General features: G+C 42.6%; 2 protein-coding genes across 6 annotated transcripts; both read right to left on the reverse strand.

The window, feature by feature from the left end:
• Positions 1 to 51,027: 51,027 nt before the first annotated feature.
• Positions 51,028 to 53,163, reverse strand: LOC139563101 (ras association domain-containing protein 10-like). The gene has a single exon (XM_071381383.1). It carries the CDS (start codon positions 52,891 to 52,893, stop codon positions 51,499 to 51,501), a length of 1,395 nt encoding a protein of 464 aa, XP_071237484.1. The 5' UTR covers positions 52,894 to 53,163; the 3' UTR covers positions 51,028 to 51,498.
• Positions 53,164 to 55,715: 2,552 nt separating this feature from the next.
• LOC139563112 (transcriptional enhancer factor TEF-1-like) lies at positions 55,716 to 120,323 on the reverse strand. Of its 5 annotated transcripts, XM_071381400.1 has the most exons (16): positions 120,128 to 120,323; positions 119,582 to 119,708; positions 98,016 to 98,111; positions 97,305 to 97,557; positions 74,545 to 74,609; positions 72,803 to 72,865; positions 72,649 to 72,711; positions 68,023 to 68,034; positions 64,085 to 64,219; positions 63,760 to 63,806; positions 63,367 to 63,428; positions 63,050 to 63,174; positions 61,625 to 61,798; positions 60,283 to 60,423; positions 59,479 to 59,631; positions 55,716 to 58,839 (listed from the first exon to the last, which is right to left on the reverse strand). In XM_071381400.1, the coding sequence occupies exons 4-16, from the start codon at positions 97,504 to 97,506 to the stop codon at positions 58,726 to 58,728; spliced, it is 1,356 nt and encodes a 451-aa protein (XP_071237501.1). In that variant the 5' UTR covers positions 97,507 to 97,557; positions 98,016 to 98,111; positions 119,582 to 119,708; positions 120,128 to 120,323; the 3' UTR covers positions 55,716 to 58,725. The 5 variants fall into 5 exon arrangements, with proteins under 5 accessions (XP_071237501.1, XP_071237504.1, XP_071237503.1 ...); XM_071381403.1 differs by lacking the exon at positions 72,803 to 72,865; XM_071381402.1 differs by lacking the exon at positions 72,649 to 72,711.
• Positions 120,324 to 121,896: the final 1,573 nt, after the last annotated feature.

Consider the following 121,896-nt stretch of genomic DNA (forward strand, 5'->3'; position numbering starts at 1 on the left):
GGATCATTAGCTTCACTACAGAAAAGATACTAACTATTCACACATCTAGATGGCCGGGCGGGGTGGGTGTGGAGCCAGAGACAGCAGTGGGATCAAACTGTAGGAAAAAAAAATTACACACACTTTTTTTTTTTTTTTTCAAACAAAACTACACTTATCTCACAAAACTACACTTATCTCTGGGACCCTCAGGAGGACAAATCAGAGCCATGTTACTGAATTATTTACACATTATTTACCTTCAGAGGTGAATGTATCAAACTAGTTGCTGTGATAAAAGTGTTTTGTTGTTGTGCACTATCCTCAAACAATAGCATGGTATTTTTTGATGTAATAGCTAATGCAAATTGGACACTGCAGTTAGATTAACAAGAATTCAAGCTTTCTGCCTGTATAAGACATGTCTATGTTCCATGGAAAGTTGGCTGTTGTTTACAATGTCATTCTAGTCACATTATCCAAAATTTAGCAACAACTGTCCCGGTTTAGGGACACTGATCCCGCAGAGGTTTAATTCTCTCAGTTTGGAATATTGGTGTTGAATGTTGTACACGTGTTTTCCCCAACTTCTCTTTCAATCCTTTGTAGAAGTCCTCCACACATTTTGTTTTACTGTCAAATTTACAGTGAACTTCTCCATGTTTCCCTCTTTGTTTTTCTTCTCTCTTTCTTCAGCTTTGTTTTCCACTCAAACCACCATGTCTGCTCACCAGCATCAAAGTAATATGTTTTAAGCTCTTTTGCTTGGCGAAGGGAGCACTCTCTATACATGCACTCCTTCTTCAGGTTCTCACAACACAAAGGCTCAATAAGGTTCTCAATCTTGGACTGCTGGCTTGACAACCAAAAATGACGTGTTTTTCAGAATTCATAGTAGGAAATTTGAATATCTGAATATTCCCTCTTAAACTTCTGATACAGGTTCTGAATTGCACCCCTCAAGAAGCGCTTCTGCTTTTTTCTTGTTCCTCGTTAGTGTCCTTTTTCCCTGTTGTTGCTCTACTGTTGTCATCACATTCATAGAATGTAGTGATTTTCTTTTTGAAGACTTGATGGCCTGTTTTCATTTGCCCTTCTTGCTTTTGCTGAAAATCTAAATTCTTGACCAGTCCACTTCACTTCCCTCCGTTGAAAATGAATGGCTTCATCTCCCTATCGTGTTCAGCACAGATCAGTGGATCTCGGCAGTCACTCACTCACTCGCGCTCCTAGTACGCACGTGACAAACACTGACAGACATGGAGCTCCGAGATGCTCAAATTACAAACAAAGGAAACAAACAAACTGTATTTTTTGTAAGCTCAGAGTGTGTTCATGTGCACCTAAATATCACATCCACTTCGAGGATGCAAACAGGTAAATTACTGCATTTAATAATGAAACTGAAATGTGCCAAAAACTTGACCAAACATTTCCTCAACACATGTAAATACTCATGATATTGGCATGAAGATGAAAAAAACAGCAATATTAATTTGGGAGAAACCATTTATAAGGGGATGTATTAAAAAGTGTGCGAGCGAGCATACCATCCCCACTTCATTTTAAGTCCATACACACTTAATTTTGATCCTACAATGTAAAATTTCAAAACTTAATTCCCATTGAAATATTTATTTTGAGTTTCTGACTAAAACCGGGAGTAAGCTTACGTCATCCATGGTGTGTGATATCTCGCTCTATCTCTCTCTATATCTCATTCTCTCTAAACAGCTGGGCAATAACAGGCTCTTGTATCCTCTAATTCAATATTTCTTCAGACAGAATGATGAGAGCAAGCAACATTATACAGTTATTTGATTATGAGCTACTCCACCCATCTGCTCTTTTCGGAGTGAAAGTGTCATATTACCCATCAGGGTAACAGTGAACTAAGTGACTTATATTCAGTTATAGATATTTTGTAACAGACCAATCATACCCACCAGAAGCAATATTTAGAATTTCTTGATGCAACTTGTTGCAGTCAATGTTATTGCCATAGATACACAAGGCCTACCCATTGCATTGAGAGGCAGGTTTACAAAACAAGCCAGTCAGTGAACACAAAAAAGGGATTGTTAGCTGCAAGTACTGCCATTGGGGACCACAGGAGAAAATGAGATCCAGTGCACTTCTCCCATCTTCAGTTTCTTTTCTCTCCATTCTTACTTAGGCTCATCTCTTGTAAGAGTGCCCTGAAAGAAATGGCACATCTGAATGGCCTCATGTAGATAATGCTCTCTTTCTTCCACCAAAAGACCTATTAACCAAGACCATCTGAAGACGTCAAGTTTGTCATTGGTAACTCCCCCCTAGCTTACCATATAGTTTGTACACTATAGGAAGTATTCTAGGTAATGAGCCTAATAGCAGTACCTCACAACATGTAACCAAATACAAGGCTGGTGGACAGAAGTGTTAAAGTCTGACGGATGCAACATTACGTGGTCTGCTGTCCACACTTTGTCTTTGGTGACCATGCCTTAGGTAGTGTTGACAAAGTTAAGCAATGTGTTCAGCAGGCTCTATCTTGTCTTTATGTGGCTCTTTTCTCCCTGCAAAATGTTGAAGTCTTTTTTACATGACCTCTAGGGAGGCAGGCACAAAGCTGTCTCTGTGTGCACATTTGTTTGGTAACACCCAGCAGCACAATGACAAAAGGTTGCCTCAATAGACCATTAGATGAAAAACTGTTCTCGCCATAAAGTTTTCTACAGAGACAATTACATATGTTGTATGTGGAAATGTTAACTCTGATATAGTATGTTGGTGTTTTTTTATCCTTACATTTGATATTTTCCAGTCATAGCTTTGTAGCACAGAGGACCTGTCTGGACAGGTTTGTTTGAATACAATGAGGCCCTCAACCCTTTTAGACCCCCCTAATGTTCATCCTTCCTAAGACTCCTGCGTTACTGAGACCCTGCCTCCTTTCGCCCCCTAACCCTGTAAATTAGGACACATTTTGTTGGGAGAGATTTAGACAAGCTGTCAATAGAGATGGTCCCCAGGAGTTTTCAGGTGACTGCTCAGGTTTCTCTGAGTCTGCACATCAGCTGCTGAGGGGAAGTAGAGGGACACAATATTTATTTTCTTCTCCCCTCATGTAGCTTGACTGTAGTTTGTATACTACTAGTTGTCCTCCTTGTAGATCTAAAGGGCATTCAACGCTACTATGACAACTCCTGAGATGGAGAAATGTCTGTGCATGATCACAAAATACACATTTCAGACATGTAAATTGAACATGTAAAATTAATTTCTAATAATGAGCCCAGTTTCCTGCTGAGCAAAGCTGTGTATGACTCCATCTCCTTCCATAGAAGCATCAAAGGCCATCAAAGACCTTTATATAAAGCTAAGGTTAGTCATTTTTGTATAAGACAGTGTTACAATAGGCCTAAAGAATTGTCTAGGATAATTGTAACCTAACCATAGTAGCTTAGCTCATATATAAATAATTGAACACAGTTCTGATTATATATGATCCATTTAATGGTCTTTTATATTCTCTAGCTTTGGTGAAAATACTGTAGCATCCCGGAGAAAAACAATTACATCTTTGGATTTGGGCTATTCTATGCAGGAGTGCTCATGTATCATCCCACCCAGACAAACCATTATCTCAATGATTCCCCCTCATTCCATTTATTAAAAAGCCTGCGCTGAATTCCCCCTGACATCATTGTGTCTTCATCTTTAGCAGGGACAGCAGTTCACACACTGTCTAGACAAAAAAGAAAAGTCCCAGAGGCTCCTCTTGGAATCCAAGGGCATGTTGGGATTGTGAAACTGAAAGGGTTGTGGTGCTAGAGGAATCCTGTTCGCACAGAGCTAGAGAAATGCCAGCTCTGGTACCTGGGCCCAAATTCTGCCAGATGAGTAAGCTTTTCCATTGTCTAGCATTGTCTGGCCTTGGGAGAACTCATAGTGATAAATCAGAAAGAATAAATTGTTTGGTAGACAATCTGATAACAAGTCAGTCAGTCAGTCAGACTCAGTCATAACACAAACCTCTCCTAAATGAAAGTGCATTTGCAGACACATGCCCCGCGATTTGCTTTGTCTTTGATTTCTTCTGTATCATATGGAATGGAAACATTTGATTTCTTCCGTATCATATGGAATGGAAACATTTGATTTCTTCTGTATCATATGGAATGGAAACATTTGATTTCTTCTGTATCATATGGAATGGAAACATTTGATTTCTTCTGTATCATATGGAATGGAAACATTTGATTTCTTCTGTATCATATGGAATGGAAACATTTGATTTCTTCTGTATCATATGGAATGGAAACATTTGATTTCTTCTGTATCATATGGAATGGAAACATTTGATTTCTTCTGTATCATATGGAATGGAAACATTTGATTTCTTCCATCACGCATGAAACAATTCTGATGCAATTAGATTTTTTTTCCAGAGGATGATCAATTTGTGTTTTTCCTTAAACGATCGCAAACAAGAATTTCATCCAACTTGGCTACGCATCTTGGCTTCGGTAGATTTAGTAGATTTGATCATCATATGTTTGACTATCGGTATGATAAAACCATAAGGAACAAGGAGTATGGTGATGAAGTTTTCAGCAGTTGCTTATGAGGCATGAGATGTAGTGTCATTGATCTCAGTGCTCTGAGATAGACATCACATAACCCAGCTGCCAGAGAGACAGGACAGGACAGCCTAGGTCCCTTTCCTTCTCTGCTAATGGGAATTCCTGATGATATCACTCAGAAGAGCCTCTCCAACGAGTCAGCTTTTATCAGGCTGATTACAGCCAGACCTCACCTGCTGTGCAACAGGTCCATAGTCTCTTTTGATGTCGGCTCACCTTGAGCCTGCATCCCCGAGCTCACTCGCTCTCTGGAAGGGGAGTGTTGACTCCAGCTAGAGATGTTGTCTTTGACAAGTTAATGAAAAGTGAACCCAGATTGTATATTTTACTATGATCTGAGGATTTAAATAACATTCATTTTAAGTCAGCCCCATTATTTGCATAATTTTGTTTTCCTTTTTAACACACAGCTACACACAGACACACATGGTACACACGCAACCAGTCCTTGCCACTGTTTATAACACATGTCCATTCTCTTCAGCATATGGGTGCTTGAACTATTGCTTAGGTCAGAACAAGGGCTTAAAATCTGCATTCTGCAAACTGCAATCTGTGTGTATGTCACGCCCTGACCTTAGAGATCCTTATTATTCTCTATGTTTGGTTAGGTCAGGGTGTGACTCGGGTGGGAAATTCTATGTCTTCTGTTTCTTTGTTTTTGGCCGAATGTGGTTCCCAATCAGAGGCAGCTGTCTATCGTTGTCTCTGATTGGGGATCATACTTAGGCAGCCCTTTTCCCCACCATTAGGTTGTGGGATCTTGTTTTCTTTTTAGTGTCCTAGCCTGACAGAACTGTGCGCTTTCGTTTACGCTTTTGTTATTTTGTTTGACTCCTGCGTTACTACGCACTATGCCTCCAGTGCACCTTCACAGCCCAGTGCGTCCTGTGCCAGCGCCCCGCACTTGCCGGGTTGTGCCAGCTCTGCGCTCCAGACCTCCGGTGCGTCTCCATGGCCCGAAGCCTCCAGTGGTGATCCATGGCCCGAAGCCTCCAGTGATGATCCATGGCACGAGGCCTCCAGTGATGATCCATGGCCCGAAGCCTCCTGTGATTCATGGCACGAAGCCTCCAGTGATGATCCATGGCACGGAGCCTCCAGTGATGATCCATGGCCCGAAGCCTCCAGTGATGATCCATGGCACGAAGCCTTCAGTGATGTTCCATGGCACGAAGCCTCCAGTGATGATCCATGGCCCGGAGCCTGCAGTGATGATCCATGGCACGAAGCCTGCAGTGACGATCCAGGGGAGGGAGCCTCCAGCGACGGTCCCCAGTCCGGAGGCTCCAGCGACGGTCCCCAGTCCGGAGCCTGCAGCGACGGTCCCCAGTCCAGAGCCTGCAGGGACGGTCCCCAGTCCGGAGCCTGCAGCGACGATCTACGGTCCAGAGGCCCCGGCAACGATCCTTGCACCAGAGGCGCCACCGAAGTGGGGGGAGCCTCAAGCGGAGCGGGGTCTGCGTCCCGCACCGGAGCCTCCACCGAGAGTAGATGCCCACCTGGACCCTCCCCTATAGGTTCAGGTTTGCGGCCGGAGTCTGCACCTTTGGGAGGGGGGGGGGGGGGGTACTGTCACGCCCTGACCTTAGAGATCCTTATTATTCTCTATCTTTGGTTAGGTCAGGGTGTGACTCGGGTGGGAAATTCTATGTCTTCTGTTTCTTTGTTTAAGTTAAGGATTTAAGTGAAGGTTATTGCTCCCAAATGAGAATGACGGAAACGTGCTGATCCCTTGGACATGATCAGATGTTAAAACACTGAGAGAATGCAATCTATTGATATAATAGTACTGTTAAAATGGTCTTTCTCCCATAGCAGTGCAGGGCTAGGATGTTCACTCTTCAAATGTATCCACTGGGTCATTACTTCAGATGAGTATTTTCTAGTTTTGTTCTCACACCAGTGTTTGTGAATTTGGTATAATTAATTAAGTGATAACGGGTCAGAGACATTGATATACAGATATTGTGAAAATATCACAGCTATGTGGTGCTGTTCGACCTCATACCAAAGATGGTTTAGTATGAAGATATGTAGAAACTGATTCTCCAACACAAACCCCTGATCACGATAGTAGCGCCAGGTTCATGCGTAGAAACATGTCATCAGGTCTAACGGTTGTTTTTCGCTGAACTGCGCATGTGCAGGCCGTTAAATCAAAGGTCCTTCGATATAAAGGAGTTTTGACGAAAATGAAAACGTGTCAGTTTGTCACTTTCACGAGGTTGGAGTTATAACATGTTCAGCTACTTGAGTCCAATCTAGCGTGTGTCTTCATTGACTTCTCAAACCTCAAACCCCATTCTGGCCTGCCGAGTCTGCTTCCCAAGCGTTCTTGGAAGTATCACGATTTTGGGCCTCTTAGTTTAGAAACTCTTTGCTACTGCTCATACCAAACCGAATTACATTTTTGTTTATTCCCCCATGGTGTCAATAATCCTTCTCTGTGGGGTGGCCTCCCAACATGTATAAATGCAAGTACTAAACGCTCTATAAATACTGGGAGAGGCCTGAAATACAGAAAGTGACAGTTGAAAAGCCAAGGCTCACTAAGGCATACCCTGGATATTTCTCCGGCCGCAATAGTAATGCTGATTTAAGTGGGTGGTGACCTTCTTCTCAGTGAGTGCAGGCTTTTCCTTTTATTTCAAATGTAGAACTTCTTCGGACACACATTGAGTAACCATTTTATTTAATCTCTTCTATAAGTTCTCACAGATGCCCAGACAACAGGTTACCAGGACAACATGATTGACCTTTTTACCTCAAAGGAGGCCTTGGCTTTTAGTGACAATAGGGAGCTATGCACTCAAGCACATTGATCTGACAAAAGGTCCCAGTTCCCACTCTATATTTGCAATTTCAGTAGAAATGCTACATATGTGAGTCAAAGTTTCAAAGTATTTCTCAGCTATAGTATCCTGGAGCCCGATCTTGAACTGCACTGTTGGTTAAGGGCTTGTAAGTAAGCATTTCACGGTAGGTCTACATTTGTTGTATTCGGCGCATGTGACAAATACAGTTTGATTTGATTTGATTTGAAATGTGGTACACTGTTTTTTCAGAGGCGTATTTCCTCAAGTATATTGGTGTCTGTGAGACAGATAAGTCAGACTTTTGAGAAGTACTGAGATAAGTCAGATGAGTATTGAGAATTTTGTTGAACAGTAGAGCAGGATGGGGCGGAGTTGTTGCTGAAGTATCATCTCATTTCATGATTCATTCCATCATCAGAGAAACCAGCTCCGGATACCCCTAAACTTGCCCTTGCCTTCCACTGATTAACATGCACTCAGGAATGGAGATAAAATACTGTGTGGTACCAATATTGTGAGAATTATAGGGAAACTCCCAGGTCTTCTTGATAGCTCTTATAATGGGAGGGGGACAAGGAGAAAGAGAAGGAGAGTGAGAGGGAGCACAGATTAGATCAATATCTTGGCACACGATTCTGTTAGATGGCAGAATGTCTGAGGGCTTTAGATCAGGTTTAATAAAGGTACAGATGTAGGATCTTAATTTGATCACCCTGTTGCAGGAGAACTTAAAACGTGTAGTGTATTTGAGGTTTAAAAAGGCTTCTGAGGTTTGTAATTTCCACTTGGAAATTTCGGACTTAATTGTACCTTACGAAAAATGTATCAACTTCTCCAAAATGTCCATTAATTATAATCCACATAATTATTCACATTTCCTGTTGCTGCAGATTTTTTTTTTTGCTGTAGCAAACTGGCTGAAATTAAGATTCTACATCTGTAGAATTGGCTTAGAATTTATTGTGTTTGACAGGGCGTGGCCTGTAGCCATTGGCCCAGAGAGTGCACACGGCAACAGTATGCACTGTGCACAGCACGTTCATTTCATCCTCCAAGCGCTAGGCTACCACTGTCTGTGTACCCATGTGTGCAGGTAAGACTGCCAAGTCAAGGTCAGAAATCATATTGGTATTTTCATTTACATAATGCAAGATTGATTCGCTCTGTGAAATGTCAAGCAGGCCCTCTAGCTGGGGGTGAATAATTCCACTGCCATGCGTTCTATGAACCTCTCTGTTGACTTGATCCCGGTCAGGTCAGTGTGTTTGTGAGCATGTCATAGCTGGGGATTGGATTGCTTGTCTTGGAATGTGGGGTTCTCTAGAGTTTCAAAGAGAGCTGGAGATATGCCCTCCAGGCACTCATGGACTCTTCAAGGAGGTGTTTATCTGTCAGAAGGCTTCTCTGAACTGGATGAGTTCAGGACCCTAATTAGTGTTCACCTATGGAGTGCACATCACTAAATTTGAACAAAACAATGCAATGCCATAACGTCGGAGAGTATTTTGCATTACATGTATTTGTTTAGGAGACACCCTTATCTAGACTGATTTTTAGTGTCAGCAGTATGTTTTTGGAACATGAAGGGAGTATTGTTGAATAGTGTCCTGCATACAGTTTCTTATGGAACTAGTGGTCCAGCAGTGTGAGGGATGTGAGGGATGTGGATGTGGGCTGCGCTACCAAACTCTTTGAGGGTAGTTTGGATGGAGGTACTACAAGGCTCCTGAAATCTGAAGTCACTTTGAAGTGAATATGCAGGCTTTGAAATCTTATCCACAACAGGGTTTTGTTTTTTCTTTAGTCAAGCCCACATGTGTACTTTAGATCTTTAACCATATCATTTTCACTTTCCTGCACTATTGAGACCAAAGAAATTAGGGGAGAGGATGTGTTTTGCAAAATCAGTTCCAAGGATGCAAATGTGCTGTTGATGGTAGGACAACTTTTGTTAGTCTTCAAGGAGAAGTCATCATATCATATCAGATCATCATTGGCCTTCTCTATGCAATGCATCTATACCAGTGTAGGCTGCTGAGGGGAGGACAGCTCATAATAATGACTGGAATGGAGTATAATGGCTGGAATGGATTGAATGGAATGGTATCAAACACATGAATGTATTTGATACCATTCCATTTACTCCATTCCGGCCATTATTATGAGCCGTCCTCCCCTCAGCAGCCTACACTGGTATAGATGCATTGCATAGAGAAGGCCAATGATGATCTGATATGATATGATGAATTCTCCTTGAAGACTAACTTAACATAGTTTGATGTGCAGAAGGGAGTTGTACATCTAGGTTGCATCCATCAACTGCTGTAAAGGTGGGGCTGCAGTATCAAGCTGACAAAATGAAACCCATCCCAGCCTGGGACACTGAGTGCCTCTATGCACGTGTCTGCACGCCTAAACAAACACTCTTCTGCCATGGGCTGAGGACATTTCTGTGTGACTGGGATTAAGGCTGAGCAAGTGATAGATTTGTCTAACGTCAGACGAACCAACAGTCATTCCGTCCGTATGAGTGATGAACATGGATGTGGAGATGTATTCCTATACCTGTGCTGCTTTTGGTTGCTGTTTCTATTGCAACATCGGGAAAAAAACTAGAATAAAACTGTTGTGCTGGAATGGTTGAGACTCTAGCTGCACTATTCTGTATTTCCACTGTGGGTGGAACCTGATAACAGGTGACAGAATCCTTTTTACATACTGTTGGTGGGAACCTCAATGTACGCACAGTTGAAGTCGGAAGTTTACATACACTTAGGTTGGAGTCATTAAAACTCATTTTTCAACCACTCCACAAATTTATTGTTAATTAACAAACTTTAGTTTTGGCAAATCGGTTAGGACATCTACTTTGTGCATGACACAAGTCATTTTTCCAACAATTGTTTACAGACAGATAATTTCACTTATAATTCACTGTATCACAATTCTAGTGGGTCAGAAGTTTACATGCACTAAGTTGACTGTGCCTTTAAACAGCTTGGAAAATTCCAGAAAATGTTGTCATGGCTTTAGAAGCTTCTGATAGGCAAATGTACATAATTTGAGTCATTTGGAGGTGTACCTGTGGATGTATTTCAAGGCCTACCTTCAAACTCAGTACCTCTTTGCTTGACATCATGGGAAAATCAAAAGAAATCAGCTAAGTCCTCAGAAAAAAAATTGCAGACCTCCACAAATCTGGTTCATCCTTGGGAGCAATTTACAAACACCTGAACGTCACACATTCATCTGTACAAAAAATGGCACGCAAGTATAAACACCATGGGACCACGCAGCCGTCATACCGCTCAGGAAGGAGACGCGTTCTGTCTCCTAGAGATGAACGTACTTTGGTGCAAAAAGTGCAAATCAATCCCAGAACAACAGCAAAGGACCTTGTGAAGATGCTGGAGGAAACAGGTACAAAAGTATCAATATCCACAGTAAAACGAGTCCTATATCGACATAACCTGAAAGGCCGCTCAGCAAGGAAGAAGCCACTGCTCCAAAACCGCCATAAAAAAAGCCAGACTCCGGTTTGCAACTGCACATGGGGATAAAGATCGTACTTTTTGGAGAAATGTCCTCTGGTCTGATGAAACAAAAATAGAACTGTTTGGTCATAATGACCATTTATATGTTTGGAGGAAAAAGGGGGAGGCTTGCAAGCCGAAGAACACCATCCCAACCGTGAAGCATGGGGGTGGCAGGATCATGTTGTGGGGGTGCTTTGCTGCAGGAGGGACTGGTGCACTTCACAAAATAGATGGCATCATGATGCAGGGAAATTATGTGGATATATTGAAGCAACATCTCAAGACATCAGTCAGGAAGTTAAAGTTTGGTCGCAAATGGATCTTCCAAATGGACAATGACCCCAAGCATACTTCCAAAGTTGTTGCAAAATGGCTTAAGGACAACACAATCAAGGTATTGGAGTGGCTATCACAAAGCCCTGACCTCAATCCTTCAGAAAATTTGTGGGAAGATCTGAAAAAGCGTGTGCGAGCAAGGAGGCCTACAAACCTGACTCAGTTACATCAGCTCTGTCAGGAGGAATGGGCCAAAATTCACCCAACTTATTGTGGGAAACTTGTGGAAGGCTACCCGAAACGTTTGACCCAAGTTAAACTATTTAAAGGCAATGCTACCAAATACTAATTGAGTGTATGTAAACTTCTGACCCACTGGGAATGTGATGAAAGAAATAAAAGCTGAAATAAATAATTCTCTCTACAATTATTCTGACATTTCACATTCTTAAAATAAAGTGGTGATCCTAACTGACCTAAGACATGGAATTTTTATTAGGATTAAATGTCAGGAATTGTGAAAAACGGAGTTTAAATGTATTTGGCTAAGGTGTATGTAAACTTCCGACTTCAACTGTACAGTACAGCAGTCAGCTGAGATGTAGAAAATTCCCTGTTTCTAAAGATTAATGCGTCACCAAATGTCACCCTTTCTCCAGTCATTCAGCTTAACATTAAAGGAAAATATGAAATGACTATATTTTGGTATTTGTTTCATTAGTCTATTGTTGATATAGTCCCAAAATGTTTTGCTTGTCAACACTCAAGTTTTCAAGATATGTAACGCCACAGCATCATATGATGCAAAATGCATCATATCGGGACGATTTCTGTATTTTGAAAGTGACATATCTTGAAAACTTAAGCACTGACAAGCTAAACATTTTGGGTCTACGTCAACAATAGACTAATGAAACAAATACCGAAACATCATTTTTGGGAAGAATTTTCCTTCTGACATATACCAGATAGGTGCGGTGAAATGTGTTGTTTTTCAGGGTCAGCGATAGTAGTACAGCGCCCATGGAGCAAATTAGGGTTGAATGCCTTTCTCAAGGGCACATCAACCAATTTTTTACTTTGTCGGCTTGGGTATTTGAAACAGCGACCTTTCGGTTACTGGCCCAACACTCTCACCACTAGTGTACTTGCAACCTGAACGGCCAAATCTTTTCTCAACACAGAGACCTACATCAGATTGAGCCAGAGGTGGATTGTGTTAAACACATCAAAGAGCAGGTGTGAAATTACAGTCATATAGAGAAGTGCCAAAGGGCCTTACTTCGACTTCTCTTTTCTCTCCTTATTTATTTATTTATCTCACTCGTTCTCTCTCTCCCTCTCTCCACCTCAATCTTTTAAATTGCTTCTGTCTGCCTCTATCCCCCTCTCACTCCCTCTTCCTCTGAAAATGCAGGGCAGGCCAAACTGCCAGGCATTAATCCAGCTTTGTCGATGTGCCAGGTCCCCTCCATCCCACCCCCAGGCCAGCTCCCAGATGACAGTTAGGATGGTGAAAATTACCCATAGCATACACAGAACAGATCACAGTGTTCCCACACACAGACAGAACAGCCTCAGCCCAACACATCCAGCCACTAAGAATTAGGACAGACAGAGTCCAACACATTAAGGTTCAATTATTCCAGAATCCCAGCTTTTGCTTTTTATCCCACTACTGTGCAGTGTTGTGGCTATGGCTGCTGCTGTCTGTCTCCCAGAGCCATGCAGTGTGGAGAGGCTGCTGGGGGTGGAAGATACCCTGGTTGGGGATCAGGGGTCATTCGTCATCAGTCTCCCTGGATCATTCTCTAAGCACTGTGTCAGTGTCAGCCATCTCCTATCTGGAATATGTACAGTATAAACAATCCAGTGCCATCCCTGCCTTCTTCAGAACAGTAATAATGATAGGAGTGATGGCTTTTTATCTTCACTGGCCTACTATAATCATTCTTATGATTGCATGACCAAGTTATGTTTTGTATTGTATGTTTTTTCATTGTATGTTTTTCTATTGCTTTCATTAGAATGATAAGTATGTTATCAGAGTTTACAGAACTGGTTGAAATGTTCTGTATGCAAACATAAGGGTAACATAACATACTTGTGAGCATTAGAATAAGTTTAAGTTTAAACTTTTATTCTGTCTCAAAATGCGCATCAGCCGATTAATAAAAAATGGTTGACGTAGTTGCACGTGATCAAACGCTATGTTAGCGGCACTTAACCATAATTGCTCCTGTAAGTCTGCTAAATGACTGAAATGTAAAAGAAAAAAAGAAAAAAATGGCAGGTTATCTGATGGGGGAAAGCTAATATTTAGCATTTGACAGTGTTGGGGAAGCTACTCTGAAATCATAGTTTACCAAACTACCAATTACTTCACACTGGAAGTAGTTGAAGCTACACTAAAACTACCCTTAATAAAAACATAGTTTACTGAAATAAAGCTACCTTTAAAAAAATCCCAACATCCAAGCTACTTCATGAAAAATTATCATATTTAAATCTCAAATGTTAAATATTTGTTTTTCCATGTATGAATCTGTTATTCACTGTGTTTCTGTGGACTAATAGCAGTAAAGCCAAATTCAATGTTTTATCAAATATTTTATTTATTTATACAGTACCTAAAAAAATCTAAATCTAAATGCTGAAAGATCCTTGCTATGACCATCTTAAAACAATTCCATATGTTAGCTTAGACTCTTAAGGATTAAACACAAAAAAAACATGTTTCAAGTGAGAATTAGGTTTGATTAATACTGAAAAATTATGGATATTCTTGCCTACTTCACCCATACTTTATTTTAGCAAAATTGTAGTGTGTAGTTCTAGTAGTTAGCTACACCGCTACATGGCAATTAATTACTGAAAACACTGCCAAGATTTGAATTTAGTTAAACTAATTGAACTACAATTACTAATTGAACTACATGTAGTACACTACTCCCCACCACTGTTGTTTGATCACGTGCAACTACATCAACGATTTGAATTGGATGATACGCATTTTAAGACGAAGAAAAAGTTTAAACTTAAATATATTCTAATGTTCGCAAGTATGGGTGGGCTCCCGAGTGGCAAACAATTGGCCCAGCGTCATCCGGGTTTGGCCGGTGTAGGTCGTCATTGTAAATAAGAATTTGTTCTTAACTGACTTGCCTAGTTAAATAAAGGTTAAATAAATTCAAATACATTTTTAAAAGGTTGTTATATCTCGACAGGATGTCAGTTAACCATACCAGCCTTTAATATATGGGGGAAGTATTATTGTGATGCATTTATAAATCTTTCTTGATCAAACAGTCTCCCTGCATGTCAACAACACAGCCCACAATGTATTATAGTGTACTTAGAGGGCTATTGATGTTGGCAAATATCTCAGCAAGGATGCTATGGGGTCAGTTATGCTAAAGAAGATCATAGGCAAGGAAAGGGACATTTGAGTTTTCCCTTTCGATGAAGATACTGTATATCATAGTTAAGCCACAAACCAAATATTGCATTTACAGAGGTTTAATCTGTCATACACAACTTAAGTCTTCATAAATCTGTTGCCATTACATAATTAGTTATACCAGCAAAGCTTAATGGTGTAATTTACTATTAAGATTTCCACATACAGATGTAGGATCGTCATTTTATCACCCTGTAAATTACTTGTAGTGTAATTGAGGTTTACCTTTGCTAAATTTGAGGTTTAAAAAGACTTCTGAAGTGTGTAATTTCCACTTAAAAATATCAGACTTGATTTTCACAAAAAATGTATCAATCCCTTCAAAAATGTCCATTAATTATAATAATAACATAACATAATAACATAATAATTCACATTTCCTGTTGCTGCAGGATTATTTTCCTGTTGTAGCGAAATGGCTCAAATTAAGATTGTACATCTGTACATTTTACCACATAAGACATATTTGACATGAGGCTTAAAACTGAAAAATATCTCATGCCAAACAGACATTAAGCTATTGTCTATGAACAATAAGTTAACAAACAGCCTCATGAACAGACAGTTACTGCCATTGACATCTGTGTATACAAGCGCGCTATCTATAAAACAGCCCAGCACAGCCCCTATTCTAACCCATTTTAAGTAGATTGTGAAGGGAAGATAGATATGAGATACCATTGTGTATTCATATTCGGAGGTGTCATGCCTGTGCTTTCTAAAGATATCTTTGTCTTGTCAGATGTGTTTGCTTATGACTGGGTGGGGTAGTCACCCTCTTTGTGACTGGGATAGCTTGAGATAATATATGCTTCTTGTGTAAAGGAGATCACTGCATACCAAAACTAGCCAAAGATTGGACCCCAATATTTCTCACAGATTTTAGCTTCTTTCAGGTTAATATCTTAAAAGTCAAATGCAGTTGTTTTTATCTCCCTATCAAATCCTTTCTGGGTAACAATTAAGAACCTTCCTGTGATTGTTTTTCAATTAAAATTGTCAAAAATAAACACAAATAGCTTCTTAGCAAAGAGCAATTTCTCAAGCAAGAATTGTGCTAGGACTGTCTGGAAGTGGTCTGAGTGGAGAGGGGAAACTGAAAACTATCTGTTATGGGCAAAGAGTTTGGAACTCTCTTTCTTATTGGTCAATTAAACAGGCTGAAATTTCAGGTCGGTCTTTTCAAACAGTTCTTACACTAAAAGTGTCACGCCCTGACCATAGAGAGCCCTCGGGGTTCTCTATGGTGTTTTAGGTCAGGGCGTGACTAGGGGGTTTTCTAGGTTTTAATTTCTATGTTGGTGTGAGTATGGTTCCCAATTGGAGGCAGCTGATGATCGTTGCCTCTAATTGGGGATCGTACTTAGTGTGGTCCTTTTCCCACCTGCGTTGTGGGATATTGTTTGGTTTAGTGCCTATGTGCGCTACGAACTGCACGTTAGTTTATTCTTTGTATTCTTTGAAGTTTCACCTTAATAAATATGTGGAACTCTACGCACGTTGTGCCTTGGTCCGCTCATTATAACAAACGTGACAAAAAGGCCATTATCATCATTTTCACAATAAGTTTCAGGTTTTACCGTCACATGCAGTGTACAGTGAAATGCATTTCTTGCAAATTCAAAACCCAACAATGCAGTGATCAATAACAATGTACTACAAAAGGTAGAACAAAAACACACAATGAATAAGATATAAGAACACAAAGTAAGCAAACATACTATATACAGGGTCAGTTCCAGTACCATATTTACATGTGCAGGGATACTAGAGTGATAGAGGTAGATATGTATGGGGTAAGGTGACTAGGCAACAGGATATAAGATGAACAGAGTAGCAGCAGCTTGTATGTGAGTGAGTGTGTGTGTCCCTCAGTCAGTATTAATGTATGTGCATATTATGTGTGTGTGTGCAAATTATGGAGCGAGTGTTTGTATGTGCGTTGGAGTGACAGTGTGTGTGAGTGTGTAGGTCCCTGTGAGTGTGCATATTCCAGCCTCATAGTGTGGAAATATATATAAAACACAAGAAAATCATGATTTTAACTGCACTGGGCCTTTAAGGTAGTTCACAAGTGTATATGTATTGTTTCATTATTCACTTCAGAATAGAGTATAATCATACACAAACAACACCAGTATGTGTCTTGAAGATGTGGACACACTTTAGGTTATAACTTCATCAATGTCTTTTTTTATCCTCCCTCGCAAAGTCAACAGACAGCAGAGGAGGACGATTAGGCCATGGCTTATGGTTCTGTGTTCAGGCAGCCCACAGTCACATTTATTAAGAGCTACTGAATCCTTCCACGGGTGCCTTTTGATCCAGTTCGTTGACCCGTTATGACCGTTGACATGATTTACCAACCTTTTGTTATGTATCAGCACATTTTATTTTATTTTATTATTTAACCCTTATTTTACCAGGTAAGTTGACTGAGAAGACATTCTCATTTACAGCAACAACCTGGGGAATAGTTACAGGGGAGAGGAGGGGGGATGAATGAACCAATTGTAAGCTGGGGATAATTAGGTGGCCATGATGGTTTGAAGCCCAGATTGGGAATTTAGCCAGAACACCGGGGTTAACATCCCTACTCTTACGAAAAGTGCCATGGGATCTTTAAGTGACCACAGAGAGTCAGGACACCCATTTAACGTCCCAACCGAAAGACGGCATCCTACACAGGGCAATGTCCCCAATCACTGCCCTGGGGCATTGGGATATTTTTTTAGACCATAGGAAACGTTGCCTCCTACTGGCCCTCCAACACCACTTCCAGCAGCATCTGGTCTCCCATCCAGGGACTGACCAGGACCAACTCTGCTTAACTTCAGAAGCAAGCCAGCAGTCGGATGCAGTGGGATTCATAACAAAAGTGTTAAAATCTACATGGCTAACGTCAAGAATGTACAGATAGAACAAGTTGAGTGAACACACCATTCATTTAGCTGAACTGACAATAGGCATAGATTAGGCACCAGTGGGAACTGTGGTTGATATCCTGGCTCCAGCCAAGCTTTCTTATCCAGTTTCTTATTTTCCAGTGAGGGCTGCTGGGATGTGTCTGGGGTGTTATCAACAGTCGCTCACCCGTGCGTCAATGAAAGACTAGATGGATGAATTGGTTGCCGTAGTGAAGGCATATCTGGGGCATTTACCCAGCAGGACCTTCCTCTCTCACAGACGGAGCAGATTCCCTCATTGAACCATCCATCAAAACAGTACAACCAGACTCTTACATATTCATAAAGAGTTGTTATATCAAGTCTGTTATGTGAAGCTGTGAGCAACTGGGCTTTATTATCATGTGTTTATATGGATATCCAAACCTCAGTCTAACCGAGTCAATTTAGATTTTGTCATGGGAGAATATATTTTGATACAGCAACAGACTGCTTGGTGCAGTCCAATGGTTTCTCTGTTTCTCTAGCCCGCAGGAAACAAATTCTAGATGTCCCTCTTTCAGAGTATGCCCATCAGATATCCAACAGTTTCCTATCAGTCACTTTCTATTTGAAGCATGTCCAATTCCACATACCTGTGTTCTATCTCAGAGCGAGACTTTTCATGGACAGTTGATGTGTGATCAAAACATATTTGTAAGGTAAACTATCTGAAATAGTTTAGAGAAAATATGAGAAACTCGTATGTTTGTAAGAAAACGTGAGTTTCTGGGAATGTGTGTGTGCTTGAATGCACCTACATGGTTCCCATTACAGAGAACAAAGCCCTTATTTGTTCCCAACAGCCTCGTTCAGATGAAACTTCAGACAGTTATGAGAGCTACTGAAGGATTGGGGTCTTGGGTTAGCTACATGTGACTCTAGCTAGCAGCCTACCTTTGTTTCAGCCTATTGGAAACTATGCTGTGTATTTACTGTAGGAGCGTCGCACCAAAAGTCTTAGGATGCCTGAGAATGTAACACCTACCTATTAAACTTGACTATGTTCTGTGGTCAGTCTCAATGTTTGGGAAGATGGAGCCTTTGCCAACCAGCCATACCAGAGATTTTGGTGGTCTGAGCATGACATGCATGTCATATCCTCTCTATGACGCCAACAGCACTGTCTGCCCCACCCCCAAACCCAGTAGCAGCTGGGTCTTAAATCCACCAGGCAGGCATTGGAATGACTCCAACAATACAGCCATAGACAGAGAGACGGAGAACAAGAGATGGAGACGGTGTGTGGCGTGTCCCCCCGCCACTGAGGCCCCAGGCTCAGCGTGTCCCCCCGCCATTGAGAGGACCCAGGCTCTTGGCTCTCCTGGCTTCCCTAACAAGCGACACAAACTTCAACTCAGATGTTTTCTCATGGCTACTAAAGAGCTTTCAGCCTACTCTCAAATAGAGCCCTTTGGGAGGGAGCAGCGGGGTCCGATTTGTCGTCTGTAAATACTATTTGGCATTGTCAACAGGGGCCTGTCCATCTGTGGAAGGTCTTGATTTATCCCCTTTGTTACCCAGTTGCAGATGCATTGTATTATTTTTAAGCGTGGGAATCAGGCCCTACACCCAAACAAGGGCACTGCGTTCATCCACCTCTGGCCTGCTCGCCTCCCTACCTCTGAGGAAGTACAGTTCCCGCTCAGCCCAGTCAAAACTGTTCGCTGCTCTGGCACCCCAATGGTGGAACAAACTCCCTCACGACGCCAGGTCAGCGGAGTCAATCACCACCTTCCGGAGACACCTGAAACCCCACCTCTTTAAGGAATACCTAGGATAGGATAAAGTAATCCTTCTAACCCCCCCCCCCCCCTTAAAAGAGTTAGATGCACTATTGTAAAGTGGTTGTTCCACTGGATATCATAAGGTGAATGCACCAATTTGTAAGTCGCTCTGGATAAGAGCGTCTGCTAAATGACTTAAATGTAAATGTAAATGGAACACCTCTATGGGGAGAACCTCTTCAGGAAAGGGCTAATTTGAATGGCTTAAGAGACTAGTCAGAATAAACAGTCAAATGAAGGTCCAACGTGGAGGAAACTGAACAGAAGTGCCATTCCACTGCACTGAGAATAGAGTTGAAGCAAAGGCAACTTCTCCAAGGAGCAGCCATGATGACAGCTCAATATGAATTTTGGAACACCAGCATCATTCCACAGTTTTTTATTTTTTTATTTAACCTTTATTTAACCAGGTAGCCTAGTTGAGAACAAGCTCTCATTTACAACTGCGACCTGGCCAAGATAAAGCAAAGCAGTTTGACACATACAACAACACAGAATTACACATGGAATAAACAGACATACAGTCAATAATATAGTGGGGGGGAAAAGTCTATATACATTGTGTGCAAATGAGGTAAGATAAGGGATGTAAGGCAAAAAATAGGCCTCGGTGGTGAAGTAATTACAATATAGCAATTAAACACTGGAATGGTAGATGTGCAGAAGATGAATGTGCAAGTAGAGATACTGGGGTGCAAAGGAGCAAGATAAATAAATAAATACAGTATGGGGATGAGGTAGTTGGATAGGCTATTTACAGATGGGCTATGTACAGGTGCAGTGATCTGTGAGCTGCTCTGACAGCTGGTGCTTAAAGCTAGTGAGGGAGATATGTGTCACCAGCTTCAGTGATTTTTGCAGTTCATTCCAGTCATTGGCATCAGAGAACTGGAAGGAAAAGCGGCCAAAAGAGGAATTGGCTTTGGGGGTGACCAGTGAGATATACCTGCTGGAGCGCGTGCTACGGGTGGGTGCTGCTATGGTAACCAGTGAGCTGAGATAAGGCGGGGGTTTACCTAGCAAAGACTTGTAGATGACCTGGAGCCAGGTCATTAGCTTTCCTAACTGCCTGTGTATATTGGTTCCTATCTTCCCTGAAAAGTTGCATATCACAGGGGCTATTCGATGCTAATGCAGAACGCCACAGGATGATTTTGTGCTGGTCAAGGGCAGTCAGGTCTGGAGAGAACCAAGGGCTATATCTGTTCTTAGTTCTACATTTTTTGAATGGTGCATGCTTATTTAAGATGGTGAGGAAGGCACTTTTAAAGAATAACCAGGCATTCACAACTGTGTCATTCCATAATACTGAAAATAACATCTTCTGAAGGCTTCTGCAATAAAATGCCTCAATACATTGAAGTAGAAATAAAAACATTTTCAGGCTATTACGTTATCAGTTACAAGGCTGTGGGTCAGTTTCTTCTTGTACCATGTGAGTGTTATATTGTGACATACACTACCGTTCAAAAGTTTGGGATCACTTAGAAATGTCCTTGTTTTTTAAAGAAAAGCACATTTTTTGTCCATTAAAATAACATCAAATTGATTAGAAATACAGTGTAGACATTGTTAATGTTGTAAATGACCATTGTCGCTAGAAACGGCAGATTTTTTATGGAATATCTACATAGGCGTACAGATGTAACGGCAGATTTCCTCCTCTTCGTCTGAGGAGGAGGTGTAGCAGGGATCGGACCAAGACGCAGCGTAGTAAGTGTCCATGTTTTAATATAATCAACTGAACAAGACACAAATACAAAATAACAAAGTAACCTAACCGAAAACAGTCCTGTGTGGCACGAACACTGACACAGGAAACAAACACCCACAAACCAACAGTGAAAACAGGCTACCTAAATATGGTTCCCAATCAGAGACAATGAAAAACACCTGCCTCTGATTGAGAACCATATCAGGCCAAATGACAAACCTAAACATAGAAACACAGAACATAGACTGCCCACCCCAACTCACGCCCTGACCAACTAACTAAAGACAAAAACAAAGGAAATAAAGGTCAGAATGTGACAACAGAGGCCCATTCTCAGCAACCATCACTCCTGTGTTCCAATGTCACGTTGTGTTAGCTAATACAAGTTGATCATTTTAAAAGGCTAATTGATCATTAGAAAACCCTTTTGCAATTATGTTAGCACAGCTGAAAACTCTTATGCTGATTAAAGAAGCAATAAAACTGGCCTTCTTTAGATTAGTTGAGCATCTGGAGCATCATCATTTGTGGGTTCGATTACAGGCTCAAAATGGCCAGAAACAAAAAACTTTCTATTGAAACTCATCAGTCTATTCTTGTTCTGAGAAATTAAGGCTATTCCATGCGAGAAATTGGCAAGAAACTAGAGATCTCGTACAAAGAAAACACAGAACATTGCAAACTGGCTCTAACCAGAATAGAAAGAGGAGTGGGAGACCCCAGTGCACAACTGAGCAAGAGGACAAATACATTAGTGTCTAGTTTGAGAAGCAGATGCTTCACAAGTCCTCAACTGGCAGCTTCATTAAATTGTACCGCTCAAAACACCAGTCTCAACGTCAACAGTGAAGCGACTCCGGGATGCTGGCCTTCTAGGCACAGTTCCTCTGTCCAGTGTCTGTGTTTTTTTGCCCATCTTAATCTTTTCTTTTTATTGGCCAGTCTGAGATATGGCTTTTTCTTTGCAACTCTGCCTAGAAGGTCAGCATAACGGAGTCGCCTCTTCACTGTTGACGTTGAGACTGGTGTTTTGCGGGTTCCCATGCTCTGTGACATGGCAAATACGTCAAGGCTCGTCTGAGAGGAAGGTTTGTGTTCATCTGTCTTGAGCTGCAAAAGCATGTGCTTTGACCTGTTTAAAGAGAGGGCAAGTCCTATAAACCCCCACCCATGAAGAGCAAATGAGGTCCATAAACACACACAAACAACATGTTCTGAGACTGGGGACCTCAGATCCCCAAAGTAAAGGCAGTGTAACTGTTTTCTATAATGAGTATTTCACATTGTTATGCAATCTCATGTAATAATCAGGTGTGATTTTAGAGAAGCTGTTATTTGTTGGTGCCTGTGGTATGGTCCAGGGTTAGAGGTCAGAGCTGTCTCCAAAGGTTAAGCATGTCACTGAGGTGGTAAATAGAGTTGTTTACTGGTCTCCATTTGAGTTAACCAGACTGTTGTATTGACTAAACTATTTAAGCCTACTGCAGGCCTATATCTGGAGCCTGCAGTGCCTTCAGAAAGTATTCAGTAAGTATTCACACCCCTTGACTTCCACATTTTGTTGTGTTACAGCCTGAATTTAAAATGGATGAAAATTAAATGTTGTGTCATTGGCCCACCACGCAATACCCCATAATGGCTGTATAGCAATGGTGACTGGTGATTGCAATACACTTCTGTCCAACATGTGTTTTCAGTTAATGCTTGTAAAGTAATTTGTCCCTAACACTCTTTGCAAAACATGTTGAAAAGCTGTGGTATTTACTTTCTAATTAGCAGGTTGGTGTGATCATCTGCCTCAGCCGCTGTAAAATGGCCTCTAGGCTTCTTCCAGAGTAGTTCCAGAGTTTGAGTTTAAGCTATAGGTAGACTCAGTGATATTACGTAGATGCAGAAAGTAAACACCATAGTGGGTCAATTTCCACAACAACTAAGAGCTCTTAGCAGGAGAATCAACTTCTCCGCTGTTTTGGTACCTTGGCAACCACGCTGTAAAAAAGCGTGAAGTGAACCCATGCACATGCATGCACAGATACTGTGTGTGACCGTGTGAAAGCGAAGTCTTGCATCTCGCTCATCTCAATATCTGTGGTGCTGCTCGTGGCAACGTAATTTTGCTGAGTCTATCTTTAATGATGTCATAACCCTGTGTGTATAATCCATATGTTATTTATTTGAGAAATACTGTATGTGTCCGTGTGTGTGAGTGGTATTTTTAGTATTTTAGTATTATATTACAATCCCTATTAGCTACTGCTAAAGCAGCAGCTACTCTTCCTGGGGTTCACACAAAACATAAGACATGACATAATACATAACATTTTATAGACAGGTACATCACAAGGACAGAACTACATACATAAAAAATAAGTATACACACTTTCATACATTTATGTCTTCATAATCATGTTATTCATAGACACTACTGAATACAAGTGCAACACACAAAAAGGAAAATGGAAATGCAATAACAAGGAGGTGCGTTGCAACTAGGCATACACTCAGCAACCTTGTTTCGATAAATTCTCCTGACATGAATAAAGCTGCCTTGTTTCCATAGCTATCGTAGTTAGCGCCCGTAATGGGTACATTGGTGTAAAGTATAGACTTTATACAGTTACCATCCATAATGGATTTCCTGGAGTAAAATGCAACATTCGTGAACATTATAACCAGGCCTTGAATTTAGTCAGTGAGCTGAGCAGACTATCATACACAGCATGACTGAAGTCCTTACCCTACTGAGGCTTTGCTTACATGTTTTCTCTAAGCAGGCCCGGATATCCTAATGCCAAGGGCATATCTTATCTTTCATTTTAACCCAAACACCAGATCTGCTCGGGAGGGAGATGCTACAAGCTATTTAGGTCAGAGGCGTTGTGCTGTGATGTGCTGTTTTATTCCATTTTTAAAGCTGCTTTTGCTGCTTGCTTGAGTGATTTGAGATGGTAGGGAGGTCCATGCTTTCATGGCTCAATATTTTACTGTGCGTTGCCTTATATTTGTTTTGGCTATAAGGCATGTCTTGTGGAGTATGAATGTCTTTCAGAGCTGTATGTTAGTTGATTGAATAGACGGTTTGGCGTTTTTAACACAATAATATTTCTTACAAAACAAGAAGTGATGCAGACAATCTCTTCTCTACTTTGAGCCAGGAAAGATCAACATGCATTTTGTTGACATTAGCTCTATGTGAACAATGCAGGGCAAGATGTCCTGTTCTGTTTTGGGCTAGCTGTAGCTTTATTATGTCTTTCTTTGCAGCACTTGGCCCTATTACAGTAGTGAAAATAGGATCAAACTAGAGCCTGTAGGACTTGTTTGACTGAGTGTGGTTTTAAGAATGCTGAGCATCTCTTTATTTATTTATTTATATTTTATTTCACCTTTATTTAACCAGGTAGGCTAGTTGAGAACAAGTTCTCATTTGCAACTGTGACCTGGCCAAGATAAAGCATAGCAATTCGACACATACAACAACACAGAGTTACACATGGAATAAACAAAACATAGTCAATAATACAGTAGAACAAAAGAAAACAAAAAGTATATATACAGTGAGTGCAAATGAGGTAAGATAAGGGAGTTAAGGCAATAAATAGGCCATGGTGGCGAAGTAATTACAACATAGCAATTACACACTGGAATGGTAGATGTGCAGAAGATGAATGTGCAAGTAGAGATACTGGGGTGCAAAGGAGCAAGATAAATAAATAAATACAGTATGGGGATGAGGTAGGTAGATAGATGGGCTGTTTACAGATGGGCTATGTACAGGTGCAGTGATCTGTGAGCTGCTCTGACAGCTGGCGCTTAAAGCTAGTGAGGGAGATATGAGTCTCCAGCTTCAGAGATTTTTGCAGTTCGTTCCAGTCATTGGCAGCAGAGAACTGGAAGGAAAGACGACCAAAGGAGGAATTGGCTTTGGGGGTGACCAGTGAGATATACCTACTGGAGCGCGTGCTACGGGTGGGTGCTGCTATGGTGACCAGTGAGCTGAGATAAGGCGGGGCTTTACCTAGCAGAGACTTGTAGATGACCTGTAGCCAGTGGGTTTGGCGATGAGTATGAAGCGAGGGCCAACCAACGAGAGAGTACAGGTCGCAATGGTGGGTAGTGTATGGGGCTTTGGTGACAAAACGGATGGCACTGTGATAGACTGCATCCAGTTTGTTGAGTAGTGTTGGAGGCTATTTTATAGATGACATCACCGAAGTCGAGGATCGGTAGGATGGTCAGTTTTACGAGGGTATGTTTGGCAGCATGAGTGAAGGATGCTTTGTTGCGAAATAGGAAGCCGATTCTAGATTTAATTTTGGATTGGAGATGCTTAATGTGAGTCTGGAAGGAGAGTTTACAGTCTAACCAGACACACTTTATCACAGACAGACCTCTTCCCATCTTTACAACCATTGAATCAATATGCTTTGACCATGACAGTTTACAATCTAAGGTAGCACCAAGTAATTTAGTCTCCTCAACTCGCTTAATAGCCACATTTTCCGTTATCAGATCCAGCTGATAACGGCTGGATCTGATAACGGATCCAGCCGTTATTTGTTCCAAATACTATGCTCTTAGTCTCAGGACTAATATAGGACTAATATAGTCTCAGGACTAATTTATTACTGACCACCCATTCTGAAACCAACTGCAGCTCTCTGTGTAGCGTTCGATCCACGATATGGCAGAGTGTAAAGCCATAACACATACATTTTTCCTCTGACATATTATGGTCAATAATATCAAAGGCTGCACTGAAGACTAACTGCTCCCACAATCTTCTTATTATCCATTTCTTTCAGCCAGTCATCAGTCATTTGTGTCACTGCAGTACATGTTGAGTGACTTTCTCGATAGACATGCTGAAAGTCTGTTGTTAATTTGTTCATAGAGAAATGACATTGTATCTGCTGGTCAGACAAAATAAAGTCTAAACGTTTGCCAAGAGCCGGAAGTAGACTGATTGGTCAGCTGTTAGAACCAGTAAAGCGGAATGACTTTATCTTCCCTCCAGGTTTGAGGAAGAAAAAACATGATCCAGGCATGAGGTGGGTATGAGGTGGTGGTGTTAAGGAGGTGAGAACATGCCAGAGTAAATCAGATTACAATGTTCACTACAGGTTTGATGCCATGTCTCTGTTATTTATGTGAACAACACGTTGTGGGCTCTGCTTGGAAAGATGCTCCACCACTATCACACATCTCAGATTTGTCAGGGCTGATGCGTGTGTCTGTCTGCTACGTTCACCCCGCACTGTTGGCAGGAAGGACATGCAACTAGCCACCATCATAGCTGCGGTAGCTGACACTGGAGGAACTCACACCCTAGTATATGAGCGAGAGCACTGACTCAGGTGACCATGTGTCTGTTTAGTCTGTCCCTCATTGGCAGCTGCAGCATCACTCTGTGTCCATACAAGTGGATTTGACTCAGGATGTTTGATACCACAAGGGCGTTTTATTGTGTCTCCACGGTTTCCCCACTTACCAACAGACATGGTTGTTTTGGCCAGATAAGATCCTGAAATAATATCCACAGACCAGGGCCGAGCTTCAGTTAAGCCACCAATAACAGGACCATGAGAGAGGCCATGGAGCTGCTTAGGAAGGGGTCATGAAGGGGTCACTGAAGACCAGTAGCCAGTGGTGGTGTTACTGCTGCACTGTGTACTGACTGTCATTACTGAAGTGTGCATTTAGTCATATAACCATTACTGTAAAGGTATTTATGTTCTGCTATTCCTTTATTGTTATGCGATGCTTTAGCATATTCCTCCAGTAATAACAGGTGCTCTCTGGTTGGCCGTACCCATCCTTCAACTCTAAGGACTTCAGCCGTGTAGGTCTCTTAACACCCAGGATTATGATTATCTCTCTGAGCACAGCTTTACAACTTATCTGAATTGTAGAACAACTGTTTCTGTATCTATATTCACTTGTTTACATTTGCTTTCTTGTTGCATGCACGATACCCAGCTAGTCCTGCCTCATTCTGAAACTAAAAATGATTGATCAATCCACAGGTGTCAGGAGATAATATATCCAAAATGCATAGCTAATATTTTCAAGCAGCTGAAAGATATGATTTCCTCCTGTAATAAGAGGGTATGTTCATGCTAATGACTGATATGTCCCATGTCTGCATGCTCCTCTACAGAGACCTGGTGAGGTCTGCACCTGGTTAGAAAAGGTACAGGAGAGTGTGTGTCACTCCAGGCGTTTGACTTGAACCTGTGACCTCTCTATAATAACACTAATCACCTACACACGCAAGGATTTGTTCAACTATTCATGGCTTAGTTCTCTCACCTGATTAGAAAAGTGTGTGTATATTACCAGAAACTTTCAAAGTTTACCAGTAAACTACCAGAATTTTGGTAGCTTTCAAGGTTTTTGGGTAATTTTATAAAAATTAATCTACTGGCCTTTTTGGGTACTTTAGATTATCACAGGTGTCTGTTATTATTTCTGGCCCTCTGTGTGGCCTTATCACATGTACAATATATACAATAATATAATAAGATGATTTTAAAATACAACATTGAATGACAAATCTGTAAAGCATTATCCTAAATATAAACCATCAACTTAGTGAATACCACTGATGTTTAATATATTCAACATAAAATATCCTTTGTTTATTTTTTTACACACTTTTATTGATTTTACTATGTACATACGTATGTCTTTGTTGTAAATGTTTTGTCATTAATTAGGCTATTTTCTCTATTAGCCTATCCACTAGAAATCCATGGACAAATATAACAAATGTATACTATATAAATTAGCAAAGTTACCATAGATTACTGAAGATTCTGTTAACTTTGGTAAATTACCGGTAACTTTGCAACCCTAGTCTGTAAGTAGGACACTTAAGTAGTGTCATAACAAATGCTTTTCCGCCCAAGTGCAGTTATGATTTCTTTGCTTGATGATGCTTTCCCCATCTGTGGAAACTTGCCTCAAGCAAATCCAAGTAACCTTCAGAAATGTGGAAGTCTGTTTTAAAAAATGTTATTATTACGCTTATTTGAAACAGGGACAATGTACAGCAAAACATAAGTCTCAGAAGTGAGAAGTGATGTGTTAGCTAACATCTATTGTACACTGTGCATACAAAGTGTTTTATATTGTTGAAACTCTCTGCCTATCCATTGTAAGCCTGTCCCTGGCTCTTGCTGTCCCCAGTATCTGCAACCACAATACAAAAGCAACAAGGACATTTTCACTGGAAATCATCAAAGGTAAAGACATTTTTATTGCCGCCTTAGTGTTTAACTTTAACATCATAAAAAAGGTAACACATCCACCATTTTGGGATCCTATTTCAACCCTGCTTGCAAATTGTCAATGTGCCTGAACGCTAAAAGAATGTGCTCCACAAAAATCTTTGCAACATGATACAATGCCATTGTGAGTGAAACCAAACTTTCCCCCATCAAGTGATAAACATGGGGGCGACAGCAATTGTTCAGGTGCAAGATCTTGTGAGTTTTGCCCCCGGACACAATCCATTCACTTTTATTATGGAGAGGAAGATCATTCTGTGAGGTTGAGAAACACCCAGAAATGTCCATGCGTTTTTCTGTAACTTATACCAAGTGCACCCATGGAATCCTCTGTTATGCATGATAAGTGTACACCTGTGTGTTATTGGAGGAGATAATTCAACCAAATGCTCAGCTGTAAATTGGCTACAATCAACCTTTCTTCACCCATAGGTGTGGTTACCAGTCTGTTACACATGTATCTTCCTCCTTGGTTATTGAGCATTTCCTTACACCACTATTCTCTCAGTGACTCCTTAGACAGTGCATATGGGCTGTCAATGTATAAAGTCTTTAATCAGACAACAGTCTATCAAAGAGAATCCATGTTGCAGCTGAACGCTGAACTCGGGAGTCTCTACAGAAGCTTCTGGAGCAGAACTCGTTTTCCACAGAGGCGGGGATAGCTTTTGTTCTTTTTTGGAGTATTTGATCCTGCTAGCAGAGAATGGCCATAGCAGATGAGCCCTTTAGCCTTGTTGTACACATCAAAGAAGCTAGGTAGTGTCACTGGGTGAGCCAGAGCAAAAGCCTACAAGCTGCCTCAGGCGTGCACACAAAAACATACTGGATGTGTTTCAGTATTTAAATCTGATCTGTAACTCTGATCTGCAATATTCTCAACATTCAACGCTTTGGCAGTCTGACAACCCCAGTGAATATGGTAACACAATAATGATGAAACATGAATAGGGCCTGGAGTATTTCCTTGTTAGGTCACAAGGTCAGGAAAGACTTGTGGCGTTAAAAATGATCAAATGCTTCTTAACTGAGATCAGTACTACCCTTCCTTCTGCATGATTGAACATATATAGAACCTTATGCATGCAGGTGTATTTTTTCTTTTGGCACAGGCAGTAACACTCTCTCACCATAGCAGACACACGTCTGTGAGCACAGACAAAACATCCAGAGTTGGCCGCTTCCGAAACAGGGCACATACCTGACATTCCCGCTCGTTCCCATGCCAGAGTCGATGAGTGGCGGAAATGTCCTAAATGAGGAGCGGGTCGCTAGGGGTCATGTTCAGGATTATTACATTTGGGGGAAACAAAGATTTAGCTCCTCTCTCGGCTCATGACAGTAAAGCCTTATTTGCTTTTCAGCACAGTGGCAGTCACACAAACACTAATAATCTTAAGGGTCTTAAAAACCACTTCAGAGCATGCTGCCCACTGCCATGGAGGGCTGGGCGACCACACAGTGACTTAGTAGGGTCTAGTGTACTAATCACAGATTACATTAACAGGAGAATGGAGAGTGACCACAGAGAGAGTTTGTGGAAGAAAACATTATTTCCTTAACCTGCCTTCAATGCTGATCATTTGAAAGAGTGTGTTTAACATTTGAGGTAAACTCTGGGTTGCTCACAAGCTTGGAGGCTGGTTTATAGTGAGCTCTAAAATACCCCCATAAACACTCCTCTCCATTTAATTCAGTAGCCTGACCTCTGGGTCTGCACCCACTGCCCTGACCAGAGCTACCCAGTGAACGAGGCCACAGCCTGGGACACGACCTCCAGCATTGCAGGTGCTGCTCCTCCCTTCCGCCCCGGGAGCCCTACATTGTAAGTCAGTGCTCCAATACTAAATATGGCGCCACAATGAGACCCCTGAGGCAGCAAGGGGAGGGTGTCAGTCAAGACAATGGTGAGAATGAGTCACGGCCGTGAAACCAAGCGGTGTCTGTGTTTTGGTTGACCCTCACCTTGTTGTGGCTTGGGTTCTAGCTGTCATCTGTCAGCAGCATGTGCAGTTGATTAATTAAATCAAGCAGTGAGTGAGAGACTTTGGGGTGGTAATCGGGAGCGTTCAAACTTGTAAGTGCAGGTTACATCAGGTGAGCTCCACTTGGCACTCTGATGATGCTAGTTTCCCTGCAGCGGGGCAGTCAAGTGGATCTGCTGCAGTTGACATTCAGTCATTGTAAATGGGGAGTGTTGCATTCTAAATAGGAGCTGTGCTAATTGCTCCAGGTAAGAGACTGTGTTAAGCTGATTAATATGTAATAGCACATTAGAGATGTGAAAGTTATCCTAACACGTGGTTTTTAATCTCCAACTGTCCTCTCATGGCTGGCATCACACTGCAACAAAGTTTCCCCAGCATCTCTCCCCTCTACGATGACAATAAATAGCCTTTGTTGAGGAGTTTGTTGAGATGTCAATTGTTTACTGTAGACCAGAGAATTAATGACTGGTGGAACCAGCGTGGTTGTGATGCTGTAAGTCAGTCAAGCAATAGGGTTTTCGTTCCTCCAGTTTTGTAGACATGAATCACAGGCCATCTTTAAGTGATATGAGTCATTTAAAAAAGTTACATCACTACAGAAACAATGACATCTGAGTCCGTATAATAGCATTACTGGGCCCTCATGTCCTGAGAGCTTCTGCAGAACATTTAATCAGTACAGAACAGCTCAACAGTGGGTGATTTCAATACTGCCTTGCCATACCTATAAAACCCAGTGAGGCGTGAGCCAGTGGGCATGGCTGTGTCGGTGGCAGGCCTGGGACACGTCTGCTCCTAACGGATGTGACAACCCCGGTGTGAGTAGGAGGGGCCATATAGCACCACACTGTGCTAGAGGTCAGAGGTCACATCACAGGCCTGCTGGATTAACACACCTGTCGCTGGAATAACTAGTCTTAATGAGCATAGTACCGCTGGTCCCAGTCTGATACCAGGGTTTTCCTGAGTGCCTCAGCCCAGAGTGCTGGGGCAGAGTGGCGTTTGGTGGAACCTTAATGGAAAGCTTGGCTCTCAAGTCCCGTCCCTCATTAGTGACTCCACCACGGGGCTGTTTCTGCAGGGGAACAAAGGGACCTAGCAACACAAAGTGACACATTCCAGGGATTAAGGAGCGTTGAAAGATTGTGCCGTTAAAAGAGACACAATATTTCCTGACGTGAAATGTTTTTTATAGGTTGTTCAATTTAACATAGTTTTTTCTCCAATCTGCTGTAATTTCAAGATATATACTATATATACAAAAGTATGTGGACACCCCTTCAACTTAGTGGATTTTGCTATTTCAGCCACACCTGTTGGTGACAGGTGTATAACATTGAGCACCCAGCCATGCAATCTCCATAGACAAGCATTGGCCGTAGATTGGCCTTACCGATGAGCTCAGTGACTGTCAACGTGGCACCGTCATAGGATGCCACCTTTTCAACAAGTCAGTTTGTCAAATTTCTGCGCTGCTGAAGCTGCCCCGGTCAACTGTAAGTGCTGTTATTGTGAAGTGACATCAACCCCATCGAACCCCTTTGGGATGAACTGGAACGCTGACTGCGAGCCAGGCCTAATCGCCCAACATCAGTGCCCGACCTCAAGTCCCCACCACAATGTTTCCACTTCTAGTGTTATAGAAGCAAAGAGGGGACCAACTCCATACTAATGGCCATGATTTTGGAATGAGATGTTCGACGAGCAGGTGTCCACATACTTTTGGTCAAGTAGTGTATATGCAGTAGGAGAAAGCCATCTCTAGTCTATCTGAGAGAGTTGTTAATGTCGACCGCATTATCTACCAAGGGAATTCTCTTCAATCATAATCACAGCCGTATATATTCCCCCCCAAGCAGACACATCGATGGCCCTGAACGAACTTTATCTGACTCTTTGTAAACTGGAAACCACACACCCTGAGGCTGCATTCATCGTAGCTGGGGATTTTAACAAGGCTAATCTAAAAACAAAACTCCCTAAATTCTATCAGCATATCGATTGTGCTACCAGGGCTGGAAAAACCCTAGATCATTGTTATACTAATTTCCGCGACGCATATAAGGCCCTCCCCCGCCCCCCTTTCGGAAAAGCTGACCACGACTCCATTTTGTTGATTCCAGCCTACAAACAGAAACTCAAACAACAAGCTCCCGCGCTCAGGTCTGTTCAACGCTGGTCCGACCAATCTGAATCCACGCTTCAAGACTGCTTCGATCACGCGGATTGGAATATGTTCCGCATCGCGTCCAACAACAATATTGACGAATATGCTGATTCGGTGAGCGAGTTCATTAGGAAGTGCATTGACGATGTCGTACCCACAGCAACGATTAAAACATTCCCAAACCAGAAACCGTGGATTGACGGCAGCATTCGCGTGAAACTGAAAGCGCGAACCACTGCTTTTAACCAGGGCAAGGTGACCGGAAGCATGACCGAATACAAACAGTGTAGCTATTCTCTCCGCAAGGCAATCAAACAGGCTAAGTCCCAGTACAGAGACAAAATCGAGTCGCAATTCAACAGCTCAGACACAAGAGGTATGTGGCAGGGTCTACAGTCAATCACGGATTACAAAAAGAAAACCAGCCCCGTCGCGGACCAGGATGTCTTGCTCCCAGACAGGCTAAACAACTTTTTTGCCCGCTTTGAGGACAATACAGTGCCACTGACACGGCCCCCTACCAAAACCTGCGGGCTCTCCTTCACTGCAGCCGAGGTGAGTAAAACATTTAAACGTGTTAACCCTCGCAAGGCTGCAGGCCCAGACGGCATTCCCAGCCGCGTCCTCAGAGCATGCGCAGACCAGCTGGCTGGTGTGTTTACGGACATATTCAATCAATCCTTATCCCAGTCTGCTGTTCCCACATGCTTCAAGAGGGCCACCATTGTTCCTGTTCCCAAGAAAGCTAAGGTAACTGAGCTAAACGACTACCGCCCCGTAGCACTCACTTCCGTCATCATGAAGTGCTTTGAGAGACTAGTCAAGGACCATATCACCTCCACCCTACCGGACACCCTAGACCCACTCCAATTTGCTTACCGACCCAATAGGTCCACAGACGACGCAATCGCAACCACACTGCACACTGCCCTAACCCATCTGGACAAGAGGAATACCCATGTGAGAATGCTGTTCATCGATTACAGCTCAGCATTCAACACCATAGTACCCTCCAAACTCGTCATCAAGCTCGAGACCCTGGGTCTCGACCCCGCCCTGTGCAACTGGGTCCTGGACTTCCTGACGGGCCGCCCCCAGGTGGTGAGGGTAGGTAACAACATCTCCACCCCGCTGATCCTCAACACTGGGGCCCCACAAGGGTGCGTTCTGAGCCCTCTCCTGTACTCCCTGTTCACCCACGACTGCGTGGCCATGCACGCCTCCAACTCAATCATCAAGTTTGCGGATGACACTACAGTGGTAGGCTTGATTACCAACAACGACGAGACGGCCTACAGGGAGGAGGTGAGGGCCCTCGGAGTGTGGTGTCAGGAAAATAACCTCACACTCAACGTCAACAAAACAAAGGAGATGATTGTGGACTTCAGGAAACAGCAGAGGGAGCACCCCCCTATCCACATCGACGGGTCAGTAGTGGAGAAGGTGGAAAGTTTTAAGTTCCTCGGTGTACACATCACGGACAAACTGAATTGGTCCACCCACACAGACAGCGTTGTGAAGAAGGCGCAGCAGCGCCTCTTCAACCTCAGGAGGCTGAAGAAATTCGGCTTGTCACCAAAAGCACTCACAAACTTCTACAGATGCACAATCGAGAGCATCCTGTCGGGCTGTATCACCGCCTGGTACGGCAACTGCTCCGCCCACAACCGTAAGGCTCTCCAGAGGGTAGTGAGGTCTGCAGAACGCATCACCGGGGGCAAACTACCTGCCCTCCAGGACACCTACACCACCCGATGTCACAGGAAGGCCATAAAGATCATCAAGGACAACAACCACCCAAGCCACTGCCTGTTCACCCCGCTATCATCCAGAAGGCGAGGTCAGTACAGGTGCATCAAAGCAGGGACCGAGAGACTGAAAAACAGCTTCTATCTCAAGGCCATCAGACTGTTAAACAGCCACCACTAACATTTAGCGGCCGCTGCCAACATACTGACTCAACTCCAGCCACTTTAAAAATGGGAATTGATGGAAATTATGTAAAAATGTACCACTAGCCACTTTAAACAATGCCACTTAATATAATGTTTACATACCCTACATTACCCATCTCATATGTATATACTGTACTCTATATCATCTACTGCATCTTGCCATCTTTATGTAATACATGTACCACTAGCCACTTTAAACTATGCCACTTTATGTTTACATACCCTACAGTACTCATCTCATATGTATATACCGTACTCTATACCATCTACTGCATCTGCCATGCCGTTCTGTACCACCACTCATTCATATATCTTTATGTACATATTCTTTATCCCTTTACACTTGTGTGTGTGTGTAAGGTAGTAGTTGTGGAATTGTTAGGTTAGATTACTTGTTGGTTATTACTGCATTGTCGGAACTAGAAGCACAAGCATTTCGCTACACTCGCATTAACATCTGCTAACCATGTGTATGTGACTAATAAAATTTGATTTGATTTGATTTGATTTGATTAGCCCTGTTGTTTATTTTCTACCTCTGGATGGGCCTCAACACGGGAACAGCCTTTAAAGTGTAGTTAAAATGGCTATGGAGGAATAAGACAATAAGTAGGGGACATGGGTCTCAGAAGGCCTGTATCTGCATCGCTGTCCTGTGGCTGGGATAGGAAAGCTGTGGGAGTTTGGTGTGGTCGGACCAACCCTGGAAAATGACATCAATCCATCTTCCCATGCACTGATTTCCTTTTAAGTTACACCTCCATTAGATACTAAATGGACTTGGATTCTAAATTTAGAACCAAAGGTGACCTCGTCCTACAAGCACCATGACTGGCACAATGATTACCATAGATACTGGCCTTTTAAAAGCATTCTTGAACTGAATTATGACATTTTCTCTCTGGCTGTCATCCTAAAGAGACAGAGTGGTGCATAATAGGTTCCTGTCTCTCTTTTAAAGAGCTGATAAACTGACATGATGAAGTAGTGACCATGTGGACGGCCTGGCTCTGAAGGTCCAAAGTCAGAGGGGTCCTGGCCCTCAGAGCATGCTGCCATTATACACCCCCATTTCTCAAATCAAATCAAATGAAATGTATTTATATAGCCCTTCTTACATCAGCTGATATCTCAATGAGCAAGCAATGCAGGTGTAGAAGCACGGTGGCTAGGAAAAACTCCCTAGAAAGGCCAAAACCTAGGAAGAAACCTAGAGAGGAACCAGGCTATGAGGGGTGGCCAGTCCTCTTCTGGCTGTGCCGGGTGGAGATTATAACAGAACATGGCCAAGATGTTCAAATGTTCATAAATGACCAGCATGGTCAAAAACTAATAATCACAGTAGTTGTCCAGGGTGCAGCAAGTCAGCACCTCAGGAGTAAATGTCAGTTGGCTTTTCATAGCCGATCATGTCTGAGACAGGTAGCACGTCCGGTGAACAGGTCAGGGTTCCATAGCCGCAGGCAGAACAGTTGAAACTGGAGCAGCAACACGGCCAGGTTGACTGGGGACAGCAAGGAGTCATCATGCCAGGTAGTCCTGAGTCATGGTCCTAGGGCTCAGGTCCTCTGAGAGAGAGAAAGAAAGAGAGAAAGAGAGAACTAGAGAGAGCATACTTAAATTCACACAGGACACCGGATAAGACAGGAGAAGTACTCCAGATATAACAAACTGACCCTAGCCCCCCGACACATAAACTACTGCAGCATAAATACTGGAGGCTGAGACAGGAGGGGTCAGGAGACACTGTGGCCCCATCCGATGATACCCCCGGACAGGGCCAAACAGGAAGGATATAACCCCACCCACTTTGCCAAACCACAGCCCCCACACCACTAGAGGGATATCTTCAAGCACCAACTTACCATCCTGAGACAAGGCCGAGTATAGCCCAACTGTTACCCCCAATGACCCTGGAGCAAATAGAGGCTCAGGGCTGACCTCTGCCTCTCAGACCCAGACCTCAGAACAAAGCCCTGGCCCATGCCATTGTGTGCGCCTCCCATGTGTCCGTGTGTGTGGAAACTCGCGTGAGTGTGTGCATGCGTGTTTGCACGTGAGTGCAAAAGTCTGAGCTTATGCCTGTGTGTGGGTAGAGTTATATAATGCCGGCAGACGAGGGGTTGTGGAGAGGGTTATCAGAGAGCCCACTGGGGGAAACACTGTTGAATGTGTTTCGGTTGGAGGTTGCTGGGAACACCAACCTCATTAAAGCAGCCCAGTACAGAGGAATGTCTGAGAGAAGAGGACCAGGACACTCCAGATTCCTCCACTGCCTCTCAGGTGGCTGTAGTGGTCTTCAACCCCTGCCATATGGGACCACCCTCTCCAGTAGCGTGGGAAACAAACACCAGAAGAGTCACACCTGTAAAACAAAAGGAATAGAGTACACTCATTATTCATATGGGTAAAATAATGCATCCTAATCTGACTTGACACAGAAAAGGTTTCCTTGTCAAGTCCTGTGGCAAAATTATGTTCCTATGTGTACCAATGCGTGCAATGGAAACAGAGCCACCTGAGAGACTTCTGCACAGTGAAAAGCGTTTGTATATGTTTTTTAAGAAGCAGGAAGACTACCATTCACATGCCATGTGATACAATACTTTCTCTTGTCTGATAATGATGGTGCTCCATATTCTCCACCATTACCATGCATTTTAGATGTCTCAGGTTTCTCTGAGGAGGCAGAGAAAGGAAATGAGAAGCCTTGGTTATGTAATGCAATAACTCACAGGGCCGAGGAGTTCTCTTCAAGGCAAAAACCTTGAACATGTACTTACTTTGTTCTCTTTATAAGTGCCAGGGAGAACAATCAAACTGCAACCATTGCAGTATATATACAGTATGCACTAAAAGTTTGTGGTGTCGTGGAAAATTCAGTACTGAGAGAGACTTGGACAATTATTCAAACCATCACCTTAATTCAACATCGATTAATTATTGCAATAATGAGGCTGGTCGACCCCCCCACCCTTGAGTGTTGGACCAAGTAACCTAACCTTTACACAAATGCAGAGTACTATATACATATAGCTTACACTAAAAATGCTTAGTCATGATTGGTTCCACCAATCCCATGCAGATTGGAGCATCATAAGCCACTCTGGGTTCATCCTGTCGTTATCTGCACGTGGGTTGTTGTCTTAACCCAACCCTGGCTTAGTTTCCCAGATGCAAGGATGATTTTGAGACAATGAGGGATTGTTATACTCTTAAGCTATCCCTGGTAAAACACATTCTTGTCTATGTAATGCAGTCTTTAACTCATTTGTCAGCTCAAGCCATCTCTGGTGACCATATGCCCAGATTAGCTGCAGGGAACTAGAGTGGAGCCCATGAAAATACAGACACTAGCAGGACAGAAGTGTCTTACTATTAGTTACATTTTAATTGTTAACCATTAATATCAAATAAACCAGGTAAATATGTAACTTTTCTTTCACAGTGGACACATCTCACTTCAAAATTATGGGCATTAATATGGAGCTGGTCCCCCCGTTGCTTCTATAATAGCCTCCACTTTCAGGGAAGGCTTCCCACTAGATGTTGGAACATTGCTATTGGGACTTGCTTCCATTCAGCCACAAGAGCATTTGTGAGGTTGGACACTAATGATGGGCGATTAGGCCTGGCTTGCAGTCAGCGTACCAAGTAATCCCAAAGGTGTTCGATGGGGTTGAGGTCAGGGCTCTGTGCAGGCCAGTCAAGTTCTTCCACACCGATCTCGACAAACTATTTCTGTACGGACATCGCTTTGTGCACAGGGGCATTGTCATGCTGAAACAGGAAAGGGATTTCCCCAAACTGTTGCCACAAAGTTGGAAGCATGGAATCGTCTAGAATGTCATTGTAAGCTGTAGCGTTAAGATTTCCCTTCACTGGAACTAAGGGGTGTAGCCCAACCATGAAAAACAACCCCAGACCATTATTTGGTCCCGTTCTGTGAGCTTGTATGGCCTAGCACTTCGTGGCTGAGCCGTTGTTGCTCCTTGACTTTCCACTTCACAATAACAGCACTTACAGTTAAACTGGGCAGCTCTAGCAGGGCAGAAATTTGACGAACTGACTTGTTGGAAATGTGGCATCCTATGACGGTGCCACATTTAAAGGCACTGAGCTCTTCAGTAAGAAAATAGCTGAATCCACAAATTTGAATGGGTGTCCACATACTTTTGTATATATAGTGTGTATATATACAGTACCAGTCAAACATTTGGATCCCTACTCATTCAAGGCTTTTTCTTTATTCTACATTGTAGAATGAAAGTGAAGTCATCAAAACAATGAAATAAGACATATGGAATCATGTAGTAACCAAAGAAGAAGAAAAAAAGTCGCCACCTTTTGCCTTGATGACAGCTTTGCACACTATTGGCATTCTGTCAACCAGCTTCACCTGGAATGGTTTTCCAACAGTCTTGAAGGAGTTTACACATATGCTGAGCACTTGTTGGCTGCTTTGTGCCTTGAATTCTAAACAAAATTACTGACAGTGTCACCAGCAAAGCACCCCCACACCATCACACCTCCTTCTCCATGCTTCACGGTGGGAACCACACATGCAAAGATCATCCATTCACCTACTTTGCGTCTCACAAAGACATGGTTGTTGAAACCAAATATCTAAAATTTGGACTCATCAGACCAAAGGACAGATTACCACTGGTCTGATGTCCATTGCTCTTGTTTCTTGGCCCAAGCAATTCTCTTATTATTATTGGTGTCCTTTAGTAGTGGTTTCTTTGCAGAAATTTGACGATGAACGCCTGATTCACGCAGTGTCCTCTGAACAGTTGATGTTGATATGTGTCTGTTACTTGAACTCTGTGAAGCATTTATTTGGGCTGCAATCTGAGGTGCAATAAACTCTAATGAACTTATCCTCTGCAGCAGAGGTAATTCTGGGTATTCCTTTCCTGTGGCAGTCCTCATAAGAGCCAGTTTCCTCATAGCGCTTGATGGTTTTTGCGACTGCACTTGAAGAAACTTTCAAAGTTCTTGAAATGTTTCTTATTGACTGACCTTCATGACTTAAAGTAATGATGGTGTCACGTTCTGACCTTAGTTCCTTTGTTTTGTCTTTTGTTCTAGTATGGTCAGGGCGTGAGTTGGGTGGGTTGTCTATGTTAGTTTTTCTATGATTTTCTATTTCTGTGTTTGGCCTGATATGGTTCTCAATCAGAGGCAGCTGTCAATCGTTGTCTCTGATTGGGAACCATATTTAGGTAGCCTGTTTTCTGTTGGGTTTTGTGGGTGGTTATTTTCAGTCTTTGTGTGTCTGCACCAGACATAACTGTTTTCGGTTGTTTCTTTGTTATTTTGTTATTCAGTGGTCTGTTTTGATGATTATTAAACATCATGAACACTTACCACGCTGTACCTTGGTCCTCACCTTCTTCCACCGACGACAGCCGTTACAGATGGACTGTTGTTTATCTTTGCTTATTTGATATGTTCTTGCCATAATATGAACTTAGGGCTGTCTTCTGTATACCACCCCTACCTTGTCACAGCACAACCGATTGGCTCAAACGCATTAAGAAGGAAAGAAATTCCACAAATTAACTTTTAACAAGGCACACCTGTTAATTGAAATGCATTCCAGGTAACTACCTCATGAATCTGGTTGAGAGAATGCCAAGAGTGTGCAAAGCTGACATCTAGGCAATGGGAGGCTACTTTGAAGAATCTCAAATATAAAATATATTTTGATTTGTTTAACAGTTTTTTGGTTACGACATGATTCCATATGTCTTATTTCATAGTTTTGATGTTTTCACTATTATTCTACAATGTAGAAAATAGTACAAATAAAGAAAAACCCTTGAAAGAGTAATGCGTCCAATCTTTTGACTGGTACTGTATTTATGATCATATTCTATCTATTTATATTCTATAAGAGGAGTTATAAGTTCCACTCTGGGCCTATCGTTAATGTTTTACCACATTCCCTCTTCAGGCCAGGGTAACACTCTCACAGGGCTGGGAAATATATTGTGAATACTGGTATACCGGTATGGATTTTTACAATACCGTCTATGAAAGTTCAACAAATTGGACTACTTCACTGTCAGTTTTGGACAAGATTGGTTGAGAATAAAACCATCAGAATGGAGAAAGCCTATTAACATCACTTAGAATTCATTTGTTGCCATTCTAGGGTCATGCACTACTCATAAAACATATTTGTAACCTGTATTATTCAGAAGCATAAAATACTGTAAAATACCACCATACTGTCAAAAAGGGGGGGAAAGATTGTCATATTATATTTTGGCCATATCGCCCAGCCCTACAGTTTAGGGTGAACATTTTCCCCACAGTCATCATAAAAGCTTCCCTGTTACCATCGAGCTGAGATGTTTTCTCTACAAAGAGGCGTAGTCCTTGTTCTCTAGGTTTAGTCTTGTAGACTGCATGCCTACCTGGCTGTAGGATGTTTGAGGCATTGGAAATGTATATCTTATGACTACGTCTCCTTATCCACAGGTTGCAACCTTGACTGAACTTAAATACATGCAGCTTCTTTTCAAGATGAAGTCTGTCCTGATCACAAAGCAAAACAGAAATGACTATAAAGATCATGATGATTAATGGATTGAGGCATTTCTTGTAATCCAGCAGGATCATTATTTATGGTTACTCCTCTCTCTGGTCTGGTCCATCGAGGGTCAACAAAGATAGCGGTAATGTTCCTCTACTGCCCCGGCTTAACTGCCAGATTCAATATTTTGTTACGTGAGTTTGCACAAAGTATAATGGTAACAGGGTTATAATTCTCTGGGACATTCTCAAGGACATGAAGATACAGACAGCCCACCCTGTCTGCACTGCCTGTCACAGTCAGATCCCATATGGCCAGGGCAATGTGTTTTGGTAGAGTAGGACTGGCTTCTCTCCCCTCTTCCTAGTCGGCGGTAGGACCAGGTCTGTCTCTATGACTAAATACGTTTTTGGGCTGTCAAAAGGCATTCCATTTTCTGTTCTCTCATTTCCACCTTTTACTTTTCGTATTCTAATTCCCTTTCCATTTCTCTCTTCACTGAACCATTGGATTGGCTAGTAAGTTGAGCTGAGCTCCTGTGGTCCATTCACAAGAGCAGATGTGGAGCTTCGCACTCATTCCATCAGCATCAGGCTGAGGTGTGTCTGGGGCTTAGAGTTTGTAGTGGTATTAGAGGCTGTGTGTATGGTCTATTTGCTTGGTCAAATGACCTGTCCTGCTTATCTACCCGCAGTGGGCCTGCACAGCCTGCAGCTAAAGAGCAGCTCAGGTCTGCATGGTCATTTCTCTTCACATACCGTGGACTGCCAGACAAAGGGCAGGCAGGCTGCAGGAGCTGCTTAACATGACACGAGGCTGCAGCAACTGGTTAACACAACACAGTATCAAGTCAGAGAGTTGTGGCAAAAGAGTGTTTTTCCTCCGAGGCCAATTATTCATGAGATGCAGCAGAGGAAGCAGTCAGGTCTCAGCAGGCAGAGGGGATATTGGAAAATGTAGTCAAACTGAGTGCAGTGCCTGTGACAAGTTTCCACTGCACATGGGTTGTTTTTAACCCAGCTTTTATGTGCGTGGCCTGTATGTCACCAAACCACTTCATTCATAACGTAGGGCCATAAATGAGGGAGAACATAGATAGTCTACTGTAACTGTGAACTGTTGAAATGTGTTCTACTAAACAGGAAAGTTGGTGTATAAGATGTATATAATGTCAAGTTCCACCATCTTGTTCTCTCAACACTCTCACAGACATTAGTGCAAGTTTTATTGATTATTATTACACAAGTAGAAATCAGGTGAAAAACATCCCATGTGACAGTCCATCTAGATTCTAGATATAGGCAGTATTATTATGACTGATCTAAGATCTAAGAGGAGTAGTTAAGTGAACCCCATATCCCCAAATAAACCACACATGATGAAATCCTGCCTTTTACTCATCATTTGGTTCTTTATTTCCTGTTGCCTCCCTGACAAAAAGCTCTTTCCTGTTGTATTTCTGAGCTGCATTTCATATTCAGTGTCTTTCAACTGCATTCTGCATTATGCTGAAGTGCTGTTAGTGCCTAAAGGGATAGGACACCTCCGGGACTTCAGTTCTATGTGCAATGCATCTTCTATTATTCAGGGTGGTAATGCAACCCTTTATTTCAAGCAACACTGAGACTTTTAATTGTCTTTATCTCTGAACTAAAATAACTGTTTACTTAAACCATCAGGTGCATTCACTATCAAGAAGTACAAAATACTGGACAAAAGATCCATGATACTTCAACATGTAATTTTATTATATTGTGTGTACTTAGAACCACTTAGAATATAAAAGGAAATGGAATGAATTGATTGCGTATGGTGGATGTACCTGTTGCCTAACATTCATTTATTGTTTTAACTTCTGCTCTGGTATTGACTCTGCCAGTGTGGGATCCTGAACTCTGACTCAGTCCTGCTTCACGTGCATTCCCTTTTCACTGAGGCACACACAGTATCTCGCTGGCGCACCTGAAAGCCACATTGTTTCATGCATGTTTGCCTGTCGCCCCTCTCCTTCTCCTACTTGCTCTGCCTTTAGCACACGTTTCGAAAGACCCTGTTTGCATGCACTGCAATCACTTCCTTTTTTGTCCTTTTTATACGGAGCTGTCACCAAGATGTCAACTGCTAAGCGAGACAAACAACACATCCCAGAATCCCCCAGAAGTCACAGCCTCTGAGACGTGAGGAGTTCAAGACACATTGTTCAGTATGAGCTGGCCATTGCACACTCCCCAAACTCTCTTCAATTATACCACACAGTGAAGCTGCGTTGTGAGGGTCCAGTAATGTAATCCCCCTAAATCAAAATGCAAATCAGGCCTATTCTCAATCCTGCACGCTCCCTTCTTTTTTTGAAGATGGCTAGCTGTGATGGTGTTCTTGTGGTTTGTGTAGGAAGAAACCTTACTTTTACCATTTAAGTCAAGACACAAAACAGGTCATAAACTCTACAAGTTCACTCCCTATGCCACACAGTTGTCAGTATGGGGAAAAAACTATTCTAGTACATCGTCTGGATGTATGGTAATATGATTATTGATAATAGCACATGTAAACATTATATAATGTTACGTTATTGGAATGTTTGCCATAGAATGTAGTATGGGACATAATATCACATTTTATTCTGTCACAAAGCGATTAAGATCAATATACCAATCATTTACTGCAGTTAACATTCCAATACCAATATAAACAAGAGATGTTGTTGTCCCCCATACAGCTCCAAACTTCTTCAGAGTGATAGGCCCACCAGGCCTCATGACATGCCATGCGAACACTGTAAACCTCCCATTCAGCCAGCCAGCTATTTACACAACTGACTGAGGGGCCAGGCCCGGGTGTTTTCATACACTGATAAATGGTGCAGAGACGAGGAGGAGATGAACCCTGCACCGCCTCATGTGTTTCTCTCAGTGGACCTCATGGTGTATGGCACCGCTGGCAGCTCCTTACACTCAGGTCCTAATGAGCTCCATAAAGTGAGGGGCCCCTCCCATGCCTGGTCAGGTCCATAGGGTTTCTGGTTGTTGTTTCTATGTGTGGGATGTTGTACAGACAGACGGCCACTGTAGCCATGTCAGAAGATCATTAACATGGAAGCCAGATGGAATGGATGTTATGCCATGACTTTGTAACCCTTTCTGTAGGATCTGGGGTGGAATTACTGTAGCTTGTTAGTGTAAACCACTGATAGGATTAGATAGATTTGTTTATTAGTCACATGCACAGAGTTGCAGATGTAATCGCAGGGTACAGTGAAATTCTTATGCTCCAACAGTGCAGGTTAAAAAAAGAGAAGTGGGCCTCCCGGATGGCGCAGGGGTCTAAGGCACTGCATCGCTGACCAGGTCGTCAGGTGTACGGGTTGGATGTGCATTGTGTCAAGAAGCAGTGCGTCTTGTTTGGGTTGTGTTTCGGAGGACGCATGGCTCTCGACCTTCGCCTCTCCCGAGTCCGTACGGGAGTTGCAGCGATGAGACAAGACTGTAACTACTACCAATTGGATACCACGAAATTGGGGAGAAAAAAGGGGGTAAAAATTTAAATTAAATAAAAAAGAGAAGTGTGAATGAGACAATAATAGAAAATACAATACAAATATATACACATTTACAACTGTAGCAATGATAAGTGTCCATTGGGGGGTGGGGGCAGGATAAGTGTCCATTCGGGAGGTGTACAATATCCATAGGGGGAGCAGCAGGGGGGAAGTGAGAAGTGGATGAGACAATAATAAGGGGGACAGGGATATCAGATAGCTGCCTAGTGGCTATTCAGCAGCCTGATGGTCTGGGTTAGAAGCTATTGGCATGTCTGACAGTTTTTGCCATGATTCTCCCATACAGCCTGAGTCTGAGTGATGGAAGCGGGGAGAGCAGGCCGTGGCTCGGTTGGCCGAGGAGGTTGTACTGTCTAGTGCATGAGTTCTGGCTTCATGGGTTTGGGGAAATATTGCATTTGTTGGATTTGATAAGCACAGTGGATGGTTGTCTTCTCTTCTAATACAGCCCATATACTGAGCATAAAAACGTTCAACCTGTTTGAGGTGTGTCCCAGTCTGTTGGACCACTCTGAAACTGATTCATTGTTTTCTGAGCCAAAGGTATTAAAATGTCAACATTACCTCAGGGCCTGTGTGTTCTTTCAAAATGCAAAAGCCAAACAGCATAGTAAGTTATGAGAAATGGCAGATGAGCAGAGAACTGTGAAAGACACCGATTGTATAACAAGGGAAGAGGGGTCATTGTTCCATTTAGAGTTTTGGCTTCAGACTAATCCCCCTCTGACATGTTCATTTGTTTAAATAATTTTTTACCCCGTTTTCTCCCCAATTTTGTGGTACCCAATTGGTAGTTACAGTCTTGTCTCATAACTACCGTACGGACTCGGGAGAGGCAAAGGTTGAGAGCTTTGTGTCATCCAAAACACAACCAAGCCGCACTGTTTGGTAACCCGGAAGCCTGCCACACCTACGTGTCAGAGGAAACACCATGCACTGCACCCGGCCCGCCACAGGAGTCACTAGTGCGCAATGGGACAAGGACATCCCTGCCGGCTAAACCCTCCCCTAACCCGGACGACGCTGGACCAATTGTGCACCGCCCCATGGGTCTCCCAGTCCCAGCCGGCTGCGGCAGAGCCTGGACTCGAACACAGAATCTCTAGTGGCACAGATAGCGATGCAGTGCCCTAGACCACTGCACCACTCAGGAGGCCCTCTGACATGTTCATAAGTCCGCTGGAGTGTCTGCCTTTGTCAAATATGCAAACACAAAGGAATCAAACTATGAAACATAGTATTTTCCAATACATTTGTTTAGACTGGGATCATGAGGGTGGCTGTCTAGATCTTACAGATAGATGTCTGTTCTCTCTCTGGTTCTCTGGGCAGTTTGTTACAGTCTCACCATTCCATCCCAGGTCTGTACTAGTAGTGTAAGGTGAGAGATATCAGAGCAGGTAACAATAGAGAGGTGGATGGGTGATGTACCTGTGGGTGAATAACACACATGAATAGGTTCCACATGGATAGTGTCTTGTCTCAACGCTAATTGCTGTCAAAGTATCAGATCCCATTTTATGGTTATCAAGTATCTTTGATGTTGGATAAAAGTTTTCTAACTAAAACTCAATGATGCATGATCTGAACATAACACCCCTCTGGTCTTATGTTTTACACCATAAACGTACATACCAACATTACTTATTTAGCCAACTTAGAAAGAATACTTTTAATGCTTTTGTACACTCTTCATCCAATATTTTATTTTTTATTTTATTTCACCTTTATTTAACCAGGTAAGCTAGTTGAAAACAAGTTCTCATTTACAACTGCGACCTGGCCAAGATAAAGCAAAGCAGTGCGACACAAACAACAACAGAGTTACACATGGAATAAACAAGCGTACAGTCAATAACACAATAGAAAAAAAAGAAAGTCTATATACAGTGTGTGCAAATGGCGTGAGGAGGTAAGGAAATAAATAGGCCATAGTAGCGAAGTAATTACAATTTAGCAATTTAACACTGGAGTGATAGATGAGCAGATGATGATGTGCAAGTAGAAACACTGGTGTGCAAAAGAGCAGAAAAGTAAATAAAAACAATATGGGGATGAGGTAGGTAGATTGGGTGGGCTATTTACAGATGGGCTATGTACAGCTGCAGCGATCGGTTAGCTGCTCAGATGGCTGATGTTTAAAGTTAGTGTGGGAAATATAAGTCTCCAGCTTCAGCAATTTTTGCAATTCGTTCCAGTCATTGGCAGCAGAGAACTGGAAGGAAAGGCGGCCAAAGGACGTGTTGGCTTTGGGGCTGGCCAGTGAAATATACCTGCTAGCGTGCTACGGGTGGGTGTTGTTATCGTGAGCTGAGATAAGGCGGAGCTTTACCTAGCATCGACTTGTAGATGACCTGGAGCCAGTGGGTCTGGCGATGAATATGTAGCGAGGGCCAGCCGACTAGAGAATACAGGTCGCAGTGGTGGGTGGTATATGGGGCTTTGGTGACAAAAAGGATGGCACTGTGATAGACTGCATCCAGTTTGCTGAGTAAAGTATTGGAAGCTATTTTGTAAATGACATCGCCGAAGTCGAGGATCGGTAGGATAGTCAGTTTTACGAGGGTATGTTTGGCGGCATGAGTGAAGGAGGCTTTGTTGCGAAATAGCAAGCCGATTCTAGATTTTATTTTGGATTGGAGATGTTTAATATGAGTCTGGAAGGAGAGTTTACAGTCTAGCCAGACACCTAGGTATTTGTAGTTGTCCACATATTCTAAGTCAGAACCGTCCAGAGTAGTGATGCTAGTCGGGCGGACGGGTGTGGGCAGCTAACGGTTGAAAAGCATGCATTTGGTTTTAAGAGCAGTTGGAGACCACGGAAGAAGTGCATTGTGCCATAATAGGCTTTGTCTGCATTATAACCTTGAGGTTCTCATTAGACATCCCAAAATAATTACAGAACTTTCTCATAGCACCTCTGTGCATTTATACAATACATTGAAAATATTGAATAGCCATTGTTAGTCCTCTGGTTTTGATTTATCCAATCATAATCAAACACATAAAACAGATAGCCTCCTGCCAGGCTTCCAGGATGGAGGCAGTAATGTATACTGCTGCTATGTCTCAGATCCAACACCTGACACTGGATACCTACTGTATACAGGTACAGTGTGTATACTAAACACTGGTTGGTTTACAGTGTGTGTGGTATCTAGGAATCCATACAGTAAGGAGTTTAGTTTAGCTATAATCTGTCTTTGTAGGAAAACTGCTGGAACCACCAAGGTAGCCGACTGTATATGGTGGAAAATCAGAGCGTCATAAGAACCTGGTCAATCTGGACTCCTACTCCAGGATGTTAGAAACAAAAGAAAATGTGGAAACACCTGAAGTAGTTTCTCCTTTTGAGTTAGTGCGCTCAGTATGCTGTGTATGCTTATGGATGCGGGTGCTTTCGTGTCTGCATGCATGCTGTGCTTGGCTTGTATGTTGTTGTCATGGTTCCTGTATACAATTTTCAATGGCTCTGAATGCCAAATATAAATTCTATCCTACTGTAAAGCAGCCAAATCAGGGAAATGGATGATTGTAGTGTGTCAGGATGCTTGGAGCCTTGCTTATTGGTCTGGAAAGTCAGTTTGGCGCTGACATTTTTTTCTCCCTCTTGTTTAAAACACAAACAAACATCCCCCCTAGCAATGCAGTGTCCCATGACCATGACTTGATTGACACCTGCGCCCTATTTTGGGTTAATCTACTCTGGAGTCACTGAACCTTCAAATATTAGAGTTCTGATAGTGTGGTAGTTCTGTGTGTGTGTGTGTGTGTGTGTGTGTGTGTGTGTGTGTGTGTGTGTGTGTGTGTGTGTGTGTGTGTGTGTGTGTGTGTGTGTGTGTGTGTGTGTGTGTGTGTGTGTGTGTGTGTGTGTGTGTGTGTGTGTGTGTGTGTGTGTGTGTGTGTGTGTGCGTGCGTGCGTGCGTGCGCGCGGGCGAGAGTGAGAGCAAGTAATGAAGCGGGAGAAAATCAAGTGTTTTATCTGGTCTGGTTCTATCATGGGGGAGCGTGTCCCTGTGTAAAGTGAAGGTTTTGGTTCAGACTGTCTGAAACCTGGGTCAACAGTAATAGCCCTGTCCTCTCCTCACACTGCAGTAATGAACTATTTATGGGAGGGGTGGAGTTAGAGTACCTGTCATTATCACCCATTGATAGATACCTGCCTCGTTCAGGACAGGGGAAGGAGTTGCAGGGAGTCAGTGGGGCAGGGCCTCATTAGAGGGGGTGGGGGCTCAGTGCTCGGTGCAGGGGAGTGGAAGAGATTGATGAAGGATCAAAGACATGGCAGTAATTGCGTCCTGTTTGCAGTTTGAGAGATGAAGGAGCCCCCTGAGAACCTCCTCTTCTAAATACACCTCCTCCCCAAAGCTACAGCTCAGTCACCACAGTGTTACTCACTTTCCCACACTCCTTTGAAGGGCTTGTAGAATTCATATAAAAATTATCATGTATACTTCAGGTGTGTGTGTGTGTGTGTGTGTGTGTGTGTGTGTGTGTGTGTGTGTGTGTGTGTGTGTGTGTGTGTGTGTGTGTGTGTGTGTGTGTGTGTGTGTGTGTGTGTGTGTGTGTGTGTGTGTGTGTGAAGAGAGCCTCATGAAAATAGTGACATAAGCTACAACAACAGTAAAATGTCATACTAGTTGGGTGGCCATTCTTGTGTGAGTAAAAATCTAACCTAGCCCCTATAGTGTATATCAGTGGAAGACATACACTATGTGTTCCTGAGCCTGTACAGCCAAGAAGAGAGTTTTACAGCATTCCTCCTCGCTGGTGCGTCACGGATCCTTGACTTTATTACTGAGGAGGGTACGAGAGGTTCCAATAAACTCTAGCAAGTGTTTCTGGACTGACATTAAAAAGGGATTAGCATTCTCTATCTGTTGTGACCTCTGAGTGCATCCACTAATGCATCCAGATCACATACTAGTTCATTCAGCGGTGTGCTGGTGGCATGCTAACATCAATTTCTGAACAGATTTAATATAATTGAGAGTGATTGGAATTATAAAATAATTTCTGAAATAGCATGGTTATAAAGTAACCCTACCACTGAGACTGGAGGTTTTCATTATGACTGGTCTTCGACCCACATTATAATCCAGCCCTATTATAATCTTTTATAATTTTGTCATCTGGAAAGGCTATTGGCCAAACATACAGTATGTTGCTTTAATCCATGATTGCCCAACCCGAGGTGAGGTAATACTTTAGTCCAGATGTTCACTGGCTGTGATAGACAAACAGAAATACTATTTGGGCCATTGGAGCATATTACACCCTGTTATGAAATTATGTAGCTTATACATATGTAACAACAATATTATCTGAATGATTAAAATGTTAATATCTGTTAAGTGTTCTGCATAAATAAACTATGTTGCTACAGTGTTAAATGTGAAGTAGAGCCAGAGGTAATGCTCTGACATTAGCTTTGCAAACAACCCTGATGATGTTATTTGTGACAGTCTGAATGTATCTGCAGCTCTGGTTTTATAGCTACAATCCTCACACTTCTCAACAGACCAACCAGATTAATGCCAACAGCAGGCCTCTGATTACAGCTAATGCTGGTTTGATCTAGTGTTCAGGGATGTGTTAAGAGTGCACTATAGCAGGGGTACAGTAGGGGTGGGCAGAGGGGAGGAGAAGGGGGGGGGGGGGGTTCCTCTTATGAGACCCTGGCTGAGAGGGACTGGATCTGAAGCCTGACTGAAGACCAGTCAACAGTGAAATACAATAGCATCATGTGATACCCCACCTGGGCCAGACAGCAAGCCTCACACTCACTATTGTGGGGTAATGCAATGTAATGCCATACTACTGTGTCTCTCTGTCAAAGGCATCTCTGCTGCTTCTCCCTGTGTGGGTTATGTCAGAGGAAGTTTTCACCCCTGGCCTCAGTCACATTGATTGGGAATCCCCTGACGCCCATGGATATGAGCCTAAATCCTTCATGCCTTTCCCACTCACACTGTGGCACAAACGTCCTGTATGTATCCCTGATCCGTTATGTACTATACAGGCTCTGGTTTACTCTGTGTGAGCTCAGCATCTGCTTGGAGTTTTCATCCCATTGCGTAACGCGGCATGCCACCCCTTACCCTACCCATCGTCTCTCTCAAGCACACATGCACGCAAGGGCATGAACACACACACACATACAGTGATGCATGCATCCACACACTCTCACACATACGCACATGCATGTCACACATACATACATACACACACACATACATACACATACATTGTTTAACATCATCCTATACTTTTCACTCTTCCCAAACTCTTTCCTGATGCATACAATTTGCAGACGTAGTATTGATTAGGCAAGGCAAAGTTATTTTCTGCACATTTCAATGAAGCAATTGCACATAAGCTTTGTAAATTATGTTTATTTTAGTATGTCATACACCCTTCATATTTAAGAATCATCAGTGTGTCCACAAAATCCCATTCCAAACAGAAATAGCACTTGTGCAGTGTTACATTTAGCATGGTCTATTTTAAGTCTGTTTAGTCTTGCAAACACAAAGACTTCCATCCCTTAATCAATAATAATCTGACCGATAACACTGAGGTGTGTCTTATCCTGGCACAGGTCAAAGGGTTTTTTATAGAGAAAAGGCAGCAAAATATGTGAATAGCTATAAGTGCATATATTTAAGTGACCAAGTATATTGACTCTGTAAGCTACATATTAGTCAATACATTTTGGGACATTTTTGAATACATTGTATTGTGTTGTTCATTGTGGGGATATACTCTATGTCAGATCCCTGAGTTTTTAGACATACAGTAATTATGTCCCATAATTGTCAATATTATTTGAAGCATCCTGGCAATTTATACCAATGACTCGCACACAGGTGGGTTATCCGAGTCCTGACTGTGCATGGAGCTCAGGCCAGTGTCTGAGTCGTCATCGTTGGCATTGCATGCCTTTGAAAGCCCCCTGGCTTGCTCCACCCACTCACTTTTCGTCTCCAGGGGACGCATCATTGCTGCCTCAGTAACCACAGAGTTGCAGTCATTGTCCTCGCTTGGTGTCTCGTCATCCTCTATATACAATGAGTTCACTTTCTCCAGCAAATCCCGTATCTCTTTTTCTTTCGCCCCCCAAATATCCTGGGTTACATTCAAATCATTTCTAATAGCCTCCAAATCCGTGTTCAAGCGCAGTCCAATGTATAAACTAGTATCCAGCTGCGTTTTGATCCTCTCCTCCTCCAGAAGCAAATCGTTCTCGAATGATGTATCAGCTTCGAGGGCTAAAGTGTCTGTGTGTGTCGCATGGGCTGTTGATACCCACATAGCGGTCTCTCCCGCGCTGGGTTTCACCTCTTTACTTGACAGCTCCTCTTGCCTTCGCTTCATCCACCTCTGATTCAGTTCCTCTTGGATCTCCACAGTAATGCTGTCCATGAGCGCTTCGTGCTCAGCCAATTCATCCTGAAGTCTAATCACCTCCTCACACCGTTGGGCATACTCCTCAAACTGGGCAACAGCCTCCGCCGAGCACGGCTTCTCACCCTCCTGCTTGGAGAGCCCGTCAGAATGCGCATCCACTAAGTATGTGTCCTGCACGTAATTGATCCCATGCATTTTCATTCTGTCAAAATGAACTTTAGCTTCATACCTTTCTATCTCTCTGTCCAGTTCATTAATTCTCTGGATCTGTTGGCGGATTGTGTGGTCCTGGGATATGACCAGGTGAACCAAAGTTTCCATTTTCTCCCCAGTGGGCGCATCCTTGGACACGGTTTGCGCCCTCTTTTTATTTATTTTATCCAACTTTCTGAAAGCTTTCCTAACAATCCGACGTTGTTTCTCGGGTGAGAAGCCCATGGTGGCTCTTGCTGTCCCCTTGTAAATGCACGGGCTCTCCTTGCTGAGCACCACACGGGCCTCTGCGCTCCGGGGTCCATGGTTAGCCAAAGAAGCCTCATTTTTAACCAACACAAACCGCACGTTCTCCTGCTCCTCTCCCCACGCGCCCCAAAGTCGAAGGATCTTTGTTTTATTCGGCAAAATTCTCTCAGATCCTCTCCATTTTTCTACGATGCAATAGGACTGGGGTGATCCCGAGAGCATGGCTACAGAGACACATTGTTGCAAGTTTTGATCCTCTAGGAGCACATTGACCACATCTGCACAGGTGGTGCGCTTTGACAGTCCGGAGACAAGCTTCTCCTCTCGGCAAACCCACACAGATATCTTACTTTCCTTGGACTCCATCATAAACTAAAACTAAACCCTTTCCCCTTTAGATAACCATTCAAATTACGTTTTTTGAGGATGGAAACGGATTGGAAAAGAGTTTTGTCATTTAAGTGCTAAATTAATTGTACATCCGCATACGTTAGAATAAAAAGCAACATCCAACATTCTGAGATAAATTGTTCATTTTACGCGTTCCCTCAAGTAGTTGGTAGCGGATGGGAAGTCCTTGCTGTCGCTGTTTGCTCTGTGTCCAAGTAAGCACACTCAACTGCGCTCTTTGCGCGCTGTGCTTACAACCGGAGACTCGCTCTGCTTTGATCACATGACAACTGTACAGTTTCAAAACTCATACAGTTTGTTACTCTCCCAGAGAACCTGATTGCGTATTTTGATAAAACGTGATAACAATGTATATTTAACTAGGCAAGTCAGTTAAGAACAAATTCTTATTTATAATGACGACCTAGGAACAGTGCCTTGTTCAGGGGCAGAACGACAGATTTTTACCTTGTCAGCTCTGGGATTCGATTTAGCAACCTTTCGGTTAATGGCCCAACGGTATAACCACTAGGCTACCTGCCACCCCAATAACAACAACAACAACAACACTATTATCCATGAATAACAACAACAAACGACTAATACTACAACTAATAATGATAACAAGAATTACAACAACTACCACATCAATAATAGTACTGATGTGTAAAATTAGAACAATACTTATAATAATGTATTATTATTACTAATATTCATTTACAATAATTTACTGTAGTAAATGTTTATGAATGAGACCCAATGGGTAGGCCTATTCATCTTTCATTTCACCACTCAGGTAAACATCATATTATATCATGTGGTACCTTGGATGATGCCAACAGAAATGCAGACAGTCCTGGGGTTGTGCAACACTTCAAATAGTGACAATGGGAGGAGTGAAATAAGGTACTGACATCCCTAAATCAGAAGATGTTATCTTACTGCTGAGCATCTATACTTTTTTAAACCAAATACATTAGCATGCGTGTACAAAGTAAGACTAATTTACACACATCTGCATTGGAGGCTGTAGCCTAATACATTGCACCATGCATCTTCTCTGGGTGACACACATATGTCACTTGACTGACAAACACCCCAACAAACAGATGGTAAAAGAAAAGCAATTGTATTGAGCCAGCTTCGTGGTTCCACAGTACATTGCCAGGTTGAATCAATGTTGTTTCCACGTCATTTCAACAAAAACAATTCATTGTGATGATGTTGAGTCAACGTGGGAAACGTAAGGGAATGTAATCTTTTTTCACCTAACTTTTCACCTAAATCCAATGACATGGGGACATTCTATGTTGATTTTACGTTGAATTCTCATTAGATGACAACTCAACCAAATGTAAACCAAAACTAGACGTTGAAATGACGTCTGTGCCGAATGGGATGATCACTTCCTGGTTCATTCAGAAGACAGCGTTCTAACCTTGATCTCAAGGATTTATCTGGAATTAGAGAGAAATTCTGTCCCCCTGCTGGTACCTGTCAAGTGAGGACAGCTACACAGCTACACATTTCACGCCCAGTATGAGTGTCCAGTATTATTCCTCTTGTACTAAGATACAGCTGTGTAAAAGCCTCCCTAGAAACAGGAAGTGTAGTAGTCCAAATTTGGCAGGGCTCTGACCCCTGGGAAGATTACACTGGTGCACTGTGCATGGATTTAGACATGTCTCCATAATCAGATCCTCTCACACACATGAGCCAGACAGACAGACACACATCTGTTAGATATTATGTGGACAGTGTCAGTGGAGAGAGGATAGGGAGAGGGCATTCTGTAGATGGACGAGTTGTTCTGTCTCTGATTATTAAGCACACAAAACTACTGATGTTACAGTCATTACAACGTAAAACCATTACAAGGTATAATCGATGTGTGAGTGAGTGAATGAGAGAGCAATAGACATACCTAGGCTCCAGGTTGAAATATGCTAGCACTTTTTACAACAGTGTTTCAGAATGAACATGTCAGTGCAACAGCTAAACAGCAGCACCGTGGCCTTCAGTCTATTTTAGGTTGGTCTGATGGACAAGTCTTTCATTTGATAATAGCTCCATCTGGTGTTAGCATTCAGTATTACCCATGATAACTGTTATTCAAAAAGGAAAGTGATACATTTTACAATGACACTAATGCTTCATAAGTTAGTCACAAAAAATATATATAATTAAGTGCAATAGTCATGCTAGATCTTATTTAAAATGAACGAAGCACAGAACTTTAGCTGAGAGAGGGCTGTGCTCTAGGGATAATAACATTGTGCGGCAGCTAGCCTAGCGGGAACCTTAAGAGCTTTGGCCTAGTAACTGAAAGGGTGTTCGTTCATGTAGTCGGCTGGGGGATTCTAACCATCAGTTGATGTGCCCTTGAGCAAGGCACTGACCCCTAATTCCTCCTGTAAGTCGCTCTAGATAAGAGTGTCAGTTAAACGTAAACAATCTTTATCAAAGAGTGCAGCCTGTGTAAGTGGCTTCGTTATTGTTGTTATAGAGGCTTCTTTTGTAAATTGTTGTCCCAGATTATGAAATCTAGTTCCATAATTGAAAATACTGCCACATGACATACTGTAACGGTATGGAGATACTGTAACAAGGCTGGCACCAATACAAAAGGCAGGGAATGGCTCCCTCTGTTGTGTATTTGTGGTTAGTACAGCGGATGTGTTCTTACATATTATGTTAATTTATCTAAAGGTTTAGTTAGAATTGAAGTATTAATGTGGAGATGTCCCGAATTTTTTTATTGTTGCATTCTCACTGTCAGTTGTTCACAGAATAAAAAGGGAGACCATATTTTTCCTGATTTATTTAACTTCAATATTGTATACATACAAAGTATCTAGAAAGCTACAAAATATCGACCACTTTATCAAGAAGGCATGAAAATGTTACGGAGCAAAGACAAGACCATATGCAGTAGAGAACACATACACATAGCAGGTTTTATTTTCTGTCCCTTGCTCCAACGCTTTACTGTCATGGATATGAAAAGATATCACACTTCTGTACCAAGAAAAGCCAGGATATATCATTTTATACAAAGCACCTTTTTACAAAGAAAATCTCTGCACAAAAACCCAATAGTTGTTTTTATGGTACTATCTGATCTATGGAAAAGTTCACTTTAAAGCCAACATCTTAAAATGGTAATAACCAACAAAAAAGGTACCAGTACCTACATTTAGACAAAATTACAAACAAATAACAACAAGAGCTAAACTGCTGATATGTTTGTGTCGAGATTCCGTTACACATCCATGCTTTATGTCCATTTTATCCAGAGTGTCCTCCAGACAATTCATCTGATCAAAGGCAACAGTCTTCTGTTCCCCAGAGACGTGGGAGGTACAGTCAGCCTGGAACTGACATGTCAAATGTACCAGCAGTGTCGCAGTAACAGCATCACCACCCTCTTGGGGCTTGGAATATACCCAAAATGTAATCACAAACCATCATATACATGTAGAACAATAAAACAGGAACACCTCAGTAAGTAATTCATAAACGTGAACTAGTACACAGGGCAAAAAGGGAGATAAAACAGTCAACAAAGAAAAAATATATATGCCTACTGAACTCCAGTCTCCATAGGGCTGTAGCAAAAATACTGAGCAATTGAACCAACTTTGTCTGTATCCACCAGAAACATTTTCTGCAATGATTCAGAATAAGACGTTCCCATAAATAATTTAGTAAGAATCAGGATACATGTATCTCTTCTTAAGGTAAAGTTGTAAGCCTATGTGACTTCACAGCTGCTGGAACGAGTCACCATCATCCATTCTATCAGTTGCTGTCTGGTCAAACAGGCCTTTCACAGACTATAACTTTACACACATGTATAGTACAGGTACTCTTCTTAACAGATCATTTCTTAAAACCAAATCATATTAATATATATTTTATTTCACCATGGATCGACTCACTCACTGTCCCTTGTCATCTAGTACAAACCTTCAGCAAGGCAATGTGGTGATTGGTGTCATTACATCTCTTTTTGGTTTAGCAACACTTAATTCATAATTATTTACTATTTTCATTGCTGGAGATTCTAAACCAAAGGCACTTCCATGCTACAGTGCAGGACATGACTAGAGATCGTATGTATCTCTGTATTTTTGGTCTTTCAGAACAGGAAAGGCAAAGTCAGTTCTTATTTATGTTAAAAAGTAACTCAGTTTAACTCGCATGTTTGTGGTAAAATTTTGTACCAATATATATATTGGTGAGGGATTTTATATATTTTTTGTGCGTGTTAAAAACGAAATACATTCTTAAAAGTAAACCAAGGCCAGTTTGACACCATACAATAAGGCACTGTACACTGTTACACTTTGGCAGATTGTACTGTAGGTGAATTCCTACAAAATGTGAAAATTAGTCACCCAGCTTAGGAAAGAGATCACAGCTTTAGTGGCATCTTTTGGAATTCACACGTCCGTAACATGTTTAAGGCTCGGAATTGGTGTAGGCCACAGATTCATGGGGTGGTGTGAACGTAAAGGCAGCGACATTGGCTAGAACTTAGTAGAAATTACACTGCAATCGCCAGAAAAAATGCATAATCTGTTTAGAGGCAATGAAACTGCATACTGAACACAGCCCGCTGTCTAAGAAGTGATCCATTTTCTCATGGTTATTTCAGGATATCCTAAAACCTTAAATCACACATCTAAATGAAAAAGGTAAAAGTTAAAATTGGCTTGTCCTAGAAGGGGAACCAAGTGCTTAGGACAAGGTGGCAGTCCACTCAAAGTAGCTAAAGTAGTGCTTTCATGTTTTTAGAATCAAATCCATTTGAATGACTCCGTCGGACACTGGAACAGGACAGATGTATGGTTTCCTTATTGCAATGTAAGACTTGTAAGCCCTGTCTGGGGCAGAGACACAGGTTGAAATAGGCGTCTGTAGTGTAATCACAGTGTATTCATTCTGCTGTTAGTGTCTAAGACCGTGGATTGTCCACAGAGATCGGTATCTTATTTCCCTGAAAGAAACAGATGTTTTTGTAAAGCAATAACTTCACTATTATGATGCCCACAATCACCTGCCTTCGACTAACTTTCGTGTAGCAATTGTATTATCCCCAAAATGTTTTAAAAAATGCTTTTCTTTGGAAAACCAATTGGTCAAGTGTGTATGTACGGTTTGTATATCTATACCACAGGAGGCTGCTGAAGGGAGGATGGCTCATAATAATAGCCAGAACGGAGCAAATGGAATGGCATCAAACACCTGGAAACAATGTGTTTGATGTATTTGATACCATTCCACTGATTCCACTACAGTCGTTACCACGAGCCCGTCCTCCCCAATTAAGGTGCCACCAACCTCCTGTGACCTATACGCTCACAAATCAACTACGGATATACACATAGTTTACAGAACCCATGGGGAACAGACAACATCTTTCTAGTGTTTTCTAAGTGTACATTACAAGATCAAAGCGGAAGAAGACAACATACACATAATGTCTGTTGACCAAATTAAACCCAACCAACAGATTCCTTACATACTGCCTCTTTTATATGTACATCCTACAAACAAAGATTGACTTGCCATCCTTAAAATGAAGAATTTATCCTGTATCAAAACATAGAACAACTGTACCGCAATTCACAGCTGCAGTCAAACATCAAATACATACATTAATATACAAAGAAATGAATAACAATAGGCCTCGCACAAAATGTGACCGAAAAGCAGTGCATGTGTGATTTTCAGCTAGAGGCACTGTCACTTTGTTTTGAGGTTCTTTAGTCTATGTAAAGGGAGGATTCAGGGGGTTCAGGAGTCTCATTCCTTCACCAATCGGTAGATATGATGCTGGGCACCGTGCTCGCTGTTCGACACCTCAAACACACACGCCATACACAGCAGAGTCTCCTGTGTGTCCCTGTTCGTCACCACCTGGAAGAGACGGAAATGTCATGTTAGTCATTTGGACCTAACGCAATCCCACTCCATGCAATGCAATGAGCAGTCTCTGGAGAGGAATATGGGTCTCAGGAGAATTACTTTCCGATGCTAAAAGGCCCACGGACAGATGTCAATCAGCAAACAGTGTGACAAAAACAAGTCAATTTGTAAATCTAAGGAATTTAAAGGAGTGGGTGAAAAAAATGAAACAAACAAAACCGGGGCAGGGTTGAGAGTGCACACCCACACATGCATTAAAAAGAGCTCTCTCTGCAGTGGAGAATAGGACTTTAAGCCCCCATGTGATGGCTAATAACAGGGGTCCCCACCCCCTCTGATCGCTCCCCTCCCCTCCTCCCTTCCTCTCCCCTGCAGATGATAAGGCTCCTCACACTGCGTTCCATCCCCTGTGGAATGTTAGGAATGCAGGAGCAGGCAGCGAGGCTCATCTCAGGCCCCAGTCAGAGCTCCTCTTTTCAGGTTCGCTGGAGCCAAAGGAGCCCAGCAGAAAGCTAGGATAAAGGAAAGGGAGGGTCCTAGCCACAGGTTAGAGTAGTGGGAGACTGGCTTTTGTAATTGCCTGCTTAAGGAAGCAGTAGTAGGACGGACAGGACAGGAAGTAATCCTTACCAATAGAATGGTGAAGTTCTCCAGGACACTGTTCATCATATATTTTTCAGGCAGGTGTTTGAGCTTGTGGATAAAGTTGATCATGTATTCACACATGGGAGACCGGCTTATCCTGTACACAAAGCGTCCGTTCTCAAACCGGGCATACTCCGTCTGGGGAGAGAGAGAACCAACATCCAGAAATGTGTGCCGCATATACTGATAGCTATGTCACACATACTGTATACCATCACTATATCTGCATCGAACACGTCACCCTCCCTAGGAGAGGGGGTGACCTTGACAATTTATTGTTAAAACGAGAGACTGCCTGGATCTTGTATTTAAAGACACTCGCTCCCTTCGGTCTCATCGTAGAGTTTGATCTGAAGTCATTCCTGTGATGATTGTGTTTTTGTTATCCATTGTAAATAAAGTGTTTTGTAGGCCTATATGATGTAGTCTAATTGTATCTATGATCGTATGTAATCCATTCATGCTTTTTTATATGTTCTATTGATATTTGTAAATCGACCAATGAAATCATGCCACAGCTGGCCAGGATTACAGACACCTGTGTGTGTCCTTCCAAACTATATAAACTAGTGTTTGCAGTGTTTGTCATTAAATCCTGATGAAGACAGCTTGGCTGTCGAAACGTTGGTAATAAATGATTTCATCTGAACTCCTAGAGTGTGCGGCTCACCTGAGAACCTCACCTAACCAGATGTGCGCTTCTTCTACCTCCACATATACTGATGACTGAATATGTCATTTACAGAATATGATCATTATTTTGAACAATAAGACTGATTGAGTACCCACCTCCACCTTCTCAACCACCTGCTTGCCAAAGGAGCACACCTTAGTTGAGCAGGTGATTGTCATGTTCTCGGAGCTCTCATACTGACTGGTCACTCCATAGAAAGCCCCCGCTTCATCCTGGATGTTGCAGTTCAAGTCAGCCTGGGAACCACAAATAACACAATATTAGTTGTTGGTAAGACAGAAATGTGTTCCATTTTCTTCATCCATATGAGGTGAGAGAAATGTGTTTTAGCCCAAAAATGGCCATCATCACAATACTGCCCCTCTAGTGAGAGGGCAATGAGATGACAATTTAATGCAATGCAGAATGTGTATGGATATGCACCATGCAATGAAAAAATGTTAGTGTAGATTGAAAGTAGTATCTCAAATAAATAATGACCTACACCTGTGAATGTATGACCATCTAGTGGGGCATCAGTGATCAAGTGAATGGACCGTCTTAAATAAATTAAACACTTCTTAGCCACCTCTGAATGACTATGTAAATGTAATCCATATTTGGAACTAGATTATAAAGGAGATTAAATGAAGTTATATTAAGAGGCTGATTCATGTAGGTGAAAAGGAGCAGTGCTCTGAGGGCAGCTCTCCAGGTCCAGGACATCATGTTCATTACGGGGACAAAAAGAGCACATCTCCTTCTATAGCATCCTCCTCCTTCATTAGTCAAAGCAGTTACACTTTAATTATTGTGCAGATTGTGCCTTTCATTTGAAATTCAGATTGGCCGGTCACTTCAAAAGGAATTTGAGCGGGCTGTTCTGGCTGCGACGACGAGGCCCACTTTGTTGGCTGCCGCCAGTTAGCATTTTCCATTGGGCTAAAATACATGCAATGTTTAAACAGCCATTAAGAGTGCAACCAGGTCACTCCATTGTTTTGAGATATTACACTGAATTAGCGAGCGCTTTGATCACAAGTTCCCTGCTATGCGAGGCCAGATATAGCAACATGCATTCTGCAGCCATCTTCAGTGTTTAGCCTCTGATTAAACCCATTCACTAGAGATGAAACCAAACAAATTCAGTTTTCTCTGGGTTGTAAAACAGGAAATGCTTTATACCACAGAAACAACATGAGAAATGATATACAATATATCTTTATGGAGATACTAATGTAGAACACAATGCATTAAATCTCACCCGTTTCATTTCACAAGCTAATTAATAGTAAGTAGTTCTGTGAACATATTTGTTTAAATATCTGTTTGAGTTTATTTTTCTTCTCCATATCTTTTCTTACCTCTTTCTTCATACAAACACACATGCCTACTGTACACACTCAAGTGCTATTCAGTCACCAGACCAGTGCAGATACTTTGCAACACGACACTCACCCAAAATTTTATGAGGAAGAAGGAATTCTGGGGACCCTTGCCAAAGAGCTCCTTCAGTCCTCCTTTCTTTTCAGGGAATTTGTCATAAATCTGACGAATGTCCACTGACTCCAGCAAGGCATCGCTGTAGGAGTGGTTCGTCTGTCCGATGTGCACAAAGAGGTGCTTGTTGTACTGAAAGACAGTAAACATGAGGATCTTACAGAGCTAATATCAAAAAGACACGTATGTAAATCATTAAAAAATGCTTTTGAGTATTGATCTCTCAGTTTATTGCTGTTCTGTTTTCAATAACTGTAGAACATCTGGCTGGCTGAGATCCTCAGAAAAACGATTCTAATTTACAGTACCAGTCAGTCTGTTCTCCATGTGTATGAGATATAAAAATATAAATAAGATATATAGTCATAAGACAAAAAGGAGGAATGCCAGCAAATCCGGGAATATCTTCACAATTAAATCTGTACTATTGTCCTAATGCTCTGGTTGTGAGAGAGTCAAATTTTATCATGAGGGTTATTTCAAAGTCACTGTTGCCCTTTACTTCAGTACCAGAGTGCTGCATGGCCTCTCCAGCCTAGCCTTAAGGCCATGTAACCATCTCAAATATTCAGCTAAATACAAGATTAATGGCTGTTGTCATGCGATATCAATAACAAAATAAAATTCTCGGGGGGATGCAGACAAACCAAGACAGATCACTCACGTCCAAACCAAACAATAAAGAATGTGAGGCATGAGCTTAGGGCTGCTGGTCTGTGTGCCTTTTCACATGACGTGACATGGGTCTGTGGTCCATCTTACTTTTCCTAATCCACGTGTTCTGTGTGTGTATGGTCGGTCAGAACTAGTGAACGGAATTCAATCTAGTGTGTGCATTCATTCTCGTCTCTTTGATCCTCGACAGTGTGCAGCTAGACCCTCTGTGTGGTGAGAGGGGGCCAGAACTGGCTGATAAGAGCTGGAAATGACTGACAGCTATGTCTCATGAGAGCGCCCATGAATACGGACAATACCCTCCCTATCTTGACATGCTTTTACATGCTTTCATGAAAAAGAAGAGCTATAAGAGCGAGCGGGTATTTTTTCCCTCAACATTAAAACCACATAAAAAACCCTGAGGTAGTGCCAGTCTGGATACAGTGAATAGGTCAGTGGCAGTGTGTAGTGGTGTAGAGTGGTGATGAGTTTCCTGGTAGAGTGGTACATGCAAGATACATATGCAGTGGTGATGAGTAGTGGCAGATAGCCTAGTGGTTAAGAGCGTTGGGCCAGTAACCAAAAGGTTGCTGGTTCTAATCCCTGAGCTGACTAGGTGAAAAACCTATTGATGTTCCCTTGGGCAAGGCACTTAACCCTGATTGCTCCTGTAAATCACTCTGGATAAAAGTGTCTGATAAATGAGTATGGGGCCCTGATACTCACTGAGTCTTGGTCTCTCTGCTGCTCAAGGAAGGCAGAGAACTCCACCAGCCGGAGCTTGGATGTCCCGATGGAGCGGCCATGCCACGCTGGGACTGTGGAGGCTGGGGCTGACGTGGGCTCATAGCCTGCAACACAACCACCATGAGCAACACTCAGATAACATAACTCTCTCTCTGACATATCATCAAACTGAATTGTATCTCCATAACTCATTATAATGAGTAATTATAATTTTAAACAACGCTACAGGTCTACATATAATTTTTTTTTAAATAAATTAAAAGGAAATTGGTTGTAAGCATGAGTGAAAGCCTTACTGGAAATCGTTGTTGTTACTCCTGGCTGGATAGGATATGCTTGTTGGGTGAACGGCTTGATGCTAAAACAGAGGGAGGATCCCATTAGAAAAATGCAATGGTCTGGAACATCTACAGAGCAACATATTGAATATATCACTACTGACAAGCAGCGAGGAAGAAAGAAGGCTGACTGAAGTATTTGTACGAGAGCCCATTCATTTCTATCTCTGGAACATATAGACCCTTCAACCGCTGCACCCACAAAGAAAATATTGGCGAGTACGTGACATAGAGAGCGACGGAGCGAGAGAGTGAGCGGAACAGCAAGAGGGTGACAGAGAGAAACAGAGAGGGAGAGAAATGGAAAACAGTCACGTTGCATGTTTTCTGAGAATAGAACACGATACTCACTCTTGTGATGATCCAGGTTGGGCTGTCGATATCATGCCCTGCCAAAACTAGAGAATTAGATAAATCAATACACAACAAAACATCCAAACACATCACTGAAAAATACTTCCAAGCAGCACAATTAACACATGTAGTTATCTCGACTAGCATTCGTTTTGATTGTGTGCTTATCAGATGTGGTCAGTTTCCATAAAGCCCTGGTGTGTGTAATGTGATTTGGATGGGACGTCAGCTGTGTTGGCTGGGGAGCAGGGGGCCTGGTGGCTGCCCTCTGTGGTGTGTTGGTCTGAGTGGACCGATAGTGGGTTGCCGACGGGCCTCTTACCCCTGCCGCTCCGGGGAAGGCTGGGCGCGGGATGCCTGGCAGGCCCAGCTTGTTGTGGATGGCGGTAGCAGAGACGATCTGAGCCGAGGACATGGAGGCCATGCTTTGGAGGGCTTTGTCCTTCACGGTCTGATCCTTCAACAGCCGTCACAAAAGGCTTTAGCACTCACAGACGGCAAGATGGGGGACATAGAACAGTGATAACAACAGCCACACTTCTAAACACACAAGCACACACACTCGCCTCCAACAACGACGGACAGCATGCATGTTAAAAGCAAACATATTGCGGCAGCCATTAAAGAAGTGGATTGTTTCAAAGGAATGTGCCACAGAGGAAAGTGAAAATTAAATTCCTGTATAAAATGGTAAGTCCGGGTATGCACTTAATAAAAGCACGTTTCCTTGTTGACTAATCTATCTAACACACTTCCTACCATGCAGAATAGGTAATAGAGTGAGTAATAATAACTCCTTTCTCCGTTATTCCTTGAATATAACATAATTCAATAGTTCTTATGTCAAGGTTGGATTTGTCTGCCTGACAGAACACAGTTAACCATACAAAGAGAATGACTAAATTAAGTCTGAAGGACGAAAGCTTTGGTTAAGAGTTCCTTTCATGGCTCCTCTCACCAAGTCCCCCCACTCTTCTCCTTATGACCTAAACTGGGATATGCTTAACACCCCGGCCGTCCTATAATCTAAGCTAGATGCCCTCAATCTCACACAAATTATCAAGGAACCTACCAGATACAACCCTAAATCCGTAAACACGGGCACAGTCATAGATATCATCCTGACCAACCTGCCCTCTAAATACACCTCTGCTGTCTTCCACCAGGATCTCAGTGATCACTACCTCATTGCCTGCAACCGTAATGGGTACGCGGTCAAACGACCACACCTCATCACTGTCAAACGCTCCCTAATAAAAAACTTCAGCGAGCAGGCCTTTCTAATCGACCTGGCCCGGGTATCCTGGAAGGATATTGACCTCATTCCGTCAGTAGAAGATGCCTGGTTATTCTTTAAAAGTGCTTTCCTCACCATCTTAAATAAGCATGCCGCATTCAAAACATGTAGAACTAAGAACAGATATAGCCCATGGTTCACTCCAGACTTGACTGCCCTTGACCAGCACAAAAACATCCTGTGGCGTACTGCATTAGCATCGAATAGCCCCCGCGATATGCAACTTTTCAGGGAAGTTAGGACAGGTAGTTAGGCTAGCTTTTTCAAACAGAAATTTGCATCCTGTAGCACAAACTCCAAAAAGTTCTGAGACACTGTAAAGTCCATGGAGAATAAGAGCACCTCCTCCCAGCTGCCCACTGCATTGAGGCTAGGAAACACTGTCACCACCAATAAATCTACAATAATCAAGAAGTTCAATAAGCATTTTTCTACGGCTTATTTCCACCTGGCTACCCCTACCCATACCACTACCCCGGTCAACAGCTCTGCACCCCCCACAGCAACTTGCCCAAGCCTCCCCAATTTCTCCTTCACAGATAGCTGAAGTTCTGAAAGAGCTGCAAAATCTGGACTCCTACAAATCAGCTGGGCTAGACAATCTGGACACTCTCTTTCTAAAATTATCCGCCACAATTGTTGGAGACCCTATTACTAGCCTGTTCAACCTCTCTTTCGTATCGTCTGAGATCCCTAAAGATTGGAAAGCTGCCGCGGTCATCCCCCTCTTCAAAGGGTGAGACACTCTAGACCCAAACTGTTACAGACCTATAATCTATCCTACCCTGCCTTTCTAAAGTCTTCGAAAGCCAAGTTAACAAACAGATCACAGACCATTTCGAATCCCACTGTACCTTCTCCGCTATGCAATTTGGTTTCAGAGCTGGTCATGGGTGCACCTAAATGATATCATAACCGCCATCGATAAAAGACGATACTGTGCAGCCGTCTTCATCGACCTGGCCAAGGCTTTCGACTCTGTCAATCACTGCATTCTTATCGGCAGACTCAACAGCCATGGTTTCTCAAATGACTGCCTCGCCTGGTTCACCAACTACTTCTCAGAGAGAGTTCAGTGTGACAAATCGGAGGGCCTGTTGTCTGGACCTTTGGCAGTCTCTATGGGGGTGCCACAGGGTTCAATTCTCGGGCCGACTCATTTCTCTGTATACATCAATGATGTCGCTATTGCTGCTGGTGATTCTCTGATCCACCTCTACGCAGACGACACCATTCTGTTTACTTCTGACCCTTCTTTGGACACTGTGTTAACAAACCTCCAGACGAGGAGCTTCAATGCCATACAACACTCCTTCAGTGGCCTCCAACTGCTCTTGAATGGAAGTAAAACTAAATGCATGCTATTCAACCGATCGCTGCCCGCACCCGCCCATCCGTCTGACTAGCATCACTACTCTGGACGGTTCTGACTTAGAATATGTGGACAATTACAAATAACTAGGTGTCTGGTTAGACTGTAAACTCTCCTTCCAGACTCACATTAAGCATCTCCAATCCAAAATTAAATCTAGAATCGGCTTCCTATTTCGCAACAAAGCATCCTTCACTCATGCTGCCAAACATACCCTCGTAAAACCTACTATCCTACAGATCCTCGACTTCGGCGATGTCATTTACAAAATAGCCTCCAACACTCTACTCAGCAAATTGGATGTAGTCTATCACAGTGCCATCCGTTTTGTCACCAAAGCCTCATATACTACCCAACACTGCGACCTGTATGCTCTCGTTGGCTGGCCCTCGCTTCATATTCGTTGCCAAACCCACTGGCTCCAGGTCATCTATAAGTCTTTGCTAGGTAAAGCCCCGCCTTATCAAAGCTCACTGGTTACCATAGCAGTACCCACCCGTAGCACGTGCTCCAGCAGGTATATTTTACTGGTCATTCCCAAAGCCAACTCCTCCTTTGGCCGCCTTTCCTTCCAGTTCTCTGCTGCCAATGGCTGGAACGAATTGCAAAAATCACTGAAGCTGGAGACTTATATTTCCCTCACTAACTTTAAGCATCAGCTGTCAGAGTAGCTTACAGATCATTGCACCTGTACACAGCCCATCTGTAAATAGACCACCCAACTACCTCATCCCCATAATGTTATTTATTTTTTTGCTTCTTTGCACCTCAGTATCTCTACTTGCACTTTCATCTTCTGCACATCTTCTGCCACTATGGCCTATTTTTTGCCTTACCTCCCTAATCTTAATACATTTGCACACTCTGTATATAGATTTTTCTATTGTGTTATTGACTGTACGTTTGTTTATCCCATGTGTAACTCTGTGTTGTTTGTGTCACACTGCTTTGCTTTATCTTGGCCAGGTCGCAGTTCTCAACTGGTCTAACTGGATAAAAAAATATATATATATATATAAAAAAATAAAGGCTTCAGCTCAATACAGTACATGAGGACTACTCTCAGCCTTTGTGTATCAGAAACAATTTAATCACATTTAATTTAATGTTGATATCAAGCATGGTTAATTAATCGATAGCAGGAGTAGTGAGTTAAGGAGTTAGTGGCTGAGGGAACGATGGAAAATACTCGCTAGCATCAGTTCCACTCAGTAGTCTGCTATATACCATCCAGCTAAACCCTATCTATGGCATTCCGTTTCTACTGTGTTAACACAGCAGCACAAACAAACAGAAATTTAGTTTCTTATCACAACACAAGTAGAGCAGTATACAGTATGACTTCTGACCCATCCCTACAGAACTAAGATCCCCATGAGAACACATGCAGAAGCTGAGGGCGAGCATGCTGGCAAGAGCTGTACAGTATCTGTAGATGCAGTGGTGTGAAGCTATGACAGAGGCCCACAGACTAGACAGTCACTGGGCTGCAGCAGCAGCTATGGTACTATAGCAGAAGCAAAGATACTCAAGCAGCTGACAGGTCTGGCAAGAGCGGAGCCAGGAGCTTGGACGGATAATTGATACTTACCATGCTTGTAACCTGAATGCAAACAAACAAGGTTTTATTGTAATTTTACAATCTATCTGGACAACAATCCCGCTTTAGCAAAATGTAAAAATGTATGTTTTATCAATCAGCATTTTCATTTCAATGATCCAACACACAATACCCTGATAACAAAGAGCATTTCTAGAAATCACTTTAATCAATTTAACAATGTAGGTGAAAGTTGTATGATTTCATTCAATTAATCAGATTTCAGTTAATCAGATTTGATTATAATAATGCTTGCAAAATTATATGAATTCTATTGAATCATATTTTAGGACATTATATCCTTTGGTCGTAACAAAAATGTAAGAAAACCTAGACTAACAAAATACCATTGTTAAATAGTATAAAATATTCAAATGTGTATTCAAAGCAAACTGCACATTGAAGTATTCATGCCATGTCCTCTGTCAAAACATTACACTGAAATAATGTATCGGTACAGGAACCTCAGACTCATTAATCAACTAGCACTGCTGTCACACTGAAACGTGGATAATAATAATGTGGGGTGGAACATTTTGGAGAATGTGGTGGACTTGGAATGTCTGAGGATTTGATCACTATGGTCAGCTATGGTTTGAGAGAAGTAGCACAAAGAATGGCACCATAATGACTGTCATTTCACTCAACATGTCTCAGATAAGAAAAGAGACAGAGCAGATTTACAGAGATGTTCCCTGTAAAATGGAGGGGGACGCGTGCCTTTCTCTTTGCTGCTGATCTCTAATTTGCTTTAGATGAGAGTAGACAGAGACCCGTACAAAAGATGGCTGTTTTAACTCAGACAGCCGCAGTGTGCCTGAAAGACCAGGCATTCACAGCTGGCTGATGAACACACACACACACACACACACACACACACACACACACACACACACACACACACACACACACACACACACACACACACACACACACACACACACACACACACACACACACACACACACACACACACACACACACACACTAATGAGGGGTCATTAATCCATCTGAACACTGGGAACAGGGGAAAGTCAAAAGATGTAGTCATCCCCTCATAAAGACGAGAGAGAAAGAAATCTGGTCCTTAAACACACATACATTACCAAATGACCCTTGTAAAAATGTTTTGAATTACAGGTACATGTATTACAAGATTACACCTTTCACAATATATTTCTTTTCACAAGACATTTTTGAAAAGGTATATTTGGTGTTAGCACATGATTTTCAACACATTGCTATTGGTAAAATGAGTCACAGAGGAAGAATGTAATAGGACAGCTACACATGTACACAGAGAAAAGAAGGCAACTGATAGCCATGTCAATGTGATAGCCTAGAGTTATCAATATGGAGGGTTGGCACAACAGCAGAGGGCAGCTGAGATGCTGCTTCCTCATGGTCTTAACTCAGCATTGACAGGGGAAGATGATTAGGTTAAAACAGCAACAACAAAAGAGAGGCAAAGGTTTTTTCATAGACCACCCTTAGTCTTTGAACCTAAACCCTTTTAACATGCAGCACATCAGTGGCTGATAGTGTGTCTGCTTATGACATGTAAACAGAGTTCTGCTGATGACCTCTGAACTCCAGCTCTCAGCCACTCACCAACAGCCAATGCATCTTGCCAACATGCTTTCCCACATACAGTACAGATAACACCAGTACCAAACTCTGATTCTGGGTTCACATTGTCATGCCAAACAGAAAGAAAGAAGCAACAAAGTCTACAAACTGTGAGCGCCATTTGCTTTGAGGGTTTTATAAGGATCCAACGCAGTTAGGCTCATTTTAATTTAACTCTCTGGATGTCTGGACAAACATGAACATATTTTTCTTGACAAAAAATACAGAAGAAAGTGAAATTCTTTAAGCTCTTTTTAAGAGTGTCCACTCTGATCTCTGTGGGACAGATTTAGAATATTTAGCAAGCCTTTCTCTCGTGAGAATATTGAATTTCTCATTCACATTATATCTATATATGCTCCCGAGTGGCGTAGCGGTCTAAGGCACTGCATCTCAGTGCTAGAGGTGTCACTACAGACTAGAGGTCGACTGATTAATCGGAATGGACGATTAATTAGGGCCGATTTCAAGTTTTCATAACAATCGGTAATCTGCATTGTTGGACACCGTTCATGGCCGATTACATTGCACTCCACGAGGAGACTGCATGGCAGGCTGACTACCTGTTATGCGAGTGCAGCAAGGAGCCACGGTAAGGTGCTAGATAGCATTAAATGTATCTTATAAAAAACAATCAATCTTAACATAATCACTAGTTAACTACACATAGTTGATGATATTACTAGTTTATCTAGCTTGTCCTGTGTTGCATATAATAGATGTGGTGCCTGTTAATTTATCATTGAATCATAGCCTACTTCGCCAAACGGGTGATTAAACAAAAGCATTCGCGAAAAAAGCACTGTCGTTGCACCAATGTGTACCTAACCATGAACATCAATGCCTTTCTTAAAATCAATACACAAGTATATATTTTTAAACCTGCATATTTAGTTAATATTGCCTGCTAACATTAATTTATTTTAACTAGGGAAATTGTGTCACTTCTCTTGCGTTCTGTGCAACACAGTCAGTGTATATGCAGCCGTTTGGGCCGCCTGGCTCGTTGCGAACTGTGTGAAGACTATTTGTTCCTGACAAAGACAGCCAACTTCGCCAAACGGGGGATGATTTAACAAAAGCGCATTTGCAAAAAAAGCACAATCGTTGCATGAATGTACCTAACCATAAACATCAATGCCTTTCTTAAAATCAATACACAGAAGTATATTTTCATATTTAGTTAAAAGAAATCCAGGTTAGCGGGCAATATTAAACTAGGGAAATTGTGTCACTTCTCTTGCGTTCATTGCACGCAGAGTCAGGGTATATGCAACAGTTTCGGCCGCCTGGCTCGTTGCGAACTAATTTGCCAGAATTTTACGTAATTATGACATAACATTGAAGGTTGTGCAATGTAACAGGACTATTTAGACTTATGGATGCCACCCGTTAGATAAAATACGGAACGGTTCCGTATTTCACTGAAAGAATAAATGTTTTGTTTTCGAAATGATAGTTTCTGGATTTGACCATATTAATCACCTAAGGCTCGTATTTCTGTGTGTTATTATGTTATAATTAAAGTCTATGATTTGATAGAGCAGTCTGACTGAGAGGTGGTAGGCAGCAGCAGGCTCGTAAGCATTCATTCAAACAGCACTTTCGTGCGTTTGCCAGCAGCTCTTCGCTGTGCTTCAAGCATTGCACTGTTTATGACTTCAAGCGTATCAACTCCCGAGATTAGGCTGGTGTAACCGATGTGAAATGGCTAGCTAATTAGCGGGGTGCGCGCTAATAACGTTTCAATCGGTGACGTCACTCGCACTGAGACCTTGAAGTAGTTGTTCCCCTTGCTCTGCAAGGGATAACTCTAGGCTATCACATTGACATGGCTATCAGTTGCCTTCTTTTCTCTGTGTACAGGCTTTTGTGGCGCGATGGGTAACAATGCTTCGAGGGTGGCAGTTGTCGATGTTTTCCTGGTTCGAGCCCAGGTAAGGGCGAGGAGAGGGACGGAAGCTATTCTGTTACACTGGCAATACTAAAGTGCCTATAAGAACATCCTATAGTCAAAGGTATATGAAATACAAATGGTATAGAGAGAAATAGTCCTATAATAACTACAACCTAAAACTTCTTACCTGGGAATATTGAAGACTCATGTTAAAAGGAACCACCAGATTTCATATGTTCTCATGTTCTGAGCAAAGAACTTAAACGTTAGGTTTTTTACATGGCACATATTGCACTTTTACTTTCTTCTCCAACACTTTGTTTTTGCATTATTTAACCCAAATTGAACATGTTTCATTATGTATTTGAGGCTAAATTGATTTTATTGATGTATTATATTAAGTTAAAATAAGTGTTCATTCAGTATTCTTGTAATTGTCATTATTACAAATAAATACTTTTTTTTTTGTTTCTCTCGGGCGATTAATTGGTATCAGCTTTTTTTGGTCCTCCAATAATCGGTATCCGTATTTAAAAATCATAATCGGTCGACCTCTACTACAGACACCCTGGTTTGAATCCAGGCTGTATCACAACGGGCTGTGACTGGGAGTCCCCATAGCGCAGCGCACAATTGGCCCAGCGTCGTCCGGGTTTGGTCGGTGTAGGCCATCATTGTAAATAAGAATTTGTTCTTAACTGACTTGAATAGTTAAATAAATAAATAAAATTTAAAAATTCGATCTATTTTCAGACTTGCATTATGGACACTAGTAATACTAAATCTTATATTGTTCACAACCCTAAAATATAGTTCTTAAGTTGTTAAACAGATCCTTACAATTGTTTTCAAAGCAAATTCACTTATTGTTCAATGACAATAAAGAAAATAGAAATAAAACACTTAAGGAGAGGTGTGTGTGTGTGTGTGTGTGTGTGTGTGTGTGTGTGTGTTATATTATGAATTCTAATCATAAGCAGGGGATCTAGGCTACGGGAATCAGAGCGTCAGGCATTCACTCTGTTACCACGGGAAACAGGAAGTAAGACGACGCACAGCAACCACAAGCCCAAAAGCAGAAAAGCGCATACCTTTAGCTTGGAATGAAACTCACGAGATTTCCTTCTGGCAAGAACCTGAATGTGACTAGACACCTGCGGGGTAGGGGAGGGGAGGAAAACAAAGGAACAGCCTGTAACCATGGCGATGAAAAGCCCCCCTGCAACTGGGCAAAGCCAGACGTACCTTGATGGCAGCTGAGATTTCTCGAACTTTCTTTCTTGCTAAGACCTGTATGTGACTAGACACCTCCATTTTTTAAAACAAAAGAAGAGAGAAAAAACAAGAAAACCAAAAATACAAAAAGGATTACACATCTCTTTGTTGAGAACACTTCAGGGGGATTTGAGCTGCCCAATAGGATAATAGAAGCATCTCCAAGCCACACACAGAGCTCACAGCCACAAAGCATTGTGTTGCCTGTTGTTGTCACTTAAGTGAGCTGATTAAGAAGGATGCAGGCCTCTTTAGCACACATTAACAGGGCGCAGATGTGATCGACTGTGTACTGAATGAGAATCGGCCAGTCTTGTATTCTTAAGGGAGCCGGATAAGTCGTTTCAAAGGCCCATGCTGCTTTCAACATTCACACAGACTTGGAAATATGTCATGCTTTTGTATAAAATATTCAGTAGTGTAAATGGTTGGCTATAGTAAGATAATGTGTGGTCAGTCTGTATTTCTAACGGGGGAGGGACGAACACTTGGTCTGAGGGGGATTTCCTTCCTCTCCTCTCGGTCTTAATTAGGCCAATCACTCACAAGTGGCTGTTGAGGCAGTTCACCGGGGAATGATCAACGCCTAAAAGCATGTCTGTTAATAGGGGGAGCAGGGTGATGGGGAAGTACTCCGTTCCAGCAAAATAAGATTACAATTCAATCTGACATTCCTTATTGTAATCAACCTATGTCCTGATATTGTTTAAACAGTGAATGTGGAAGTAATCATTATATTTCAAATGATGTTAATTAACTCATAGATTACCATTATTTCTGATTGAGACTGATTTCTTAACATCTCAACACTTCAATAATTAAATATCAAATATTTGTGTTTTTTGGTTGTATCATAAATTATATTACAGACAACCTTCTATCTTGTGTGATTCCCCATTGAGAGAGTGAATTACAGAGACATAGCACACATGACTTTTCTCTAGCTGGCTGATCAATTCCCACCCAGCTATAGTGTCAGTCTGGACACAGGGGTGTTTATCATGGACATATGAACATGACTTCCTGCTCAACCAGACTGATGGACCTCATGAACAGACACCTTCCCACCAACTGATATTATGGGAGCTTATGGGTAACATCTATTTATATCTACAGTCTGTTGCTTACATCAACTGGAAACAGAAAACAATAATTTTGTTATTAATCAATGTCCTATCATCTATGTCCTAATCCAGTTTCTGTTGTGATTATTTTAAAACACTGAATACATTTTTTACAACAAATATTGAGTAATGTATCCATCTTATAACACTCTTCCAGACGGAACAAGTGTGCTATAGTTGAGTTACTGTAATGTGAGGGTGTCCAAGTCAGTGTGTGTGTGTGTGTGTGAGAGAGAGAGAGAGAGAGAGAGAGAGAGCTTTTGCAGAGGCATCTTCTCATGCAGGATAACTGTAAGAAGACGGAACACATCCAGGGTCTGGTAAGACAGCCTCCCATCAGACCAAGCATGCAGCTTGTCCATGCAACTGTGTGTGTGTGTGTGTGTGTGTGTGTGTGTGTGTGTGTGTGTGTGTGTGTGTGTGTGTGTGTGTGTGTGTGTGTGTGTGTGTGTGTGTGTGTGTGTGTGTGTGTGTGTGTGTGTGTGCCCTGTGTTCTCTCCAGCAGAAACACAGGCAGCGGGTACATTCAGATGTGAAGGCCTTCTTCAGTTTTAACATGCCATGCAAACTTTTCTGCTCCCCTCTTACCTGCTTCCTCGTCCTCGTCTTTCCGGTCCGAAGCTTGATGTATCGCGCGATCAGCTCATTCCGACCTGCAGAAAGCACACAGCAAGGAGAGAGAAAGGTTAGCACAAAATAAGCCATCATTGAGACCCTGGACTTCATGTGTCCTTTTAATTTACAATGACACAAATGAAGCACACAATAGTCAAATATGCATCATACTGTATAATCATCAGACATTTACATCTCACTATATACATCTCGACAAACAAACAAACAAAAATCCCATTTAAATGTAAAAGGGGCATGTTGCATTAGCATGCGAAAGCCTTACAACAAGCATACAGCCTTTCAAATTCATCTAATTGAATCCCATTCTCTTCAAAGCCTCACGCTATGAAAAGAAACTGATCCAGACATTCATACTGTTACTGTAAATAACGGCACTGGAAATGTATTAATTTAAGCAGTGCTGTTCTCACTAAATGATTATTAAAGCATGGGCTTTGTAGTGATTTCCAATTAATGGCAGCTCCAAACATTCTTCTGCCCTCAGCTCGCCTCTAATTGCTGCAGCGATGCACAATGACCCCTGCTTAGCCTTTTCATATGGTAATAACATACCGCCACCCCAAAACTATTACGCAAATTATAGGTAAGGAGCCACTCTAATTATGTGTCCAGCTGAAGGCAACCAATGCCATGGACCTACTTCTCCCTCCCATGTAATGCAACACGTCCTTTAAACAACCAAACAGGCTTTTTTCTCCAGCTAATTGAAAGGCTGTGTCTTGATATTTCACTTAGCATCATCAATATACAACGGTACATTGGCTACGGAGCAGTGACTGTGTTCTCAGAATGGAAAAGCTACAACATTTCCTGTGAAAGGCAGTGGATGGACCGCCTAATGCAGATGCTGCACATGAGGATGGTGACTAAAGTGAAGTATAGAACAAGCGTAGTGGAGGTGGTGGCAGGCAGGTCTGGGTTGTTAGGCTGGGGCTGTATGTGCTGCCTGTTGTTTGTGTAATGTCACACCGAGGCAGCCAGGCAGAAGCCTCCACCTGCTGTGAACCCAGGGAGCGCGCTCTGTTCAGGTGTGCCAGATGAAAGGACGTTCAGTCTGGGTACTGCCCCTTGAGTTACTGCCATTAACAACACCTGTCAACGGAGAGGGTCTCTCTCTCTCTCTCTCCCCCTCTCTCTCTGGCTGTCTCCCTCAGTGTTATTTTTGGATGCCAGAGGGGTTTGGATGCCAAGATGTTTGCTTTCACTATTTTATCAAATGTATTAGCCCCTAGATTCACTACTGGCTCTATATTTAAGCATGTCAAATGTTCAGTTTCTTTTGAAAGAAGACACCCTGATGTAGCAGATTTACCAGTGCCTTTTCAAAATAGCACATTTAAATCAACGCACAAAGAAGTTAAGTAAACACATGTTGTGTAGCACAACACCTTGCTCCATGTGTCTGGCACACCCAGACAGGTGTTGCTCTGCTGCGTGACACGGGCTGGGGATTGTTGTGGGCGAGGCACCAGGAGGGGTGTGGCGAGAGTCGTGACCCAAGTCTCGCCTCCTCACAAGGAGCATTTAGACAAGGCCAGGGTGACTGAATCAGGTCTCCTTCCCCTGGAAAAATAAACAGCATCTGGGGATTTCAATCCCGGCCCGGGCCTCCCAGCATGCCCCGCACTGTAATCTCTCCCAGATGAACCTAGGGGCCGCGCTGTTTTCAATAATTCACACACTGTGTACACATAACATGACAATAAGGGCATTCATGCAGACGCCTGATTCCTAGATCAAAGCACACAAATGCTTACTGCTGAATTTTCTTTTTTTTCTTGACCAGGCTGAAAAAAGACTGCTCAGCGGGTCTTGGCGAGCCTGCTTTCTTTCCTGTGTTTCCACTGCAAAACAACATTTGCTAAAACAGCAACTGGCCACATTCAGCACTCTGAATCCACTTTATTCAACCTCTCTCCGACCTACTCAAAATGTTTCTAAGGAGCAATACTGTGTCTCCCGTAAACTAATCAACACTTGTGTTTTACTCTGGGAGATGTGGCGCAGTGCCTGGAGTCGCGCGGTAGAGAAGTTACCCCTGTTGAGAGTTCTAATTCAATGTTTTAAAGTCCGGCCTTTTCATTTCACTGGAACCTAAGCAGTGCCAGATGACTTTCTTGCTCCCTCTCTCTCTTTCCTTTTCATTCACACTTTTCAAGTACAGTTGTGTTTTTAATTTCCTCTTTTAAAAGCACATAACATAATTGGAAACAATTGGCATTGGATCAAACAAGCTTTTCAATGCCATGAACGTTTTTACTTAACTAAAGTGAAAGAAGTAATTAAATTCATACAAATGAGAACAATCAATTCAAAACAGATTAGCAGATTATTTCAATGAGAATCAACAGATTACTATGCCCTAAACAGTGAGAACCAATAGCATTCAGGGAGTTGAAAGTTGTTGTGAATCAAGATAGACCCTTTTCTCCACATGAACATCAGGGTCCCAGCTCTGCTTCATCACACATGCTTATTTCAACTCTGTGGGAGGTAAGAGTCGGAGCTGACATGAGCTGTTCATCTTATTTAGTGAGGTATATGACTGGGATGAATTATTACCCCTAAAGACTCTGCAGCAGCCTGTTTTCCTCCACTATCTGTCAACATGTTGGCTAACACCTTCTCCCAACGCAAGACCAGACTTTTACGCTGGCCTGGCTCCTCTGCATCTCTCCTTCAGAGGTTTCCTGCTGGACAAAAGTAACCCTGCATCGTAACCGATGATGCCCTGGGCATCCGCCTGAGTTACAGAGCGCTGGAAGGGAATTGCTGAGGGGGAAGCTCTCAATCTTTGGGAGTTGGGACCATCGTTTGGGAGTTGGGACCACGATTTCATTTTCACTCAGGTTGACGGGTGGATAGTTGTGCCCCACTGGAGGAAAATAGGGAAAGTCATGGCGAGGGGATGGGGGTTGACTGAGGGAGTTAACTCTTGAAGGAGGGTTCTTGTTGTCACTCAAAGCAGCAGGAAAAGGATTAGATATTTATGGTGTGATCCCCAGAGTAGAGTCATGCTAATAGGCATGCTCTGTGGATTCCTTCCCCCCGGTAAGAATGGTCTCCTCTGAATCTCAATAACCCTGAAGGTCCTGGGCCATATCAATGGCACTCAAACCACAGCACCACAAAGAGCCAGTTGGTCCACTCTTCCTGGGATTGTCCCCCAGAGCTGATTCTTCATTCAGTCAGAAATCTAATTTGGCCCTGAGCATCCTTCCTCCCTGGGAGGATCCTGGAACAGCCTCACCCTGGTCCCTAGCCCTGCTGGGTGTTACAATAGTAGTAAAGAATATAGTCACAGTCCACTCAAGCCTGACCACAGGAATGCACTTTTTCTGCCCCTGCAATCAAAAATCAAATCAAATGTTATTTGTCACGAGTCGAATACAACGGGTGTAGACTTAACCGTGGAAAACTTGCTTACGAGCCCTTCCCAACGATACAGAGTTAAAAAATTATCATAAAAAAAAAAAAGTAACACAAGTGGAATAAAATACACAAGACTGGATCTATATACAGGGAGTACCAGTACCAGATCAATGTGGATCTATATACAGGGAGTACCAGTACCAGATCAATGTGGAGCTATATACAGGGAGTACCAGTACCAGATCAATGTGGAGCTATATACAGGGAGTACCAGTACCAGATCAATGTGGAGCTATATACAGGGAGTACCAGTACCAGATCAATGTGGATCTATATACAGGGAGTACCAGTACCAGATCAATGTGGATCTATATACAGGGAGTACCAGTACCAGATCAATGTGGAGCTATATACAGGGAGTACCAGTACCAGATCAATGTGGAGCTATATACAAGAAGTACCAGTACCAGATCAATGTGGATCTATATACAGGGAGTACCAGTACCAGATCAATGTGGAGCTATATACAGGGAGTACCAGTACCAGATCAATGTGGAGCTATATACAGGAAGTACCAGTACCAGATCAATGTGGATCTATATACAGGAAGTACCAGTACCAGATCAATGTGGACCTATATACAGGGAGTACCAGTACCAGATCAATGTGGAGCTATATACAGGGAGTACCAGTACCAGATCAATGTGGAGCTATATACAGGGAGTACCAGTACCAGATCAATGTGGAGCTATATACAGGGAGTACCAGTACCAGATCAATGTGGAGCTATATACAGGGAGTACCAGTACCAGATCAATGTGGAGCTATATACAGGGAGTACCAGTACCAGATCAATGTGGAGCTATATACAGGGAGTACCAGTACCAGATGAGGTATTTGAGGTAGATATGTACATGAAGGAAGGGTAAAGTGACTAGGCATCAGGATAGATAATAATACAAGTTAAATTGTGTGTGTGTGTGTGTGTGTAGTGAATGTGAATGCTTGTGGGTTTTGTGTGAGAGTGTCAGTGTCAGTGTAGTGAGTGTGTATATATTGTGTATATATAGTCTTGTGAGTGTTCATAGAGTAAGTGCAAGATAGGGTCAGTGCAGATAGTCCCGGTAACCATTAATGAACTATTTAGCAGTCTTAAGGCTTGGGGGTAGAAGCTGTCTCGGAGCCTGTTGGTCCGAGAGCCGATGCTCCGGTAACGTTTGCCGGACGGTAAGGGTGTACAAACACACTTTTAATTCAATATGTGGTGGATGACCTGCTGCTTAGGCCTATTAGCTGCCATGGTTCCTACAGCAGCACCACTTCTTTCGTGGTTTGAAACATCTAAGGTATGAAGTTATTGTAGCACATAACACATTCCACCATTAAACTGTACATTTTTTTTGAGTGAGACTGCAGTAGTCTATGAGGTTAACTGGCCTAGCTGGAAAGTCCCCCCCACTCCCTCGCTCTATCCCTCCCTGGACTATTGGGGTTTACACAGCTGCTGTGTCTGCTTGCTCCTAGCTCCCATCCAAAACCCCCCTACCGCCAGCCCCCACACTGCCTCTACCCCACCCCACTCATACCCCCTCTGGTGCTGCTGGAGCCTGCTTCCCCAAAAAAATAACAGACTCCCAGCTTATTTACAACTCCTCCACTTTCCCTAGGCATATTCTGACAATGTTCCATCACACTACTTTGAGTAACATTAGCATTACTCAGAGTTGAACACCCTCTTTAGTAATAATTTCCTCTGAACTTCATAGTCTTTCTCAACGTTTCAAAAATCCCCACTGTGTCATTTTTTGTTGAGCGCTCCAAATCCTTTCTACCTTGAATGAGTCCTTTTGGATGTTTTTCTTGGTAAGCCCTTCTCATCATTTATATGTCTTGACTCTCTCTCCTCTTCCGTTCTCATCACATTACTGCCTCTGTATTTAAACTAATCACTGTTAACAAAGCTTCCATCATTAGCTGCTCTATGAAAAGCAGAGAAGCTGAGTCTTGCAGGGGATACAGTATATTGATGTTTGAGTTGAAGTTAGTTCATCCCACATGTGTAGACCACATGTCCTTCTGCTTCAGCCCGTATTCTAAAGTATCCTGCTACGTATGAGTGGTGAGTGACACTGGGGAAAGACAGGTGGTGCTGTGGCCTGACTATTGTCACCTGCCAGGAGAACAGCAGTGTTAGAGCCTCATCTGAAGAACGGAATGAGATAGATCTGGGTCATGTGGCCATAATATCCACTGAATATATATGGTATGAGATATTAATTTAGTTTGAAAATGGTGCTGACCCTCCAGAACTTGAACTCAGCCCAGACATACATGTTCTCACCCATGGCAGTGATGAGATATATTTCTCCAGAGGGTGAGCTGGTCAATTATATAAGTATAAGTGAGCTTGATGTGCATAAATTTGCCATTGATCACGCACCCAGAGGCCATTGTAAACGAAGCATCTCCACTGGCATATCAATGAAAAGATAATTAAATCTGAAAAGGCCCCAAAGCAATACACCCGCATATGATAAACATTGGAATAATTTAGGTTATGGTGTATTAAACGTTTTAACTGCCTTGGTTACGTCCTTTGAGTGGTAATAACAACGCTTTGCTGAAGGTTTTTTTCCTCCTTTTCAAGGCGCTCATTTCCTGTAGCAGCACTTTTGTTTAATGCAGGCACAACCACAGTCACATCTGGCCCTGCGGTGGGCGATGATGTCAATGGATGTTGAGACCGTGCTGGGCCTGGCTCCATGTCAACCAGCGGTGCGCTCCCTCATGTGGTTTTAACTCTCTCCTCTTAGTAGGACAACGGGACACGCCTTGAACAGCACAGGGGGCAACCTCTCGCCCACACGCCCCGCCCCCACCAAACATATCTATCATTCGTTTTCATTACAATGTAATTTTCTCAAGTGTCACAATTTTCTCAAGTGTCACCAAAAGGAACCACCAATGTGATTTCGCCCAGGCTTAACCTGAATTAGACCTGTGAAAGCTTAACATGCTGTAAGATGTTAGGGCACTGCTCAGTCATTATCTCAACCCAATATTTAGAGCATTGTGCTGTAGGAAACTACTGGGTAAAGCACCTATTACACATTCTCCAGTCTCAAAACATTCATTTGTAAGTCAAGGAGCACTACAGGGGACTTTCTCAAACCAGAGAAAGTGCTTCCTTCCCTCTCTCTCTCTCTCTCTCTCTCTCTCTCTCTCTCTCTCTCTCTCTCTCTCTCTCTCTCTCTCTCTCTCTCTCTCTCCCTCCCCCCCCCCCCCCCCTCCTAAAGACACAGGCATCTATGTAAGTATTGATTACATGAATGCTTGTCAATGTAAATGGCTTGACAGTTTTCCTGTCTGGGCAGAGTAAGAGCAGCATTGATCCTTTTCCATTGGGTTTCCTGTCCCAGAATGCAGTGTGGGCCAGAGGCCAGCCTCTCTCTCTATGTGGATGGAGTAGCAGGTTCAGACAATAGGCCTGACTTCCTTGTCATCCCTGATAGATGACTCAGGGGTCTCAGGCTGACATTAGCATTAAAATAGACTAAACCAACAATCTGGAGGCATTCAGCAGGAGGGTCCCTGGCTGGGTCAGGGTGTGGGTAGAGGAGGCATAGAGCCTTTAACTTGACAAGAACAGTGGCACACTGAGAAACATCGCTTGCCAAGAGGAGAACCTGTCACTAACAATAAAGGAGACTTGTGGCCTGGAAAATGAACAGGTGACAGACAATGGTGTCCTACGTTTGGCTGTCCGTTTCAAGTAACCTACATTTGAATATGTACAAAATAATTTTAAAAAATGACGTAACAATAGCCCAGTTGTATAATCATTAAACATTATCACACTGCAAAAGTATGTTGTTTGTATTGGTGTTAATTGTACAAAAACAATTGTTGCTGAGCTGCCAAGGTGAACAAAACAATAGGTCTGTCCTTTGAGCGAGAGGCTAGCTGAAACAATTCCAGTGCTTCTAAAAATAAAGCTTTGAAGTTGCTAAGATCCTGCAGGTGTTTCCCCATGAAGGTGTGGCTCAAAGAAACTCCCTCCCCTCTTCCTCCTCCCCCTTTTCTTCAAATCTCTGCTCTCTCATCAGTAATAATTAGGGTCAGAGGGAGAGGGGGCTCAGCCCCTTATGCCAGTGAAATCCATTTAGAAAGAGGATAACGTCTGTTGATCCCAGCATTTGACTCCAGCCAACCAGCTACTTATTAGGGTGGCTTAACCCCCCCCCCCCCCGTATTTAAAGCATGGGGCCCTAAGAAAGACTTCAAGGCCAAAGTTGGCACGTCGACGTTCACACACACTCGGGCCATTCTTAGGGTCACAATAGTTTACCCCACCCCCCATGATGACAGACACACACGTCCCACCTATCCGTCCTGGCTTTTACAAACTGAAAGTTTAAGCCTATATATCTTCCAGAGAGGCTGTCTCTGCGTGCGTCCATCTGCCTCCTGCTGAGAGGGAAAGGTCACACGCAAACACACGTATACACATCCTCTACATTCTACTCACTCAGCTTGCTTTAATAATCCATCGCATGGTGCCATGCTGCTGGGTAAGAGGAAAAAAGGATTAATAAAGACCATATGTTCGTTTATTTGCACAAAAGGTTTTCAAGAATGTTTTTAGGAATTATTTTAAGTGAAACATAGTAAGGGATTCTGATTTGTCATCTGCAATCTGTACATTCATTGTATCCTCCACCCAAAATTCCACAATCCATGATTTGACTATTTGATTTGTAGAGCCTGCTGTGTGCCTGTGTAAATGTAGGGCAGGCTCCTTAATGTCTCTGAGAGAAAAAATAGAACATCAGTGGCTGTTTGCTTTCGGCTCTGACCTCGGCCCCAAAACTCAACATGGGTATTTCTCATTCATACAGTGACAGATCACAACAATTCAGAGCTCATTTGAAACAGAAAAAATAAAATAATGAAACCAATCCATGAGGGCACTCATGTAACACTGAAGAAGACATGTGGTTGGTTTGAATAGTCATTAACTTCTCTAGGATAGGGGGCAGCATTTTCACATTTGGATGAAAAGCGTGCCCAGAGTAAACTGCCTCCTACTCAGTCCCAGATGCTAATATATGCATATTATTATTAGCATTGGATAGAAAACACTCTGAAGTTTCTGAAACTGTTTGAATCATGTCTGTGACTATAACAGAACTTATTTGGCAGGCAAAACCCTGAGAACAAACCATTCAGAATTCTTTTTTTTAGGTCACTCTCTTTTCAATGGGTTTTCATTGGGAATCCAGATTTCTAAGGGACCTTCCTGCAGTTCCTATCGCTTCCACTGGATGTCAACAGTCTTTAGAAATTGGTTGAGGTTTTTCTTTTGAGAAATGAAGAAGTAGCCATGTTCCGAATGAGGCTCCAGTGAAGTGTACTGTTTGTTAGAGGCGCGTGACCAGAAAGCATGCTACACATTGTTTTCCTCCGGTATTGAATACAGATCATCCCGTCTTTAATTTTATTGATTATTTACGTTAAAAAATACCTAAAGTTGTATTACAAAAGTAGTTTGAAATGTTTGGACAAAGCTTACAGGTAACTTTTGAGATATTTTGTAGTCACGTTGTGCAAGTTGGAACCGGTGTTTTTCTGGATCAAGCGCGCCAAATAAATGGACATTTTGGATATATATCGACGGAATTAATTGAACAAAAGGACCATTTGTGATGTTTATGGGACATATTGGAGTGCCAACAGAAGAAGCTCGTCAAAGGTAAGGCATGAATTATATCTTTATTTCTGTGTTTTGTGTTTTGTGTCGCGCCGGGAGGGTTGAAATATGATGGTCTGTGATTGTTAGCTGGGGTGCTATCCTCAGATAATAGCATTGTTTGCTTTCGCCGTAAAGCATTTTTGAAATCTGACACGTTGGCTGGATTCACAACAAGTGTAGCTTTAATTTGGCATATTAAATGTGTGATTTCATGAAAGTAAAATTTGTATAGTAATCTTTTGGAATTTGGCGCTCTGTATTTTCACTGGATGTTGGCCAGGTGGGACGCTACCGTCCCACATATCCCAGAGAGATTAAGTAATGTGTCCCCTCTTCAGGACTTCTCAAACAGGCCGGTGTGGCAGACAGAAACCACAGAGATTCATATCACCCATTTACAAAACACGAATGCCCTCGAATAACTCACTAAACTCACATATGGTTTTACACGAACAGATTATGTTTTTAAGATGATGTTTACATAATATCATGTTTAACATTAAAAATGCCATATAAAATTAGCTCCACAAACAAAAAGGCAAAATCCAGTCCACTTTCAAAGACAGATATAATGATGTTCCCAATCTCCTACATAACCTTTAGCATACAATGTGAAATGATAGAAAGTAACATTCAAATGTAATAACATGATTGTCATTTTAGAAACAGGCCTACTATTACTCAAAACTATTACTCAAATACATTTACAGTATTTCTCTAAAAACGATGTGCTAGTAATCTGTTGCAGACGAATACGTTGCAAAACTACCATAAACATATATTTTAAATACTTCTGTCTAAAATGTATTTATCTATGAGAAGATAAGATCTTATATTTGCTGAAGTATAATCTCATTTTCTCTTAGATACACTATGATTTCAAGTGATTCATCTATCCCATTTCTGCAGTTTGTTCATTTGTGGTTTCTAATGTGAGGACTTTGCTGATTGGTTGAGAAAATAGAAGCAGTTCTTTCTGATGATTAGGGCTACAAAGGGTGAGCTCTTCTATGGAACGGCTAGGCTATATTTGTGGTCTTAAGCAAACAAAGAACAAACAGAGCAGCAGACCCCAAACCTGAGTAATGTTTCTCATTCAGTCATTGAGACATCCAACAATATCCGCTACTTAATCATTGTCGTGTGATATAACTGTTGTTCTACAGTGAGTAACAGCATGGTATGCAACCAGGATCTACAAGCATTCAGTGGTAATAGACCATCACTTTCACCCGCAGAAAGTGGCCAGCTGAATAGGTTTCGCCAAGTTCTCGCGACTCCTGATACACATCCATAATTCAACCCAGTGGAGGTCGGTGCTCACAGACACTCAAAGGCACTGTGTTTAGTCTTCAGGCCTGATTAATGGATAAAAAGTCTCATTCGGTGGCTGGAAATCTGACTGCTGATCAATTAATATCTCCTTATAATGTCTTTGTATGTAATTAATACCTCTTTAAAAATCTATTTATATCTGCCAACACCAAAAAGAAATCAATACTTAACTTTAACTGACCTTAAAGTGGGGTAAAAGCCCAGTGAGTGGTTGAGGTAATGAGTCAGGTTAACCATGAGAGATTAAAGGTGGCGTATTTTCTCTCAAGCTAACGGGACATCAGATATCAACAGGTTACTGACCCGGGTCTTCATGGAGACACAGAGAGGATTACACCAGCTAACCTCTGCTAAATGGCGACTGTGTTTCGGACAGGGGCGAGGAGTTAGGGGCGCCACCCATCACTCAGTGGCCCTGGCCGGCTCTACGTCCTCTCTCCCTGACCTGTCCTGCTTAGGCGAGCCTGCGGCTGAGGCCTACTCCCCCCTCTCAGAGCAATACATGCGCTCACCGGGGACCAATTAACGCAACCAGCACTCGTCTAAATCACTCTATCAATTAGAAGCCACTGAGTATATCATCACATACATTACTGCAGAGGCAGGCCTGGCCGTTGGGTCGGGGTGTGTCTTTCAGGAGTAGTGGGGGAGGAGGAGAGAGAGAAGGACAGAGGGATTAAATAAACAACCAGGGAGTCAGGCTACAGTTGGACTGGCTGCTGGACTAATCTGTGAGGGCAGCGGTAATTAGGAGTCCCCTGTGGAACTCGTAGCGGAGCGCGGCCGATGTGTGAACATGACGCTGGCTGGCAGGCAGGGAGGCACCCCCAACCACCCCCTCACAGGGTTAAATCAATATTTTCAATCTCTCAGGATCAATCCGGCATCTGAACACAAAGAAAAACCTGTTAGCGGCGACCAATATGTGTAAATGAAAAGCCCAACTTTGTGGCCCTGATGTGGTCTGCCTCTCCTTCTCCCTGTTTGCTTCTCTTTAACTCACACAGGTTGAAAGTAAAAACCTTATCTCTCAAAGTTGTGAGGGAATGCTATCATTTTCCAACAGAGAAATCGCACACAATCCTCTCTGTCAAGGCTGTAACAGTCTGACAGCTCCAATCAGTCTGGAAGAGATAGCTGCCTGTGATACAGACCAAACACGATAGTAAATGATAGTAAATGATAGTAAACGTGCCCAATGTGATAATTTCTCTGCTGTTGAGATGTGAGTATAGAAGTCTTCTAAGAGCAGCTCCTTTGTCTGCAAAAACACTGTGCAGTATTGGCAAGGTTAGCATATCTCCTACCTGTTCTTCATGATCCTCTTCATGAACAGACTTACAGTTTCTACATTTGAGAATCCTATAGGCTTTACCTTGGACATGCAATCACAGGCTTCAACATCTGCTGCCAACATTAAATGACAGGCTTTAGGAGCACTGGTTGAAAAATATAGAGGTACAGTACAGATTCCATTCTTACATTGATCACACAGAATGGTTTCATCAGTGTAGAATGGTTGGTCTCATCAGTAGAAAGGGTTTCATAAATATAAAATGGTGCCATCATCAGTGTTAAACTGATGCTATACATGAATGGAGAGCATAAGACACTGCAACTTTAAGAAGCCCAGAGTTCCAGGTTTTTACTCAAACAAAAGCAGCCAATTGGGAGCGTGCAACCTGAAACCAGCCCAGCTCTAAAGAGACTCACACAGGCTTCCCTGCTGGGACACACCCCATAAAGTCCCCGACACACACAGGCAGCAGAATATTCCCTACTAACCTAACCCTGCTCTCGCATGCAAACATTTCCTGAAAAAACGTTGAGCAAACCTCGCCATGGTCAAATCACAACTGAGCACACTGTAACCCTCTGTAGTCTCTCTTCCCTGCAGGTCAGGAATTACATGGCATCTTTAGAAAGCGCTCTTTCTTCTCTTGTTAGAACAGGATGGGACTTGAAAATCTGATTGTGTCCTTTATATGGGAAAAACAAACATTGTATTTTGTACAATCATTTAATGATAAAAACAGCCTCAGTGTTGATCATTTTAGGACACAGAGGTCCGTGTTTATGTGTGTGCGCTTGTGCGTGAGTGCGTGTGTGTGTGTGTGTGTGTGTGTGTGTGTGTGTGTGTGTGTGTGTGTGTGTGTGTGTGTGTGTGTGTGTGTGTGTGTGTTTACATGCATGTATGTGTGTCTGCTTTGTCTGTGTATAAATGTGTCTGGGTTCTCACAGTCTCTAAGAAAACCATCTGAGATTCCATGGTACATTCCATTCTGATGAGGAGCCTGTGTCTGGACATTGATAAACCAACTGAGGTCCTGACCTACAAAAGACAAACTGAGACTGCTGTTCATAACAGACATACCAGCTACTGTATGCTGATGGATTTACATAATATACCGAAAGGTCCCTAAATGTCACGAAACAAATCCAGCGGAAAGAGATTTACAAGGATTTTCCTTCATCCAACCCTGACATATGGATACACCAAAAGTATCCTCAATATTCATAAACGTTGCATGCTATCTCAAATCAAATCAAAATCGAATCTCTGTTCCTATTTCTGCGTCTGCGAGTAAGCCGCCTCTTTAGCACTATTTAAGCTCCTGCCAATAGCATCCCGTCACCCACTGGTCAACAAATAACAACAACAAGAGTCCAGGGGCCATTGTTCTGGCTGAGCAGCCAAGCGTGGTGCAATCCCCCAACAGCCTGGGGCTGGTTAACGCAGCAGGCAGGCAGGAGACAGGAATCTACGACAAGTGCCAACATGCCATGCTTGGTCACACCTCACACACAGGGTCACTTCAATAACAACACAGGTTAACACGGGGGTCTACATGCTGGGGAGACCCCTACTAAAAATAACAGTACTGATCATAAAAAAAGCGGAGAATCTCGATGAAAATCCATTCGAATGTAAACTGATTACATTACGATTACATAAGCGATATGAAAACCAGTTGAAATATAACCCGACCTGTTTCTATCACCTGTCCACATACTTTTCGAGCTGGGCGTATTGAACGAACACACACACACACACGTCTCTCTCTTCATTGCCACGGGCACAAAACAACAACAGGTGCAGGCAAGCAGCAGCAGGATTGTCAGCGTTGAGCTTGGTTTAAAGTGACAGCACAAAGAGCACATATAAAAGGTACCCTCCTCGAATTTTAGAGGCTGAAATGTCATGTGAGTCTCGTTATACTGCAACAATCTCCCTTTGAAAATCCGACAGAATTTTAAGGAGCAGACAATTGGAAGCGTTGTCCCTGAGAGTAAACTAAATATACTGTAGTGAGTGGGGCAGGGCAGACGACAAACAGAGAGACGGGCAGATAGAAGCTGAAACATCTTTACTGACTGACCCAGAATGACTACATAACTTGGTGTGTCAACCTATGAACTCATGACCTTTAAACCTTTACATTATTCAACACAACCCCTTGCTAGTCTCACAATGCCAACATCCAGTCCATCCAGACTAAACTCAGATAACACTTCAAGAGTTCCTCTTATCAGGAGACAAAATATAATATAATTGGAATTTTTTCTTCATGTGTGTAAAAACACAGCAGTGCTCCATTGCCACAATGGCTCAGGAACAAAGAGGGGATTATTGTGGAGGTGTCTGATGCCTCTCCGGCCTGAAGTTCCGCAGACTCCAATCTGTGTGAATGCAGGTGACTCAGGGAGCCTGAGCTGATCCCAGAATTCCTCATTATCCGCCCAGCGGGGGATCTCAGGTCCGCTCGCTGTCTCTGGAAGCACTGCAGGGCCGGCGAGGCGGGCCCCAGAGGAGCACAGAGCTGGGCCATCGGGGGTGAGCCAGGTCTGCTCATTATGCCTAACTCATCCTTGGCATCCCTGCAAACCAAGTGCCACTTAGTGCCCATAGGAGGGGCATGGGTCGGCCCACTGATGAGATGACAGAGCACACAGCATAGCATTAATGGGAAAGCTTTGTTTCAAAAAAAGAAGGACAAAGGCATACGTGGACTGTATGTGGACTGATAGTGTCGCCAATCTCCAGAATCGTATGTAAAGCCCTGTCTTACCTGTACCTTAGTCATCAAGTTGAAATGACAGAAAGCCGTAACATTTTCCACCTCTAAACTCAACAGATGCAGTGTGGTGACTGACCAGGGTCAGATAGGGCCCAATCAGACAGCCTCCAAGAGCAGAGCACCTCTGAGTTCCCCAGACAGATGGTCGTTTCACACATCATAATCATTACTGTTGCCACGGCTTCACTGCTCCAACACAAACATATTGTGATATTTAGACTGGTTTATGATAGCTGTGCCAGTGCTTTGTCTATATTGATGTAAAGTGGAATCATTTGCTGTGGTATGTAACACACACACCAGAGGAGTTAAACAGCTCTGCTATGGAACACAAGAATTAGATACAGCCATCCTCTGAAAGTGATGGGTGTAAAATACAAGAAATGGGACTATAGGCAACACCTGGGGAAAATGAATGAATTCAGATTTTATTTGCCAGCAGTAAAATGGGAAATATTCACTCACTTGTAATGCAAGGCAAGCGTGTAAATGCAAATACACAGTGAATACATTCATAATGTGGCGCATGTCATTTCATGCGTCAACCTTATTTCTGGGCTGAGTTAAATAGAGGTTTGCACAGCAGGTGAATTATGTAAGCAGCAGTGTTAGGGGCCACAGCCACTTTCTCACTGGGCTTTTCATGATCCTCTCATCAGCCAGCCCAGGGCCAGGGCCAGGCTCTGCCTACCATGCAGCTGTGCTGTTGTTCACCCCAGTCACAATTAACCTCTGAGACTGGGCACGGCGCCAGCCCCGATGAGACTCAGGGCACCAGAAAGCTCTTCAGGTAAACACCGCCACGATAGGCTAAGAAGCCGAAATTAGACATTGTTTTGAACCAAGAGGCAGTTGCTATAGAGACTGTTGCTAATTAACTGCACTCGGCCCGGGGGTACCAAAGGGCTTAAGGGCACTAAGGACGGTTCCTCTTGTGATGAGCTTTATGCACGGTACCCAGTACTATCCCCAGGGTCTCTCATCACCAAAATACCTGCGTCTCCACCCCCCACCTGTCACAGATGCCATGAGAGGGGTGGTGGTGGTCTGTCTGTCTGTCTGTCCATCAGGACACAACTCTGTGGACCAGGATTACAAGGCTGTGTGAGGGGAGATGTTCTATGGTTAGCAGGGCCCGGCTCGCCCTCTTAAAACACAAATCACTGTGGCATTTCAGACCAATCAATGCCCTCCATCAGCACTGAAGACCACTTCATGGCTTTCTCATCATCTCTGGTGGCATTCTGAAGTGTTGCCCTGCGAGCTAGAGGACCTCACTAATGGAAATCTGTAGCATGCAGGGAGAAACAGACACATATCTAACATCGTAAACAAAACGCTTCAGTTTTTCTCTGGGAAATGCAACAGGTCAGTATGTCTAAAGATGAGGCTCTTGCTGGTAAATCTGCTTTCACAGGGGCTACCTCTAGAGATATCCCCTTTGTTCTCTGTTTTTTAAAGAATGACACCGGCATCATACAGATATCCCAACAATTCATGATTGGTGAGAAAGGAAGGTGTGAGATTCCTGAGGGAGATGAAGAGGCTGGGTTGTGAGATTCCTCTGGGCTCTCCAGTCAGACACAGTGTCTCCTGTGAGACAACATTGCCTCATTGAGAGCTGCATCTCTCCACAGTGTACAACACAACTACCCTCTAGTTGGCATTCTTCTAATAATAATAATATAATTTCAATATTTGATAATTATTTACATTTTTGTGCAAATATTATTTCTTAATAAAACAATAACATTTGAGTGAAATTATTTTGGTAAAATTGATTGAGGGTAAGATGTTTGATGTTTCTTACCATTTCCTTAATTACAGTTATTATATGTAAACAAACACTATACCCAGGTTTTTAAAAATCAAAACAGTCCCAGTAAAAAGGCAGCCTATTTTCCATACTGGGCAGTGCTACAGTCCTCTTAATGGCTCAGTGAGTATTAGTGGGGTCACAGTTCACACTATGATGGGTTTGGCACTAGGACCCAGCAACAGAACAGAACAGAACAGCTAGCCTTGCCCCCAGAAAAAGCCCACTAACACACTGAGACCAGTTCCAATCTGCTCCCCTCCCCGCCCGCCCGCCTCACAGTCCCACCAAACTTTGTGTTAGTTAGGCACTGAAAGAAGACCACGTTCCCCCTCCTCCCTAGCCCCCTGAAAAAAACTAAAACAAATCTTCCTCTACACACTGTCTTTCAAAAGCTCTTTCACACAGCTGAACACTGGCACTCGACCCAGTCTGTTTCCAAGGCACAACAAACAACTTTCTATAGAGCTTTCATGTGCAGCATGTAAGCTTGTTGTCTTCACATCTTTGGATCCATTGGCCATTGTGCTGCAGAAAAGCAATTGAATTATGCAGCATGAAAATGAAGAGTGTTACTCACATAATACATTGTCCATTAACACATCCCTTGATAAACTTCAGTGGTACTTGAAGCATTACTTCAATATAAGAAGGATCATCCCACTAGATTTACACACCTACGCAGGTTGCCTCCAGAACAGCCTGACTTCTTTGGGGTATGACATGCTGTGGTGTTCGATCGTTGCTCAATTGGTATCAAGGGACCTAATGTGTGCCAGGAAAACATTCCCCACACCAGTACACCACTACCACCAGCCTGTACTGTTGACACCAGGCAAAGTCGCTTAGGTCACTAGTTTTTTTGCCCATTCTAATGTTCAATCAAACAGTAACTGAATCCCTTGATGCCTGTCTGCCTGCTTTATATAGCAAGCCACGGCCAAGTGACTCATTGTCTGTAGGAGCGAACCATTTCTGTGAACAAAGTTGCGTACCTAATAAACTGACAACTGGGTGTATACATATCACTTCCGGGTTGGAGCGAGCGGTCGCATTTCGCACTTCGCTCCGCAGGTAGTATAACTTTTCATTACATTTCATTATAGTACAACGGTTTGATTTGTCTGATCTTAGCAATTTCTTCTTAGCTAGCTACATAGCCGTCTTTGTATCAAAGATAATTGCGTAATTATCGTAATTCGTCGTCCTAACGTAGTCAACACTGCTATCTGGCCAGCAGCTAGCCAACGTCCACCGTCTACCGAATAGCAGCACTGTAGAAACTATTACACTCAACGGAACGACTTGATTAGTGTAGTGTTAGCTAGCTACATAGTTGTCTTTGCTGTCTTCGTATCCAATATAATTGTGTAGTTTAGAGTGTGTAGTTTTAGAGTGATTATCTTAATTTACCGAGGTTAGCTAGCCAGCTATTTGTCGTCCTAAACGTAGGAAACACTGCTAGCTAGCCAACAGCTAGCCAACGTCTACCGAATAGCAGCACTGTAGAAACTATTACATTCAACGGAACGACTTGATTAGCGTAGTGTTAGCTAGCTACATAGTTGTCTTTGCTGTCAAGATAATTGTGTAGTTTTTGAGTAATTGTCGAGGTTACCTAGCCAGTTACCGAGGCTACCTAGCCAGCTACACTTTCAAACTAAGTCAACAACGCAGCCACTGCTAGCTAGCCTACTTCAGCAGCACTGTATCATTTTTAGTCAATAAGATTTCTTGCAACGTAAGTTTAACTTTCTGAACATTCGAGACGTGTAGTCCACTTGTCATTCCAATCTCCTTTGCATTAGCGTAGCCTCTTCTGTAGCCTGTCAACTATGTGTCTGTCTTTCCCTCTTCTCTCCTCTCTGCACAGACCATACAAACGCTTCACACCGCGTGGCCGCTGCCTGGTGGTCCCAGCGCGCACGACCCACGTGGAGTTCCAGGTCTCCGGCAGCCTCTGGAACTGCCGATCTGCGGCCAACAAGGCAGAGTTCATCTCAGCCTATGCTTCCCTCCAGTCCCTCGACTTCTTGGCACTGACGGAAACATGGATTACCACAGATAACACTGCTACTCCTACTGCTCTCTCCTCGTCTGCCCACGTGTTCTCGCACACCCTGAGAGCTTCTGGTCAGCGGGGTGGTGGCACTGGGATCCTCATCTCTCCCAAGTGGACATTCTCTCTTTCTCCCCTGACCCATCTGTCTATCGCCTCCTTTGAATTCCATGCTGTCACAGTTACCAGCCCTTTCAAGCTTAACATCCTTATCATTTATCGCCCCCCAGGTTCCCTTGGAGAGTTCATCAATGAGCTTGACGCCTTGATAAGCTCCTTTCCTGAGGATGGCTCACCTCTCACAGTTCTGGGTGACTTTAACCTCCCCACGTCTACCTTTGACTCATTCCTCTCTGCCTCCTTCTTTCCACTCCTCTCCTCTTTTGACCTCACCCTCTCACCTTCCCCCCCTACTCACAAGGCAGGCAATACGCTTGACCTCATCTTTACTAGATGCTGTTCTTCCACTAATCTCATTGCAACTCCCCTCCAAGTCTCTGACCACTACCTTGTATCCTTTTCCCTCTCGCTCTCATCCAACACTTCCCACACTGCCACTACTTGGATGGTATCGCGCCGTCCCAACCTTCGCTCTCTCTCCCCCGCTACTCTCTCCTCTTCCATCCTATCATCTCTTCCCCCTGCTCAAACCTTCTCCAACCTATCTCCTGATTCTGCCTCCTCAACCCTCCTCTCCTCCCTTTCTACATCCTTTGACTCTCTATGTCCCCTATCCTCCAGGCCGGCTCGGTCCTCCCCTCCTGCTCCGTGGCTCGACGACTCATTGCGAGCTCACAGAACAGGGCTCCGGGCAGCCGAGCGGAAATGGAGGAAAACTCGCCTCCCTGCGGACCTGGCATCCTTTCACTCCCTCCTCTCTACATTCTCCTCTTCTGTCTCTGCTGCTAAAGCCACTTTCTACCACTCTAAATTCCAAGCATCTGCCTCTAACCCTAGGAAGCTCTTTGCCACCTTCTCCTCCCTCCTGAATCCTCCTCCCCCTCCCCCCCCTCCTCCCTCTCTGCGGATGACTTCGTCAACCATTTTGAAAAGAAGGTCGACGACATCCGATCCTCGTTTGCTAAGTCAAACGACACCGCTGGTTCTGCTCACACTGTCCTACCCTGTGCTTTGACCTCTTTCTCCCCTCTCTCTCCAGATGAAATCTCGCGTCTTGTGACGGCCGGCCGCCCAACAACCTGCCCGCTTGACCCTATCCCCTCCTCTCTTCTCCAGACCATTTCCGGAGACCTTCTCCCTTACCTCACCTCGCTCATCAACTCATCCTTGACCGCTGGCTACGTCCCTTCCGCCTTCAAGAGAGCGAGAGTTGCACCCCTTCTGAAAAAACCTACACTCAATCCCTCTGATGTCAACAACTACAGACCAGTATCCCTTCTTTCTTTTCTCTCCAAAACTCTTGAACGTGCCGTCCTTGGCCAGCTCTCCTGCTATCTCTCTCAGAATGACCTTCTTGATCCAAATCAGTCAGGTTTCAAGACTAGTCATTCAACTGAGACTGCTCTTCTCTGTGTCACGGAGGCGCTCCGCACTGCTAAAGCTAACTCTCTCTCCTCTGCTCTCATCCTTCTAGACCTATCGGCTGCCTTTGATACTGTGAACCATCAGATCCTCCTCTCCACCCTCTCCGAGTTGGGCATCTCCGGCGCGGCCCACGCTTGGATTGCGTCCTACCTGACAGGTCGCTCCTACCAGGTGGCGTGGCGAGAATCTGTCTCCGCACCACGTGCTCTCACCACTGGTGTCCCCCAGGGCTCTGTTCTAGGCCCTCTCCTATTCTCGCTATACACCAAGTCACTTGGCTCTGTCATATCCTCACATGGTCTCTCCTATCATTGCTATGCAGACGACACACAATTAATCTTCTCCTTTCCCCCTTCTGATAACCAGGTGGCGAATCGCATCTCTGCATGTCTGGCAGACATATCAGTGTGGATGACGGATCACCACCTCAAGCTGAACCTCGGCAAGACGGAGCTGCTCTTCCTCCCGGGGAAGGACTGCCCGTTCCATGATCTTGCCATCACGGTTGACAACTCCATTGTGTCCTCCTCCCAGAGCGCTAAGAACCTTGGCGTGATCCTGGACAACACCCTGTCGTTCTCAACCAACATCAAGGCGGTGACCCGTTCCTGTAGGATCATGCTCTACAACATTCGCAGAGTACGACCCTGCCTCACACAGGAAGCGGCGCAGGTCCTAATCCAGGCACTTGTCATCTCCCGTCTGGATTACTGCAACTCGCTGTTGGCTGGCCTCCCTGCCTGTGCCATTAAACCCCTACAACTCATCCAGAACGCCGCAGCCCGTCTGGTGTTCAACCTTCCCAAGTTCTCTCACGTCACCCCGCTCCTCCGCTCTCTCCACTGGCTTCCAGTTGAAGCTCGCATCCGCTACAAGACCATGGTGCTTGCCTACGGAGCTGTGAGGGGAACGGCACCTCCGTACCTTCAGGCTCTGATCAGGCCCTACACCCAAACAAGGGCACTGCGTTCATCCACCTCTGGCCTGCTCGCCTCCCTACCTCTGAGGAAGTACAGCTCCCGCTCAGCCCAGTCAAAACTGTTCGCTGCTCTGGCACCCCAATGGTGGAACAAACTCCCCCACGACGCCAGGTCAGCGGAATCAATCACCACCTTCCGGAGACACCTGAAACCCCACCTCTTTAAGGAATACCTAGGATAGGATAAAGTAATCCTTCTAACCCCCCCCCCCCCCCTTAGACCTTAGAGTTAGATGCACTATTGTAAAGTGGTTGTTCCACTGGACATCATAAGGTGAATGCACCAACTTGTAAGTCGCTCTGGATAAGAGCGTCTGCTAAATGACTTAAATGTAAAATGTAAATGTATATTTCCGTAAAAATATTTCACTGTGGGTGGCTGACAGCTCTGGCTCAGGGCACAGTGAAAGGCTAGTCCGGGGAGACAGTGGATTGTGCTGGTGAGTATATATGCAACCGGATACCCAGCACATCTGGTATGGTTGACCTTCGCTCAATCCCCCCGATCTCAGGCAGGTCAAAGTACATTCAATACCCCCAATAACACAAGCACTGACGGAATAGCTGTAAACACCACTCTGCATGGCACTTCCCTTTACACAGCACTGAAAACAAACAGAGCTCCAGACAATGGATTTTCATGTAAATGAATAACCTTGAATCAGCTATTATCATATTCTTTATGCATCAGCAGAGCCAGCAAAGGCCTATCAATTCTCCCAAGGTTTGCATTTGACACAAAACATGCTGTGTTATGTTAAATGCTGTTTTGTTGAATTTGAAATGGTAGAAGTACCTGAGCTAAAATATAACTGTCTGGTGGTGGCCATTAAACAAACTGCATTCAGTAAGGTGTTAAATCTCTCCTCCAAATTGAACTTTTATTTCACCTAATTTGATCTCTTATCGGAGAGAAGAATGCGTCCAACCAAAAACGAGACTGGCATGTCCAGTCTGCACTAGTGAGTCTTGTCCTTAGCGTTAATCATTTAAAACTTGCTAGGCAAACCTATTTGTTATGCTCTAATCCTGAGCAGGGGGAGTGTGAGTGAGTTCCTTTGGCACTCCCATTCTGCTTGAAGGAGAGAGGAGGTGGTGCTGGGGTGGTGAGCTGGTTGGTCGTGTGGTCTGAAGCCTCTTTCTACCGGCAGCTGAGGGGGCTTCGCTGCGACTCCTAGACTTTACATTTGGTTTGGCCGGAGGGGTCACATGACAGCTGCAAACGAACACCCGAGGGGCTTTCTGCTTTCACTTGACACTGACAGGCTGTGAGAGAGTCCAACACGGCAGAAATAAAATATTCCCTCTTTCCATGACATCACCCAGCCAGGGATGGGGGAGGGGGGACACAGCTGGTGGCAGCCGCAGTACCATCTGCCCCTGACTAATAGTTAATGCTGCTTTACTTATAGAATCCTACTTCTGCAGAGAAGGGACATTAATGTATGGCCACAGCCAGGGAGGCCTGCAAGTCCCAGAAATGAATTCCTGATTGACATTTTCACTCCCAGTCTATTGTTTCCCACTTGTGCGGTCCCTTTATCAACACTGAATCTCTCTGAAAATCTTCATAAGTCACTTAGGACACTTTTTAAGGTCCCATTCCAAGATTATTTGAATGTGTAATGATGATATGCAATTGGTTTTAAAAGTGAAATGTTGTGACTAACATCTTAAAAAATGTATGTAAAAAATCGTCATGTATAATTACAAAGGAGGGTATCCTCGCCCTTCCTCCCACGTACCAACCCACATCCCTGATCCCATGTACTCACCGTACATCTTTCCCTCATCAGATAGAATGATCTTCCTGCGCCCACAGGGGGGATAGATGGCCAGCGCCTCCTGAAAGCTCTGCTCAATGTCGGGGCTCCACACCCCCTCGGCGTCATTGTCCAGGGGCTTGTCTGCCGAGTCGCTCATCCTCTCCATGTCCTCGGCAGGGCTCTCGCTGCCGCTCCAGCTGCTGGGGTCCATGGTGGTGCTTGGGATCTCCAAGCCGAAGCCTGGAGCACAGTAGGGAGAGATCTGGAATTCCCAAATAAACAAACACAAGCCACCCGTCACTCTCCACAGCACAGGCATCTGCCTCCAAGACGATAACACACTGCTCATGGCCACTGGTCAATAGTGTGGTGAGCCAAACAGGAGAGGATTCTTGGCCTTGCTATCTACCTATGATGTTAGGATGACTGTTGTACAGTTTTACTAGATGCCATGGAAGGGACTGAAACATTGCTTTATGCTAGTTTTTGTACAACATTTTAAATGGTACTATTGAAAATACTTAATGTTAGCTCCCATTTAAAACAAATATATGTGATGGAGGTCACATGTAGCTACTTCATCATAGGATACATTTTTAGCTTGTTGTAGTAGATTCACCTCCTTTACTTTCCAAAATAGATAAGCAGGCAAATAAAAATACAAGACTGCAGATATAAAATATATAATAAGAGCATAACCCTAAAACATATCTAGCGCACCTGGTATCTCCTGCACAGAAGCAGTTGAAGCCTTTATACCAGCTGTCAGGACTGTCAAATAGACTCTTAAATCTGGATGAAATTCATGTAGGAGATCTGTAAAAAAAGAAATAGAGAAGCCCACTCAAGAAAGGACGCAGCCATATCTGTACCACTTCAAATTTCAAACTGAAGAAATATCCCCTGTCCTCTTTGTTCAAGGAAAGAGTCTATTTTCCACATTGTGAATTCCCTTGACATAGAACATTCCATTGTGAGGTTCCTCAATTTTCTTTGCATTTATGCTGTGTAAACAACCTGCTCTGAATTAGAGCCCCATTAAAAACTCATTCAAACTGCTGGATTGTAAGCGCAGAAGGAGGAAATCACATTTAACATTTAACATTAAGTGCTTCTACACCTGCATTGCTTGCTGTTTGGGGTTTTAGGCTGGGTTTCTGTACAGCACTTTGTGACATCAGCTGATGTAAGAAGGGCTTTATAAATACATCTGATTGAAATTTGATTAGAGGGAGAAAAGTACCTAAACTGAAAGTGTCCATCTCTCCTTAATCAAAACTATTGTCCACAAAGTGACTCATAAAAAAGCAATGTAGGTTCTAATGTATTGCTGTAGACAATCATGCTGAGTTGAATTTTAACGGTGAAAATCACAATTGGGGAGTTCATTCGGTGGATGTTTTTGTAGCCCTTCACTCTAGCACTCCCCCACCCCCACCATCCCACTACCCAGTCTCCCTCCCTATCCTCCCCTCTCGGTCCACCGTCTCTAGCCCTATCCTCCTCTCCCCTTCCAGACGACCGCTCCCTCTCTAGGCAAGATTCTATTCAAGCAGCACAAGCTGCTGTGAAGTGGGACTAGCAGCATATGCTTCTTCTAGAATGTCGGTTTGTGAGGGGGGAGAGGGGGGATGGGAGCAAGCTGTTTGGGAGAAAAAAAACTCCCAGAGAGCGGAGGGAGCGTTTACTGAATTCCGTTTTTGTGAGCTGACTGCTGACACTGCAGAACTTACTCACAGACTGATGAGGGAGGGGGAAAACAGCCCATTTCGACCACTAAATGGCTTGGCTTCTCCAGCCTTGCTCCCCCCACCCAGACTGAATAATAAACTACACCGGTAATCACTTCCAGCACGGTCATGATTTTAATACTTGATCTCAAGCAAGATTTTTTCTTTACTTCTTCAACAAGTGAAATGGCTGTGAATGCTCTTTCCAGGGGTTCAACATTCAGAGAGAGAGAAAAATATATTTATAGAGAGAGAAAAGAGAGAGCGAGAGAGAGAGAAAAGAGAGAGACAGAGAAAAGAGAGAGAAAGAGAGAGAAAAGAGAGAGAGAGAAAAGAGAGAGAAAAGAGAGAGAGCGAGAAACGTGAGAGAGCGAACGTGAGTGTCTGGACAAAAAGAGGGAAACAACACTGACATTTGGAGGGGTGTTTAGTGAGCTCATGGCCATGTTCATCCCACAATGGGCTGATGTTTCCCCGCTCTTCTACAGGTGGTTTCCCCTGACGCGCCACACCAGGAAATGAATACTGTTACACTGAAGCGTGCAATGAATTATTGAATCCACCACCCCACCCCCGTCCAACAACAAAACAAAAACTGAGCTCTCAACCACGACTAGCATTTACCACTAGGGAAGGGCAGCAGAAATCCTTGGCCTATAATATTGCTACATGAAAAGAATAGAGCAGAAAATATTTGGGGTATAAAGATGGAGGGGTAGGGGTGGAGGGGTAATACATAACATTGAAATGGTATAATAGAACCTGGTAGGCTAATTAATTCCTTGGTACTCTTAATTAATTTAGTTAATATAACCAATATAAATAAGTATTTTCTCTCTCCTCCATCCATTGCTGAGGATGGTGTGCAGCCGCATCTGCTGCAGGATTACTCTGAGGGGGGAAACAGCAGTACACACTCCATGCCATGTAATCACAAAGAGTTTAAAAGACTGGGGCAGCAAAGGGGCTCAAGAGTACCTCTCTTGGCCAGTAGAAGCACCCACATCGTACAGCTGGCAGATCTACAGTAAGTCAATGCTATTTACAAATGCATTTACTTAGTGGCAGTTACAATGTGATATAATCAATGTTCGCATTATTCTTTGGTGATAACTACACATTTCTCTTGTTATTGGTACGTTTATTGCCACCATTCGCCAAAGTAAATTCAATAGAATAATACATTGTCAAGGGCGTTATTTCCCACCAAGACACCACAGCCAGAAGCACTCTACAGTATGTCCCCTGAATGAATGACTTTACCCTAACACTGTCATTAGCACGCTGTAGTCTATTAACCTGAACAAGTGTTAGAGAACAACAGATAAATCTATTGAGTTAAAACAGCTTAATCACTGGGCATGGCTGAAGTCACTCTGCAGTCATTTGGCTCAGTGATATATCACCCTAAATAATTGACCTTTGTCACTATTTCATAAGGAGCATTTCTCAGGAGACACCTCAATAACCAGATGAATTCTGTGTCCAAGCGGGTGATCACCTCCTTGAGCATTCTGAGGAAATATGAGGTCAATTAGCCAGAGTTTGATGTGTATTTCTTTATGTTTCAATTACTGATAACCCTGTGTTTCGTTGATCTCTCAACATTGACAAGTGAGTCGTTCATGCTGTTTTGAACAGAGTGAGATCATCATTAGAGCATAGCAGTAGACATTGTTTGCTGAAAGTTTGCTTTTAAACACAAGACGAATATCATAGAACACCTTGACCATTCTTCTAATGAAGGTCCTCTAAACTATGGTCACTCAGCTGTCTTAATGGAGAAACAAACACAGGGGCATGTTTGCAAACAGAAAATAAAACACTTCTCTTTCTTGATAGGAGAGAATAGAGGATTTGCTGACTCCCAAGACTTCGGCTTTTCATCCCTAAAACATTTACATGACGAACATAAATCATTGCTGTCCCCTATAGACTTGAGTAATGAAAGGCAAGGGAAAGAAATTCACCAATACAACATGATGTAGCTGAACTGAGCCAAATCCAAATGCACACCATGCCAAGAGCACAGTAACCTAACAGAGTTACAGTGTTGTTAAGAACTTTTTACAGCAATCAAACAAGTGTGTCTCTAATATTTAGTCTATGTTACACAGCCTTATGTATAAATACGCACAGAGGAGAATGTGCCTGGGTGCTTTAGCCATAACAGGTATGCTATGCTGAGCTGGCTGTGTGTTTGGACCGGGAGAGAGACGAGTGTTGTGATTAGTGCAATATGTCTCCAGACGATGCTGAAGTGGTGATGTTTGTCCAGGCCCCAGTGGCAGATGGGAGACAGAGATTAGTCATGCAACAATATACTGTGGCTGGGCTGCTGTCGCTACACCTCGCTCTCAAAGCAGGGAAAGCATTTCAGACATACCCAGAACAAGGACACCATAGGCTACAGACAAATCCCATTCCCACCCAGGGAGAGGCGCTTTCTCTCGATCGTACATCACTCAAAACAAAATAGCCCACCAACAAACATGATCATTTCATCTGGTGTGCACTAACGATGGACTATAAGCAGGTGTTTGCTGCGCACTTTTCAATAAAATGATGGAGCTAGACTGGCAGAGCAACATTGCATTAGCTGCCCTACAGCATGCCTATTAAGCAGAAAGATGCTTAATAAAAATGCAATTGGCTGTAATAACGGAACTGTATGGTAGATGGGAGCTTCTCAATCTGGCTCCATTCATATATTTCTGCGTAATAGTACAAAAATGATGAAACAATACGAACACCTGCAACCTTCAGCAGGTAAAGAGCATTGTGGCTTTTGTGAGTCATTACAGTTAATTGAATGTCTGGAAATGTTTCTGTAAAACTCTAATCAAATTCCCAACTCAACTAAACCCAACTGTTCCAGTCATCATAATGACAAGACTAATGGACAAGAACACAAGACATCAATAAAACCCCACATGAAAAGTATGTGATGACTATAATGCGACCACTTTAAATTAATTTGATAAATTGAATTCCCAAAAATCGAATCAATGATGAAACAACAGCGTGTACTCAAAGCGTGTACTTTTCTCCTCACACATATTCCTGTAACCCTCTTCACATACAATGGATGATTTCTTGCATCGTGTCTACTCTAACATAAAACTGGAAATTCGGATTTCCCTTCTCTAAGGGCCTAACACTGTGGATGGCAAATTCTATGCTTTTAAATCTCAGTGGCACGGTCATAAGCCAGGCCCATGTTTATATAATTTTTTTATTAATGTGCTTATAATATCATAGTGGAGTTCAATAGCTTTCCTCACCAAAAGATTGTGTTCATTGTATCTGTGTGTGTGTTCACAGGTTCTCCTGAGGCTGTACCCCTCTCTGAAAAGTCTCCCCAATCATTTCAGCCAGGATGTGCCCCTACACAGTATATTTCACAACTCACACACACACACACACACACACACACACACACACACAGTTCCAGGATTGGGGATTTGGAACTGTAAAAAAAACGATGGAAGCTTAACAGGATACACCACGTGGCTATTGTTTGATGGCAGGATTTCTTGTATCTGTTCTGGTTGGATGATAAGGCACTGATGTGTCTCATCCATTATTACACAAGAGAGATAAAGAGGGAGAGAGAGAGAGACAGTGAGAGAAAGGGAGAGCGAGAGAGAGAAAGAAAGGGGGGAGAAAGAGAGAGGGAGAGAGGGAGAAAGCGAGAGAGAGAGAGAGACAGTGAGAGAAAGGGAGAGCGAGAGAGAGAGAGAGAGAGAGAGAGAGAGAGAGAGAGAGAGAGAGAGAGAGAGAGAGAGAGAGAGAGAGAGAGAGAGAGAGAGAGAGAGAGAGAGAGAGAGAATTATAAAAAGAAAGTGAGAAAGCAAGAGAGTGATTGAGCGAATCAGGGCAAAAATCAATTTATCAACATGCATAAACAAAGAAAATTACAACTTATACCTCAGAGAGTTCAGTGATACGGTTGAATGGTGGGAACCCGGTTACTGAGATTTCCCGGGATTTACCGCACAAAACCACTCCCTTTTCACGGGATAAATAACTAAGAGAAACCGGTAAATTATAATAAATAATTTATATGAACAGCATGGCGTGAAATGGAACTGTTAAATTAAATGTGATGTCTAAATCTGGCTTCTCTACGGCCTCTGCATGATGAATCAACGCTGAGGGTGGGGGCAGACAGCCCATCTCAATATGGAGCGCACTTCACAATGCATGTAGACCTGTCATCTCATCATGGTAACTCATCATGGTAACAGGTAGGCCTACATTTGCTGCAGCATAGTCTATGTTACAGTAATGTAAAGACCAAATGCACATCTAATTTAACCATCTCCATCTGGCTTTCGGGGGTCAGCTTGTATTTTCAATTGTAAAGTTGATAATTTTTTTAATTGCAGCTGCAGAGTTAAAAAAAAGCCTATCCCTTGAATATCGTTGCTTTAAATCAGTGTACACGCAAGCACTCTCTCGCATTCTGTCTCTCTCCATCTATTCCATTCAAATTGCATCCAAAATATATAATCCTGTTCTAGATTGATATATAGCCCTATATATAGATATCCTAGCCTACTACCTCTTTCAGGTAATACATTCAATGCAGTATTAGCTTTATATTTAGCTAATTAATGATGGGTTATGGCTAATAAGGTTCTAACTTATAGCCTCTGTCTCTTGAGCAATACGCAAGCACCTGTGCTCCGCTGGCCTCTCCTTAAAAAACGCTGCTTAGCGCTTGGAGTCCCATGGAAGAAAATCTACACTAGAATAGCTTGCTGGACAAAATTTTTGTAGCATTTCTTATACCAATAGACTATTCGAAGAAGGACACAAGCTCTTTTTTGCTGAATGTTAAATACAGCAGCCAATAGAACTCAAGGGTAATTTGAAGGAAGAGCGAACGAGCGATGGCGGTAGGCTATAACAGTTATTTATTCAGACCCATAACCATTCAATATTCGTGAAGATAAATGAAAGCCTTCTCTGCATCTAATTCTAGTCCTATATTATTCATGGCTGTCATTAGAATGATGAAGGTAAGGACAACAAAACTTATTTCATTTAACTGTTAAAAGTGAGGAATGAATGAAGCAACTATAGAGAGAGAAAGAGGAGGTAGACTAATAACATTAGGGGAAATATTATGAAAGGTATATATGCGTCAACCTACTAATTTGAAAAATAGGCACTATTATATTTCAAAATTCAAATCAAATTCGCTAACCTATATTTGTACATTTGTAGGCCACATGTGCTGCACCAGAATCGTATGTTCTCCTCTGCTTTATCATGGTTTGAACGATGTGCGTAATTCCAATCCATATAATACAGTATAAAACAATACAGTACAGTAATACCATTTTGTTAGGTTACAGCCGTATTCTAAAATTGATAAAATCGTTTTTCCCCTCATCAATCTACACACAATACCCCATAATGACAAACAAAAACAGGTTTTTAGAAATGTTGCTGATTTATAAAAAAAAACTGAAATATACATTTACATAAGTATTCAGACCCTTTACTCAGTACTTTGTTGAAGCACCTTTGGCAGCGATTACAGCCTCGAGTCTTCTTGGGTATGACACTACAAGCTTGGCACACCAATATTTGGGGAGTTTCTCCCATTCTTCTCTGCAGATCCTCTCAAGCTCTGTCAGGTTGGATGGGGAGCATTGCTGCACAGCTATTTTCAGGTCTCTCCAGTGATCGGTCAGGTTCAATCAAGTTTAATTCCGGCTCTGGTTGTGACATTCAAGGACATTCAGAGACATTCAACTCCTGCGTTGTCTTGGCTGTGTGCTTAGGGTCGTTGTCCTGTTGGAAGGTGAACCTTCGCCTCAGTCTGAGGTCCTGAGAGCTCTGGAGAAGGTTTTCATCAAAGAGCTCTCTGTACTTAGCTCCGTTCATCTTTGCCTCGATCCTAACTAGTCTCCCAGTCCCTGCCGCTGAAAAACATCCCCACAGCATGATTCTGCCACCAGCATGCTCCACCGTAGGTACCGTGCCAGGTTTCCACCAGACGTGATGTTTGGCATTCAGACCAAAGGAGTTCAATCTTGGTTTCATCAGACCAGAGAATCTTGTTTCTCATGGTATGAAAGTCTTTAGGTGCTTTTTGGCAAACTCCAAGCGGGCTGTCATGTGCCTTTTTACTGAGGAGTGGCTTCCGTCTGGCCACTCTACCATAAAGGCCTGATTGGTGCACTGCTGCAGAGATTCTGGAAGGTTCTCCCATCTCCACAGAGGAACTCTGGAGCTCTGTCAGAGTGACCATCGGGTTCTTGGTCACCTCCCTGAACAAGACCCTTCTCCCCCGATTGCTCAGTTTGGGCGAGCTGCCAGCTCTAGGAAGAGTCTTGGTGGTTCCAAACGTCTTCCATTTAAGAATGATGGAGGCCACTGTGTTCTTGGGGACCTTCAATGCTGCAGAAATGTTTTGGTACCCTTCCACAGACCTGTGCCTCTATACATTCCTGTCTTGGCGCTCTACGGACAATTCCTTTGATCTCATGGCTTGGTTTTTGCTCTGACATCCACTGTCAAATGTGGGACCTTATATAGACAGGTGTGTGCCTTTCCAAATCATGTCCAATCAATTGAATTTACCACAGGTGGACTATAATCAAGTTGTAGAAACATCTCAAGAATGATCAATTGAAACAGGATGCACCAAAGCTCGATTTCGAGTCTCATAGCAAAGAGTCTGAATACTTAAGTAAATAAGGCATTTCTGTTTTTTATTTGTAATAAATGTGCAAACATTTCAAAAAACCTGTTTTTGCTTTGTCATTATTGGGTATTGTGTGTAGATTGATGAGGATATTTTTTTTAATCCATTTTAGAATAAGACTGTAATGTAACAAAATGTGGAAAAAGTCAAGGAGTCTGAATACTTTCCGAAAGCACTGTGTGTTTGGATAACGACATTTGGGCTTTTTAGGGCTTGGGCTCATTAAATGTCGTTAATGTAGGGCTCATAAAATGTATTTAATATATGTCTCATCAGGCTCAGGTAGTATCGGGTTTGAATTTTTATGCTGATCAAAGCTCCAATCAAATCCAGACATGCTTTATAATGCTTTTGAATGTCACTTCCGGTTTTGATGGGAAATACCGGGTTTTGTAAACCCTATTCTGTAATAAAACATGACACAAACTATATCATGACTGATATGTTTAGTCCCTAGAGAAGTGAACTGTCTAATCTGGGTGCTTGCCAAAAACCCGCTTACTGGAACTCCAAAGGCGATAGCGCTATCCAAAGATACAAAGACTCGGCTCACTGCACTAGTAATATAGGATGGACAATTCAAAAGATGTTGACAATCATAGAATTTCACTTTTTACGTGTCACGCTCTCTCAAGGTCATTGGAAAAGATGGAGGAAAGAGATTTCCCAAAACAAAGGAAACCACTACAGAACAAAGTTTGAGATTGTCAAATGTATAACATTCAGAAGAGGGAGACATTCTTCACATAATTGAAAGTTTTCATGTGTCCTGCTTTTCCTTAGGAATGACAATACAACTACAACAATATTACTTTTGGACAGATAATAAACATCTACACTGAGTATACAAAACATTAGGAACGCCTTCCTAATATTGAGTTGTCAGGGGATGTTGACTCCAATGCTTCCCACAGTTGTGTGAAGTTGATTGGATATCCTTTGGGTGGTGGACCATTCTTGATACACACGGGAAACTGTTGAGCGTGAAAAACCCAGCAGCATTGCAGTTCTTGACACAAACCGGTGCGCCTCGCACCTACTACCATACCACGTACAAAGGAACTTAAATATTTTGTCTACCCAATCACCCTCTGATTTGCACACATACACAATCCATGTCTTAATTGTCTCAAGACTTTAAAATCATGTTTTAACCTGTCTCCTCGCCTTCATATACACTGATTGAAGTGGATTTAACAAGTGACATCAATAAGGGATCATAGCTTTCACCGGGATTCACCTGGTCAGTTTATGGCATGGAAAAAGCAGGTGTTCCTAATATTTTATACACTCTGATTCCAATGTCTTTGTAACCCTAGTAAACTCCCAAGCCAAATCCTATATGGCTTGGTTTGACATTTCATTTACGATACAACTATGTTGAGTACATTCCAACCCATATGTTTTAAATCAACCTTCTTGTGAATAAGGTTATTGCCAAGGATTACGAATAAGGTTATTGCATCAATTCAAAAGGATTTCTACAAACTACAATATTAAAATGTCTATTCAATTAAGCTAACCTAAAAATAACCAATTTCAACCTCCACCGACCCTTCACATTTATATGGCACACATCTGTGTGAGAGTGTGCATATTTTGTTGTGTCTGCTCACTCCTTGATGAGTGGGTCCGGGTTCTTTTATTCCTGCAGAAGACTCTGTGGTAGTGGGAATCGTTATCACCTCATCACACAGGCTGTCATGGAACAGACCCATCTCCTTGTTAATTCCTGTTACTGGAGATCATAGACTCCACATATCCCCAGGACACCATGTTACACCTTGTTTATCACAAAACGTCCAGTAGCCACCAGGCCCACAAGGAAGAACAGCCATTACTGATGCTGTTAGAAGGTACTTTTTAACTCTGCATTGTTGGGAATGGGCTCGTAAGTAAGCTTTTCACTGTAAAGTCTACTACACCTGTTGTATTTGGCGCATGTGACCATTCAAATTTGATTTGATTTAGAAGGTAATAATGTGATAAATAGAGAACTAAAAGATGTTAGGAATTAGTAAATACATTATTTTCGTGTTAAATACTTCTGAAACATGGATTGAGTGACTGCACCACAGAATTCATGCTCAAAACTAAATATGCCCAGATTCCATCTCTCCATCTCTGTCCTCAGATGCCAGGTCTTCAACACCATGTGGCATCAATCAGGTTGAAGGTTCTCCCATCTCCACAGAGGTACTCTTGAGCCATTACTGTCCTGAGATGTGAGAGGTCCATGGGGACTGTGAGGCTTCCTATTGAGCTGGTCTCCTAGTGTCTGAGAATCTGAACACTAATTATCCCGGCCAGAGAGAGGTAGGAATGTCACCTGTAGAAACACTTGGGGCCTTAACAGATAATTGCATACTCCTATCACACCAAGGTCGGAACCATGGAAATGGTCTTATTAGCGAGATAAGGACGAAAGCGGGCAACAAGCGAATGCATTGGCAAGGGTTGGGCCATAGTTGTGACATGGCATTATGGGAGATGACACTTATCGGCAGATTACATAAACCACACTCGTTCACGCTAAGTTGGAATCCAGCTCCTTAAATTAAAAGAACCCATTTCACCGATCATACAGACCTGGGTAATGAAATAGCAGATGAGAGGTCTCAAATGTAATTTTCCATGTGGAGTCCTTTTGTGCTGTTATCTCAGAGGGTGCAATAATGATCCTGTGAATAGCTTTTGCGCACCCCATAATGACCCCTAGTAGTTAAGCCTGCACTGTGGAGAACTATAATTACCATGTGATTACAAAACTAAATGGTCGCTGTGAGTTTTAAAGGCGTACCATGGGCTTCGGCTAATTATTTCAGTAATGTTGAATGTATGCCAAAGCCCTCATGTTTGGAACAAAACGTATCCAATTATGCATATTACCATGATGGGACATTACTGAGATTCCATTTACAGTTTGCTTCATCAAAACATGTTCATTGTAACTGGAATGGCATGTATCAAGAATGACGAGCAGGAACCCTTTCTGTACGGTATGGACCTTGAGATATAAAGTAATAGAACATTTATGAAATGATACAATTCAAACATTCAGAAAGCTTGTCTTTACATTTCTTAGATGAACACACCCAGCAACATAGAAATAAGAGGCTTCTTCTGTTGGACATCTATTCTTTCTGAAACAGGCACGATATTTGTTCTGCTGTAGCCTCTTTAAGGAGAGGAAAATGACAAGGTGTGCAGGGGAACACAAGAATGTCTTGCCGTACACAGGGACAAACCGATTGATCTACGTAGTATTGGATTTTTCTCCAGGTTTCATGAATAAATCTACTGGGTATGGAGTGCTGATAAATGAATGAACAAGGTTTTCAATACCAATCTCCCAATGCAGAGAGCAAACGGTTCAGTAGAGTAGCTCGGTAATGCTCCCTCTGTTATTGGCAACGGCCAAGCGTTTATTTCATGCCTCTTTAAACCAGCAGGCTTGGGTGCAGTGAATCTGTCTGATAATATCCCACTCAAATGTGAGGCCTGGAGCCCGCCGACCAGCGCCCGACCAACGGGCCGCCCGCTCGGGGATCAATCTCTACTCGGTAGAGAATGGGATTGATTTACAGGCACTGTCAAAGAAGCTCTCCCAGTCCCCACCTGCCTCACGACGTATCAGAATCAAGTAGCACCTTCTAGACCTGGGCATCACATCAGATACAGTGGGAGTGCAGGGGACCAGTTTCCATCAGTCTTTTACTGTAGATGTCTACTCAGAAAATTAGCAAATGATCTGCTAAAAAATGTGCCCATGATATATTCTTCACATCAGAAATTATGAACTACAAATCCATGACATAAAAACATGCTATCCAACCGCAACAATGTTGGAAATCAATGCATTCGACGCAATAAACTTCTGTTTGTCAAAAATATGCAGGGCATTCCAACGTCTGCACATGGTCGCGTCACACTAGTGAGGAGAGAAGGGGGAGCGCATAAAGCGCAGGAAATTAAAGCTGTAAATAAACGTCCGGCAGATAAAGGATCCCCTGACAGTTATGAGAGCAGAGCAGTCTGGAGGCTTCAGGCTGGGCGCGGGCTCAGTCAGGACACTGTGGATAGGCATGAAAAAACTAATCAGTGATGAGCATGAAGACCACCATCTGCATCCAGCTCCTCCACACCACACTCACCATCACAGATGCCTCCATCTCAGGAAGGATGTCTGTTTGGGCCTCCATCTGCCATAAACCAGCCCCTACTACCAAGGTGCTACCGGTAGAAAGGTAAAATTGAATTTTCTAGAAACTATTTTGTTTGCTGTTCATTGTGTGGCGGACGCTGTCCAGTTTATTGGTACTTAAAGGAAAGCTTGGCCAGATGTGACACATCGTTCCCATGAAGCTCCAAGGTAATTTGATGGAGAAAATTCCATGTTGACCCGACTTAGTTAAGTACATATTGAGTCACTGTATGAAACAAATACCATATAAATCTGCCAGTGCCAGTGTCAAACAAAAGCTCAAACCTCACTCAAGGTTTTCTCAAACTCTGATTTACTCAACTGAATTTTTCATCCAACTTCAGCACAAAGCTTTAATTCATTTCAAGAGCTTTTCCAATTAAGCAAGCAGTATACACAAACAAAAAAACATTGAACTATTGAAAGAAACTAAGTTTCACATTGACAATGATCATTACCGTATTTGAAGCCCAAAATGTAAGGCGGGGAACTCTATTGAAGTGCTTACCTTGTAATATAATTTATTTGTCAGGGCAAAACGACACCAAAACACAACTTTGTCAGAACATTTTGAGACAACATTTTCAATAAATGCAAGAAATGTCTCAACATGCTGTAGTCCATAGCCACATCCAGCATCAACGCAAAAATGGATCAAAGGAATATGTGTGGTCCTCAGACAGAGCAATTAAACTGTTTATGAGGTGCAATCATATTAGGCCAATGTATCCCAGCTTTCCCAGCCAAACATGCTTACAGAAGTATTTACATACACATAGATCTAAGCCGTAAAGAAACTTATGAATGCTGTGCTTCGGGCTAGAGTTCAAACTCTTTCACTGGGCACAGGGTGCATACTAATGTTGGGAGCTCACCCAAAGTCTATCTGAGCCTCGGCTGAATCCAGGACAGCTTCAGGGCAGAGCGAGCCTGCCTGATCTCTGTCGGCCATGATAACAATACAGCAGCCATTAATGAAAGGCCTTGTAGGGATTTATTACAAGAGAGGACTGGGGAATACAGTGCCAGAGAGCCTGGACAGCCCACATTTGAATACAGACCACAAATTATAAACAGTTTCAGTAAATGAAGTGACTGAGGGCCTTTGTTCCACAGGCGTACATCTTCCTATTGCTAGTGGGCACTAAACCACTAGCATAGCCTGCACTGGGAAAGGAAGTTATTGAAGCCTGGATTTCCTGATTTCGACTGTGGCCAACAGCTTGAAGGTTTATAGTGGTTTCAGGAACTGACTCATCTAATGATTCATGGATTAGATATTGCTTCTCATGTGTGTCTGGTCATGTGGTAACTCGTTTAAATGACTTTTTCTCATGCAAAAAAGAAGAGTTAGGAGAATGTGAAAGTGGGGAAGGTACTTATAACAATTTCCCAATAACTTCCAAATCACTACAGTTTAGTAAGACGTGATTAAGACAGAATTTGTATCAACATTATTTGCTTTCCTGAGAAACTGACTGAGGCTGACATATGGTACGAATTATGAGACTATAATTGTAAAGTGCTGAAACAGTGGTTTCTTTACTGTATGACTTCTAAAGATGAGGAAAGCTCTTACATTTTATGTTTCTCTTTCCTTCTTATTTTCCCCAGATTTCCTGCAACAGTATGGCAGTGTAATGCTCTACAACTTTGTTTTATAAGGTTTCATTGACTCTTTGACTTATCTAGAGAGAAAGTGCTTTGGTCCTTTTGAAAATGAACATATGATGAGGTAACGGTCAATATACCAATAGACAAAGCGGGACAAACAAATGAATACAAAAGCTGTTTTCCATAATTATACATATGGAGAAAAAGTGAATTACACTTGCAAAGGTGGTTGACAAGGCCAAAGTGCACTCTAGCTGGCAGTCATTTTATGACTGCAGTCCTGAAGCAGATTTACTTAGATGACGTCAGTGGCTTTGAGCCAGCTTTCCCTTTTTGGTGGCACTCTACATTGGCCTCTCTGAGGCATTACTGAAACTGTTGAGCAGCAGACCATACTGCAAAATTCTCTTTCTAGAACAGAATTTACATCAGGGTACAGAGTGACTGGAACCCAGCAGTACGGTAGTGTGTTTTAGCGAAGCATGCTATCCGATCACAGACACAATGATGTGACGATGAGTCCCTCCCCTGCTAAATGTCTGGATGTAATTACACAATTAACGACCCTGTGTCCAGATTCAATTACAGATCACATCTCTTTTACTCGCCCTACTCCTCTTGTTTTGTGTAGCTTTAACAAAAGCAGCATCCTTTCATTTCATCAATTCTTCCCTTGATTAGATAAAGGAATGCTTTGTGCCATTCAGATTCCCACAAGGCATTTCTCAGACTGTTATCATACAGGAATATAAAATATTTGTTGGGTATTCCTAATTTTGCTTTTGATTTGTTTAGGCATTTATTCCTAACAGCTGTTTCCATTTCTTAAAGAATGCAACAAATGTAAGAGGATCGAACAAGAATAGATTTTCTGAAGAAAATAAATGTCTTCCATGCCAACCTATACTACTAAATAAATATATAAAATGGCATTGTGAAGGAAAACTTGATATGTGGCACCAGCCCAAGTACAATCCCCCTGCACAAAACCAACACACTCAAACATCCAACGGTTTCCATGGCATTCTTTTCTCCTATGATAACTCTTAATTAGTTTTGACCGCAGATGGATTTTAATAGGAAATTACGACTTAGTAGAATATTAAAACGACAGGACGTGCCTGTTTGCTTTGGGCTGTATCCCACTACAGTTTACATCTTCACAAAGACCCATGACCACAGAGGGAAAAACCAGCTTGCTGATTGTAAATGATGTGGTGATGCCCATGTGTGGTTCAGTCACACCTACTGATGCCTTGACTAGGTGAACTTGTTTACAATACTATGAATGTATTTGTTGATCGCTTCAACATTTATGCTTAGTAAACCTTGAAGTACAATTCTAGGCCAGGAATTTCATGGTAAGACGAAATCACGTATGTGCACAAATACACATACACGCGCTCACTTACAATAACACACACACACACTATCCTACAACAGCTGGTGAATAAAATATGAAGCATATTAAATGATATTGATAAAGCAAGGGAACAGATAGCTTATCGGAAGCATACAAGAGCCATATGGTGCCAAAGCCAGTACAGCCTGTTTTTGACATAACAATGGCCTGGCCAGGACGTAGAACCACAAGTTGACTAATGGTCATTGGCATGAAATCTCAGAGCAGTACAAGCTAGAGCAAATGTTGATATTTGCATTTTTTCATACAGGTGCAGAAAATGACCCAAGCAGATGTCAATGAGAACGGGCTTGTTTGCACTCAGCAGCTCAACAGCCTCGCACACACTCAGTCTTGACAACAGGAAAGACAATGGGTCTCTCTGCTCCCAGAAGTAATCCAATCCACTCAATGCCTCAGCAATGCACATATTCTCTCCACATTTCACAAGTGAAAGACTATATTCTTCTTTTCCCGGCCCTGAGTCTTCCACATTCTTAGCCAAAACATTACAGCGGTGGGATCTATAAAAAGGCATGTGTATTCAGAGAGAGGTGGTCTGCGTACAACTACTGCATGTTGAGGTTCAAAAACTCACATCTTTGAGCATGTTTTAAAGTTAGAATCCTTAGTTGCTACATCCATTTTTTAAATGATAAATTAATGATATACCGTACATTCGAATAGTATTCAGACCTCTTGACTTTTTCCACATTTTGTTACATTACAGCCTTATTCTAAAATGTATTAAATTGTTTTTCCCCTCATCAATCTTCACACAATACCCCATAATGACAAAGCAAAAACAGGTTTTTATAATTTTTTGCAAATTTATTGAAACAAAAAAACTGAAATATCAAATTTACATAAGTATTCAGACCATTTACTCTGTACTTTGTTGAAGCACCTTTGGCAGCGATTACAGCCTCGAGTCTTCTTGGGTATGACGCAACAAGCTTGGCATACCTGTATTTGGGGAGTTTATCCCATTCTCTGCAGATCCTCTCAAGCTCTGTCAGGTTGGACAGGGAGCATTGCTGCACAGCTATTTTCAGATCTCTCCAGAGATGTTCGATCAGGTTCATGTCCGAGCTCTGTCTGGGCCACTCAAGGACATTCAGAGAATATATATATATTTTTTAATGTATTTCACCTTTATTTAACCAGGTAGGCCAACTGAGAACAAGTTCTCATTTACAACTGCGACCTGGTCAAGATAAAGCAAAGGAGTGCGACAAAAAAACTACAACACAGAGTTACACATGGGATAAACAAACGTAAAGTCAATAACACAATAGAAAATCTGTATACAGTGTGTGCAAATGAAGCCACTCCTGCATTGTCTTGGCTGTGTGCTTAGGGTCATTGTCCTGTTTGTAGGTTAACCTTCGACCCGGTCTGAGATCCTGAGCGCTCTGGAGCAGGTTTTCATCAAGGATCTCTCTGTACTTGGCTCCGTTCATCTTTGCCTCGATCCTGACTAGTCTCCCAGTCCATGCCGCTGATAAACATCCCCACAGTACTATGCTGCCACCACCATGCTTCACCGTAGGGATGATGTCAGGTTTCCTCCAGACGTGACGTTTGGCATTCAGGCCAAAGAGTTCAATTTTGGTTTCATCAGACTAAAACATCTTGTTTCTCATGGTCTGAGAGTGTTTAGGTGTCTTTTGGCAAACTCCAAGAAGGCTGTCACGTGCCTTTTACTGAGGAGTGGCTTCCGCCTGGTCACACTACCATAAAGGCCTGATCGGTGGAGTGCTGCAGAGATGGTTGTCCTTCTGGAAGGTTCTCCCATCTCCACTGAGGAACTCTAGAGCTCTGTCAGAGTGACCAACGGTTTCTTTGTTACCTCCCTGACCAAGACCCTTCTCCCCCAATTGCTAAGTTTGGCCAGGCGGCCAGCTCTAGGAAGAGTCTTGGTTGTTACAAACGTGTTCCATTTAAGAATGATGGAGGCCACTGTGTTCTTGGGGACCTTCATTACAGCAGAAATGTTTTGGTACCCTTGGTTTTTGATCTGACATACACTGTCAACTGTGGGACCTTATAAACACAGGTGTGTGCTTTTCCAAATCATGTTCAATCAATTTAATTTTCCACAGGTGGACTCAAATCAAGTTGTAGAAACATCTCAAGGATGATCAATGGAAAGAGGATGCACCGGAGCTCAATTTCGAGTCTCATAGCAAAGGGTCTGAATACTTTGTCATTATGGGGCATTGTGTGTAGATTGCTGAGAAAAAAACATATATTTAATTAATTTTAGAATAAGGCTGTAACCTAACAAAATGTGGAAAAAGTCAAGGGGTCGGAATACTTTCCGAAGGCACTGTATACCCATGGATTCTTGAAGAATATAACTTACAGTTGAAGTCGGAAGTTTACATACAACTTAGCCAAACACATTTAAATTAAGTTTTTCACAATTCCTGTCATTTAATCCTAGTAAAAATGCCCTGTCTTAGGTCAGTTAGGATCACCACTTTATTTTAAGAATGTGAAATGTCAGAATAATAGTAGAGAGAATGATTTATTTCAGCTTTTATTTTTTTCATCACATTCCCAGTGGGTCAGAAGTTTACATACACTTAATTAGTATTTGGTAGCATTGCAAAAAATTGTTTAACTTGGGTCAAACTGTTTCGGGTAGCCTTCCAAAAGCTTCCCACAATAAGTTGGGTGAATTTTGGCCCATTCCTCCTTACAGAGTTGGTGTAACTGTAGGCCTCCTTGCTCGCACACACTTTTTCAGTTCTGCCCACAAATGTTCTATGGGATTGAGGTCAGGGCTTTGTGATGGCCACTCCAATACCTTGACTTTGTTGTCCTTAAGCCATTTTTCCACAACTTTGGAAGTATGCTTGGGGTCATTGTCCATTTGGAAGACCCATTTGCGACCAAGCTTTAACTTCCTGACTGATGTCTTGAGATGTTGCTTCAATATATCCACATCATTTTCCTGCCTCATGATGAAATCTATTTTGTGAAGTGCACCAGTCCCTCCTGCAGCAAAGCACTCCCACAACATGATGCTGCCACCCCCGTGCTTCACGGTTGGGATGGTGTTCTTCGGCTTGCAAGCCTCCCCCTTTTTCCTCCAAACATAACGATGGTCATTATGGCCAAACAGTTCCATTTTTGTTTCATCAGACCAGAGGACATTTCTCCAAAAAGTACGATCTTTGTCCCCATGTGCAGTTGCAAACCGTAGTCTGGCTTTTTTATGGCGGTTTTGGATCAGTGGCTTCTGCCTTGATGAGCGGCCTTTCAGGTTATGCCGATATAGGACTCGTTTTACTGTGGATATAGATCATTTTGTACCTGTTTCCTCCAGCATCTACACAAGGGGCTTTGCTGTTGTTCTGGGTTTGATCTGCACTTTTCGCACCAAAGTACATTCATCTCTTGGAGACAGAATGAGTCTCCTTCCTGAGTGGTATGACGGCTGCGTGGTCCCATGGTGTTTATACTTGCGTACCATTGTTTCTTACAGATGAACGTGGTACCTTCAGTTTGTTAACAAGAAATTTGTGGAGTGGTTTAAAAATGAGTTTTAATGACTCCAACCTAAGTGTATGTAAACTCAACAAGGAAGAAGCCACTGATCCAAAACCGCCATAAAAAAAGCCAGACTACGGTTTGCAACTGCACATGGGGACAAAGATCGTACTTTTTGGAGAAATGTCCTCTGGTCTGATGAAACAAAAATGGAACTGTTTGGCCATAATGACCATCGTTGTGTTTGGAGGAAAAAGGGGGAGGCTTGCAAGCCGAAGAACACCATCCCAACCGTGAAACATGGGGGTGGCAGCATCATGTTGTGGGGGTGCTTTGCTGCAAGAGGGACTGGTGCACTTAACAAAATAGATGGCATCATGAGGCAGGAAAATTATGTGGATATATTGAAGCAACATCTCAAGACATCAGTCAGGAAGTTAAAGCTTGGTTGCAAATGGGTCTTCCAAATGGACAATGACCCCAAGCATACTTCCAAAGATGAGGAAAAATGGCTTAAGGACAACAAAGTCAAGGTATTGGAGTGGCCATCACAAAGCCCTGACCTCAATCCCATAGAAACTTTGTGGGCAGAACTGAAAAAGCGTGTGCGAGCAAGGAGGCCTACAAACCTGACTCAGTTACACCAACTCTGTCAGGAGGAATGGGCCAAAATTCACCCAACTTATTGTGGGAAGCTATTGGAAGGCTACCCAAAACGTTTGACCCAAGTTAAACAATTTAAAGGCAATGCTACCAAATACTAATTCAATGTACAGTATGTAAACTTCTGACCCACTGGGAATGTGATGAAAAAAATAAAAGCTGAAATAAATCATTCTCTCTACTATTATTCTGACATTTCACATTCTTAAAATAAAGTGGTGATCCTAACTGACCTAAGACATGGAATTTTTATTAGGATTAAATGTCAGGAATTGTGAAAAACTGAGTTTAAATGTATTTGGCTAGGGTGTATGTAAACTTCAGACTTCAACTGTACCTGTCCGATGAGTCAATGGGGCTAAATGAATGTTATAACAAAAAACTATGCGAAACTTATGTTCAGAAATGGGGGAGGAAGGGCTTAGTAGGCTACAGTCTATCCGTGTTAAATGCCAAGTTCAAAATACCTGCAATACATCTGATATACATTATTGAATGCCTCTGTAGCATATTGCCATAATGTACATTGACTTGTTATTTTTTTATTAATCTTATATGTTTATGTGGTTGGGGTTCAACATAAATTTAGATGGTATTACTTTTGAAAAAGAGAAATTCCAAATAATTATAATAATTCTTAACTTCACACACACTTGGGGTTCAATTGATATCATCTGGTAAAATGGGAATTCATAAGCCCAATTTCAAAAGCAAAAACACATGGAGTCAAGCAAAGACAATACACAATTCTTGCACTTGAAAATGCCATGCAGGCTAATGTCCAACAGGTATACTTGTTGCATAAGCAGAAAACAAAGCATCTATTGCTGGTCCTGATTTCCCACCTACAGCAAGCAGCTTTACTTCTCAACATCATGACATATCAGGCGTTAAGTCTGATAGAAGTCAACCTATTTAATGTAGTAAATTATAATAGCATAGTTAGAGGAATCAACAAATAACACATTGTATCTTCCTGGCCCCTATTTTCAAGGGAGACAAACTGAAATATAAGATGATTATTAACTGCAAGAAATAAGTTTTTCCCCAATCACACAATAGGGTTAACCCTAACTTGTATTAAGAGCTGAATTCCACTCCATAGCAGAGAACTTGCACAGCCAAAGAATACCCTCATGCAGTTAGGTTTATTTAGTTACGAAGGAAGTGTATATCACCATGCATCAAAATAACCAAGACATTTCACCTTCTATATTCACCAACAAGCATATACAGTTATAATTGAAAGGTTTACATTCTTTGAGATACTATAAACAACACTATAAGTGAATTACACAATAATTACATAGGTCTACTCTATAAAATATATTTGCTTAAATATCAGACAACCTATATTGGAATTGTATCTGATGTTGTGACCTTGATGACGATTAGAATTTGGTTTAAGTGAGGGCAGTCAGGCTACATAACCTATTCATATTCATGTTTCAAAGCTCTGCAATAGCATCAGCGCAAACCACTACATCCACATAGCCTACAATAAAAGGCAATGCAAAGTTTCCTGCAACAAATTCATCCTTAAAATAGCAACAGCTGAGCATCTGTGTAACCTATAGGTAATTCATGTATATTACGAAATTCTAAAGGAATAGAAAGCTCCATAATCTTCCTTAACCTTGATCAAGACTTTCCTGAGATTAACAGACTAACGTTATTGACCTGTATTTAATAGGCATCGGATCACACGGTTTCTTCGGACGCGATGAAACTTTGTAAAACATAGAAGTGTTCTTGGCTATATAATGCAACCCCAGTCCCTGTGACTTACTCAGATTTTAGCTAAGCTGGAAACAATGTATGCCAAAAAAAGGCGGATATGGAAAACAAGGATCGAACAGAGCGATGAAGCAGACATAAACATAGCTCAGAGCCCACAATAACCTACTTGTAAGAATTTATTTTTGAAATAGTTCAAATCTATATTGAATTATCAATTGTTTAAAAACTAAACAGACAAATAGAGTTGCAAATAAGAACTGGGTAGCAATGGTCTTTTTTCTTTTTCTTTTTTGCAACGTTTCAACAGTGTCCGAAAGCCAAGAAAAACCTAGCTTTGAATCCAAACAGATATCAAATGTTTTCATCCACTATGTCTAGAACACCAAAATTATGTAATAACATTTTCAGATTAATTTGTAAATGCAACAGATTGTGCTTTATCAATTATATTCTCTAAAAGTATGTTGCCCGGCCCACTATCCTACACTGTGAGGGCACATGGGCAATGTGTGTTTAAATGTAGGCTAATATGTGTTTAAATGTAGGCCATAATAGTCTACTGTCAAAGATGATCAAAAGTTATTATCTTAAAAGACACATTTAATAAATTCGGCAACATTGATGGATCTCATATGGAAAATGGAATGCGAAGAATTTGATGGAATTTTTGTAGCCTAAACCTGATAAAATAACAAAATATATACTTACAGTGACTTCAAGGGACGATGGATAAAATACACGACCAAAGGTGTTGGAGCAACAAGTCTTTCAGCAGAATGTTTTTGCACTGCTCCGAAAATGTTCCACTGAAATCTCCAACTCCCGGCTGAGCCAACTAAGGAGAAGAAAACAGCAACATTTTGATCCGTCATCTTGTCCAAAATTGTCATTCATAAAATAATGTACGTCCAATCGTATCCGGAATCCTGTTAGGAGTTTGAGGTTCATGCACTGGACTTACTGTGATATAATAGGGCGTATGGTCGGGCTTCTTTACAAAAATGTGAAAAATGTCAAAGATATTCGTGTCAGTCGAATACAACACTGAGTGGACAAAGTGAAAGCACCCTGTTGCAACAGCGACAAGAAACAGCAACCTAAAATCTCACCGACACACTTTTATAGTAATATAAAAATATGCCCACTCATTCTAATACCATACATTACTTCTTATTTCTAATGAAAGGCGCAACTTCATCATAACAGTGTTAGTCTGCAACCATTTTGCATATCATTAACTACATTGAAACTTACCTCAAACACCTCCGTTATTGTTATTTGTAATACAATTCGTCCCCCTTTGTTTGTCTATTGTGGGATATTATATTTTTTGTAAACTGTGTAAAGTTATTGTTGTGTTTCTGGGCCAGCCGGATATGTGTACGTGAATCGACAGCGCACGGACAGAGATGCGAAGAATGCTCGGAATGAGAACAGGAATGAAATGAACGCGAAGAGCGAGTTTGCATTGGGGCGGAGCAAAGGTGGCGTCATCCCGAACCGAACAGCCCTAGATTATGGTAGATAGGAGGGACAAGGCGGGAAAAAAAAACAAGCAGAATGATCTCACAGTACACGTCGAATTCAAATTGGTGGGAGAAAGAAGAGGGAATTTCTTTGTGGAGTTAGTTCATTCTATTGTAATCATCTACCTCAACAAAGCTGAATAAAAGTACAAGTATGATACCTTCATCCCAACCATATCAGTCATTTGAAATGTTGTTGCTTGATAAATATCAGATGTGAATACAACACTGGCATTTTTATTTGACACTTCCACAGCTGGAACATGAAATGGAGCACATTTAGAAACATTTATTAGGTTGAACATCTGTCACCCGCCTCTCATACTTCGGTAGCTGCATGTGTTGTAAATGTAACATCAGTAGGCCTTATATATTCAGAACTATATCTTCAATACAGTATCATCTGAGACACAAGCAAGATAGAACTGTTGGCTAGACCTTGTGAGCCTGTGGAGAGAACCATGCCAGTGCCACCACACAATCAGCGGTACTTATGAAGTACAACCTGGTAATATGGGAGAGCAGACAATCATAAGACATGTCAAAGACCATAGAGCAGGTTTGCTTACAGCAAACCTTGTTTGGGCTATATGTCTGATCGTGTCTGTGCAAGCCATCCATTAGGAGGCAATGTTTTGACACCAATTCTTATAAAGAGGGATCTATGAAGAGGAATGGCTGGCCTGTTGAAGACATCCATCAACATTTGTAACACCTGTCTGTGCATGTTTAGAAAAGAGAGACAGAGGAAGAGAGCGAGCGAGCGGGAGGGGGGGTTGAGGATGAAGAGAGGTGGGGTTTTGTTCTTGAACTATAGATAATATCACACACACATGGATTGCCAGTCAACAACATCCTCATTTGCAGTTTCATTTAAATTGTGGTTCACTTCCATATTCCTTATATCAGGCAGTCTCAATGGCATCATCTTAGCAGAGCTCTACTTTAAGCTGTGATTCTTAACCACCGGCTGCATGTCTGCTTTCCAAGGGCCCCTTATCTTATCAGTTTCTCTCTTCTCCAGGGTGGTGTCTGTTCCCTCAGTACCAACCTATTAACCATCAAAAGGGAGTCTTATCTATGCAAATGCAGCAAGCCCTGGAGGAACAAACTCTGCTAGCACAGCACATGTGACACCACCCCAACACCTGAGTACAGTCACAGCGGTGATTCATTCACAGCCATGGGGTCATCTGTCGACAGTGTTTCACAAGCTCCTTGTTAAATATTAGCCCTGCATATCCAGGAAGCCCACCGACGGATCCCAGCATAATGGCAAACTGTAAAATGGTTCATAGCCTTACATCAGAGCCCGTTCTCATTGCCTTATCGGCCACATGAGTCTCCTGGCAGATTGCATCCAGGAAATGTGGCCATATGAAAATGTGTGTGTTGTGTGTGTGTATGTGTGTGTACGTGTGTGTACCCAGTTGGGAATGTATTTGACAAGGTACAATATTGAACCAACACTCATTTCAGTGTAGAATGTGTTGTTAC

This window comes from Salvelinus alpinus, chromosome 33 (assembly GCF_045679555.1).
Source record: "Salvelinus alpinus chromosome 33, SLU_Salpinus.1, whole genome shotgun sequence".
Classification (NCBI taxonomy): domain Eukaryota; kingdom Metazoa; phylum Chordata; class Actinopteri; order Salmoniformes; family Salmonidae; genus Salvelinus; species Salvelinus alpinus.

What these genes read in the sequence shown, in the direction of transcription:
- LOC139563101 (XM_071381383.1), bottom strand. Translation starts at nt 52,893, where the DNA reads ATGATGGAGTCCAAGGAAAGTAAGATATCTGTGTGGGTTTGCCGAGAG.
- LOC139563112 (XM_071381400.1), bottom strand. Translation starts at nt 97,506, where the DNA reads ATGGACCCCAGCAGCTGGAGCGGCAGCGAGAGCCCTGCCGAGGACATG. An exon ending in CAACCTGGATCATCACAAGA is followed by an intron (nt 63,429 to 63,759) that starts GTGAGTATCGTG and finishes CCTCTGTTTTAG; the next exon opens with CATCAAGCCGTTCACCCAAC. An exon ending in TCTTCCTCATAAAATTTTGG is followed by an intron (nt 60,424 to 61,624) that starts GTGAGTGTCGTG and finishes TGTGGTTCCCAG; the next exon opens with GCTGACTTGAACTGCAACAT.